This window comes from Xyrauchen texanus, chromosome 11 (assembly GCF_025860055.1).
Source record: "Xyrauchen texanus isolate HMW12.3.18 chromosome 11, RBS_HiC_50CHRs, whole genome shotgun sequence".
In the NCBI taxonomy this organism is placed as follows: domain Eukaryota; kingdom Metazoa; phylum Chordata; class Actinopteri; order Cypriniformes; family Catostomidae; genus Xyrauchen; species Xyrauchen texanus.
Window position 1 is genome coordinate 4,496,957 of NC_068286.1, and position 117,848 is coordinate 4,614,804.

General features: G+C 40.2%; 5 protein-coding genes, 1 long non-coding RNA gene and 1 pseudogene across 8 annotated transcripts; 3 read left to right on the plus strand and 4 right to left on the minus strand.

Annotated features, from left to right (window-relative positions):
- The first annotated feature begins 4,369 nt into the window (after positions 1-4,369).
- On the plus strand, positions 4,370-7,388 carry LOC127651965 (uncharacterized). 2 transcript variants are annotated; one of them, XR_007971636.1, is made up of 4 exons: positions 4,370-4,703; positions 5,171-5,733; positions 5,830-6,089; positions 6,231-7,388. It is a non-coding gene; the product is annotated as an uncharacterized LOC127651965 (long non-coding RNA). The 2 variants fall into 2 exon arrangements; XR_007971635.1 differs by having other exon boundaries at positions 4,370-5,733.
- Positions 7,389-7,566: 178 nt separating this feature from the next.
- LOC127651893 (NADH dehydrogenase [ubiquinone] 1 beta subcomplex subunit 7-like) lies at positions 7,567-11,306 on the plus strand. The gene is made up of 3 exons (XM_052137941.1): positions 7,567-7,815; positions 9,355-9,523; positions 11,013-11,306. Exons 1-3 carry the CDS (start codon positions 7,704-7,706, stop codon positions 11,092-11,094), a joined length of 363 nt encoding a protein of 120 aa, XP_051993901.1. The 5' UTR covers positions 7,567-7,703; the 3' UTR covers positions 11,095-11,306.
- A 317-nt stretch (positions 11,307-11,623) lies between these two features.
- On the minus strand, positions 11,624-31,985 carry LOC127651891 (very-long-chain enoyl-CoA reductase). Of its 2 annotated transcripts, XM_052137940.1 has the most exons (12): positions 31,935-31,985; positions 27,868-27,918; positions 20,346-20,397; positions 20,105-20,149; positions 17,757-17,860; positions 16,664-16,779; positions 15,815-15,920; positions 15,268-15,340; positions 13,883-13,926; positions 13,735-13,792; positions 13,439-13,527; positions 11,624-12,255 (listed from the first exon to the last, which is right to left on the minus strand). In XM_052137940.1, exons 1-12 carry the CDS (start codon positions 31,947-31,949, stop codon positions 12,082-12,084), a joined length of 927 nt encoding a protein of 308 aa, XP_051993900.1. In that variant the 5' UTR covers positions 31,950-31,985; the 3' UTR covers positions 11,624-12,081. The 2 variants fall into 2 exon arrangements, with proteins under 2 accessions (XP_051993900.1, XP_051993899.1); XM_052137939.1 differs by lacking the exon at positions 31,935-31,985 and having other exon boundaries at positions 11,625-12,255; positions 27,868-28,181.
- A 2,422-nt stretch (positions 31,986-34,407) lies between these two features.
- Positions 34,408-38,435, plus strand: LOC127651572 (dnaJ homolog subfamily B member 1-like). The gene is made up of 3 exons (XM_052137471.1): positions 34,408-34,843; positions 36,678-37,246; positions 37,338-38,435. Exons 1-3 carry the CDS (start codon positions 34,624-34,626, stop codon positions 37,569-37,571), a joined length of 1,023 nt encoding a protein of 340 aa, XP_051993431.1. The 5' UTR covers positions 34,408-34,623; the 3' UTR covers positions 37,572-38,435.
- A 5,946-nt stretch (positions 38,436-44,381) lies between these two features.
- Positions 44,382-69,022, minus strand: LOC127651223 (adhesion G protein-coupled receptor E3-like). Its single transcript, XM_052136955.1, has 13 exons — positions 68,475-69,022; positions 68,353-68,384; positions 65,228-65,299; positions 64,917-65,103; positions 64,619-64,738; positions 64,236-64,417; positions 63,888-64,049; positions 63,291-63,497; positions 62,968-63,200; positions 62,750-62,816; positions 61,923-62,014; positions 61,666-61,828; positions 44,382-45,665 (listed from the first exon to the last, which is right to left on the minus strand). Exons 1-13 carry the CDS (start codon positions 68,656-68,658, stop codon positions 45,567-45,569), a joined length of 1,800 nt encoding a protein of 599 aa, XP_051992915.1. The 5' UTR covers positions 68,659-69,022; the 3' UTR covers positions 44,382-45,566.
- LOC127652039 (uncharacterized) lies at positions 68,726-75,635 on the minus strand. Its single transcript, XM_052138097.1, has 5 exons — positions 75,615-75,635; positions 74,924-74,969; positions 74,599-74,640; positions 68,873-70,808; positions 68,726-68,732 (listed from the first exon to the last, which is right to left on the minus strand). The coding sequence occupies exons 2-5, from the start codon at positions 74,943-74,945 to the stop codon at positions 68,726-68,728; spliced, it is 2,007 nt and encodes a 668-aa protein (XP_051994057.1). The 5' UTR covers positions 74,946-74,969; positions 75,615-75,635.
- Positions 75,636-77,852: 2,217 nt separating this feature from the next.
- Positions 77,853-87,044, minus strand: LOC127652040 (adhesion G protein-coupled receptor E3-like; annotated as a pseudogene).
- Positions 87,045-117,848: the final 30,804 nt, after the last annotated feature.

A 117,848-nucleotide genomic window follows, 5' to 3' on the forward strand; every position in this document is an offset into this window, starting at 1 on the left:
TGCACAATGCCACTTTAAGCAAGTCAAATATCAATACCTTTAATAAACGTGAGAAGTAATTTCTGGTAAGAAGCAACAAAGTTTGCTAGTGCAGAGATATGATGGGGTGTGCCAACAGAGGGCAGCATAGAGACCAAAAAAATTGTACTCTGCAATCCAATTTTACACCCGACAGGATAAGTTGCAACAATCGTAAACGTTAGACCAGCATTCACCTTTTTGAATGTAGACGCTGGGGTTGACTGTCTAATCATCATCATGTCGTGAATATTCCACTATTTCTTCATTGTATTTTTTTATAGCACTTCCATTTAATGTTAGTTTCATTTTGAGGAACGCTTGGAGCGCAACAGTCGGGTTCCGGAAGTAGAAATCACGTACATTTTCTCAATAGACAAACCTACCATGAGCTCTGATGTTCTTCATTGATGGTATATGCTTCTGTTGGAGCCATCAGTCCACATTATTTCACCAAATTTCTTTTTTTCAATCGTGTTTAATAGTAGAATTATTTGGATTCGTATATGGTGAAGAACTACACTCTGGGCTGGACTGGTAATCTGGCATACCTGGCATTTGCCCGGTGGGCCGACGCACTTTGGGGCCAATCAGGGGTGGACTGGCCATCGGGAGAACCAAGCGGGATGGCGGTCGGCTGTGAAACGTGCAAAATGGGCCACGATAATGTGGAAAAGGACAGTAACCCCCCTCCCCCCTTAACAAGTTTTGGGCCAGTTGCCATGTAAAATCCTGAGCCGATTTCTCTTCCCAGTCCAGCCCTGACTACTCAATCCATGATCCTAAAGGGGGAATCACCAATCAGAGATTCGTGGCAAAAGAGCTCTGCAGCAACCTCCCACTCCCATGATGCAACATGGTCGGTCTCCCTACACTCTCAAACTATTTACTTATTTGTATACAGTATATATGAATATTTAGCAATTAAAGTAAATTAAATATATCGCTTATATACTTATAACACTATGTAACACAATCTTTCTGGGTAGTAAGTGTTATTTCCTAATTGCTTAAGCCTCAAAAGTATAGAAAATGGCTATTATTCTCCACAAACTTTGCTTTTGTGACCAGGACAGTGATATTTTGATATTTAGCTACCCAATGAGAGAACGGGCGAATTTGTGTCTTTTTCGTTCACATAAAGTCCGAAAAAAAAAACATGAATCCAAATGAACATGTATTTATACTAAAGTAATACAAAAATGTCTGCAAAAGATTTAGAAGTGAGTTTTTCGAGATTTTCGATTATACAGTAAATCACTTTCATGAATCAGCCCCCAAATGTAGTCTCCCATCATGTTTTCGTTATACTGTCCTTGGTAGCGGCGTTCAAAGTCCAGTATATCCCGATGGAAGTGCTCGTCTTGCTCCTAGTACGCTCCCATGTGCTCCTTGAATTTATCAAGATCAGGACTTTGAGGGACATTCTTCACCAGAATCTCAACCAGCTCCACAAGTTTTTGGCCTTGTAATTGCCCAGGAAGCCCTGAACCACTTTCTCCTCACTAGTGAGCTTCCTGGGGAATTCATTGCACTCCAGGATCTTCTTTAACTGTGGTCCGACGAAGACACCGGCTTTGACCCTTGCCTCAGACAGCTTAGGGAAGAAGTCTTGAAGGTGCTTGAAGGCTGCCGACTCCTTATCTAAAGCTCTGACAAATTGTTTCATAAGGCCCGATTTGATGTGCAGTGGTGGCATCAGCACATTCCGGGGGTCCATCAGTAGTTCCCACTTGAAGTTGTTCCTCCCCACAGAGAACTTGGTCCGCTGTGGCCAGTCCCGCCTGTGGTAGTGCACCTTGGTGTCCCAAAGACAAAGATAGCAGGGAAATATGGTAAAACCGCCCAGCTGTACTCATCATACTTAAAGGTGTCCAGCAAGGTCTTAATATGTATCCACTTAGGCAGCTGGAACTAAACTGAACTGGTGGGCTTAAGGCTCCAGTATTTATACTACTATTTATTTAATCTAACTGGAATGTTCTAGAAAATAGGTACATTTCAAAATATCACTGTCCTGGTCACAAAAGCTTGTGGGGAATAATAGCCATTTTCTATACTTTTGAGGCATAAGAAATTAGGAAATAACACTTACTACCAGGAACCAAATAAAACATAAAATGTGTTACAAGGTGTAATCAACAAACTAAAATAGTTTAATATTTTTTACCATAATTTTTTTTTTCTCCCCAATTTGTAACGCCCAATTCCCAATGTTCTTCAAGTCCTCGTGGTGGCGGAGGACGAATCTCAGTTACCTCCACGTCTGAGACCGTCAATCCGCGCATCTTATCACGTGACTTGTTGAGCGTGTTGCTGCAGAGACATAGCGCGTTTGGAGGCTTCATGCTATTCTCCGCGGCATCCACGCACAACTCGCCACGCGCCCCGCCGAGAGCGAGAACCACATTATAGCGACCACGAGGAGGTTACCCCATGTGACTCTACCCTCCCTAGCAATCTGGCCAGATTGGTTGCTAAGGAGACCTGGCTGGAGTCACTCAGCACGCCCTGGATTCAAACTCACGACTCCAGGTGTGGTAGTTAGCATCTTAACTCGCTGAGCTACCCAGGCCCCCTTCTACCATTATTTTTAACTCAATTATGTCATTCGCAATGCTTCATGGGATTGTAGTTCATTCCCTCATTAAAGACATTAAGTCACCAGTCTTTTTTGACCAACTTTTAAATACCTTTTTACTGGAAAGTTTGTAATGTGATTCACCTCGGAGCTGGTTGGTGAGGTTCATGGTTCAAAACTCTTTTATGATTATTAAATCCTTATGGGAAAATGAATGGGAAAAATACTTCCGGAATTAAGTTGTTGCGCAATATTGAATAGCAATTATTTCTGTATATCACATTTATCTCTGCTGTTTTATAATAAACAAAATGCTTTATGATAACATGCATTAAAAAGGACACTCAAGATGACCGTATGCCTGATTCATGTTTTCAAATGATGTGTGTTTGTATATTTGTGTGTTCCAATGAAAGAAAGGAATACCTGGAATGAGTTGGGTGGGAAAAGGGACAGGAAGTCGATGACCGGGAGGGAAAAGGACAAACACTTTCAGTTGTCATAGAGAAACCACATAACATTATTCAGTAGGAGAGCTGTGTGTTATGTGGTTTTTTGTGTCAGAATTATATTTATATTGGAGGGGATGGATTTCAGGCATCTGGTGGGCACACAAACACACACATAAACACACATTTTCAAGGCATGGAGCCTGCAGTCGGGGGAGCGTCTCACTTTGTACTGCACTGAACTGATAATAAGGACTACAAACTCTTAACCACCAGTTAAGTGTGCACGTGTGTGAATGTCGGAGTAGTTTAATCATAGCAGTAGACATAGCTTTGCTCTAAAAACAGATCAGTGTCACATGAAGAGACAGGAGATGCATTTGTGTGTTTGTCCACATTAGTTTGAACTGGGTTGTCTTCACAAACATTTCATTCAGCTTATTATTTTTGAAAAACGACCAATTAAGTCTTTAAAACGTTTCACTTTTGCATTTAGATGTATATTTCGGTGGGTTTTGGAACAGTTTACATCAAAGGTCTTTGAATCTTTATAGTGAATAGTTTTTCTAAATGCATAAATAAATATTTTGCAAATTCATTTGTCAGTCTATACAAAATACACAGCTGGAGTTTCGCTTACTGACCCCTGGTGAAAACAGGTGGTACTTCAAGCTTGCACTGCGCTGTAATATTCCATATTACAGTCCTGGAACATGAATAATTGCTACGCGTGTTATATAAAATATTCGCTCCATTCGCGCCGCCCGGCACCAATTCATGTCTATTTGCATCTTTGCATTGATTTTGTTTCACGCAAAATGCTTTGTCGTATGTGAATGCACCATAAAACATACATATGATTAAATAATAATTAAATATTAAATAATATGATAAAATTATAATTTTGTTGCAATTAATCAAAATTAGGGCTGTCGATTTAACGCGTTAATTCAGTGCGATTAATTGTACAAAAAATAACTCTGTCTGTCTCTCTCTCGCTCGGTCTCTCTCTCTGTCTCTCTCTCTCTCTCTCTCTCTCTCTCTGTGTGTGTCTCTCTCTCTCTCTCTGTGTCTCTCTGTGTGTGTCTCTCTCTCTCTCTCTCTCTCTCAGATGATATTTTTCTAGTGAGAGGAGGTATGAGAGCTGTGGAGTTTAAGGTGGTAGAAACAGACCCTGCACCACACTGCACTGTTGCACCAGACATATTATCCACTGTGTGGATAATACGAGGTGTGTGTGTGTGTGTGTGTGTGTGTGTGTGTGTGTGTGTGTGTGTGTGTGTGTGTGTGTGTGTGTGTGTGTGTGAAGGCTTCTGGCCGATTGATATCGAGTATGATGATGTCATAAACAGCTGGCTCAGATTAAAGAGATGGTGGAGCTGCCTCTCAGGCACCCCGGCCTGTTCAAAGCCATCAGAGTGAAGGCGAGAATCACCATCCAGATCTTACAGGATTTTGGTCAATTTTCTCATTCATCCATCTATCCATTTAAAAAAAATAACTAAATCACTCATGCGTATTCATTAATGCAAAACACACTGTCTGTCTTTAGCCTCCGAGGGGGATTCTGCTGTACGGGCCACCTGGCACAGGCAAATCTCTGGTGGCACGTGCTGTTGCTAATGAGACAGGAGCTTTCTTCTTCCTCATCAGTGGTATGTCAGAACACACTAATTTAAAGCCACAATCTGGAACTGTCCTGCAATAACAGAGGCTTGTAAAAACTACAAAAATCCTTGCTATTTGCCCGGCACAATTAAAGATGCTGTAAGCGATTTAAGCAGTTCTAGAATTTCCTCAAACTGACCCATTGGAATAGCCATCTTTTGCTATTTGGAAAGCCATCTTTCCAAATGATGCACTCTAAAGATACCAGATAAGCTTTATTGAGATCGACACCAAGCAAATGTGATTATCAACAGCAGCAAAATAGCGCCCTCAACTGACAACTGTTATGAACAACATGGCATAAAAACGGCATTACGCCTCAATAATTCGCTGAAACTATAATACTGTGAGAATGCGCAAAATGATTGACAGGCAGAAAGCATCACATTACATTTACATTTATGCATTTGGCAGACGCTATTATCCAAAGCGACTTACAGTGCACTTATTACAGGGACAATCCCCACCAGAGCAACCTGGAGTTAAGTGCCTTGCTCAAGGACACAATGGTGGTGGCTGTGGGGATCGAACCAGAGACCTTCTGAGTACCAGTTATGTGGTTTACAGAGCCTAGAGCTGTCACAGAGACCGGTGACATATCTCATGACATTCATTGCAGTAATGCCTTTCAGGGAGTAGGAAAAGTTTGTGCATACTTTCCATGAAAAACAAATCACTTACAACACCTTTAACATCCATCCGCTCTGAGGGAAACGATAGCCGAGGTTCCTCGGGTAAACTGGGAAGACATCTGAGGACTAGATGAGGTGAAGAGAGAGTTACAGGAGGAGGTAAAACCACTAACATATGAACACAAACAGGCATGAAATGGTCATTCACTCACCCTCTCTCTCACTGTCTCTGGTCTGTATCCCGTGGAGTATCCTGAAAAGTTTCTGAAGTTTGGAAGGACACCATCTCATGGGGTTCTTTTCTATGGCCCACCAGGGTGTGGCAAAACTCAACTAGCTAAAGCCATTGCCAACGAGTGCCAGGTTAACTTTGTATCCATTAAAGGTATGTCTGTTTGTAAGAGAGTGAGTTCAAAAGGAAAGAGTGTGCAGGAGTTGTTAGTGAGTGTTTAATCCGTTCCATGTCTTGTGTGGATTGCAGGCCCAGAGCTGCTCACTATGTGGTTTGGTGAGGGGGAAGTGGTGGCTCAGTGGTTGAAGCTATGGATTACTGACCAAAAGGTTGGGGGTTCAAGCCCCAGCACCGGCAAGGGCTGTTGGGCCCTTGACCCTATCTACTCCAGGGGCGTGTCATGGCTGACCCTGCGCTCTGACCCAACTGCATTTCATTGGCTCTGTACCTGTACACTGCACAATGACAACAAATGACAATAAAGTTGAATCTTTGAAATGTTTGATAAGGTGAGTAAACCTGATAGTGGTTCACAAGTGGTCAGATTGCTGTTTATACCTGGCATTGACATGTCAATAAAATCTCAAATGCTACAATCTGCAACACCCGGTCTTACTCTAAATAATTCTGAAGTTACATTTCTTCTCTAGACAGATGATCAGCTACTGCACAAGGACTACAGGAGCACCTGGACCTGCTGGAGAACAACTGTCAGAACTGGGCCCCGACAGTCAATCTTACAGATAACAGGACGCCTGATACACATTCACTCTGGGGAACACTGCAATTGATCACACCCGACACTACGACTACCTCGTCTAAACATCAGTGCTTCAGGGGGTTTTGGTCTGGCAGTGAATGCACTAAAAGAGAAAGCTAGAAGAGGATTCTGTGCTATTAAGGGCAAATTTACCAAGTTGACATTCCTGTAACAATCTGGTGTAAGATCTTTGATAGTGTTATAATGCCTATTGCTCTGTACGGAAGTGAGGTTTGGGGTCTGTATGGCAGATTACTGGAGATGGGACAAACACCCCATAGATTCCTTGCCTGCAGAATTCTGTAGAAACATTCGAAGAGTTCAGAGAAGAACACCTACTAATGCATGCCGGGCCGAACAAGGCAGATACCCCCTTATTATACATATTGAAAAAACGATCACTCAAACACACTGCAACATGAAGCCCTTAAAACCCAAGAGCTCAAGCCTAAAACCAGAAAACTCACTAACAACTAACTAACACCAGTTTCAGACCAGCACTGCTGAACTAAACCAGATCTCAATAAACCAAAATTTCATAAAGCAAAAATTCATATTTGGAGCATTGGGAAAATGAAAGTAAAAACCAAAGCAAACTGGAATGTTATCGGACCCTAAACAGAACATATAATCTGGCAGAATATCTGCACACTGTAAGAGATCCAAAACAGAGACGGATCCTCACCAAATACAGTTTTCCAGTTCAGCAGAAACAGATCAGATGCTGGTGTTACTGGGGGAGATCAGATCAGATGCTGGTGTTACTGGGGGAGGACAATCATGCATCAGTTGCCATTGCAGAAACCAATCACTCCCTTAATGTACTTCAGTCACAATATGCTTTTTTTAATGTTCATAATGTCTTGTTAAATGCTTATTTTATATTGTATATTCTATATTGTTAGTGTAGTTTTATTTTATTTATTACCTGGCACCTTATTTAAATTCTATTTTAATTGTTATTTGTTGCTGTTTTATTATAATTATGTGTCTTGTCATTGTCAGTTTTGTGTAAAAATGCTTTGGCAATATTGTATGTAAACATGATCATGCTAATAAAGTACTTTAAATGATATCTATGTTATAAATGTCTGGCTCATTTTATGAATGTGTTAAAGTATTGTGTTGACTTTTTTGGTGCTCTTTTAGAGAGATTTCGAGGCGGAACTATTCAGTGGTGTCGAGAACATGCAGGACTTCCTTGTCGAACATGTTTACTTCCGCTACAGACCGGAAACTGAAGGAGCTGTCTGGAGGTGACCGACTAGCAGAGCGTTGAAAGTTGTTTTCTGGGTTATAAACGGATTTCTTATGTGTAGCGGTTGAATTGTGCTGCAGTCTGTCGTGATTTGCCGTGTTCATAATGGGGGCTCATCTTGCGCGGAGTTATATCACGGAACCGGACACGACACCGGACCCGCAGAAAGCGTCTAAAAATGACCCGCAGATGGGCTTCGCGGAGCGGCAGGAGAGAGGTGATGTATCCCGCTCAACAGCACTTTTATCAGGGCATTTCCAACAGTACTAACCGATAGTTGATCATTGAAGTTTAGATTAAAGGAATATTCCGGGTTAAGCATTTTTGTGTCATTTACGACTCGTTCCACCTTTTATTAATTATTATATAATTATTAATTATTCTATTATTTTTGTGTACTTTATCCAAATGGAATAAAATGCATTGACTTTGTTCATATATGGCATCTGAAAACACATAAATATTGGACCATTTTCTTTTTGATTTCACGTTGTTACACTTATTGTGTTCCGGTGTTCTGTCGAGCTGTCCTACTCCGTCAGATTCGATCCGGGTTATCTTCTAGTCCTTAAAATACTAACCCTTGATTTTGAATTTGATGGCGTATCTTCTGAGGTTCTGCCTCTGGGCTTTATCATATCCATCAGGGTATGATTCCACAGACAGCAAAGCATAAACCTCATCCCACTTCTTTTCCATAACTATTGCAATAATTAAAAATAATACAACGGACATTTTGATATGGGACACATTTCCTGAGATTAGACTAATACACAGAAATAGATGCAATATTTTTGTTGAAATGTAATACAAGTGTAAATGTAGTGAAAACGTGCAATTGAGTGTCCTATGGCGTTAAATATAAATATAAATACAAAAATGATAAAAAGGGCAATGTGTAAGGTCGTAGTAACTAGTTTACCACTGGGCGCATCACGTGTTTATATTTAGACTGATATGATAGAAACGTCACACATCAGTGGAAATGGATTGTAAACATGCCTCGTTTAACGTCAAAAATTAGGACGAATCAATTCAATTATAGATATTACTGCAACCAGTTATCAGTGTTTATATATAACATATGCAATATGAGACTTATTAACAATCTTAGTGGGCCGGTCATTTCTGATGCACGAACGCAACACAAGGGTCAAAGGTTAAAGTGAATCGGCTGTAATGTTTGAGTTTTTAAGGCAGAACACTTGCATTAATTCGCATTAATTATTCTAAATGCTGTGTTTTATTTTTGTTGTTGTTGTTTTTTGTCATTTTTGTTAAAGACTATTCAATTACTGAAACTACTGATTTTATAGCGTTGCGTCGTCATGGCAACAAAGTGGTAAAATCGGCTATAACTTAGATGCGGTTAGTACGTGATTTTTATCACACTAAAATCATGCTACACACATTTAGTTTAAGTCTTGCAGCTATACTTTTGCAACACTTGAGTATTTTAACGTTTTCGGATTGTCCCCATTGACTTCCATTGTAAAACCCGGATTTATTTATGTCAGGAGAGGTCCAATAAGATTGAAATATGTCTTAAATACGGCGCTAATCTGAATAAGGTTCATCAAAACAATACTCCTGTCAGATATTGTGGTACACATGAACGGTTCACATTCATGTAGGGTTGATCTGATGAAATTGTTATATAACACGTGTTCATGTAGAGCTGGTTTATAAAGTATGAATTTAAGCAACGTTGTGTGCATGCCTCAACAGCCGTGTCCAACTGCTTTGTGTTGTTTAGTAATGGTGGCCACGCAGGAGCAGATGAATATGGCGATGTTGCCGGTGCAGCAGCGAGATTACTGCGCACACCACCTGCTCAAACTGATGAAGTGCAAGAGGGACAATTTCCCCAATTTCGTGGCCTGCAAACATGAGAGACACGACTGGGACTACTGTCAGCATCAGGAGTAAGAAGTGCTCTTCTGTTTCAGCTGAACTTCTGTGCAACACACACACATACAGACTAGTGTCGTCACGATACCAAAATGACAGTCGGTACCGAGAGCACTCAAGCCAATTTCGATAGCACAGGAAAAATAGGTAGAATGCAGTTGAACAGGTCTTTAGCCTAATAATATGTTACATTTCAGTGTAAATACTGTGATACATTAAAACAATAGCATTGACTATCGAGTGTTTCTCAGGCCTTGTCCACACTAATATGTTTTCGTTTGAAAACGCATCCTTTTCTCTCGGTTTTGGCCTTCCGTCCACATTGAGACGGTGTTTTAGTCTTGGAAAACGGAGCTTTTTGAAAATGCACTTCAAAGTGGATAAATTAGAAAACGCAGTTTTCACGTTGGAGGACTGTGATAACGGTCGCTTTGGAAAACGATGACGCGTTTTTAGTCATGTGATCTATCCAACCAAAACAATCAAGATGGCGGCCTTGTGTTATAGCGGTGCTGTTGTGCCCGATACTCACTTTGATAGTGTTGTTAAAAAATAAATATCACTTTGTACAACCTTCACATTGCGTTCCTTCAAAGGCGAAGGGAAGTTTACTCGGAGTTGGTGTCCGGCGGCGGAACACGAGGACAATTGCGTTTCAGACCGTACATGCAGCGGAGATTTAACGCATGCGCAGTGACACGATTTAAGCATTTTCATACGTTTCAGTGTGGATGAGCAACTTCTGGAAAACGCTTGAAAACGTTAGTGTGGACGGAGAGTGTTTTGAAAAACGCCGTTTTCAAATGTATCAGGATTAATGTAGACTAGCCTCAATCAAGTAAACATTGCTTCAAGTAGGACCATACGAAATCATTCCCCCAACCCCCAAATTCCAGTTTCCATTTTTGTTCTCCTGAATTCCATGTTTTAAATTTTAATCCAATGTTACCATCAGAATTGTCTAATCAAATTAATCCAAACTTCAATCAAATGAAAATGGAATAAATAATACATTTTTACTTACTTTTTGAAATGCAGCGCTTTAGTGAAGACCAACACAATGCAATCTAAAACACAACATTGGTCTTATTTGATGTCAGATAAAGTGCTGTGCAACAGAGCGTCACATTATAAATGCAAACATTGATAAACACTTCTATTCATGCAACAGCACTCTTGCTTGTGAAGTATAGGTTCAATAAAATAATAATAATAAAATACATCTGACTAAATACTAGTAAAATATCTGCATCAGGCTTTTATTTTGAATCAAACCTTTATTTTGAATTGAATCCGGTAGTTTCACATTTCCGGATAAGACGTTGGTTAAATGACCTAGTGTGATTATTGATGCACAAAATGCTGCAATTTATTGATATAAAAATATAGTATGCTCGTACCTTTTAAAATCCCAGTTAACTGTTGATACACCTCTTATTCTAAGTTGTAGTTTTTGGATGGTTAAAATGTGTTTGATTCAGTCCGGTGTCTGTTTCTCTGCAGTTATGTGATGAGGATGAAAGAGTATGAGAGAGAGAGGAGACTCAACCTGAGGAAGAAGAGGCTGGAAGCACAGGCGGCATAAATACCCCACCTTCCTCTACCTTCATTTGCTGTGTATATAAATAGCTCTCTAAACAATAAAGAGTCTGATATCTAAGCCTGAATGGTTCATTTTCCTAAACGCACACACAGAGGTGAATACATGCACATTCATGCAGTGGCTCGGGTCAAAATTAAATATTGCATGTGCAATCTATTAGAATGAAAAGTTATGTTAATGACAATATTGCACACCCAAATGATTTAGTATATTCTGAACGAACTATCATCTGTAATATTTGGAAAAAGACACTGATTTTTATCGGCAAGAGTTTTGACACCTGCAGTTTGTGCCAAGTGACCTTCAGCATCACTAAATGTAATCACATCCAGTATGTTGGAAACTTGTTTTTACAGTACTGAATACTGTTAGTGGTCTTTGACCAATGCATATCAGAGTCATGGACACAAATACAGAACAATTCCCAGTAGATGAGTGCAAACAAGCAAAGTGGGACAAAGACCTAAATACACGTTTGACCATTTTAGCCTCAAAGCCGGTTGCCTACTTGGGTGAATCTAAAAAAAAACAACAACTTTTGAGCCATTTTTATTTTTCATAAGCACTTCTCATTAAAATCTCATTACTGTAACTGCACAGTAATGAACATCCTCCTAGCCAGATATTCTATATTACTAAAAAACTAAAACTAAATGTAAAATAACATTTTATTTTGGGCTGAAATACGACGCCAAATATTTCTTGACTGTTATCATGAGATCCAACCCCTAGGGGGCGATTGATGCCAACCATGAAGTCTTTGATGACCTGTAAAAGGGTTTCAAAAGAGAGGTACTCAGAATCAGTCCGGTCCGTTCAATGCTTGGAGACTGCAGAAAAGATGGAGTTTTGGGGAGGCAAGCAAATAGATGAAGTTGGATGTGGGTGGTGATGCATTATAAAAGTGGGACGGTAGAGAGGAAGGCGCAAAAGAAAGGGTTAAAAAATGAAGAATACTGCATGACTGTTCTACAGGATAAAGGGCAGAATTGGTGAACGGAGTTTGGGATAGTCTCGGAACTCCTTTAGGTAGCTGCGGTGTTTTCCTTTCGCCCACACGGTCATCTGGATGAAGCCCACCAGGGTGAAGAACGCCACGGGCAGACACTGGGTCATCAGAGTGAAGCCCAGCCATGAGCCCAACTGTGTTTAAACACAGACAGGACAGTATTCAGTCATTCAAATGGTGAATTTTGGGTGAATTTCACAAAGAAATATACGGGTCATTTTTCACCCCATAATCAACTAAAAAAGAATTGACATTTATTACTTTATGCAAAGTATTGTTGTTGTTTTCCTTTTGATTTTCAGGTGAAATATGAACCAAACATTTCTTGACAGTTTTCATCTGACTGACCCTTCTAGAGTTTTGAAGTGTGTAAAAATTAGTAAAAATGCAAATGTTTTCAACATTTTCAAGCACTCCCCACATCTGCCATTGATTTGGCAAACAGATAGCCCCGCCCCAAACTCATGCCATTGGGATAGGAGAACTTGTTTAAACATTCATTAACATTTAAAAATTATTTTATTTTTAACACCACTTCAGTTTCCTGTGTGCCGATACGTCTTACCAGTGTTGGGTTTAAATTAAATTCTAAAGTAATGAATTACTGTAATCTACTTTTTATTACAAAAAGTAGTGTAGCACATTCTTTTCAGATTAGTTACTGACTTTCGATTAAGTTTATTACTTTACCAGGATTGCACATAATTCTAAAATAATATTAATCTAATACATTAATTATGTTTATATGTACTTCTATTTGCATTTTGCGACACCTGAAGTGCGAGCGCCCGCTATCGAGTCAAAGAACATGGTGGAAATATAGACATTTGGTTGACCGGAAAAACAAAAGCTTTTCAGAGAAGAGTTTAAAAAGTAACTTAAAAGTAGTTAGTAATGTGATTACTTTTTAGCTGAAGTAAAAGTCAGTAATCTGATTACAATTTTATAGTAATTTTTCATTTGTAGTGAGTTACTTTTTAAAGTAATTTGCCCAACACCCCAGCTTTTTCTTAAAAACAAATTTGGCCCTCTGACAGAGTATAAACATCACTTAATGAGATTTCTAAGAGCCAATCATTGAGCTTGGAACTGGATAGCAGAAACGTGATAAACAATTACGTTTAACTTGGTCCAAAGAGTAACTCAATGCATATCACTTTAACAAGATTCAGCATAAAGCATCTGATTTAGGGTCAGCTTTGCATTGCCTATCCACTGTTGTACATCAGGAAACTGATCCTAAATCAGCACTTTTTATTTCTACGTGACCCTGGTGCACAGTTTTGAATGAATGTTGCCCAAATAGATCTTCCTGACCTCATAAGTGTAGTTGGGGCATGAGACGAGCAGGAAGATCCAGGTAAAGGGGTTTTTAGTCGGGTACGGGATCTTCCTGGTTTTAGATCCTGCACAGGAGAGATGAAGTGAAACAGTATGCAATAGTAAACATTTAAAACAGTTGTATGGTTGATTTCTCTTTTGGCTTTAAAGTCAGTGTGCTCTGTTTGTACACAACATATTTTGGAAGTTTGCATTCTATACGTACAGCAAGTATACATGCTGTGCACAGTATACAGTACATACTATATACAGTATGCAATGAGAATCTTTACCTGGTGGTCGGAGATTTCTCAGGGCAATATGAATTGAGAAGTTTCCAATCTGACAGAACTGTAGCCATAAAGAAAGCATTAGTCCTGAGCTCAGACCTGAGATTCAGCAGTTATATTAACACTGACCCTGAATAAGGTTTAAGCTTACCAGGAATACAATAAGGGCGAGTCTGATCTGCTGTTCTCCATAGACTGCAACACAAACACTGGGAATGGGAAACTCAACACACATTTCAATGAGCCGTTCATTAAACGGCTGACCGCATGAATAATATCATAACACCTCCATCAGAGTCTAGTCTCAACAGCCTATTCATCAGTGTTGCCAGATTGGGCTACTTTTAATAGATTTGTGCTCGGGCGGGTGGCCAAAATTTGGGCTGCTTTGGAATGATTTTGGTGGATTTTTAAAATGATATAATTACGAAGTTCCATTGCCCATGCAACCAAAATAAAGAAAACGTCTCCACACACAGTCATGCAATCAAATAGCCTGAACACTGATTGACAGAAAATGCGGCTGTCGTCCACCTGAGAGGGTGGAGGAGTGATCGAGGACCAGGCGACGGCGCATCAGAGAACCGGTGAGTGAGTTTCTTTTTCTCTCTCTCTCGCTGTCACTCCATGTTGGCCTTTCCCTCGCCTGTTTTCTTTCCCCTCCTGTCTCCTCCCAGGTCGAAGAAGGCGGGGATGACCCACCGGCAGGACCCACAAGAGGGGGAGGTACGTCATGCCGGGGCTCCCCGGCCTGAGGCAAAGTAGGGAGGAGTGTAGCATGGAGGAGGGCCAGGCCGGAATGACGCACACCCAGACCCCAATCAACCTGATGAGGCAAGCGAGAGATGAAGGCGACCGGAGATGGCAGTTCAAGAGAGAGAGCGAGAGAAATACAGGCAGCTGCCCTATATGTGTTTATGTTTGTGTTTTTGTTTAAGTTCATCATTAAACTTTATTTACATTGTCAAGCCGGTTCTCGCCTCCTCATGTCCCTTTTAACCCCTTTACGTTTATCTTTGCGTCACTTAATTGTGTTGTAAAGTTTGTAAAGGCAATGCTGTAGTATTAAGGTTAATGTGCATTTCATTTTCATTTACACTATTTGGGTGTTTTTTATGCATTAGGGCGAGTTTTGAGCAATCAATGGGCTGGAAAATGTTAACGAATCTGGCAACACTGCTGTTCATGGACCATCTGGTGCATGAAGCACACAAAAATACCAAGAGATAAAAAGCAGAAGCTGGAAAATCTCTAGTTTTAATCTGAATGGCCTGCTTTATGTAACTTTAAGGACTCGAGGTGTACAAGTGTTTCATAAACCTGGAAATAAATTTGTGTTTACTCATTAAAGGCCATTCAATATTAATAATGCATCATGGATTTCAGATTGACCCATCCTTAAACGGCATATAAACGTAAAAAAATGGAAAGAAAACTGGTTGGTTGCTTCACATGTCTGTCAGATGATCTCTTCCTTTGTAAATGGGCACTTCTTGTCCAGAATAATCTGCAAATATGTGAAAAACATGCACTCACTTGGTGGTGTATAGAGCGGGTGGTTGATGTAATAAGCCATCCAAGCAGCAAATCCCCAGTAGTATGTGCAGTTCTGCAACACACACACACACACACACACACACACACCCTTCCTCTCTTTAGTTACTGGCAACTATTAATAATTATAATGTAAAAGCATAGATATTTCATTCTCGCATCTTAAAGGCACAGTTAACATAGTGTAAACTTCTGACCCACTGGAATTATTATATAGTCAATTAAAAGTGAAGCAATCGGTCTGTAAACCATTGTTGGAAAAATTACTCATGTCATGCACAAAGTAGATGTCCTAATCGACTTGCCAAAACTATAGTTTGCTAATGTGAAATCTGTGAAGTGGTTAAAAAATATGTCTTAATGACTTCAACTTCTGACTTCAACTGTATATCCTTGGGACAAGATTGGCAGGCTAACATGAACAAGCTCCTCCTGTACTTAAGTTTTGAGAAAAACCCAAATAACTGATGAATGCAGCACATACAACTAAAGGAGTAAACATATATGTCATACAAGTCATTGCTCTTACCTTGAAGATGTTGCGGAGCGGCATTGTCCCGTGGGAGAAGCGATGGACGAACAGCGTTTCTAGAAGTCTCTTTACGTAGTGGAAGGAGTGACACATACATGCCAAACTACAACAACAAAAACAAATAGATATTAATGTCATACTTCTGATATCATTTCATGCATTACTGACAAGGCACGTGTCAAAGCCGTCGCAATTCAGTATCAAAATAAATGTGAAAATGAAGAACAATCCCAAATACGTCAATCTAGATTGTGAATGGGAGAATCATTTGAAAAATGAATTCAGTTTACAACAAATATAAAATAGCACACCAAAGGATGAAATTATTCACAAAACCAAGATATTAAAGTTTGACTGTAGTCTGTATGTTAAAGAAACACTTTTTTTTTAATAAATAAATTCTCCTGCCTGGCCAGCAGGTGGTGAAATGCATGATGAATGTGAGTTGCCAAAAACAATAGAAGAAGAATGTGGAAATGGAAGTGAAAGTAAAAGTGGAGATTGTAAAAAAGGACTAAAATATGAATCTGTTTCTCACCCACACTTATCATATCACTTCAGAAGACATGGATTAAATCTCCAAAAATCACATAAATGCAGCTTTAAAGTAATTCATAAATCTCCAAACTTCTGAACAACATTCACTTGCATTATATGGACCTACAGAGCTGAGCTGTTCTTTTCATTTTTGGGTGAACTATCCCTTTAAGCAGTTCGATCTTGCCGAAAATTGTAAAGAATAAAAAGAGTGTTTTAAAAATATCAGTACAGTGCTGCATTTTAATGTATGTCCCGGTGTAATTGTTGTCTCTGTGTTTGTTGCTGTAGGGTTAAGTAGAAACTTACTGTACGACCCAGTGTTTGCTGGTGGTGAAGTCATATTTAGGGGCATAAATAAACGGAACTCTGAAGTAAAACATCAGATAAATCAGCAGAGGTCCGGCATACTCGGTCAGAAACACCTGAAACAGAAAGAGCAACAATATATAACACCCATGAGTTCAGGTCCTCTGCTGTAGGAAGCACGCTCATATTTTTCCACAGAGGCAGTATATATAAATATCTCCGTCTCTCTCAGAGATAATGTGTCAGACACTAAATGGAACAGAGTTAAGAGACACAAATTAACACGCAGCAAAGCTAACAGGGACACAAGCGCTTACTAATCCACATATAAACACTATATTAAAATAGGATTAGTTAAAGGCCAGCTGTTTATTTCTCAGAGATGTCTAACATAGAATTATTTGCAGGATCTTGAACCTACTGTTGCAGTTATATAATAATAAATAGGGCTGTCAATCGATTGCAAATCTTTATTGAATTAATGACATGGTGTGCCGATCAATTCATGCAGAGAAAGGCCGTCAAATAACAATAATTCAATATATAATGATTGAATAATTCTAAATAGTTGCATTTAAATAATTGTAAGTATACTACAAAAATGGAAATAATTCAAATGCAGCACATTATTGTGGCAGACAAGTAAAGCATCCATAAGACAATTAAAAAAAAAGTGTTTTTAGAATGCAATTGAATGTTTATTTCCATATCATTGAACATACTTTGAAATTGGGCTTGATCCGGCTGTATTTAAATGCAAGAATGCGTTCTCATCTTGTGCTGTCACTAGTGTCAGGCAAGCAAAAATGTGGTTTGTTCTCTTTAAAGCTGTGCACTGCCTACACAGCTGGAGGGTTGCTTACTGCCCCCTGCTGAAAACAGGCCGTCCTTCAGGATTGAATCGCTCAGATGGAAGGAATATTCCATATTACGGTGCGGCGACAGGATTAATTGCAATCGAGTTGACATGTTCAATCGACAGCTCTAATAATATCAAATTCACTGATGTGTTCATTCAAATTGATGTTTGACTGGCTCAGTATGTCCATGAAGCATTCATATGGGTGCATGGGATGTGTGTGTGGTCTCTTACCGTGACCCAGCTGATCTGAGCTCCCAGATCTCTGAAGTAGAAGGTTGCTGTTGTTCCCACAGGCAGGTGCTGCAGAACGTCTTCATCCTTCAATGATTTCCCCTCTGCAGCACAAGCCCACAACCATCAGCAAATGTCAACTAATTTAAGCTCACATTTGAACAAAAGTATGACCCAGCAATCCCCCAAAAGTAGAAACCCAGTGGACTATGTATCACCAAGAACATCACGATATGATACGTATCCCGTTACGGGTCAATTTTGAATTAAATTTCACTGCTGACTCTGTTGTTTGGATTCAAGTCCCGTGAATTAACGGAGCATGCAAAGGTGCTATAATAGAAACCGTAGGGGTTTCCTCATTGGACATTATGTGAGTTGCAAATTGAAGTGGCTTCAGGGCATTTATTACATATTCAGCACAGGTTATGTCTGCTTCTGTTGATATCCACAGATTTTTGGCTTCTTTCCGCACCTCAGTTGAGAGTAAAGGAGTGCAAATTGCGGGCCGTTGTTCTATAAATCACTCCAACATGTCATGGGTGCTGTTCCACCTCATGCAGACATCGGTCATCAACTTAAGCTCAGGAAGTCCAAGTAACTTTTGCTTCTCATTCAGGACAAGGCAGCCAATTGCGCTTTTCCAAACAAATACTGTGATGCTCCGAGCTCTTCCGAGAATACGGGAAACTGTCGGTAGCTTCAGAGCCCATTGAGCAGCCAGGTACATGCAAGGGGCTACTGACATGTTAGATGCATTATCAGTCGCCAGTACAGGATCTTTGTCTTCTATTCCCCATTCATGCATCACACAATTTAGCAAATCTGCCATGTTTGCTCCGGTGTGATTGTTAAACATTGCTCTAGTCTGTAGAGTGTTTGAAACATGTTCCCATTCTGGAGATACGCATGTAGCGGCTGGTTACCGTAACGTATGATTGAGTTGATCTTGACCTCCACACATCGCAGGAAATGGAAACTCTGTTCGCTGAAGAGAGTAACAGCAGGACGTCTCGCTTAACTTGATCATACATCCAGGGAATAGCCATTTCTGTTAAGAACTGACATATGGGTATTGTGTAGCGTGGCTCAAACTCTTGAAGCAATTGTCTGAAGCCCGTATTCTCGACAACACTGTATGAAAGTATCAGGCAGCGTGGGTTGCTTCTGAGATGAAAAGTGTGTGCTGCTGCCTGTTGCAGCCAGGGCTGGTTGGTCAGGGATGGTGTCTGAACATATGCAGATGGAGGTTCGATGTGGTACCGCAGTCCTTAACTTTTGTTTTGCAGTACTTGCATTTCGCGTGAGTCATGTCTAACACGTTACTCTCCGGCTTAGCTGAAAAGCCAAAATTCTCTCAAGTTTTAGATTTTAGTTTAGCCGGCGGTGGCAAAGTCATCTCATCCATTTTTTTAATTAGTGCGCTGCTACTGCTCACGTTGCAAAAATGGCGGCCAGTTGCCATTGTGCGTGATAATTGTCTACCTTCAAAAGTGCGGTTGAATCGATATGGAAGCAGCCGAATTGATGCGGGCATCTTCAGGTGTTCGTGACGATGTATCGTCATATCGATATTCTGAACACAGCCCTAGTGTATACTAGCAAGTACATAGCAATGCACTAAAAACCAGCGATACAAAATGCGTACACCAATAAAGATATCCGATTATTAACAACATCTGCCGAAACCGATAGTTTGGTTGTTCTGTTTTTTTAATGTCACCTTGTTTCAAATCTCTGATTATTAATTACACAACTTTGAAAGACATTTTAATAACTACTTTATTCTCTATGAGTCCAAAAGTCTTTTGTTCATGTTTCAGAGTAACTGTTCTCAGTTACAAACCAAAAGCATATTATTAACTCAAATTTGCTCACTTCTATATTTATATTAAATTGACATTAAGTGAATTGTAACTGATGAAGCTGAATGAGCCTCTGTTTTAGCTTTAGCCAACTTGTCATATTTCTGGCCGTAAGGCTTTAAGGTGAACAATCAAATTGGTTGTTTTAAAAGTATTAGCGCTAGTTAGTGAAATTCTAACTTGCAACTTTGCTCTCACTGTCATAATTTCAAGTAATCCCACCCAAGAGACTTTCACAGCATGAGTTGTTGCCTGTAGGCTAATAGTTGATGGCCCTGATCATCAGCTGTTTTTAAACACTCGGCCGATGTCTGACACATCATTGCATCTCTACTAACAAACATTACAAAATCTTGAGCTCCAAGTGTTACACTTAGATGGTGACTTGAAGTGTAGTAGTGGGACTTATAGAGTCTAAACAACAGTCCTGAGAACATCGACTAAAGAGCTTTCATAATGAGAACTACACAATTCAGTACGTACTGGGATCCAAACGAATGGACTGTCTGGCCGGATACCACTGTGGGTCTGAAACACACACACACGCACACGCACACACACACACACACACACACACATTTTAATTTATGGTGTTATTAAATGTCAAAACAATGAATGATTCTCACTAAAAGATGAAAGAATTTTGATAAATGTAGTTCTTAAATGTTTTTTATAATACAGTGTCATAATCCGAGTAATGTGAATAATATTGATTTATACTCACGGCTCTTGTGGAACATGGATTTGATTTCCCCGATAGTGGCATTAGGCTCAACCTGCCAATCAAACAAACAAATATAAGCATTCTCAGATTGTGTGTGTGTGTGTGTGTGTGTGTGTGTGTGTGTGTGTGTGCGTGTGTCTGTGTGCTAACAGCACTTGCCCCTACAGTCTGTTCAGGCTAAATGGGGGATCTTTGTCTTTGTCTTTGTCTTTGTGTGTGTGTGTTTGAAATGAAGGGTAAATTTAGCCGCTCTGGCTACGGTCCCCAGTCGATGTGGCTTTAGTACAGCTGCCATTCTGAGAGACACAAAACAAACACAAACACAGCCAACTGACCAGATGGCCTGAAAGACCCAACAGTCTCGCTTGAGGTTTAACACACGTCTGGGAGATTTTAGATTTAGATTTTAATTTACCATGGATCTAAACAGAGCACATACATGCTTCTACTCTATGATGTAAGATACTAAAACCAGTGTGTGTGTGTTCTTTCAGTACAGATTATAACAAAATGTTGCTAATATCAGGGCAAATATAAGTGAATTAAATAATAGTGCTCACACAAATACACATAAGCAGATACACACAGAGATAATCAATAAACCAAAATCAATATTTCGACCACAAACATTATACATATAAAAATGTGTTTAAACATACATTCATACATACATACTGTATAATACAGTATATATACCGTTTATATATATATATATATGAACATATACATAATTTCATTAGATAAGTAAATATTAATTAAAGTGTCATTAAAAGGACAACATTCATCAAAACATTTCACCAAAAGTTATTTAGGTTCAAAATGATAAAACAATATAGTGTTCAAAATGAAATTGGTTATTCCACGTCAAATCAACCAAATTTTAGAAACGTTCCCAAATGAAATTTTTTACTTTGTTTCTACTTTTTCCAGAGAACGAGGAAGCAGAATTCGTTTTTTGACGATTTGAAGTTAGTAAACTTTAACAATGTGCACATGGAGCCAGACTAAGATCCCCATATCTCTGGGACTCAACCATTTGGGGTCTTAAACATGGAGATGCCAAAAGCAAAGTTTGTTCTGCACCAGAATCTAAAAGGATATTAAGATATATTTAATACTTCTGGAGTTATAGGCACTCCAACTTTGGAAAAACAATGTTTTTTTTCCAACTTTTGGACGCTTATAAAGGGATTAATGGGAAAGGAGGAAGTGAAAACCAGCTTGACAATATAAATAATATTTTAATGAACAATTTAAATGAAAAGACACAAACGCACAAAGGTGTCGGACAGCTGCCTGTAAACAATCTCTATCTGTCGCAGTTTTGCTCCAAAATCAAAGTCAAAAATTGACATTTTGACCCCCCCCCACCCCACCCCCCACCCCTACAGGAAAACATTTTTATATTTTATTCTATATTTCTTTCACAAGTCAAATATTTTTGGGATCACTTCAATTCTTCAGTGATTTAGATCTGCTCAGTATGAACCACTCCCTTTACAGACGACGTCATCAAGGACTATCATGTCACCACACCAGTGGGAAGTGAAATCATCGGGAGGTGCCAGAGTTAATCCGAGGACATACAAGAGCAATCCTCGATAATCCTGTAGAGTGGCTCCTGACACTCTAGAGCCCTCATGACAGGCACGTCTTTACTGAGACGACAACAGCAAGACCTTTAGCAACCATATAGTCAGAAACACACGTACACCCCAACCCGGAGTCCTGCGTGTGAGGCTAGGGCATTCCCTATAGATAGCACCACTGTACAGTTGAGAATATCACAGAGTATTCATTGGAAAATAATTAAAGTGAACAGACAAAGAATGAGCAAACTAAAGTTCAGTTACAAGGCAGTCTCTATAAAGGGGTAGTTGACAAATTACGTATTTATAATTTGTTTCCAGAATCAAGAGTATAGGTTCAAATGTATATAAACGCATAAAGGAAAGTGTACATTTCTAGATATAGTGATGGGTAACCATTTCTTTTACATTTTCTTTTAAGTACATGAAAAAAGTGTTTTGGTCATAAAGACCATTTTATGAGTAATAAAGTCATAATTATGAGATAAAAAGTCAGTTATGAGATTGTAAGTCACATGAGAAGGTAGGTTAATATTATGAGATGGTAAATCATAATGAGATAGTAAGTCATTATTATGACATTTGCAAGTCAAAATGATGATATGATAAGTCATGATTGAGATATTAAGTCAAAATGTTAGATTAAATGTCTATTATGAGATTGTAAATCAAAATTATAAGATAGTAAAAAGTCTGAATTATTAGATTAGTGTCTCATAATTGTGACTTACTATCTCAACTCTTATTTTTCATGTCATAATTACAGTTGAAGTCAGAAGTTCACATACACCTCAGACCTTAAGAGTTTTTTTCACAATTCCTGACATTTAATCGTAGAACACATTCCCAGTGGGTCAGAAGATTACATACACTTTGTATTTGGCAGCATTGCCTTTAAATTGTTTAACTTGGACCAAATGTTTTGGGGATCCTTCCACAAGCTTCTCACAATAAGTTGCTGAATTTTGTCCCATTCCTCCAGACAGAACTGGTGTAACGGTGTCAGGTTTGCTCACACATCAGATTGAGGTCAGGGCTTTGTGATGCCGCTCCAATACCTTGACTTTGTTGTCCTTAAGCCATTTTGCCACAACTTTGGAGGTATGCTTGGGGTCTTTGTCCATTTGGAAGACCCATTTGTGACCGAGCTTTAACATCATGGCTGATGTCTTGAGATGTTGCTTCAATATATCCACATAATGTTCCTTCCTCATGATGTCATCTATTTTGTGAAGTGCACCAGTCCCTCCTGCAGCAAAGCACCCCCAAAATATGATGCTGCACCGCCATGCTTCACTGTTTTTTTTTTTTTTTTTTCTTTATTCAACAATGATCATAAACATATACAATCATGCCAGAGGCAATTCATATACATTTAAATACAATTTGTTGAGGATAAAATACACAAAAAAGCCTCAGGCTTATTTCCATTGTGGTCCTCTACATGCATAAAATGAACGAACAGTTCCAGTGGGAATAAAATCAAAAACAAGCAACTCACACCTTACAAATTCTTATGGGATCTTAATTGGAAAGCCATTTTTTAACTTCTCTTCTAAAGGGCCATGCCTCTTGTAATTGTTTTAAATGATCTGGCAATTCATTCCCAGCTACACTTTTAAACCGGTACAAATATATATTATTTATCCTTGCCCTTGTAGAAATACAATGAACTTCTCTCACAAAAACATAGTAGTCATACAAGTATTTAGGAACAGTTCTCTGAATTATTTTGTACACCATCATAATTTTAATAAAAATTACTCTTTTATCCACTTTTAAAATACCCAATTCCCTGAAATGGTTATTATTTAGTTGCATACGAGGATGTAACCCCAGAAGGATTCTACACAACCTGTTCTGAGCAGTCTGTAATTTATTTTTAACATGTTTTTTAGAGCCACTATACCAAAAGGTTACTGCATAGTCGAAATGTGGTTGCACTAATGCACCAGCTAACATTATCATTGTTTGTTTATCTAAATAAGCAGCCTGTCTTGCTTAATATTTTATTCGATTATTTATTTTCGATAAAGCTACAGCTGCCATGCTATCCCCAGTCATTTTGTTATCAAGAATACATCCCAAAAATTTTACTTCTTGTTTAAAAGTAAAATACTCTTCTCCCACCCTTATTTCTGAATTTGGACATTTCTTCAATTTTGCAGCAGAACCGAATAAAATAACCTCAGTTTTCCCTAAGTGCAAAAATAGCTTATTTTGAAAACACCAATTAGACACTTCTACAATTTCTCTTCTTAACTTGTTTTCTATTGTTTCTTTATTTTCATCAGTAACTATTATTATGGCATCATCCGCATATAAAGATAAGTGGCTAGAACAGGCCATCTTTAAATCATTTATATAAATTAAAAAAAGTAAGGGCCCTAATACACTACCTTGTGGTACTCCACAAGAGATCGGCAAAGAGTCTGAGCACACTCCATTTATATCGACCATTTGACACCTATTCGTAAGATAGGATTTGATCAATTTACATGAATTGGAGTCGAAACCCATAGCATTTAATTTTAACAACAGAATACTATGGTCAACTGTGTCGAAGGCTTTTCGTAAATCGAGCAATACCATCCCACTTAATTTACCTTTATCTATTCCTTTCTTTATATAACCCGTCAAATATAGAATAGTTGTCTCTGTGGAATGCATCCTTCTAAAACCAGACTGAAATTCATATAAAATATTAAATTTGGAAATATATTCTTCAATTTGGTCAAATAATATTTTTTCTAAAATTTTAGATAACTGAAGACAGGATTGACACAGGCCTATAATTATTACACTCTAGCCTACTCCCTTTTTAAAAAGGGGAAAAATTTTAGCCTGTTTAAATTCAGCGGTACCTTATTCTGGCAGATAGAGAGATTTAAAATATGAGTAACCATAGGAGTTATAAAATTAGCAGCGTCTTTAATAAACTTAGCCGAATATTATCCAACCCTGTGGCTTTATTGCTCTTCAATTCACTTAGTTTCTTATAAACTGTCATCTCTTTTACTTTATTAAATGAAAAACCTCCTAAGGCAACACCACAATTATCATAATATTCTTTAACCAAATTATCATCATATAAGTCTGATTGTGCTGGAAGCTCTTTTACTAAATTTTCAGCCCACCGTAGTAAAAAACTCATTAAAACAATTTGCTACCTTTTTCTGATCTGTCATCAATTGACCATTAATTTTGAGACTGATTCTTGAATCTTTACTTTTAACCTTTTGCCGATAGCCTAAACCACTCAAGATTCTCCATAGTTTTTTAGAGTCTTGTTTAGCTTCACTAATTTCATTCGTCAAAAACCTTTTTTTAGCCTCTTTAATCTTGCATCTTATCTCATTTCTTTTACGTTTAAATTTGTTATAATTATCATTATTTCCATCTTTTTTGAATGACTTTAAACTATTATTGCGTTGCAAGGTGCAACTTTATTCAGAACTTGCACAAATCTCTTTTTAAACCCGTCCCAAACTATATCCACATCATCAAACTGCATCACTTCTTTCCAATTAGCCTTGCTAAGTTCTTCAACAAAAATTTGTGGACTATATCTTTTAAGCGATCTAATTTTTAATGTATTATGATGACTTATAGCCTCTCTCTTTAATTTCCTAAATACATATACCATATTATGATCACTTAAACCAAGCTCCAAAACACCACTTTTATATATCCTAGAAATGTCTGAAACCAATATAACATCAATAATTGTACTGCTTTTAGAAGTAATTCTGGTTGGGTCACTGATAATTTGTTTCAATGCATATGATTTACAAAATGAACTGAACTGCTTAAACACTGATGAATCTTTCTTCAACATATCTGTATTTAAATCGCCCAAAATAAGCAATTCTTGACCTAAAACATAATTTGACATATTTAAAACCTCATCAAGACTCTCATAAAAGTCACTTTGATCCGGAGGACGATAGCAAATACCAACCAAAATCGGTTTACTCTTTGGCAACAAAACTTCAAGCCAAATCACCTCCACTGTAGAGTTTATAAAATCTCTTCTCTCATTACACGCCAAATCTGACCTTATATATGCACACACACCACCTCCTTTCCGATTTCGAACTCGTCTGAACAAACAATAATTGTCAATTTGAATCTCTGCATCCAATATAGAACCATCAAGCCATGTTTCGCTGCAACTGAACAACGCCACTTTAGATTCTTGACATAAATAACGTAGTTCACTTATCTTTGGAAGAAGACTTCTGACGTTGAGGTGAGCCATATGCAAACCTTTCATTGATCTAAAAGTTCTATAATCACTTATCGTGGATGTCGTTGCATCCTTGAGTAACATTTCTTCTTCATCCTTCACAGTAGATTTAGTCAATTGGCTCCTCTGTTTCATTCCTTCTTTCTCCGTGATCGAAAAAATCTCAGACACACCATAGTCCGTTTGATACACATCTCGTGTTTCTTGAAAAGGATGCAAATCACTCCACTGATCCGCCATCAGGTTCCATGCAGTCACAACTTCCGAACGCCGACATTGCTCCATAACCATGTTCCGACGATTCTCCTCGACAAAAATCGCATTCACCACCTTCACATGACCCCGGACCTGGACATTGATGTATGTCTCCCGACACCAGCAAACACATTAAAATGATTAACAAATCACTCAAGTGTCTTTTATAGCCGCGTCTTTGGCTGCGTCTTGATTTTTTATCCATGGGCGATAGATCAACGTATAGATAACGTTCTTTCCAAAACCAAGATGTTTAAATCCTGAGGTAGGTTGCTGAATTTCATTATTTAAAGTAAAGAAACGATTTTCAACTTCATTAAAATGCCATAAAAACGTATAAAATAGTGTGAAGATGCATAGTGTGATTAACACTCCACACCTGCCTGACGCCATCTTTAGCGTTTCATCTGTGAACCAATTGGGACCAATTGGGAACCAGTTGGGATGGTGTTCTTCGGCTTGCGACCTCACCATTTTTCCTCCAAACATAACGATGGTCATTATGGCCAAACAGTTCAGACCAAAGGACATTTCCCCAAAAAGTAAGATCTTTGTCCCCATGTGCACTTGCAAACTGTAGTCTGGCATTTTTTATCGTGGTTTTGGAGCAGTGGCTTCTTCATTGCTGACCAGACTTTCAGGTGATGTCAATGTAGGACTTGTTTTGCTGTGGATCTAGATACTTGTCCACCTGTTTCCTCCAGCAACTTCACAAGGTCCTTTGCTGTTGTTCTGGGGTTGATTTGCACTTTTCACACAAACTACGTTCATCTCTAGCAGACAGAATGCATCTCCTTCCTGAGCGGTGTGATGACTGTGTGGTCACATGGTGTTTATACTTGTGTACTATTGTTTGTACAGATGAACGTGGCACCTTCAGGCTTTTGGAAATTGCTCCCAAGGATTAACATTTTTCTGAGGTCTTTGCTGTTTTCTTTTGATTTTCCCATGATGTCAAGCAAAGAGGCACTGAGTTTGAAGGTAGGACTTAAAATACATCCACAGGTACACCTCCAACTCAGTACACCTCCTATCAGAAGCTAATTGTCTAAAGGCTTGACATAATTTTCTGGAATTTTCCAAGCTGCTTAAAGACACTGTAAACTTCTGACCCACTGGAATTGTGATATAGTTATTGGTCTATAAACAAATGTTGGAAAAATTACTCATGTCTTGCACAAAGTAGATGTCCTAAAGGACTTGCCAAAACTATAGAAAACTATAAATCTATGGAGTGGTTAAAAAAACTGTATAATTATTATCTCATAACTATGCCATTTATTATTTTCAAAAAGAACAAATATTCCATGTTGTATCTTAAATAACATCAGGTAATAAAACTGCAGGCATAACATTTTATGCCTGCAGTTTTAGACAAAGAATAACATACTTGCCTTGAAGACTATGCAAATGAAGGTTTGTTTCTTACCTTGTCAAGGAAGCAGAGCTTGTCCTTCGTCTTGGCGTCCAGAATCTCCACCTCGAAAAAGACGACAGCTTTCTTAGTTTTTTTAGCAGGTTTGCGTTTGGCAGGGGTTGGTGTGGGCAATACCCCTACTGCTCCATTCTGAGCCTTTTTGGGCAGCGTGGCCTCTAAAGCCAAGGTATCCATTTTATAACTTTATTTCTCCACTTTTTCGATTGCTTTCTTTCTTTATAGTCCCTCTCTTGCCCCCTTCAAAACCACAGCACAGAGTGCGGGACAGAACCTTTACTGCCAGCTGTGGAAATAAATCTCTCTGTCTGTGCCAACACCCCTCTATCTCCCTCTCTCTCTCTTTAACTTAACCCTCCCCTTTCTCTGTCTATGTTCTCTCCCTCCTGTTCAGGGCTACATTGTATCACTAGCCCCGCCACCCCCCAAAAAACAAACATACAAACAATTAATAAGTGTGCATCTTTTTATTTCACTCAAACACATTAAATCGGACAACTCTTGTTCTTTCTCTCTAACGTTAAAAAGTAATGCAGAAACAGAAAACTTCTCTTGTGCACCTCCAATGCAGCACCCCTCCCCAGTTATCCCAAACCGAGCTAATTATAACTCGGGGGGGGAGAGAGAGAGGGAATTACTTGGAAAGGCATGAGCAGATGACACTGAAGGAAACCCATTGACATATAGATACGAAACTACCCAGAGAACCAACATCCAACATTATGTGGGAAATGCAATGTTTTAAGGTTGACGAAACACAGAAATACCCACAGGAGACAGGACTGCTGTGTTCAACCCTTCATTTTGCACCTTTTTAGATGAAGATTGGGTGAGTTGCTTCAACGCGTTAACAATCTAAGGGGCCGTTCACACTTTATTTTTCCACCAAATAAAAAAAATACAAAAAAAAACTATTGTATGGTTCATTCATTTAATTTAGTAAAAAATTACACATTTTAATTTGAAGGAATTTTGTTATGAAATTGAAATACATAAATATTTTTTGAGTGCATGTAAACAAGAGCAAGATGGACATCTTTCATCGTTGCGCTGCTTCTAGCTGAGTTATCAGCATCTCGCACAAGAGCGCAGTTTTTTACTTTTTCGAACACGTCTCAAGACACCCGTGTTCTGTTCTATTCATTGCATTTTTTTTGTGTAAGAACGTCTTTGGTGTGAACGGCCCCTATAGTGCAACAGTGCCTTTTAGATCATGGGATATAATTGGGGCTAAAGGCACCACTTAAGGAAAAACGAGTTTTTCAGGTCGCAAAGTGCATGAAGACTGAACATTTATTTTATTTTTATTGAATATTGATGAAGCAACTGAATTTGTTTGAAAATAAATAACAGTGAAGGATTGTCTTGATTCAATTTAAAAGTATGAAAAGGCTTTTTTTATTACAAGTGGGGTAAACTTATTTTTGTCTCCCAATTTGGAAGGCCCAATTCCCAATGTGCTTTTAAGTCCTCGAGGTCTCGTAGTGACACACCTCAATCCGGGTTGCGGAGGATGAATCCTAGCTGCCTAAGACCATCAACCCGCGCATCTTATCACGTGCCTTGTTGAGCGCGTTGCCAAGGAGACATGGCGCGGTATCCACGCTCAACTCACCACGTGCCCCACTGAGAATGAACCACATTATAGCGACCACGAGGAGGTTACCCCACGTGACTCTACCCACCCTAGCAACCGGGTCAATTTGGTTGCTTAGGAGACCTGACTGGAGTCACTCAGCACACCCTGAATTCAAACTCACAACTCCAGGGGTGATAGTCAGCGTCTTTTACCACTGATCTACCCAGATTGGGGGCTTTTATTTTGACACCGGAAGTACTGTCGTATTTACTTCAACTTCACAAGGAACTTTTATATCCACACAGATAATACAATGTGTATTTAACAGTTTTCAGTGTTTTGCATCTCATGAAACGCTGTAATCATCTCTTTTTCTGTTATTCTGTGCTGCATTTGTAGATTTGTTTAATAACTTGTACTGTTACTAATGTTTGGGATTGTGCGAGTGCTTGAACCTGTATTACGTTGATTTCACAACGCACGTGACCTGATCTGAGAGCGTCGCCATGTGTGTGCAAATCAGTGTGTCACCGGTTTGTTCTGAATCTGTATCTGTCTTTAAATCACAGCCTTTTGTGGATTAATATCACATATGCAAAACTCGCAATTTTGATGTTATTTTGATTAATTGTGCAGCTCTGAAGGATCGTGAAATGAGTTTACTGATGCGCTCTTTATTAAACTTAATGGCCAAATGAATATCCATGATATTGCTCAATTTTACATCATCAGCAAAATTATCTTGATTATACCGTTAATATTTGATATATCACCCTAACCCTATTAGCGACATAAAATTGCATTTTATTAGTTATTAAATGTTAGATTAAATCCCCTAAAAAAATTGTGTACTTAAATATATATATAATATATATATACACTCACCTAAAGGATTATTAGGAACACATACTAATACTGTGTTTGACCCCCTTTCGCCTTCAGAACTGCCTTAATTCTACGTGGCATTGATTCAACAAGGTGCTGAAAGCATTCTTTAGAAATGTTGGCCCATATTGATAGGATAGCATCTTGCAGTTGATGGAGATTTTTTGGGATGCACATCCAGGGCACGAAGCTCCCGTTCCACCACATCCCAAAGATGCTCTATTGGGTTGAGATCTGGTGACTGTGGGGGCCATTTTAGTACAGTGAACTCATTGTCATGTTCAAGAAACCAATTTGAAATGATTCGAGCTTTGTGACATGGTGCATTATCCTGCTGGAAGTAGCCATCAGAGGATGGGTACATGGTGGCCATAAAGGGATGGACATGGTCAGAAACAATGCTCAGGTAGGCCGTGGCATTTAAACGATGCCCAATTGGCACTAAGGGGCCTAAAGTGTGCCAAGAAAACATCCCCCACACCATTACACCACCACCAGCCCATGCCACACTCAAAATTGCTTAAATCACCTTTCTTTCCCATTCTGACATTCAGTTTGGAGTTCAGGAGATTGTCTTGACCAGGATCACACCCCTAAATGCATTGAAGCAACTGCCATGTGATTGGTTGATTAGATAATTGCATTAATGAGAAATTGAACAGGTGTTCCGTAATAATCATTTAGGTGAGTGTATATATTTTAGTATATAAGTCAATTTTTAAGATTTACACATTTCAGTTTCATAACAAACTTCTTAAAAAATTATTAAACTTAAAATGTTCATTATATTTTATTAAAGTGTAAGCAATTCCATTTAATTGATTTTTTTTTTTCAATTAAAGGTAATTGAAATGCTTCGATTTAAATGTATTTTCAATGTTAATTTCTTTACTTGTGGCCTTCTGTTTATTCTTTCTTCATGCATATTTATTTATTTGTTAAACGTCTTGTCTCCCCCTTGTGGACATCATATAGAACATCACTCATGTCAGTTTTGCACATGCAGCCCAACAATATTCATTATCATCAATAAATGTCCTAATAGCAGATGCATTGATAGCATTTGATTTGTGTTGCCAGAGGATTCATGCACAGAAAACCATCGACTTCCGGTAGGGCAGAGCTGTGATAGAAACTGATCCTCAATTAACACACCGACTCACTGAATGCAAATGAGATGTGTTGCACGGTAATAGTGGTTCAAGTGCACACAAAGTTGCAATTTAAAATTAAATCTAGTTTTTTAAAAGGCCATTTGCACTTCATCCTCATTCTGACGAGGACAGATTTAAGAGCAAGTAATGTTGCAATCGAGCTCCCTGTAACAGTTCCCGAGTGGCACTCTCTATTTCAATGTAACAGTCCAGTTATAATGTCTGACAGAATGCGATGTGCACTTGTTTGATTCATAAGACATAATTCTGCATGCAGGGCAATTATCTGTGACTAGGCCGATGTGACAGGAGCGTCACCATAGTAATGCAGTCCATGTATTTTTCACATAGTCTGGTCATCCGGTCCTTAAAAGCATCCGCATAGTATATCTCCAAACCTATAATATTTATAGGGACTCTAAAAATCTGTAATAATGTCTTACCTCGTAATGCTTCATATTTGCAGTTTAAATTCCTGATCCCACAAAATGAGAGACAAGCACGAAGTCCAATCAAAGAGAACGGAAGATGCCCCGCATCCAATGGGCACAGAGTGAGAGCCTCGCGCTCGGTCTTGTCATTGGTGAACTGTATTAGATACGCCCCTTTTTGGCACCTGTAACCAATCGGATTCTGACGACTAGAATCACGAGTAAATGTAATGAGCGCGGCCTAGTGGTGAAGTCGAGTGAAAGACACACACACACACACACACACCTGAAAAACTGTCACAGGTTAGGAAAAGAGTTTCAATCAGCATCCGTCACTTCATTTCATTTTTCAATAGCAAAACAAGGTATACAAATGAAAAGAATAAAGATTCATAGGAAATCCGAGAACAATATTGAAAATGCCTCTATTTAGTATGTTATACACATTTTATATGCAGTACACATTACAGAATATTATTAGCAAAACAATGTTAATATTTGTTATGTCCTCCTATGATTTAATGATTAATATATGAGTAATATATGAAACACACACGCCACACACACTCACTCACACACACACACACACACACACACACACACACACACACACACATGTATATATCAATTTATTAAACTTTACACAATTCAATTTGATGGAATGATGGAACTGTTATGAAATTGAAATGGGTAAATCTTGCATATGTGTGTGTTTGTTTTTTAGTTTAAGTGGCTTTTATAAAAAGAGGTTGCACACCTGCACCTATGCTATTTATTCTGCCACTTGGTGAGAATTTTGATTGCAACAGGCTATATGAAAAAACATATGTGAAATATATGTTCATTTATGGTTTTCACTGATATAAAAAAGTCACATATTTATGCAACACATATTTCAAAATACCTCAAAAATTGTATTCTTGGGGGTCTGGGTAGCTCAGTGAGTATTGACGCTGACTATCACCCCTGGAGTCGCGAGTTCGAACCCCAGGGTGTGCTGAGTGACTCCAGCCAGGTCTCCTAAGCAACCAAATTGGCCCGGTTGCTAGGGTGGGTAGAGTCACATGGGGTAACCTCCTCATGGTTGTGATTATTGGTTCTAAGATGTGCAGATTGAGTGTCTCAGAAGCAGAGGCATCTGAGACTTGTCCTTCGCCACCTGGACTGAGGTGAGTAACAGCGCCACCACGAGGACCTAGTAAGTAGCAGGAATTGGGCATTCCAAATTGGGAGAATAGGAGGATAAAAAAATGGCATTCTCATGTTTGTAACATTTAAATTATGTGCAATGTGTATACATGTATGTGTGCATATACTATATATATATATATATATATATATATATATATATATATATATATATATATATATATATATAGTACACCTTGGTGACTAAGAACATTAAATTGTTCAGCCATGACTTCCTGTTTCACAGGGGTGTAAATATGAAGTAACACATATTGGGGTCAGAAAGTCTCAAAACAACAATTAGACATCACCTACATCACCACAAGTTGTTTGGAGGATTTCAAGAAAAAAAGCCTCTGCTCTCATCAAACAACAAACTCAAGCTTCAGTTTTCCAGACACAACTGGAACTTCAAATGGGACCGTGATCTATGGTCAGAAGAAACAAAAATAGAGCTTTTGGCAGATGGGTTTGGCACACACAGAGATGGTGAAGTACCCAATTCCCTTGTCCCATCTTGTTCGGATACATGGCATCAAAGACTCAAATACTAACTGATAAAAACTGCCTCAGCCAGAAAGCTACAATGGACCCTGGTTGGACCTTCCAGCAAGACAATGATCCAAAACAAACATCAAAATCCACACAAAAATGGTTCACTGACCACAAAATCAAGGTTCTGCCATGGCCATCCCAGTCCCCTGACCTGAACCCCATAGAACACCTGTGAGGTGAACTGAAGAGGCGAGTCCACCAGTGTGAACCTCTGAATTGGAAGGCTCTGGAGGGATTCTGTATGGAGGAATGGTCTCAGATCCCTTACCAGGTGTTCTCCAACCTAAATATGCATTATAGGAGAAGACTCAGAGTTGTTACCTTGGCAAAGGGATGCTGCACAAAGTATTGAATAAAAGGGTACCAATAATTATGGCCAAATAAATGGAGAAAATATTTATTTAATCATGAGAAATTTCCCATTTCAATTGTTTTACTTCAATTAAAGATTTCAATGCTGATTTTGTTTTTTTTTTTTTTTGAATATATATATTCCCAAATACTTGTAGAATGTTTTACTGTGTACAAGTTTGGTAAAATTTACAAAGCATAATTATATCAAGTTTTATAAATTTAATTTAATTTAATTCACTTCATATTTTATAATTATGGCATTTAAATATATATAAAATAATAATTAAATAATTATTATTTCGTAATTTTCATATTTTGGTTTCGGTTTCATTCGCGTCAGTACGTCTATGGGCGGAGCTAAACATCCACGTGGTTCGGGTGGGGAAAATCCCAGACAGACATTTTTAGAAACATCTCGAACTTTCTCTGCGACTTTATAAAGGGTAGAACCACAGCGAGTCGAGGTTACCGGGTCCGCAAGAGAATTCTGCATGGAATAATTTCGAGTGGAGATGAACTGAACACATCTGGACAACTGAGGCCGCTGTCTACTTTTGTTTTTGGCAAGAGGAGCAACTCTGATTAAAAATAAAAACCGTGCCTGATGGTGAAAATGGGGAAGGATTATTACAGTGTTTTGGGGATTCAGAAGGGCGCATCCGATGATGAAATCAAGAAAGCATACCGCAAACAAGCGCTCAAATACCATCCGGACAAGAACAAGTCACCGGGCGCCGAGGAGAAGTTCAAGGAGGTCGCTGAAGCTTATGACGTGTTGAGCGACCCGAAAAAGAAAGACATATATGACCGATTTGGCGAAGACGGTGAGTTAATGAAGCAAGAGTGTGTGTATTTAAACGGATGTTCAGGTTGTGGTAATGACGCAGATAACAGTTTCTATCGTTTAGTAAAAATACAGACCATGTTTTAAAATATTGTGTTTGACTGTCGTGTCTTTAGCGATTATCTGAGCAGATTACCTGAGATCACTGACTGGATCACCTGTTAAGTAGGAGATAATGGACAGCGTTCACGACGATACTGTCACACTATTGACACAACTGTGGTGTTTTATACGCTGGTTAACAACTTTAATCGTGTTACAGTTGTTTAGCTTTAGAAACATAACTTGGGTAGGATTTGTTTTGATGTGCTCGCGACATGATGCGGCGTCCTGATTGGCTGCTTGAACACGGACTTCTGGAAGATTCTGACGCTCGCGTGATGGAAAGAGGCGGAGCGTTCTAGGGCGTCAGTCACCTCCTGCTCATGTATTAGTGAAGTTCAGAATAATAAGAGAGCGTACATTACGTTTTTCTTACTAGTTTGGCGATATATATGAATAATAAAAACCGTACAAATTGTTATAGTTCACATGTGTTCCTATAAGCAGTAGAATAGAGTTCTCACGTTCACTGAAAACATGGAAATATTGGGGCATATTGAAATGGCCAGCCTGGTCAAGTTACCGAAATGAGTAAAATTGTAAAAAGCTATTATTAAGTGTTTCTAATTTTGTTCTGCTTTAAAGTAGCCCATTAAGCGATTTGCTCTTCGTAAGTTGGTAACACTTTACACTTTTAAAAATAAATAAATGGCCCTCAAAAGGCCCTGTTGTGTTTAACTTAGTAACAATAATTATTTAATAATACAATTATTTTCAGTAATTTTACATCACTTATTAATCTTGGATATTGTAAAGTACAACATCATGCATTTTCTAAATTAAATGGCGTATTCGTTAACATTAGATAATGCATAATGAACTAACATCCACTAACAATGAACAAAAGTATATTCACAGAGTAACATTAATAAATCCATTGATTATAGTATTTAAATATATTGTTAATTTTTTAATTAATGATTCCTAATGCATGGGGGGAAAAAAAAGTTACAAATAGACCCTTATTGTAAAGTGTTACCATATTCGTATAAAGTAAATTTTGTGTTCAAGACCACGTGAAAATCAGTCTGTGTGTTGAGGGTAATTTTGGGAAACTAATAAGCGTAAAACCCAAAGTATTCTTCGGTTTTGATGCAAACGTTTTGTCCCTGCATCTAGTTGAATGCTAGCTTTTTAAAGTATGCATCATTTGATTATGGGCATACACAGTTGGCTGGTGCATGTGTGCTACAACTGCGATTGAGATACTGGACTACTTCGCTTTAGGATTCTTCATATTCCTTCAGACTCAAGTTGCGCAAATGCAGGTATCTCCTGACCTCCTCACATACGTGTTCTTCACATGCACATCCACTACTGTTGTTTCTACCTTCGTCTCCTGATGTTTAGCATTGATTATATCGTCTTCTAATGCTTCTCTATAACAGTAAAGGCTCAACTGAGTGCTGCCACCTTGTGGACGCTTGTGGCATATTCAGCTCGTTCAGTGCTCTAGCACTCAAAATATGCATCATGTGTCCTGTACCCAGATCCCAAATGTTTGCATCTGATTGAAGTATACTTTAGGCATATTCGTTGAAGTGTATAAATTATAAAGAGCAGTGCCTGACATACACATTATAGTGTGTCCTTGCAATCATATGACATGATTTTTAAACATCACTGTCTTGTAAATGGGGAAAAGGTTCATTGGTCTGCATTGTATGAGACCGCATATTAAGCCAAAATATGACTTTGTTTACTCTATGTAGGGCTGAAGGGAGGCATCCCTGGCGGTGGAGGTGGTGGCAGTAATTTCACCTACACATTCCAAGGCGACCCTCATGCAATGTTTTCAGAATTTTTCGGTGGACGGAACCCTTTCGAACACATTTTCGGCCGCAACGGTGGCATGGATGAGAACATGGAAACTGATGACCCTTTCGCTAGTTTTGGGATGGGCGGCATGGGTGGTTTCCCCCGGAACTTAGGCACACACGGTCATGGCGGGAGACTGGAGAAAAAACAGGACCCTCCAGTGACCCATGAACTTAGGGTCAGTCTAGAAGAAGTGTTCACTGGCTGCACAAAGAAGATGAAAATCTCTCGCAAGCGCCTGAATCCTGATGGAAGAACGACGCGCACCGAAGACAAGATCCTTACGTTAGAAGTTAAGAAAGGATGGAAGGAGGGAACCAAGATTACTTTCCCCAAGGAAGGTGATGAGACTCTGACAAATATCCCTGCTGATGTAGTGTTTGTGGTGAAGGATAAGCCGCATCCTGTTTACAGACGAGATGGATCGGACATCATTTATCCAGCTAAAATTTCACTCAAAGATGTAAGACAGATTTGGCCGTTATTATAAAATTTTCTCTATTATTTCTTATCTCTGGATCTCTTTTAATTAAGTAATCTTTTCTTTTCCTCAGGCACTCTGTGGTTGCACGGTTAACGTTCCAACATTGGATGGTCGCAAGGTCACAGTAACGTCTCAGGACCTTGTCCGGCCTGGAATGAAACGGCGTGTCACTGGGGAGGGTCTTCCCCTTCCAAAATCCCCAGATCGCCGTGGGGACCTAATTGTGGAATATGAAGTTAAATTCCCTGAAAGGCTGAGTCAGAGTGCCAAGGACACAATCGCAAACGTTTTGCCAGCTTCTTGAGATGTTTTTCTAACTATATTTAGTTTTTCTATGATTTCAAAGTAGCTCATCAGGCATCCCAAACAAGTTATCCTTGAGCCGCTGACATTTTTGGAGCACTGCATTGAAGAATTTAATTATTCTGTTATGCAATGCCAATGAGAGACTATTTGATCAAAAACAAAGCTGGATTAGACTTGCTTTTTGCATCTTCGCTATGTACATTTTGAACCTATAGGGTTCCTTGGGGTCTGGAACAGCCGAAATCCATGCGTTCACTTCATCTGCGCCTATTGGCTAGTGTTTGAATGTGCACTACAAAGAAAGACAGTCGAGGTTTTCTTTCATTTCTGTATTTCACCAATGCTGTCTGATGGAGCTGTTTTGTGATATCATTAAAAGTGATCTACATATATAATGTATAATATAATGGTGGCCCCAAAGTTGAGGCATTTCTAATTATTTTAGAGGTTATGCATACACTGCTTGGATCTCTGAGTCTGATTTATGTTTTAAAACAACATTAATAATTAAAAGGTTGTGGGATATTTATACAATCACATAGCTGTGTATCTGATAATACCAGTATATGTTTTGGAGACATATGTTTGATTATCCAAAGTATTTAATTTAAAAATATAGGAACATATCTCAACAGTTTTTGAATGAACATCTTTTCCCACAGTCTACTAAAATAGCCTGTGTTTGGCTAGTAACATGTGTATTAAATCATTTGACGGCGCCGTCATTATCTTTTTATTGACACTATATTTTTATCTTTGGTAGAAATGCAATTGCTAAACTTGGGAGAATGTGATACTACGTGTTTTTGAACTGAATGTTTTTATGAGAAGATTGTTTGAAAGGAAATAAAAATGTATTTTTAAGATGTTAGACATTATCATGTTGCTTTTATTAGTCACACAATTTAAAATGAAAGATGTGAGAATTTTAAAATTATATTTCTCACACAATTTCCACTTCTATCCTTTGTGAAGTGTTTGGGTCCAAAAACAGTAATGTTTATTTGATTTTCTTTTCAATAACGCATTGGGCCCTATTTTAAAAGTGCTAAGCACAGCCAGTGCTATGCAATAGTGCATACGGGCGAAGTCAGTGGGCATGGCCATTAATGCTGCATTTCATTCAACTCAAAGTTTGGTTTTCTTACTTCCTACTTGGAAAAGTGCAATGAAACTCTTGAAAAAATGTTCAACTCTGATTTTGCTGAGATGCAGGTGTGTGATGTCACACGAGCATGACGGCATGAGGGGAGGCCAAAAAAGTAAGTTATAAACATTACCTTTTATTAAAATACACAGATCAGCCACAACACTAAAACCACCTGCCTAATATTGTGTAGGCCCCCTCGTGCTACCAAAACAGTCTCAGAACAACATTCTGACATTATATCTTTCTCACCACAATTGTACAGAGTGGTTATCTGAGTTACCGTGGACTTTATCAGTTCAAACCAGTCTGGCCATTCTCTGTTGACCTCTCTCATCAACAAGACGTTTCCATCCCGAGACTGTTGTGTGTGAAAATCCCAGAAATACTCAAACCAGCCCATCTGGCACCAACAATCATGCCACGGTCCAAATCACTGAGATCACATTCTTTCCCCATTCTGATGGTTGATGTGAACATTAACTGAAGCTCCTGAACCATATCTGCCTGATTTTATGCACTACTGCCACATGATTGGCTGATTAGATAATCACATGGATGACTGTTTGTGCCAGATGGGTTGGTTTGAGTATTTCTGTAGGAATAAGGAATATCCCACAATACAAGAAACATGTACAGTCACTGGTTCTGTGGTGGAAGTAAAGCCTGAGGATGGGAAATAATTAGACAAAGACACAGATACCAAACTGTTAAATTACTGAATTTATAATACATAGTTAACACGTTTATTGTCTTCTAGAGACTCACAAGTAATGTAGTTCAGTCATGACAACTCTTAGAAAGATTAAGAAGGTTAATGTTGGTGTGAGATATTGATAGGATATTGGTTTTGGTGGACAAGATCTACTATGCTGCTAGTGCAGAGTAAGTATGAAGACTTGCTACTGCTAGAAAATATACAGGCATACTGAGTATGTGGACACAATTAGATATAATTCAAAACATGCTGCAACAAGCATGTTTGACATGCTGCTGCACAAATACACACTACAAACTATCCCCCAAAGCAGTGAAGCTGCACTAAACACAGCCCAACCCCCAACCAAGCAGATCTATCGCCAAAGATCCATGTGCACAGAGTTTATTCTAGCTAGGTGTGCCTTGGCCACTGGCCAAATGGTGTAATGCTAATTAAATACATTTCTATATGTGCTTGGGCCTGCTTGGCAGAATGGCTTTAACAGAAAGTAACATATTTCATAATGTGTATCTGAACCAGGAAAGTAGAGAGATTATTTAACTACTGACTTAGACTAGCTATTTTTGGATTTGTTTAATTGCCCTTAAAAAAAGTTGCAACTTAACATAGCGATGTGTGACCATCACATTTAGTTAAAGGGTAACTAAACCCCTGCTCAGAGTCTGACTCCACCCACTAGCAATATTTGAAAAATGCTGGAAAAGTGGGCAGACACCAGCGGGGATAGAGGGGACAAAACAAGGGCGGGGCTGAGCGGGGGCGTGCACCTGAGACCCGTAGTGACGGATTAATTGACAGCTGCTGTCAGACTCTAAAATGGAGAGTGACTGGAGTGGTAATTTTCTCCAGGAGTATTACTATTATGTTATTATTATTCCTCACACGGTCACAAGACGACATGTACATGAATCTGATGAGTTTTATCGAAGTTGATGTCAATAGCGCCGCTCTGTAGGCATATTCATATTTTGCCGCTATGTGAAAAAATCCAGCAAATGCGCCGGCGTTTGTCTACCCCAGAGGATTAACTTTAGCCTAACCATAAATTGTGATTCAAACATATATGATCACTCACCTCAAGACGCCGCTGCGGTGGTGGAGTCCATGCAGGAGGAGCAGCGTTTGGCACTGCGTCGCTTTTCAGCGCGAGCTGTTTGGAGAAGCCCATTTCCACCTCCATTGCGTTGGAGAAGCAATCCCATGTAAAATGCAGTTTGCACACTCCTCCACACTTCCAAGTCTATATGGAAAGCAATACAGTCCAGCAGTGCTGTTGCAACCAGCAACATTACACCTAAGTACCATCCTGACCACTGTACTAAATACAGATAATCTACGCTAACTTGAAGCTATCCTAACTAATACTATGCTACTAACTAACTATGCTTCTAACAATACTACGCTAACAAATATGCTAATTAACTACCTAGACTACACTAAATAATCTAAATAACTATATAAATGCTATGCTAAATAGATGCTAAAATACTCTATCCTGATCGTTTTCAATACTCACAATTCCAACTCCTGACTCGCTACAGTGGTTTTGACGAAATGAGATGGTTTTTATACTGCCATGGGCATAGCTCGTACCAAGGGCGTGGTGAGCTGGAACCTGCTTACGTCAGCTGTCACCGGTTACGTTACGAAGTACCGCAAACAGCCAATAGGAAAGTTCAACTGCAGTAGCCACCGTTCAACCTGAAGAGGGCAGCACTCAGACGTTTTTACACCATATATTGTAGAATTAAAACACTTTATACACAAATGTCAAAAAAATTACTTGAATCAATGACAAGTACTAATAAAACCCCATTCTTACAGATCATTAACTAAAAAAAAGTTGGTTTCGGGTTTAGTTACCCTTTAAGGCTTACCTTGTTAAAATTTATTATTTGGCTGGTTAAGTTAGCAATATGCACACTTGGTTTAACAGAAGCAGTTAAAAAGTAGTCGCACCACCATTTTCCATTTCTGGCTTGAAGATAATAAATCTTACCTGGTATAATTATGCCGCTTTAGATCCTCATTTGGACAGGACTGAATGCAGGCGAGTGTTTGTGTGTTATTCTGCACTAAACTGTGCTTCAGCATAATAAGGAAATTTGACTTTTTTCTCTCTCCCTCTCTCTCTCTCTCTCTCTCTCTCTCACACACTTTTTCCTGGTTATAGTCAAATTTAGATTCAAACATAGAACACCAAGTATCATGGTCTGTAGTCTGTACTGTTGCATTGAGACTATGACTAGTGCTAAGTGTGTAGTGTTTTGGTGCATTTTGTGGGGCTTTTCCACTTCATGGTACAACTCGACCAGGGTTTCCACTCTGGATAGTACCTGGTACCTGCTACTTTTTTAGTACCACCTCAGTCAAGGTTCCAAGCGAGCCGATACTAAATGTGATGTCAGAATCATGCAGATCACTGTTTGGCCAGAGAGAATCGTCACTACCAGCTTCACTGGATTTCCGACATGCGACATCAACCCGCTAGTTTTAAAGTTAGCAACAGCGATAACTGTATAATTTGTACTAGCGACTTTAGAATTGTGAAAAAAGAAACGGCTGTGCGCAAAACCACGCTGTGGTCAATAAACAAATTGCAAACGATCCACTCGTTAGCGATGAGCGGAATGATAAAGTCACTCAGGAAGTGTCTCCGCACACGGCTACCACCGGACCTACCAACAGTGTAAGGAAACTACAGAACCATCAAGGAAAAGTGGAAGTGGTTCGACCAAATGGACGCAATCTAAACCGGCGAGCAATTGGAGGGAGAGTGCCCTGGACTGGCTCACGATGGAGGATGGTACGTTTTGTGAGTTGAGGCTAGTCGAACCGAACAAATAGTGGTTAAGGCTACAGCGTAACTTCACTAATGAAAATATATGTATAGAGAATCTGACCTGATATGAGTTCACATAATTTGTGTCAACAGTGTTTATAGAGCATCTGATCATTAGCCAGATGAGGAAAAACATTCACAGATTCTCTCTTGTTCCCTCTTCCTCAAATTTATATCTATAATATTCATGCACAAATTCACACTGAAAACACACAAATATCCAGTGCTCTCATTTTACTGTCGTAAGAATCCTACAACTAAATTTAGTTGTTTGTAATAAGACTATTTTGAGTGACTTAATTAATTGAATTAAATCAATATAACATTGTTTTAAAAACAGAAAGTTTTGATTTGATATCTGTGAACTGTTTGCGGTCTTAATTATATTATTTGGAAACGGTTAGCTGATGGTCCTCAATGGTGGATTATGTCTAATGAAATAGATTTCATGAATAATGCAGTTTTTTTACTGTTAATTGGGAAATCATAATGAATTACCATTAATATTATCAGTCAATAAATCATTAGGCCCTCTATGAAATCAGTCATTATCATTACTAAAATCAGAAAGAATCAGATGAATTAGATATTTATAGCAACTTTATATTCATATAGTTTTATTATTAGAATAGTGTGACAGGGCGGAGTTTAAGTTTTGAGTTAAGTTTTTCATTAAAATATTATTTATATTGTCAAGCCGGTTCTCGCCTCCTCTTTTCCATTGGACTCCTTTACACTGGTGCCGAAGACCAGGGAAGGTGGAGGGATACGCCGTAGTGGAGTTCTCGCCGCTACCATCCAACCCAATGGAGCAGCCGCGGCCGTCTTCCGGGGAACGGAGGAGCTCGGCTGCCTGGAAGCGGAGTAATTGGTCGCTGCCTGCAAGGGGAGAAGGGGCTCCTAGCTGACAGGGGTGGAGGAGACACCTACCAGCTGCTGAAACACGCTGGGGTCTGAGACCGCCAACCACGAGCGGGGAGGTGCTCACTGCCGACCGGCTGGAGCGGGAGAACTGCTGCCAGGAAGACCCCTTCTGTTCCCCGAGAATACGACGAGGCTTCCGTCTGCCAGGGCCTGCAGGACTGTCTCCGATCTGCCCGGGGAGGCGCAGCTATCGTCTACTAGAGGGTGAAGAAGTGGCCGAGGACCAAGCTGCGGAGCCGGTTCTCACCTCCTCCTTTCCATTGCACTCCTTCACAAATAGTTTTGTATTTGTTTCTCTGATTGCCTCATGAGAAGTCGAAATAAGAGTGTGAGATGGCGAAATCGCATGTGTTGACTTGTACAAATACGTACAACATTTACTCTAATAGAGAAGAGTAAATTAACTACCAAACAATGTTAGGATAATTTGTCCTAAGTATAACCCCTAACCCAAATCTAAAGTATAATAAAACATATTGCAGCTCAACACAGCGACGTCTTCTTCTTTTGTGAGACGGCCCTTAGCCTGCCTGTTGCATCGGAAAATAGATGCTAATGCGTACTTTTGCCATCTGTATATTGACGCACTGGACTTTTGCTCAAGCGTCAGTATTTGAAGCATTGGGATTGAGAGAGGGTTGATGTTTTGCCTTTCTCAGGATGATATTACAGTAGGCTAATCATTACGTACAATATCATGCTGCATGATTGTTTTGAATAGGGTAGGTAGGGGTCTTTTCAACAGGACTGAGCTTCTAATGTGTAAATAGTTTTTGAGGAGTAAAATTTACACTGCAGGATTAAGGCTCCACATGTCTACTTCTTATGACATCCCTTGTAAATTTAAGAGTTACGAAACAGCTCTGACTGTTATTACAATCACAATTTAAAACGTCATCATTTAGTGGATATCAGATTTTCTTTCTCAAATCATATTTCATCATATGGATGTTAAAATGATCGGACCTGATCTACAGTAGACTAATGTTCCAACATAACCTCATTTTTCCCTCCTGCTAAGATTCAAATTCATTTTCAAATTTTGTCTCACTCACACACATTATTTACGTATTAGATCCTGAACCGGTTCTCTCATTTCACTAATGTAACATTCATGAAAACTCTCCAAAACATTTGACATTTTAAACATTAAATTTTATTTTGTGCTCTTTTTTATACTGATAAAATGCATCTAGTGTAGATCTAAAAGATAAAATGCATATAGACAAGGAAATACAGAATGTACTGTATATAAAGTATATTTGTCAAAGTGTCTCCCCCTGTGTGTTTGTGAGTTGGTCTGTTCCGGTTGAGTGGAAGCTCATCCCTGCTGATTACATCTCACCTGCCTCTCATTATCTCATCACCAGTCTGCTGTACTTAAATCCTGGGTTCTCAGGCATCCTTTGCCAGATTGTCAGTCTACTTTAGTGGTACTAATGCTGAAGACTAGTTATGCTGTAAGTCTCGGTAAGTATTCGTTTTCTCCTGTGCTTCAGGTCCACTATTCATCCAGCCAACCTGCACTACCAGTTACCTCCTCAGATGTCCTCAGCTCTGCTCCCCATCTAGCCTGCCGCTGCTCTCTGCCATTAACCTTAAGCCTGCTTTGTCTACAGCCCTCAGTCCTCATCCCTGCACTTCGTAACTTGCCTCCTGCCTGCCCAGGCTTCAGCCACCAGTGGCAGTACACCCATCCGTCTGTTTTCCATTAATTATATTGCCAGCCCTTTTGTAATTTCATTGAACTCTGTCCCTGAGTCTGTTCAGCTTTTGGGTTCTAACCATCAAAGCTTGTTTTAAAGAGAATGTGTTTGGGTTTGTACAAATGAGTGTGTAGTTTTGAGATTGTGCTCAGAGTTTTGGGGAAATAGTTGACTGTTTCATAAATGTTTGTCTTGGTAAATGAGAACAACTTATTTGAAGCAGGTGATCTTCATGATTGGCATGCAGTTGAATGTTTAAAAGCTCAATAATGCTAAATAACTTTAAAGAAAATATTATTTATTGTTTATTAATTGATTTAAATAAGAATTGCATCGTGCTTCAAAACATCTACCTACAGTCTACTTTACACTAAATATTTTTGTAAAATGGAAGCAATTTTAGGAAAAGCATAAACTTCTTAAATACCACAACCCTCCACCAATCTGTATGTATATATATACAGTGTGTATATAGATATATACTGTCTTTTAATGTTTCACAGTTAACAATATAAGCGTTAAAAGAAAATAGATTTACATCAAAATATACTGACACCTGACATCACACAAGACTTACATCACACACAAATAATGCAAGAATCACTATCACTGCAATATTGCCACTGTAGGGACTTTCATTCTCTAAACACGGACTATGACATTTTTGATGAATTTTGGGGGGCACTTTTGATGGTTCTGCTTTCGAATCCAGGGAAAATAGTGCTCAACCAATCCACATACTGCTGCCTGATCTGAAAGACAATGAGAGGAGATGTTTAGTAGATGTTTTGTGTTCAATTTAACCATTGCTAATACAGTGTGTGTATATATATATATATATATATATATATATATATATATATATTAGTGCATGACTGTAGCAGGATAGGCTGTCATCTTCCTTTAGTACTGATTTTTGACATGCATCTTTTGCTGCATTATTTATTGGTTGGATAGTCAGTGCCCACCTTTAAGGCCGAAACGTACTTCTCACAAATATGCAGACGTGAGTGCTTGGCCAATGTGTGGTCCCGTTGTACATGCATTACGTGCGCTCGTGCATTACTCCCAAACCTCAGACCACAAGAAGGCAATAGATTTTTTTGCATGATCATGAAACCGGTGCTGCATACGAAACGGTATTTTATAGCTCCATGTCCGAAACCAGGAAAATGCTGCCTCCAGAGGCTGTACACAGAGGCAGGAGGATAATAAGAGACCAGTTTCCTTAAAAGTTCAATTAATTCAAAGCAGCTGTCAGATAAGCCATTAACTGATTAGGCAGCAAGTCAGCTGCCTACGTTTTCATATGCAGCCTGGATGTGGTAAATGAGTCAATAGTTGAGGAGTGGGGAGAGACATGGAGAAAAAAACTATTTCATTTGAATGGACAGGGGACAAAAAGTCTATATTTTTCTAAAAGATTCAACTCAAATTGCTACATGAGTCTGCCATGACAGTTGTTGATTGAAAGTAGAAAATAGCGCCCCTTGCGGCAATGCTGAGAATACTAGCGTTGGGCTATGAATTGAGCACTGACACATTTCACAACACAACGACACACAAAATCAAGCTTGCATAGCAAGGAGTGTCTGTGTTCACGTACTTACGTTGAGTATGTTTGGGCCTTTAGTCTATATTAAGGCTAGTACATGCCACTGGGATGTGCGTATGGGCTGAAATATGTGCCACCAGAAACTGAATTTGAACCATTTATATTTGAATTTGAATGGCTAAACTTGAATAACTGCATTGAAAAACTGAATTTGAATCACATAATTTGAAATTGTATTGTTTAACTAAAATTGAATTTATTCAAAAACTGAATCTGAATTTTATCATTTGAAATTGAATTTATTCGTTTGGAACTGAAGTCCAATAAAATTTGATCCTCACTGAAAATTAAACTCTCTATATATCTTCACATTCACTTCTCACAATTCAGATTCAGTTCTCAAATTCAATTTCAAGTTACTGAGACAGACATCCGGGTAGTTGGAGGATGAAAGAACAGCAATCGAGCGCAGATCGATAGATAGCGTTCATTGTCGCACAGGACTCCTCTTGGGCCAATCAGCACCAATGTTTTGGAGCAAAGTACGTTACCCGCCATGAAACTATGGAATTACGATTGTGTCAATAAAACTGAACGTAACTTTATAAAACTGAACGTAACTTTTTCAGAAACTATCAAAAATATTCCATTACAAAAGAAGAAAAACACAATTAAAATGAAAAAAATTAACTCAGTCGCACGAATTGAACAGGCTCTTCAAATATGCTTCATTTTTTGTTAATGTTTTTCAAAGATTCGTTTTCGCTAATCGTGGATTCTGAATACATTGCCACAGATTTCGCTTACGCTTTGCAGTTTTTTCGTTTGCTGTTTTGAGACAAACCTCTCGGGGAGGGCCAAGATGGTGCCTGTGTAAGTCGTGTTTTCAGTAGCTCTTAAAAGTTTATGTGCAATTCTTGACCTAACCGATCCTCATGTGAATAAATTCGATACTAAATACTACAAAGTTAAGAACCCTTACAACTGGATTTTTCTTGAAGATGATGGATGTTTACTATACCCACTTTCTTGGAAATTAATCTGTAGGCCTATGCTATTTGAGAAGTGACTGCTCTTTCCGTCGGTTATAACTATCGGTCTTTTCCCTCATCGAAACATGGAAGACGCTTTACCGGTAAAACGTGTGCATGATTACGCAATGTCGCCCGTGCAGACGGATAAATCGGCTCTTTCAACGTTACCTGATACTCCCACCAAGAGTCCACAATCGAAGATACGACGCCATACTACAGAGCCATCGAATGCTGTTCTCTTGGAAGCAATTGAGAAACTTGGGAAAAAGCAAGACGATTTTTTAGAGAAGTTAACAGCAATTGAAAACTCTGTCTCCTGTAATTCAAACCGCATCGCTGAACTCGGATCTGAAATGAACGCGATCTCGGACAAGGCCGATTTTGCTGTTACAAACTCCACTGTGATGAAGGATCAAGTTACATCGCTAAAGACCGAAAACAAACAACTTTGGGAAAAGCTGGATGAATTAGAGGCATACAAAAGGCAGTGGAACCTAAGGATTGCTGGTATTCCTGAAGTGGACGGTGAGAACGTAAAGATGGCTGTGATGGAAATACTGCGCTTTGTTTCACCATCTCTAGCAGATGTTCTCCAGTCTTCCATCGACGTGGCCCACAGGCTTGGGAAGAAAGGGCTCACTCAGCAGCCTCGTCGCATTATTGTGCAGTTCACCTCTCGCACACACCGTGACCTCATCTGGGCCGACGTAAAGCGTTCCGAAATTCTCAAACAAAAGAATGTCAGGATAACGGAGGACTTAACACAACGCGCAAGGGAGGCTCGAAACAAACTGTGGCCACTTGTGAACCAAGCTAGACTGGAAGGTAAACGTGCAGGGTTTCAGGGCTCAGCTGCCATCATCGACGGGAAGAAAATTACAGCTGACCACATATAAGTGACTCTTTGCCGTGTTTCTAACATTCTGTGAGGTTTTTCATTCTCGGGGAACTTACTTCTTGTAAGGGTGCCAACCTAGGTTAGAGAAACGTTAAACTTGTTCTAATTAACGTTATAATGAGGAGGTCTGGATAAGTGTTGCACTCACTTTTTGTCTACCTTAATCCATTTAGAAGTTTTAGTTTTACTTACTATATAATAGATTTTGCTTTCACGTTCTTGTTCGTTTGTTTTTATGTCATTTAAGTTAAACGGTTTTTCACTTAATGTTAGGGGAATCGAGACTTAACCAAACGTAAAGCTTTATTTCTTTTTGTAAATCGAAGTGTAGAGATGTCTATTTTTTACAAGAAACGCATTCAGTTGTGAAAGACGAAAGTTTCTGGTCGAATCAGTGGGGAGTAAAATTATCTACTGTCATGGTTCCAATAATTCTGCTGGGGTTATGATTTTATTTAATCAACACTTTAATTACACTTTACTTGAATCACATTGTTCAAATGAAGGCAGGTGGTTAATTATTGTTATCCAGTTTGGGGAAAACATTGTTATTCTAGCAAATGTCTATGGCTTTAACCGATCCAGTCTTAATAGTTGTCTCTTTACAGATTTAACCTCCAAATTAATTTCTTTAAAAACAAAATACCCATCTACATCACTAATTATGGGTGGGGACTTTAATGAGGCTCCTGATTTATGCTATGATAGATTTCCTCCAAAATATGGCATTACTACTATCAACAAAATAATTAGTGATATATGTACCAGTCTTTCTTTGGTAGATATTCATAGATTCTTACATAATGACTCTCCCCCTTCCTTCACCTGGTTTAAATCTGATTTGACACAAAAATCACGTATTGATTTTTGGTTAATATCTGATAATCTGATTTCTTCTGTTAAATCATGTTCTATTTCCAATGCACCCTTAACTGATCATGCAGGTATCGAGTTAGAAATCTCTGACATTAAACATAACTTATTTAGGAAACCAGGGTATTGGAAATTGAATAGCTCTTTATTAAACAATTCTGATTATTGTTTGGGTATTAAAGGCATAATTGATTCGTTTAAAAAAATACTAATATTTCTAGTACCTTAAACTGGGAATTGTTTAAATATGAGTGTCGAAAGTTCTCCATAAAATTTAGTCAAGATCTTTTAAAGTCAAAAGGATTACAATTTGAATTTATATGGAAAGAAATTAACCGCATTACTTGTCTTCCCAACCCAAATGATGCAGATAAAGAAAGTTTATACCTATTAAGAGAAAAATTAGACTCCTTTTATATAGAAAAGGCTAAAGGGGCCTTCATTAGATCTAGAGCCAAATGGCTAGAAGCTGGCGAAAAAAAACTCTGCATACTTTTTCAATTTGGAAAAAAAACGAGCTGAACTAAAAAAAATTTCCTCTTTGTATATTGATAACACTCTTATATCAGATGATAAAATAATTTCAAAATTTGTTTCAGATTTTTACCAAAAATTATATACATCATTTTTTAATCCTGATTCAAGTAGTTTATTTTTTAGCAAGATACAGCCTTACATTCCTAGTATAAATATAAACAGCAAAAACCTTTGTGAAGAGGAGATGTCATTGAAAGAATTAGATGATATCATCAAAAAAAACACCACTTAACAAAAGCCCAGGACCCGATGGTTTACCTTTTGAGTTTTACAGATGTTTTTGGGAAGAAATTAGAGAGTTTATTTTGAATGTGTTCAATGAATGTGCAGCAAGTGGAGAACTTACAGAATCTATGAAACAAGGAGTAATAACACTAGTTCCAAAACCAAATAAAGACGTTTTGCATTTAGATAATTGGCCTCAATCACACTGCTCAACTCGGACTACAAATTGTTAGCATCTCTATACGCCAATAGGTTAAAACCATGCTTGGAGGAAATCATATCTGTCACACAGTCTGGATTTATGAAAGGAAGAAGTATTTCAAACAATATTAGACTGATCTTAGACCTTTTAGATTATTCAGATTTGGTCAATGAGGAAGCTCTTATTTTGTTTTTAGATTTTTGTAAGGCTTTCGATACAGTAGAGCACAATTTCATGTATCAAGCTCTTAATTATTTTGGTTTTGGCCCAACTTTTACAAATATGATGCACACACTTTACAAAAATATTTCTAGTAGTGTCTCTTTATCTAATGGTACGTCTGCTCGTTTTGGTATGCAAAGAGGCATTAGACAGGGATGTCCTATTTCCCCATTTTTATTTTTATTAGTAGCCGAAACTTTGAATCTTTACACTCTGCATTGCTCTCAAATCAAAGGTATTGAAATAGGAGATTTCACTTTAACTATTAGTCAACTCGCTGATGACACTTGTTTATTTTTGAAAAACAAAGATCAGATCCCTGTTATTTTGGAGGCACTTAAATTGTTCTCTGATGCCTCAGGTCTAAGTGTGAATCAGGCTAAGAGTGAGATTATGGCTGTACACCAACTTGAAGACTCAAATATATCTGGAATACAGGTTAAACAATTAGTCAGATACTTGGGTATTGTAATTAGTAAATCAGATTCTGAGAGACTAACACAAAACTTCTTGAAAAGATTACAAAAAACAAGAAATATTTTTAACTGCTGGCTCCAAAGAAATTTATCTATTCAAGGTCGTGTGTTGATTTCAAAGGCTGAAGGCATCTCCAGAGTTGTATATCCAGCATTATCTCTTTATGTAGATTCTAAAATGTGTGCTGCAGTTGATAAAATCTTATTTAAATTTATTTGGAGAGGTAAGACAGAATATATTAAAAGGAAAACCATAATTAGAAGTGTATCAGGAGGAGGACTAAATGCTTTAGACTTTGACACTATCAATAATATATTTAAAATTAATTGGATCAAACATTGTCTTTGTGATAATAGCCTTCCATGGTTTTTCATTCCCAATTTAATCTTCAAAAAATGTGGTGGTCTTAATTTTCTACTTGCTTGTGATTTTAAATGTACTAAACTCCCAATTAAGTTGTCCAACTTTCATAAACAAGCTTTGAATGCGTGGAAATTAATTTACAAACACAATTTCTCTCCCCATTCATGTGTTATTTGGAATAATCAATATGTACTATTCAAAAACAAGACCATTTTTTGGAACGATTGGTTTAACAAAGGTTTAATTTTTGTTGGAGATTTGATAAATCAATCAGGTGACCTACTTAATTATAATGAATGTATTAATTATATTGGGACAAATGTATCTTCTAAAGAATACTTTAAGCTTATTCGTTGTATCTCCCCGAAAGTACTTTATCTTATAAAAAAAGAAAAGATGTATAATCCTGTAACTCCAAGTTTTCTTCCTAGTCTGACTGTTGGGGGCCTTTCTATTAGAGATAAGAAATTTAATAATATATATATATATCAGAAGAATTTTAACCAAAGAAAAAAGTTCTTCACCTAAGGCAATGGTGAAGTGGAAACAGGATTACCACTTTCTGGTTTTTAAAAATTTGTGGTCTGATATAAATAAATATGTACTCCCTAATAAAGTTAAAGAAACTCACTTTAAAATAATAAACAGATACTATCCTTGTAATGACTTTATTAGTAAATTTAAAGAAGGGTTTTCACCACTATGCAGTTTCTGTAATGAAGAAAATGAAACAATAATACACTTATTTTTTAGTTGTAATTATACTAATTTATTTTGGTCCCAAGTTTCTTGGTTTCTTTTGAGTTATTTTATAAATTTGTCACAATAACTGAGGAAATGGTCTTGTTTATGGATTGTAACTCTGATTTATTGGAAATGAATAATATAACTGAAACTTCTCATTTTATTTGGAAAATATCATATACATAAAGCAAAATGTATATCCACTGTACCAAATGTTAGACTATTTTCCACTGATTTGAAGATGTTTTATAACTCTCTAACTTCAATACAAAACAACCATAAAGCTCTAAAGACATCAAAACTGTTGAAAAGGATACTTAATGTATTAGAAAGATGATTGATATGTGAAATAAGATGCAGAATTGTGATTTTTTTTTTTTTTTTTTTTTTTTTTGTTTGTTTGTTTCACGGATTCAAATGTCTCTGTATTTCCCTTTAACGTTTTCTCAATAAAAAAAAAAAAAAGAGACAAACCTCTCGTGGGGGTGGGCTTAACAGTGATCTACTCTGATTGGATAGTGAGCTTTTGATGGACAGGTGCTCTCTGACCCGGATGTACAGACGTCACTCAGTGGCGCGCATATTGGAAAGCTCTCGCGGTGATTTGTAGTTATGCAATACGTCGTGCTTTGTTGTATCACTTACTAACAATATGTAAATAATATTTGACCTATAATTATATAATTTAATATTATATGAGACCTTCGATCGTCTAATAATCGTCTTCGATCAGTCTGTAAAGATGAGCTCTCAGGAGAGACACGGAGCGGCATCATCTTCCTCCTCTTGTCCTTCAAGGCAGCTTGAAGTAAGTTCGTGTTACTGAAGTAACCAATAACATCGATAAAAGATTTATTCATGTAACGTTACAATGTGCAACCGTTCTGGCTTTATTTTGCAAATTTATTGTTGTATTGTAAATGCATGCTAAATAAAATGTTGCTGTTTTGTCATTGTCATGACTGCAAAACTGAAACCTGGCCATATCTTGGTCCACTGTTTGACTCTGCCCCGACTGCTGAACGGACTGCTGCTGACCCTGCCTTGTGCTGGTATTCCCGAGCGACTGGTTAAGAATTTCAAGGTTGTTATGTACAGATGCAGCATCTGCACCAAGATTTCTGCCTTGCTGTAGAATAAAGACCAGTTTGATATCTGCACTGTCTACATTGACACGTCCTTGAATATAATAACTGTGCAAAAGAGCAAACAATCAAACTACATAACATCATGACATGACATCAGTGCATTGCAAACTTGTGAATGACAATAAAAAAATTATTAAAAAATATATAAAAATATGATATTTTATATGTGTTTATCAAAACATTGTGAATAAATATAATAAAATATATGCAATATTCCACCACTGTGTTGAAATTTAGAGTGTTTTCTGTAAAATGAGACAATTTCTATCCATTTACTCCAATGTATGTGAGCAGGACGCTCTTTTCAATTCAGATATGCCTAATTCTCTAAAAAATTCAAAATATCCTGCAGAGCTGAAGTGGTTAAACAATAAATTTGCAAAATAAAGTCAGAACTGTTGCACACTGTAACGTTACATGAATAAAACTTTTATCGATGTTATTGGTTACTTCAGTAACACAAACTTACTTCAAGCTGCCTTGAAGGACAAGAGGAGGAGGAGTGGAGCATTTGTTTAATAAGCAAGGTCTTTTATTCAGATATTCAGAATTTCTTTCTGAATACCAAATACCAGTAACCCCAAAAGAATTTGCTACAGTAATGGGTGCTATTCCCTCTGGTTTATGTAAAAACCGTAATTACTTCACACCAGTATCTACTGCATCCTTTCCTAAACCTTGTGATACTTCTGTTGGTCAAATCTGTTTTTCAGAGTTGAAAGCTAAAAACTATAAGATCTTTATTTCTTAAGGATTTGATTTCTGTTCCACCTGTTATTTCCTTTTGGAATAATTTGGTTGGTAACCTTAATTGGAAAAAAATCTGGTCTTTACAGCAGAAATTCATTCTCACAAATAAAGTGAAAGAAATGTCCTTTAAGTTGATACACAGGTTCTATCCCGTTAAGAAATGTATACAAAGATTTAAATCTGACATTGAGCTAACATGCTCTTTTTGTGTGAATTCTGATGAAACAGTGGTTCATTTATTTTGGTCGTGTCATTACACTCAGAAGCTCTGGAATGATATTGATGTTTTTATCAAGTGTAAGATTTTGCCAGGCTTCTCAATACATATGAGAAACATTATATTTGGGTATTTTGATCCCACAAACGAAAATGTCTGTTTTGTTATTAATTTAATTATTTTCCTAAGCAAATTCTATATTCACAAATGCACATTTTTAAACTGTAAACCTATCTTCTCTGTCTTCTTAAAAGAAATAGAAAATTATCTAAATTTGATTTCAGTATAATAAGAAAGCCATAAGGACTGTTTCTGAATCTGCACTGCATTTGATCTCTTCATGTGAACATTTTTGTGTGATGTAATGGCCCTACCTCTTCTTTTATTGTTATATACATTATTATTATTATCTTTTTTTTTTTTTTATTATTATTATTTTTTTCTATTTTTTTGTCTTCTTTATTGTTTTGGTTGATATTATGTGATGTACGTATGCTTTCTCTTTTGTATGTTCCTGTTCTTTGCATTAAAAAAAAAACAAAAAAAAACAAAACAAAAAAAAAAAAAAAAAAAAAAAAACAAAACAAAACAAGAGGAGGAGGAAGATGATGCCGCTCCGTGTCTCTCCTGAGAGCTCATCTTTACAGACTGATCGAAGACGATTATTAGACGATCGAAGGTCTCATATAATATTAAATTATATAATTATAGGTCAAATATTATTTACATATTGTTAGTAAGTGATACAACAAAGCACGACGTATTGCATAACTACAAATCACCGCGAGAGCTTTCCAATATGCGCGCCACTGAGTGACGTCTGTACATCCGGGTCAGAGAGCACCTGTCCATCAAAAGCTCACTATCCAATCAGAGTAGATCACTGTTAAGCCCACCCCCACGAGAGGTTTGTCTCAAAACAGCAAACGAAAAACTGCGAGCGTAAGCGAAATCTGTGGCAATGTATTCAGAATCCACGATTTGCGAAAACGAATCTTTGAAAAACATTAACAAAAAATGAAGCATATTTGAAGAGCCTGTTAAATTCGTGCGACTGAGTTCATTTTTTTTTTCATTTTAATTGTGTATTTCTTCTTTTGTAATGGAATATTTTTGATAGTTTCTGAAAAAGTTACGTTCAGTTTTATAAAGTTACGTTCAGTTTTATAAAGTTACGTTCAGTTTTATTGACACAATCGTAATTCCATAGTTTCATGGCGGGTAACGTACTTTGCTCCAAAACATTGGTGCTGATTGGCCCAAGAGGAGTCCTGTGCGCCAATGAACGCTATCTATCGATCTGCGCTCGATTGCTCTTCCTTCATCCTCCAACTACCCGGATGTCTGTCTCAGTAACTTGAAATTGAATTTGAGAACTGAATCTGAATTGTGAGAAGTGAATGTGAAGATATATAGAGAGTTTAATTTTCAGTGAGGATTAAATTTTATTGGACTTCAGTTCCAAACGAATAAATTCAATTTCAAATGATACAATTCAGATTCAGTTTTTGAATAAATTCAATTTTAATTAAACAATACAATTTCAAATTATGTGATTCAAATTCAGTTTTTCAATGCAGTTATTCAAGTTTAGCCATTCAAATTCAAATATAAATGGTTCAAATTCAGTTTCTGGTGGCACATATTTCAGCCTATATGTGCTTCATTATGCAGCCTCCCATTCCAGGGCTGGACCTTACCAACTGAAAGTGGAGATCAGGGACACTTTATATTGTTTGGTAGGCTGATCCCCAGTTACATTATGCTCTCTGTACATCTGTATATTTTGTCTTTACTGCACTCGCAGAAGTTCACCAAGTGAACAAATACACGTATATACAAAATAAACTTATATTTAAGATGCATCCTCTTTAAGCAAGTCTAAATATCTTATGTGTTGCTTCTCAAGTAAATCTATCTTGTTTTAAGGATTTATAGACCATTTTAAATGGAAAACAAGACAAAAACACTTGATAGCAATAGTTTTTTTTTTACCATGAATTTCTTTACTGAATTGAACTTAATAAAAAGCATTTTTCCCCCTTTAATTCAGGGAATGTCATTTAGAGGTATTTTTAAAAGATGATTTACTCCTGCATGCACAGTAGGAGCGCAAAAGCGTGTACCGGACACAGCAACACTAAGACAGGGTCTGCCTCCTCCTGGGGCAGCACTTGTGGGTTCACAACCTGAACCCTAAAAAGGAGTCATAGGAACCTTGGGGACGTAGCCCGATCAGGTCTCAGGATGACGTGAGAGTCTGCAGGACCGGACTCCAGGCAAGGGTCACTGACAAAAAACACTTGCAGGTCCCCAACTGTCTTGATGGAAGCATAATAAGGAGGACATCTTCAAGGAGAGGGCCTTTAGTTTGGCTGATTCTAGCAGCTCAAGCTGGGCTCCCCGAAGTCTCTGAGAGGACAACGGAGAGATCCCATAAGGGGAACAGGCATAGCCTAGGAGGGTTCAGTCTCCGGGCACCTCTAAGGAACCTGATGATCAGGTCGTGCTTCCCAAATGACTTACCATCCACTGCATCGCGGTGAGTCGCTATAGTGGCTACATAGACCTTCAAGGTAGAGGGGGACAGCCGCCCCTCCAGCCTTTCCTGAAGGAAAGGGAGCACTGACCCGACTGCGCACCTCTGCAGGTCTTCAGATCGGGAAGAACACCAATTTGCGAATAAGTGCCACTTTGGGGCATAAAGCCTGGTAGAGGAAGCTCTGGCTTGAGTGATCATGTCTACAATGGCTTGGAGGTAGACCAATTAGATCTTCCAAGGGCTAGACGTGGAGTTTCCATCTCGACAGGAGGGACAGGCTCTATCGCATCCTTGCGCAGAAGGGTTGCGATCTCCGCACGCAGGGTGGAGGCGTTTTCACCTTGCACCGAGGTAAAGCGGACGCAGCTAAAGTGGGGCAGGCACCTGGCGAACTAAATTGCGTAGCCAAGTCGGATGGTCCTGGCCAGCCACTGTGATGGCTTGGAAACCATAAGCTAGGTGTCCAAGCTCCGGGCAAGGGGCACTAAGGGGACGATCACGTGTGACGTACCTGGAGGTGGGGCCTCGTGGCAGGGGGGAGCAGGCAACGTCACGTCGGGGAGCACTCGAAGCACTTACCTTGCTCGGTGTACCCAGCCTTGAGTGGGTAGCAATGACCTCTAGACTCGTCACTACCTGCCGGCCTGAGGCGCAAGTGTGGTGCAGTTGGGCACGTGAAGGCGGAGGGTCCACGTTCATGGGGGCCGGACTGCAAGTGCTCGGTGTCTGATCGCCGGGAGAAACTTCTCTTTTTTTGACAATGTGTGTACTGCAACATGTTGGGGGTGCAGCAAACAACGAAATGGAACAAAAGATTCTCCACCCGGCCCTCCACCGGAGGATGGAGTGGTCTGGACACCAGCTCCGTGGCAGACGTCTCTCTCCCTGGGTTGCCCATCTCAGGAGCGCTTGGGAGCCTTCCGGGTCCGGTGGAGGTCCGTGAGACGGGGGGCGTCCACCTCCTGCGGGGAGCTCTATGCTGGGGCTGAGAGTAGGCCCGGGATGGGGCGGAGCTGCCTGGGGTTTCACCACCACAGGGGGATGCCCTTGGTGAGCAGACGGGATTCAGGATCTTGAGCCGCGGTGGGGCAAGATGTGCTGGATGGCCTCCGTCTGCTCCTTCACCGCCGAGAACTGCTGGGCAAAGTCCTCTACGGTGTCGCCGAATAGGCCGATCTGGGAGATGGGGGCGTTGAGAAAGCGAGACTTGTCGGGGTCCCGCATCTCGACCAGATTAAGTCACAGGTGACGTTCCTGGACCACGAGGTTGGCCATCGCCTTTCCGAATGCATGAGCCGTGACCTTGGTGGTCCGGAGGGCGAGGTTGGTTGCCGAGCGCAGTTCCTGTAGCACATCAGGATCAGGACAATCCAAATGCAGAACTCTTTGCGCCTCGGCCTGGTGAACTTGCAGGAGAAAGCTCAAGAGAGACCACTTGTGTCACTACATCGACACAACGTCGAGTGAATGACAGAAGGGGAACCATTGTTTTGCTTCAACTAGATGAGATTGCTTCATACTGGCCAAGCTTCTGAAACTGTCTTTTCTTTGTTTTATTATTTATCTTATTTGATATTTGTACATCCCTTTACATTTAAACTTTTCCATTTACTCAATCTATCACCTAACAGAATGGCGGCCTCGTTTTGGGGTATTTGCTGGATTTATTACTGTTCTGTTTGTGCTTGTGTACTAAGCCCTTGCTGCTCTGCTCTGAGTTAGGCCTATTTAGGAGTAATTTGATCCAGTTATAATGGGCGTCATTCTGTCTGATAATTTTGTATTGTTGTTGTGTCAACTGGTATGGTCTATATACATCTTTTATTTCTATTCCATGTTGCAGGTTCTGAGTGCAAAAAGCAAGGAGGCTAGCTCTTTTATACTGGTGTTGGTATCCCCCCTCATGGTGTGCCATGTTCATGCACATATGAATGTTGTTTCTTTGAGACCAATTAATTCCATTGCTAGCTTGTCCCTATTGCTGGAAAGCCTCAGCTCTGTATGCTTGGTAATTATGTCTTATTGTGCTGCCTAACATTTTGTGCCTTTGGATTTGTCTGCATAACATTGGGTGACGTTAAAGAGCTGCTATGACACATGGTTGGCAAGTCTGTTTTATTCTTAGTTTATTTTATCAATTTTATAAAATATATTTTATTATATAAAGCACATTGTATTTTTAAATAAAAGATGTAACCTTTTGTGACCACCAACGTCTCTTGCCTCTCACTGGTGGATTGATCCTAAGTGATCCATTCTGGAGTTAATTGTCATCTAATTGTTTAATTTATTCCCTGGGTGAAATTCACAGTGTGACATAGTTGGCACTTTACTCCACGCTGCTCGTCATATAAAGAAAATAATAAATAATTTAACATTTTTGGAAAATTACATTTAAAGATCTATCTATCTATACAGTATATCTATTATAATTCCCAATTTTCGAGTGTGAGAAATTCTGAAAAAAAAACTATTTGCCTTTTTCCTTAAAAAATTAGGTGCATGTCAACACTAAACTTTAATTTTTGTTTTGTTTTGTTTCATTAGCATACCTAAATATGTAGACATTATTTATGTAGAGAAGATTTTTTTGGTTTTTCTATTATTTTTACATTGACATTATTTGGATGTGGTTGGTGACATTAACCCAACTGGGTTAATATAAAAGGGAAATTTAAGTCATCCTTCATACTGTCACGATTCCCCGTTGTCTGCTCAGTGTTTCTCCCCTGTCACCTGTCCCGAACTACACTTCCCATAATCCCCTGCCCTCATCACTGCCAGTGTCATTGTTCTCACCTGTTTGTAATTTAATCATTATCCTTCTGTGTATTTAAGCCCTGTTTTTTGTTCATTCGTTGTCGGTCGTTGTATGTTATGGTTGTCTTTGACTGTGTTCCTGCCGTGCCCTCCGTGGTTGTTTCTAGTGTTCACGTTTTTGTTATCCCCTCGTGGATGTTTTGTTTGTTCCCTGTGTTTTGATTTATTCTGTGTTTTTTTTGTTTATTTAATAAAGGGCTGCACTTAGATCCTCACTCATCGTCTAGCAGCTCGATTGACGGCGTACTTTGCAGAACAACGCCAGGCAGATTTGACAATCCGGGAGTACTCCCATTACTTCTCCACCGCAGCCATCCACTCCAATCTCGATGACAATACCCTGAAGGATATGTATCGGATCGGACTACCAACACGCCTATCTTGGAGAGATGCACCACAGAGGAACCACCTCTCTCAATCCCGGGTCCGGCCAACGCCCACGCCTGCCACGGCCAACGAGCCAACGCCCACGCCTGCCATGGCCAACGAGCCAACGCCCACGCCTGCCATGGCCAACGAGCCAACGCCCACGCCTGCCATGGCCAACGAGCCAACGCCCACGCCTACCATGGCCAACGAACCAACGCCCACGCCTGCCACGGCCGATGCGCTGGAAGTCTCATCCGTCCCAGAGCCAGCGTTGACAGCCTCGTCCGTCCCAGAGCCAGCGTTCACGGCCTCGTCTGCCCGGAGGAGGAGAAGAGGAAAGGCCTCTGCTCTCCAGTCTCTGCCTTCCATGGCTCCGTCCACAGAACCTTCCATGGCTCTGCCTTCCACGTTCAGCGAACCAGAGCTCACGCATGCCACGGTCAACGAATCAGCGCCTGCAGCCTCGACCGTCAGTGAGCCAGCGCCTGCAGCCTCGACCGTCAGTGAGCCAGCGCCTGCAGCCTCGACCGTCAGTGAGCCAGCGCCTGCAGCCTCGACCGTCAGTGAGCCAGCGCCTGCAGCCTCGACCATCAGTGAGCCAGCGCCTGCAGCCTCGACCGTCAGTGAGCCAGCGCCTGCAGCCTCGACCGTCAGTGAGCCAGCGCCTGCAGCCTCGACCGTCAGTGAGCCAGCGCCTGCAGCCTCGACCGTCAGTGAGCCAGCGCCTGCAGCCTCGACCGTCAGTGAGACAGCGCCTGTAACCTCGACCGTCCCAGAGCCAGAGCCAGCACCTGAAGCCTCGACAGTTCCCATGACCGCGCCTCCTGCTGGCCGAGGGAGAAAGAGAAGGAAGAGGGCACCTTCTCCCCAGTCTCTGCTAGTACTCGCGACCACTGAGGTCACTCCCGAGCCTCCCAGGGCTCCGCCTTCTGAGCCTTCCATGGCTCCGTCTTCCACGGCTCCGCCTCCTGAGTCTTCCACGGCTCCGCCTCCTGAGTCTTCCACGGCTCCGCCTCCTGAGTCTTCCACGGCTCCGCCTCCTGAGCCTTCCACGGCTCCACCTCCTGACCCAGTCCCTGTCCTGTGGCCACCTCCCAGGCCTCCTGACTCAGTCCCTGTCCTGTGGCCACCTCCCAGGCCTCCTGACTCAGTCCCTGTCCTGTGGCCGCCTCCCAGGCCTCCTGACTCAGTCCCTGTCCTGTGGCCGCCTCCCAAGCCTCCTGACCATTCCCTGTCCTGTGGTCGCCTCCCAGGCCTCCTGACCCATTCCCTGTCCTGTGGCCACCTCCCAGGCCTCCTGACTCAGTCCCGGTCCTGTGGCCGCCTCCCAGGCCTCCTGACCCAGTCCCCGTCTTGTGGCCCCCTTGGACTGCCTGCTTGCCCTCTGTGCCCCCCTTGGACTGCCTGTTTACCCTTTGTGCCCCCTTGAACTGCCTGTCTGCCCCTTTGTGCCCCCCTTGGACTGCCTGTCTGCCCCTTTGTGCCCCCCTTGGACTGCCTGTCTGCCCCTTTGTGCCCCCCTTGGACTGCCTGTTTGCCCTTTGTGCCCCCCTTGGACTGCCTGTTTGCCCCTTGTGCCCTCCTTGGTCTGCCTAGGAGTTTGTTGTCTAGTGTTCACATTTTTGTTATCCCCTCGTGGATGTTTTGTTTGTTCCCTGTTTTTTTTTTGTTTATTTAATAAAGAGCTGCACTTAGATCCTCACTCCTCATCTGCCCTCATCTGAATCCTAACACATACGTATTGTTATCCTACAGATAAAGTAAAAGAAGGCTGACCTCATTATTGAGGACACAGTAGATAATGAAGATGAAGGTTCCTTGCTGGGAGTTCAAGCACAGAAAGATAATCTCCACCACCTTATTGTCCTCAGTGAAGAAACCCAGAATCCACGGGCAACCAATAACAACAAACTGGGACAGTGTTTTAAATACCAGAGTCCTGAGGAGAGAGAGATTAAGCAAGGGAATAAAACATATTCAATTATTGTCTCTTGAGGATCTCTTTACAATATTTTAAACATAATGTTTGTTACTTAGTTTGTTTCATCTGTGAAACTCCTGCATTCAGTTTTGTGAGAGTTGAGTTCAGACTGACGATGATGCTGATGAAGAGAATTGTGTTCAACTGCAGAAAACACAGAAGAGTCAAATCACTTTCTTTTTTACTTTTCCTTACTTTTCTCCATTGAACTTTAAATCTATTTATAGGCATGAGCATAAATCATATTGTAGCAGATGAGTAAATTATTAATTAGACAACAAAAAAAGTGTCTTGGAGGCAATCTATTGTTTCCTTTGTAGGCAAATCATCCCAAATGTCTTGGGGTACACATATTAAAACTCAATGTTCAAAAAGGCACAATGTACACAAGACACACTGTTGTTAACATTACATACTGTCCTTCCATTACAAATACTGGGGCCGTTGTGATAAGCTAGACTTTTTCTGAATTTGTGGCTGACCTTCCCTGCAGGAGACACATTTCAGGGCTTTATTTACACATGCCTGAGTGTAATAAAGGTAAAAACAGTATTAACTCCTATTCAATCAACCACAGTAAGGAGGGAAGATGTGGGAAGAGTAGCCCAAAACTTTACTCAAGTAGTAGTAAAAGTAATAATGTTACAAATTACTTGAGTAAGAGTATCCAATAAATAATGTATCCAATAAAAAGAATACTCAAGTAGTAACTAGTTACTTTCACATATAATGTAATGGATGTTTACTCCCCTATATTCCAGTACACGATACACATTTAAAATGCATTATAGAATGATGATGATGATGATGATGATTATTATTATTAAAAAAATATTTTTCAATGCAGGAAAGACCCTGTATATACACTGTAAAACTTACTGCTAGAATGACACAAACAGGTCCCAGAAAACTCCAGATAAAGCCTTTTTCCCTTTTAATCCAGCATCTGTTAATGGGGAAACACTCAAAATATAAATATCCACAGATTATGTAAAAAGACACTAAAAATATAGTACAAGTTTGAAATTAAAACTACATTTTACTACATCAAAAAAACAACAACAACAACATTATATTAATAATAATTGCAAGCTTACTTTTCACTGCCATAACCCTCAGGAACCAGTCCAGCAGACACACCCTCCACAAAAAAAGCAATCACATATCCAATCACAATGATGAATCTGCTGCTAAGCACCTCCCTCTGTTTGGAGCTGATCTGTGATAGGTTCTTCACACAGATGAAAATAAGCACAGCTTCAATGAACATCCACACAAAGGAGGAGAGAAAGAGGAAGTGCAGAACACCTGATATCACAGCACACAACACCTGGAGACAATGAAAGACAGAAAGAGATTATATTTATAATAATTCTATAATGAACAATACATTTCATCTGGAGTCGTCAATAATTCCCACCTGGTTAGGGCGTATGTAGCTCAAGAACTGTTGTGTGAGCAAGAACAGAAGGTGAGCCAACAGCAGACTCAAGCAGAGGTTGATTCGAGCCACATTGTTCACTCCAGGATTCCACCGACAAAAAGCGAAAGTCAACAGGGCCAAACTGAGATACACCAGTCCCACGATCACAGCCACCAAATTCAGTATTTCCATCAGTGGATCATCCTGAGAAAATATCAAAAACATCAAACAGGAAAATAATTTTCTGCTCCATATAAAAACTAATTTCACTTTTTACAATTTTAAATACTATTAGGAATCAGTATTTGCTGAATATCTCCAACAGTTGTAAAACACCAAATCTCATTCAATGCAACCAACAAACAATGATAAGATGGTCCACTGGAAGACGTTAGTTTGTATGCGAGCACAGACAATCTTACCCTAATCAACTCACTGTACGCTTCCTAGAGGAACAATTCACCTGTAACAAACTGAAGTTACCTGCCTTTCTCAAGACCTCAAAAGTGAAGGTTAATAATAGTTAAAAATGATCAAACTTGAACATGTTGCCACCACATGTATAAATGTCACCTGTCTGACCTGATCTCTTACCTCTGGTGGGCTGCTGGTTTGCATGATGAGAGCGAATGTCGACAGATGATCACAGGAACACACAGTGTGGCTTCTGTTGGTCTTTACAACAGAACATCCATCTACAATCCACTCACTGATATTCCAGTACACACAGGACAGATTGCCTCTAGAGACAAACTCCTTCAAATGAAGAACAAACATCCAGAACATTCAGTGTCAGTGTTCAGTGTCATTCATCACAACTTAAATTAGTCACAGACTTGGACAAAATGGGACAAACATTTTACTGTTTACACAATCAGGTCAACTTCAATGTGTCATTAGCACATCAATGGTTTCTCAACATCTGATATAAAGGTAACTCACTCTGATGTGTTTCAGGGTGAAGTTGACTGGTTTGGTGAGTTTTGTGTTGACAGTTTTGGGAAGAGTAGCTGAGATCACAGTGGACATCATGGTTTTAATTGAGTCATCTGATGTGTTGAAGAAGTCAGGTCTCAGTAGGTTCTCCATTGTGGTGTAGCTCATGAAAGCCACAGCAGCTGATTCTGTATGAGAGATGGAAAGAAACACCTGTAATAAACCTGTAAGTACATTTGGTTTTGTGGTATCATGTCTCTCTCTTCAATTCTTAGCCATCAAACCATTTAAACCAAGTGTTTGCTCACTGATAATATCAATTATTACTGCTGGTTTATGTAAGACATTTTGTAGTTAAACAACATATATGTATATATTTTTCCACATACTTGTTTCTTGGTTGTTCTGGGCAATTCCAATGAGATCGATGTCCACAGAAGCATTTGTTGTGTCCAGCTGAGGGATTTTATCGAAAGAGACATTTGGTCCAACCATGAAGACTTTTGCCTCTAATTTAGAAAATGACACAGATAATACATTTATTTTCTCTGGTCTTGTTTTTTATATACTTTACATTTTGCATTTATTTTACATTGTCATGTTTCATATGATGTAATTCAAACTTACAAAGAAATGCAAGTTAACTATTTACACAAAGGAACATTCTGAAGTTGTGTCTCCACTTACCTAAATTTACAAGAGTGAAACTGACATTGAAACTAGTTTTTGTTGGCTTCACCAGCTTGGAGACAATGTTCTCACTGTTTTTTAACACGCTGTTTCCTTCTGACGCTAGTTTCTTTATGTCAGCTGATGAGGAGTTAAAGGTATTCCCTGACGCATTGAAGACCAAATCCAAAAGATTGGTTACATCCTAATTTATTGATCAGAATGGCACACAAGTTCATACAGGACTTCCACAAAGAGAATCACATAATATCTACTGTATATAAATGACAAACATTTATTTATTCATTATTATTCTCTTAAAGACTTACGTTCAAAGGGAGCTCTGTTTTGTTCTCTAGCTGTTTAAGAACATTCTCTATGCATCCTTGTGAGGTCTGACTCTGAAATCACAACTGAGTTTTACAAATTACTCTGAAAGAAAATTGACTCTTGAGTGCACTGTGGAGGTAGTTTGTGTTCATTTTGATCAACTTCTGCAGTATCAAAGGCAATGTAAATTTTATGACACAAAAAAAAGCTTTTTTTACTATTTTATAACCTTATCATGATTTGCCTCAGAAGACTTTGCCATTTTTTATTACCATGTGGTATGACAAATTATGTAAAATCTTAATCTTTATTTTAAAGCTTACATTTGCATCACCCCATACTTGTTAAGAGTGAACTTAATGCTGATTCCCCTTCTGTCACTCACTCAACGTTGTGTCGATGTAGTGACACTAAGGGTTGCTCCTGGGAGCCCCAGACGTCTCTGATCTATTGAGAAAAGGCCAATGAAAATTGGCGAGTGGAATTTGCATGCCACTCCCATGGACATACTGGTATATAAGGAGCTGGAATGCACACTCATTCAGACTTCTTCTTCGGAGCCGAGCGGTTGTATTTCACTGAGCTGATTTACTCGGCTGAGCCATTAATCTGAGTCCAGAGAAGCTGTTGGATGTACGCCGCATTATAGCGGCTTCTCACCCTCTTGCACATGTTGAGTGCAGAGAACGCCCCTGGGCACTTTCGCAGCCTAAAAGAATATATATTCTTCCTCTAGAAGAGTATATTTCCCTTCTAAAAGAGTGGCACTCACAGAGAGCATCTTTTTAATGATGCCTTTCCATTTGTGTATGTTTCCTGGTTGCGATCGTTACCTCTCCACTTCCCATGGCCACTATCGTTGCCTCACGTGTTGGGCGCTGCCCACGCGGGGACAGCATTTGTGGATGGGTCATGATTTCACTGCAAGAGCATGATTATGGCAATGTTGGGAAAAGGGAAAGGGAAAGCCACCCAGCGGCTCCCCACCACGGTCCTTCTACCTGCACTTCCAGGAAGAAAGGTACGGAGGCACATAACCACGACCCGCCTCCGTACCTTTCTTCCTGGAAGTGCATGATGAGCTCACGTGATCGCGGCAGGCACCTTTTACTGACCGGACCCGGGCTCATCCTCTCTCACTACCCTCGACGGTGGGGCTGCCAGGGGGTGAACAGTGACTCCCCATGTGGGAAAGGCGATCACGGATCTCCTGTGCCCCTAGAGCACTGCCACCTGGCAGAGACGTCCGAGACTCCCGTTCCGGCCCTGTAGGTTTACGTTGTCACTGACAACTGAGCCTACAGTGCCTCTGGACAGGCCGCCTCTGCCCTGCACGCCATGGCTCTCCTGCAAGTGCACCAAGCCGAGGCACTCAAAGAACTGACCGAGGGTAGTTCTGACCAGAGATTGATGCAGGAGCTGCGCTCGGTGACTAATCTCGCCTTCCGGGTGATGAAGATCATGGTGTAGTCTCAACAGGCAGACAGGAAAAATACAACACATCCTGCCCTGACATGACTCAAGGTCCCACACCCCATCTGCTCGTCACCAAGGGCATCCCCTTGCAGCAGCAACACTGGCTCCACCACAGCCCGACCCAGTAGGCCGGCCCCTGCGTGGAGCTACCCCAGAAAGCAGATGCTACCCATCTTATGGCCGGTCACCAAGAACCCAATAAAGGCTTCAAAGTGCCCCGAGACGGACAGTCCAGGAAGTTGGAGACCCGCTGCACAGGAGCCGGTAAGAGCACCGTTCCCTCCCCTGGTGGAGTGCCGGGTGGAGGATCCTTGTTTACCTTTTCTTATAATTTTGCCGTGCACCCCAAGGGCTACTGTACCCACATTTTAAGAAAATAGTGTTTCCTCACTTTCTGGGCCTCACAGTCCGAGGTGCCACACCTGCCAGAGAGAAACGGTGCCCAGCGGTCATGATAGCGTTGGCCGTGGACACCTTTTCTCTCTGGAAGGTATGGCACCTCGGAGGTGGGCCTCCCACCCCCGTGCACCTAGCTGTGGAACAAATCCACCCCTGATATAGGTTACGAGGACGAAACTCTACCTCTCCCATCCCAGGCTGTTCCGGAAGTGGTCACAAGAAGCCAGGTAAGTGCTTTGATGTCCCTGGACTCAGCACGGCCACAGGTGGCACCTCAGGCTCTGACCCGTCGCGAGGCCCTGCCCGCCGATACATCCAACAAAGTGACAAAATACATTCCTCTTATTGCACTATTGCTTGAGAAGTGTTTTTGATAAGAGCTCAGGCCACATGTATAAAACTTTTCAAAAAGCTCTAGTTTAAAAGAATAGTCTTAAGCTTTAACTTAAGTGTGAAAAAAATACTTAAGGAGCTCTTAATGAAGAAGCTAAAAGCAGCTTTGAGCAAAGTCTAGGCCTGGGCCTGTTGTCACATAGATTTTTATCTTTACACTAGGAGTCCTCCAAAGAGTACCTAGCTAAGAGTTTTTGCTTAAAAGCTATTCATAAAACTGATAAGAGCAAGTTTTACTAAGGAATTTTAAATTTAAGAGTAAGGTGGAGTTGAACTCATTGCTATGGATGACGTAACAAATCACCCAAGTGATTAAGGCGCAATATGTCATCAATTTCCTCATTGACAGGTAGTGGGATAAACAGTATATAACACATATAATATAGACAGACAGACGGACTGACAGCCAATAAGGTTCTTTCCTAGGGTGCCAGAATTGTCTGAAACGACCCTGAGCCCTGCGAGTGCTTGCCGATTATTTTGGATAATTAGTTCATTCATACATGATTTAAAGTTTTGTTTTCTTCTTTTGGTTAATTATTGGATTAATCAAATGAGAAAGCCTAATTTAATTTCCTGTCTTTTAAAACATTGGTCCACATCTTGCCAAATGTTGTCCTCTAAACAGTGTGCAAATCTAAATTCATAAGTGAACTATATACATTGTGTGCAAAATGTTGCAATATAAATTGCATATGCTTTTCACATCAAAATTACAGCTACATGTAACCATGTCTACATACATTACTTTGAGTTTATAATATTTACAAATAAGGATAAATCAGTAAGATATGAGCAGTGCTCATGATCATGGCAACTTTTAAATCTCAGTTTTTAGAAACTCATTTCATCTTACCATGCATTCATTCAGCAGTGTGAAATTTAGAGCTGCAATGAGAAAATTCATCATGAACACGTCACAGTCAAAACACGGAAACACAGTCAAAAGCTACACTTGAAGTCTTTTAACATGCTCACCTGTAGAAGTAACAGTAGTGGGGCTGAGAGTTGTGGTTGAGATACTATCCTCACAGAAGCAGGTTGAAGTACTGTAGTAACATGTGCAGGTGTTCTTATTAGCAATGCAGTTACAGTTATTATTCCAGCACTGCTGGTAAGAGCTACTGTAATAGAAATAATGTAGACTTGTGTTGCAGTACATGCTGTACTGAGCACCAGTACAGTTATATGTGTCCTTATTAAGTCCACAGTCAGGCACTGAGACTGGACTAACTGCTGTAATGAGAGTGATGTTATTTTTGTAACTTGTACAGAAGCAGGATGAAAATCTACTACCAGAGCATGTACAGGTGTCCTTATCACCAATGCAGTTACATTCATTATTCAAGCATTGGAATCGGAATTGGTTTTGGTACGGATATCTCCAGTAGTTGAAACCATGTATTCTTATGTTGCAGTACAAACGGTACTGAGCACCAGTGCAGATGTACGTGTCATTAAAAAGACCACAGCCATACGTTGGACTAACTGCTGTAGTGAGAGTGATGCTATTGCCATAGGACTCACAGAAGCACGATGACAGAGTAATACTAGAGCATGTACAGGTGTCCTTATTACCAAGGCAGTTACAGTTATTATTAACACATTGGTACTGATTTTGGTACTGATATCTCCGGAAGTAGAACTCATGTAGACTTGTGTTGCAGTACATGCTGTACTGAGCACCAGTACAGTTATATGTGTCCTTATTAAGTCCACAGTCAGGCACTGAGACTGGACTAACTGCTGTAGTGAGAGTGATGTTATTTTTGTAACTTGTACAGAAGCAGGATGAAAATCTACTCCCAGAGCATGTACAGGTGTCCTTATCACCAATGCAGTTACATTCATTATTCAAGCATTGGAATTGGAATTGGAATTGGTTTTGGTACGGATATCTCCTGTAGCTGAAACCGTGCATTCCTGTGTTGCAGTACAAACGGTACTGAGCACCAGTGCAGATGTATGTGTCATTCAAAAGACCACAGCCATAAGTTGGACTAACTGCTGTAGTGAGAGTGGTGCTATTGTTGTTGGACTCACAGAAGCAGGAGGACAGAGTAATCCTAGAGCATGTACAGGTGTTCTCATTACCAGTGCAGAAGCAGTTATTATTCCTGCACTGGTAATAATATTTACTGTAAGAGAAATAATGTAGACTTGTGTTGCAGTACATGCTGTACTGAGCACCTGTGCAGATGTAGGTGTCATTGTAAAGACCACAGTCATAGACTGGACTAACTGCTGTAGTGAGAGCGATGCTATTGCCATAGGTCTCACAATAGCACGATGACAGAGAACTACTATAGCATGTACAGGTGTCCTTATTACCAAGGCAGTTGCAGTTATTATTCGTATTACTCAAGCATTGGAACTTGTATTGGTCTTGGTATTGATATCCACGGTAGTAGAAATCATGCACTCTTGTGTTGCAGAACATGCGATACTGAGCACCTGTACAGATGTAAGTTCCATCATAAAGCTGACAATCAAATACTGGAATAACTGCATCAGTGGCTGTGATGTTATTGCCGTAAGTCTGACAGAAGCAGGTGGACAAAGTACTACTAGAGCATGTACAGGTGTCCTTATTACCAATGCAGTTACAGTTATTATTAACACATTGGTACTGGTTTTGGTACTGATATCTCCGGAAGTAGAAATCATGTCGACTTGTGTTGCAGTACATGCGGTACTGAGTGCCAGTGCAGATGTAGGTGTCATTGTAAAGACCACAGTCATAGACTGGACTATCTGCTGTAGTGAGAGCGTTGCTGTTACCGTAATTCTCACAGACGCAGGAGCACAAAGTAGCCAAGTAGCTTGTACAGGTGCTCTTATCACCATTGCAGTAACATTTATAATTCCCGTATGAGTATTGGTATTGGTAGCATCTGTATACATACTGGTTTTGGTTTATATACTTCCAGTATTCAAAATTACTCACTGTTGTGTTGCAGTACATGCGATATTGAGCACCAGTGCAGATGTAGGTGTCATTATAAAGACCACAGTCATAGACTGGACTAACTGCTGTAGTGAGAGCGATGCTGTTGCCGTAAGTCTCACAGTAGCAGGATGAGAAAGTACTACTAGAGCATGTACAGGTGTCCTTGTTACCAATGCAGTTACAGTTATTACTCAAGCATCGGTATTCATCTTGGTATTGAGATCTCCGGTAATCGAAATTATGCATTCCTGTGTTGCAGTACATGCGATATTGAGCACCAGTGCAGACGTAGGTTCCACTATGAAGTCGACAGTCATAGACTGGACTAACTGCTGCTGTAACTTCAGAGTTGGATTTTAAACCTGAGGATGAGAGAGAAGCAACGAAAATCAGCCAAATACACAAAAACCAAACCAGGCAAATTACTCGCCAGTATATTTAACAGAGTCTTCACTGATATAGTTAAATAGAGACTGAAGAGTTTACAGTTGTTTCTTATACAAGTTTACAATGTGTAAATGTTTCAGTATGCAAACAAATATTTTTCAAAACATTTTATGGCTACGCAAGGGCGTTTCTAGGACTTGAGGTGGTTCGATGCTTAGTCCCGGCCCCATTTAAGTGTATGTGGCTTTAGGTGACCCCCATCTATTTGAAATTTCTGCACTCTGGCACCTTACTTACAATGAATGTGCATTGATTCCCACAGGATTTTGTGAGACTACTGGGGGTGGACCTGCGGTCCTCTAGGGGGGTCCGAGGGCGTACTCCCCATAAGGAAATTTTGTTCATTTTAAAGTTAAATACTTCCATCTGGTGCACTTTGAGAGTAAAATTAAGAGTCACTTGTTGTGCCCTTGTAAACAATTTTGTGCTCTTAAAGCTATAGTAGGCAACTTTTAAATAAATTGAATTGTGAGAAACAGCGCCCCCAATTCTTCCCCATAGACATGATGCTCTTCACCCCCAGCCAGGGTTTAATTGAGTGAGCCAAGGCCTGCTTCGCCAAAAGCGATTGGGTAAAATGAGCTGGATTGACACTACCCGACCCTCTAGACCCGCAAGAGTCTGTGGTGCTACCTAATCTCTCACAGGGCCTCATTTAGCTTAGACACCATGTCTCTTCCTCATCTGGGGTTTGAGATCTCTTAAAATATTTTTGTATGCTCGTTCTGAAAAGCAGGGTACAAACTAGGGATTAGGGATTTTTATCTTTTAATGTTACCTCAGACTGCTAACGATAGCAAGCTAGTGTAGCCGTAAGCAGTGTAGCGTTTTGCCAATTAACCTATTAACGCTAACGTTAATTTATGCTAATCATCACTGTAACTTCGGCAGTAATATTATCTGTTTGCTGTTGTACACTGATGATGATAAATTGAGTGTGGAGTCGTGTATAAATGCAGTGGATGCATAACATAAATATATAAATAAATAAACATTTCCAACATTCATTTGAATGTCCATGTACTAAAATACACAATTTGATGCCATGAGTGTCTTCATTTACTATTACTATTATTTTGAATGGCCATTGAAAATGAAGCAATGTGATAACAAATTTACCTGGTCATAAAAAGTGGTCTGTTAATTTACCTGATGAACTTTGACCTTTTGCTGACCCTTTATGCTTCAGAGCTGATGTGTGCTTCTAAATCACTTGCACCTTTATTAGCAACGGACACAAAAGTGCAGCTTTACATGTCATACATTCTGCTTCCCACGGATCTCCACCTGGACTAAAGCAGAGGAACTTTTTGTGCAAATTTTCTGTAAATTTGCACTTTCGTTTGGGCATTGTTTCCACTCAGCTGTCAACAGTTTGATGCCGAACACAACAGCGGAGAGATTGACGGGCAGGAATTTGGCCAATATTTGCTGAAAGTCTCTTATAATCGACCAATTGGTGTGTGAGAATGTGGGACACAACGAATGTACCCTACATGGTCACCCTACATTTGGACGTCTTTGACCAGCACACAAGTTTAAAAACATTAAGCTAAACATGTAGGTAACATCGGTAAATCCTCACCATTACTCTTCTTTTCAATAATGTCCAAAAGGCTGCGTTACTTTTTTCCTCCAGAGTGACACAAGCTGCCTCTCTCTAGTAGCGGGAGGGTGTCACGCCACGTGAACTTCAAACAAAATATTATTGCGAGTAGCCTACATTTTCGAAGACCTGCGAGACTGCGTCATGAAGATTATTGAATATTCATACAGAAATATGTTTGTTGTTGAGCTGCACCTAAACTTGTGTAGCCTACATTTAAAATTACATTCGGGGCTACAGTCAAAACATTCGGGCTGAAGCCCCGGAAAAATGACCTGGTGACGCCGAAGTGGCTGCGGTCTCTATGGACTAAACTGTGGATAATTTATTATTTTGAAAATTGTATGAAGTCTTTCTTTGCTTAAATGACTAATACTCTATATTTGCATGTATCTACAGCCTTTTGCACAAATACTGTTTTAAATATAGTTATTGCTTTATTTGCATATTGCTTCTGTATTAAAGACATTTCAAGCTAAACAAAGATACATAAATAAACAAAAACAGTTACAGGTATGTAACAACAGTGACTTTAGCCTTATTATTGATCATTTTGTTTCCATCAATTCAAAATTGGTCAATGTCATAACTATGTCATGATGAGATGGCCGATAAGAATGAATTTGGTATTCAAAGTTACTCTTTACCAGCTGCATCATCACAAAGAACATCACAAAGTATTTCTGTACATGAAAACTTGTGTCCAAATGCAGAAGACTGTGTTGGCATTGCTAAAACTAGGACTGTAACTAGAATGAGTAGACTATTATTATTGTAGAACGAGTTGATTTTGAAATATGTATAAATTGTTTTGGCATTTTTAACTCATTTTAGATAAGATGTTAGAGCTGATGTTTTAAACTGTATGCCGGAATACAAAAGTCAAAAGAGTTTAAAAAACGTCTTATATGTACTGAGGCATATGTAACCATTTGACCCTTCACTAAGCCCTCCTTAAAAGCATTTCTGGCCAATCCTATCTCAGCAGCTGTTGCCACCCGCCATTTTCCTGACAAGCACTGGCTTTTCTCCAATGAGCGTCTACAGGAGTAATGTGTGTTTTAGTAGCTTTAAACAGAATTGTATCAAAATGATCCAAAATATGTTAAAAATGTTGTTGCTGTGTCAATTCGTAATCCTTTCATTTTTTAAAACCTTTAAATAAATCTAGAGAATGGCATGCTATGGGTTAAACTGTTTTAGCCTTCATTCCCAAATGAGCATGTTTAACTTCAGCGAGGACACCTACAATTGCTCCAAGGTAAATAAAACAATATCAGGAAGACCCTTCCTCTCTGAACATGCCACACAACTGCTCGTTCAGTCCCTTGTCATAACTAGACTGGACTACTGTAACGCTGTCATTGCAGGCCTCCCTGCATGTGCTATTAGACCTCTCCAAATGATCCAGAGTGCAGCAGCACGTCTGGTCTTTAATGAACCAAAGAGAGCACATGTTACACCACTCCTCATCTCTCTCCACTGGCTGCCGGTTGATGCACGTATTAAATTCAAGGCTCTGATGCTGCATACAGAACAGTCACTGGGTCTGCTCCAGCATACCTAAAATAATTTCTGCATCCCACCAGAAGTCTGCGGTCTGCTAAGGAACGTCGCCTTGTTGCACCAACACAAAGAGGCACCAAAACACTTTCCCGGACTTTCGGCATCATCATACCACGTTGGTGGAATGACCTTCCCAACTCCATCTGTGAAGCTGACTCACTCTCTATCTTCAAAAAATTACTTAAAACACATCTTTTCCAAGAGCACTTAACCAGTCACTAAAAATATAAAAATAAATAAATACTATGTTTTGAATAAGTCGCTTTGGATAAAAGCATCTGCCAAATGAATAAATGTAAATGTAAATTAAAGCTAATAACTAATAAAAATATAATCAATTCTGTTCATTAAAATATTTTGTGAAAAACCCTGCTGTTCAAGCACTCTCCCATTCATTCCTATGGGAAGTTTTGCAAAGCTTTTCAGAGCAAGCGACAGTAACCAAGGTGGGCGGAGCTATAATAAAGTTAATTGAGGGTCAGTAGAACCATAAGTTATACTTATTAAAAACAACACCACTGGTTTATACTTACACAGCGTTACAAAGATGACAGTCAACAGGGACCGTAAGAAACCTGTTATGAAACAGAATGACAAATCTTACAGTTTTCACTGGCCAAACATCCTAAACCATTACACCATTAAATATTTAAATATTTCCCAAAGATAATTTCCTGAATATTCAGGGCTGCATGTCTGTACCATTAACTACACCATTAGACTTCAGTTGATTTAAACAAACAGATAGTCCCCTGATAATATTCTGTATCATTTTATAGTAGTAGATGTTAGTAAACACAATCTATTTGAGTACATTTACACTAGTAACCCCTGGCCAAAAAACAAAAAAGCACTTACTTCTAGAAACAATGAATATCATTATGAAACTGGAGGTGTTTACTTCCTGAAAAAAAAAAGACGGGTTATGCATAGCTTTATAAATGCTTGCTATCGGAGCAATCAAATTTACACTTGCATTAAGGTTAAACATTCACATGTCTTGCTTTAACTAAGCAGAGATTCATCAGGTCAGAGCAGACCGCAAAACATTGTGGAGAAATGAACTTGTGGAGAGTTTCCACCTCCCAAACATTATTGAAGATAAAGAGCAGTTCATCACAAACTACATATCAACTTCATTTAAATACTAATAGCAAAAATGATTAAGAAAATGACAGAGTAATAAAGGAGGGAAGATTGAATCTATCTGTTCTATTTCTAGGATTATACAAACTTTAACTGTCCTTCAATATTGTTGACAAAACTAATTCCTAAAACTACACATTAATATCACTTCTGTGCACATCAATCATGCATTGATATTGCTGCAGTATATTTGTCTTGAAGTGGCTGAATGTACTTTATCAGAATTATTATCATCATAAATTAAACAAGCTGCTTAGATGTGTTTAATACATGGAAATGAAAGGTTTCAAAAACAGTTAATAGTGACCAAAATAAGTGCAAATGCACATTGATCGACAATTCACTAAATAATTTTATTTTTCACAGAAAACTCCAGTAATAATTTGTGTCAAGAGGATCTTACCTGATATGAGTTTGCATGTGATGATCCATAACTGGCAGTAAATATTTCTGTGTGTCAACAGTTTTTATAGAGCAGGAAATTCACTTTTCCATACTTACCCCCTCCCCCTCCCCCTCCTACTCAAATTCAAATTCATATTCAAATTTATACACAAAGACACAAACTATGTCATTATTTTCAGAAACGTACACATTTCTCAAAACTAATTCAAAACTCAGTTGTACAGGCCTAAACGTTCTAAACCAAACTGGTTTCTTAATTATAACCCAAACTTTACATTTAAATGGCATCAACACACATAAATGGAAGTGCAGCGTAGTTCTAGCGGGAAGACTAGCAGCTGTACATCATCGCACCATAAGCAGGGTAACTCCTAGCCAATCAAATGTAAGCCGTCGCTTTATAAGTCACATTGCTGTTTCAGTGTGCTAACACGGCAACCTCCTCCACCCCACCACCACATGTTGAGTCCCGTCCTGCGCGGGGGTAGGCTCCTCCCCTGCCTCCTATCTCCGGCAGGATATGACGGTTCAGAGTACAACTACTTCGGACCACCAGACGGGGCTTACGCCAAAATGAGAAATTACATTCCTGTTTTATATTAATCAAATAAATGTAATCAAGTTTCACTCAAGTCTGCGAGTCTTCCTGATAGAACTCTCATTACACACTGAAACAAGATGATCAGGGACACCTATTTAAAATTTCTGAGCAACCTGTACATGCATTTGCAATATGAATGCATGTAAAAACACTATCAAATTATTGGTTTAGTATTAACAGCCTCACTTGAGGAAAAAGTGTTTGTGTCATGTGGATTAACTACACATTTGCATGTGAAAAAAAACAAAACATTAAATGTCAAATATTTCCTGAATGCACAATAGGTCTACTGTAAAACATTAAACAAAGATATCTTAAAAAGATAATTACCAAACACTGAACCACAATTTGTATTAGCAAATAAAGCCTCTGAGCTCTCCAAAGCTGAGTTGCGCAGTCAGATACTGAGGTTAAGACTAGCAACAGGAATTATTAGAAAGTCAAATAAGATCCGTAGTACATGTTAATTGCTAACATTGCTAAGTCAAATATATAAAATAGCGTTTCTTTTAATGCATGTACTGAGTGTGAAATATGGGACACTCTTTTAAGAGTGCTAGTGCTAAGCGCTATGCCATGTCATTGCGCAAAGTCAGTGGGCATGGGCATGAAGTTTTGGAGTATTCGTGCAATCATGCACTAAGTCGAGGTGCAAGCATGTTATACAAAATCAGGCGTACAAATCACTAATGGACTGGGCTGAGGTTCTTCTCCAGTTATTATATAGTCCATTCCCTGTCAAATACCAGCAATATAAACAAATACAGCACATTTCTTTGAATTTGGTATTGTAAATCGACTGTATGCAGTGAAGTAGAAGAGGATTTCCATTCCTGCTAAGTGCATTCACTCCTAAAATCCAACCTAAATTTCAGTTTAAGGCTGCAGATGATGTTTGGAACACTCAATATGTTTGGCAGACATGGGGCAGTGATAATCTGCGGGTCCGGCAGCACATCCAACTCGTCTGATCCCTCCCAGCTCTGGTCGTGGGCGTGTAAACTAATGACTTCTGATGATGCCATGTTTTCTTAAATATATCTTTCTGAAGCCTCAACCATCCCAGAGCCAGTGCCTGAAGCCCCTAGGCCTTCACCTCCCGTGGCCCCGCCCCTGGGCTTCTGCCTCTAATGGCCCTGCCTCCTGCGACTCTGCCCCCTCAGCTTTTGCTGGGCCTCGCTGCCTCATTTGTTTCACCAGTCCATGCTCTACATCCTGTTTCGCCAGGCCATGCTCCATGCCCTGTCTCACCAAACCATGCCTCACCAAGCCCACTGCTGGCCCAACTCTGCCATGGTCTCTTTTCCCTTCTGGTCCCCTGGTTTCCCTGCTACACAGCCCATGTCCGCCCCTGCCCTAAGGTCCATGTCCACCACTGTCTTCAGGCCCACCTTGGCTTATGACCCTCTGCAAATATAATATACAATATGCAATAAAATGTTTTAAAAGAGAATAGATTCATATCAAAATATATTGACACCTGTAAAATAAGACTTTGAGTACATAACATGTTAATAGATTCAATTAACAGAAAATCACTAAGACTTAAGTGTCACACACGTGTAATAATAGAATGACTTTAAAATAACGGCTCTGGAGAGATTTTCATTCTCTAAACACGGACTCTGAAACTTTCTATGAATTTTGGGGGGCACTTTTGATGGCTCTACGTTCAGGTCCAGGGAAAATAGTGCTCAACCAATCCACATACTGCTGCCTGATCTGAAAGACAATGAGAGGAGATGTTTAGTAGATGTTTATATAATTTTGTATTCTTTGATTGTAGCAGGATAGGATGTCATCTTCCTCTAGTACTGATTATGACACGCCTCTTTTTCAGCATTATGTAATTGTTGACTAATAAGTGCCCACTTTTATTCTATATTAAGGCTAGTTCATGTCACTGGGTTATGCATCAATGAGAGGTCTCTCTTTCTAGGGCTTTAGTTAGGGGACACTTTTTATTGTTCGACAGGCTGCTGACCCCAGTTACATTATGTCCTCTGTACATCTGCTAATGGTGTTTCTTGATTTGGTTCAACATGATCATATCCCACCTGTCCAGGGTGTCCCCCGCCTTTCGCCCAATGTTGGCTGGGATAGGCTCCAGCCCCCCGCGACCCTGTACACAGGATAAGCGGTTGACGATGGATGGATGGATGGATGATCATATCCCTGGTAGGCGAATACCTGCTTGTAATTTCTCGCTTGGGCTGTATGAATTGTGATTCTCCCGATATGCCGTTTTTTTGCTTCTACTAGATGAGATTCCTTCAAACTGGCCAAGCTTCTGAAACTGTCTTTTCTTTGATATATTTAGTGCATCTTATTTGATATTTGTACGTCCCATTACATTTGAACATTTCCATTTACTCAGTCTATCACCGAGCGGAATCTTGGCCTGGTTTTGGGGTATTTGCTGGATTTATTACTGTTCTGTTTGTGCTTGTGTACTAACCCCTTGCTGCTCTGCTCTGAGTTAGGCCTATTTAAGAGTCGTTTGATCCTGTTATAATGGGTGTCTGATCATTTTGTATTGTTGTTTCAATTGGTATAGTCTATATAACTCTTTGGTTTCCATTCCATCTTATAGGTTTAAAATGTAAAAATAATTGTATATCATATTTTTAAATGTGCTTAAGTCACGTTTCTTGTGACAAATCAGCCTGATATCTTAATTGTCTTAATTGGTTGACACAGGTTTTTTAGCTAATAACTAAACGTCCATTGTGATGTCACTGCTTTCACTTGTGTATAATGACTGACTTTATTTAAAGTGCTCTACATTTGTGAGGAAATTGTACCTTGCTAAAGGTTTGTTGCCAAAACATTGGTAATAAAATCAATTTGTAAGAGAGTTAAATATTGATCTTATGAAAGAGCCGCTGTGATACATGGTTGGCATTCTGTCTGCAAAAACCAGTCTGATTTATTCTTAGTTTATTTTATCCATTTTATTGTCAGTGTATTGTATTTTTCATTAAAATATGTACCTTTTTGTGACTTTACTCATGCCTCTTGCCTCTCACTGTTGGAACAAATATAATTGAGCCTTTCAGGGGTTAATTGTCATCTAATTTCTTAATTCCCTGAGTGAAATTCTCAATGTGGCGTAGTTGGTTACGTCTACAAACATGGAATTTCATGCATTTCTCCATTCCCCTCATCACATAAATAATTTTTTATTTTTTTTGAAAATATGTTAACATTTTTGGAAAATGTCTATTTGCCCTTTTTTTAATAACAAAATGAGGTGCATGTCAACAAAAAACTTTAATAAACAGTTTTTTTTCTTTAGCATACCTAAATATATAGACTTTATTTATGGATGGAAGTAAAAATGGTTTAACTATTTTGACATTGACATTACTTGGATGTGGTTAGTGACATTAACTCATATTAAAGATTATTTGTAAGACGTCCTTCATACGTACTATTATTCTACAGGTAAAGTAAAAGAAGGCTGACCTCATTATTGAGGACACAGTAGATAATGAAGATGAAGGTTCCTTGCTGGGAGTTCAAGCACAGAAAGATAATCTCCACCACCTCATTTTTATTTGTGAAGAAACCCAGAATCCAGGGGCAACTTCACTTCAGTGCTGCGTCAAATAGTAGGGGCATAGGCACTCACATCTGTTGCTTTCTGGTTGTTGGCAAGCACGGATGGTCATGAGACACTCACTGATCCCCACAGGAAGTTCAGAGAGGTGGCTGATGAGCTGGTTCCTAATGGCAAATCCAACACCATGGATCCTGGGCTCATCGGCAGCTTTTCCTTTTCAGAAGAAAGTGTAGCCACGCTTCTCCTCCTTCAGTTGTCCTTCATCTGCCAGTTATGTTTCAGAAAGGGCAGCTAAGTCAATCCGGTATCTCCTCAGTTCTCTAGCGATGGTCACGGTTCTTCTCTCCGGTCTGTCACTGGCTGCACTTTCCATCAGTGTGCACACATTCCAGGCTCCAAAGTTAATACTTTTGTGTTTCTGACTGTAGCCACCACACAGTCCTTGACAGATCTGGGTCAGGATCCAGCGGCATGGCGTCCAAAATGGCTGGGGGCCCTTTTCTTCTGGAGCATTCATCCACCTTCCCAGCCGTTGTGATCCTCCCCTAAAGCCAGCATCCTCTGCCTGTTTCACCGTTGAGGTCTTGGTTGGAATGTTCTTTGTCAGGGACTTGGTGCCTCGACCTTACCGCCATAGGTGTCCCAACCAGGAGCATAGCTCCAGGCGGCATTGTTCTCGGGATCTCAGGACCACACAAGACTCTTCACCACGACAAGGTGACAATCCCCAGAGAGGATAGTCCTTATAACGGTCTAGGACATGATTAATCTTTGGTCACAAGTCCAAGTCAAGTCTTATAGTTATATAATAGTTCTTTATCTGCAAATGGTTATATTAATGAACCCTGAATAAGGCTAATTCAATTTTGAAATATTAAAATTGAGTACTTTAAGACTACTAACTGACTACTTGTTTGTCTGATAAAGTACAATTGTGGATTTTCAATAAACTATTCATTTATTTATTTATTTTGCATTAAAGAGAACAGTTTTAACAGTTTTAACTAAGGAATACAAGCTGCTTTGTCCATTGATCCTGGCAGCGAATAGTGATGTTTCATTCCACTTTTGATGCGTATGCCATTTGATATCGCTTAACAGAAAATGACAGCACATAAACGGAGAGAGAGAGGGAAAGTTGGTCAACTCTGTAGTCGCACTAGCAGGAAACTCTGTCGCAAAATGTCAGGAACTGTGAAAAACTGACTTTAAATGCATTTGGCTAAGGCACATGCAAACTTCTTACTATATGTACAGTATATATACAGTATGTTTTAAACACACTGTAAAACTTACTGCTAGAAGAACACAAACAGGTCCCAGAAAACTCCAGATAAAGCCTTTTTCCCTTTTAATCCAGCATCTGTTTATGGGGAAACACTCAAAATATAAATATCCACAGATTATGTAAAAAGGCACTAAAAGTATAGCACAAGTTTTAAATGTAAACTACATTTGAATAATAATTAAAACTAAAATACAAGCTTACTTTTCACTGCCATAACCCTCAGGAACCAGGCCAAAAGACACGCCCACCACAATCAGAGCGATCACATATCCAATCACAATGATGAATCTGCTGCTAAGCACCTCCCTCTGTTTGGAGCTGATCTGTGATAGGTTCTTCACACAGATGAAAATAAGCACAGCTTCAATGAACATCCACACAAAGGACGAGAGAAAGAAAAAGTGTAGAGCACACAACACCTGGAGACAATGAAAGACAGAAAGAGATTGTAGTTATTATAATTCTATAATGAAAATAATGGAGTCATCAATAATTCTCACCTGGTTAGGGCGTATGTAGTTCAGGAACTGTTGTGTGAGCAAGAACAGAAGGTGAGCCAACAGCAGACTCAAGCAGAGGTTGAGTCGAGCCACATTGTTCACTCCAGGATTCCACCGACAAAAAGCAAAAGTCAACAGGGACAAACTGAGATACACTAGTCCCACGATAACAGCCACCAAATTCAGTATTTCCATCAGTGAATCTTCCTGAGGAAATATCATGTCACATCAAACAGGAAACTCTGCATCATTTTCTGCTCCAGGTGAAAACTCATTTCAATATTTGTACCGTTGTGAATACTTTTAGGAATCAGTATATGCTGAATATCTCCAAATCTCATTCAATGCAACCAACAAACCATGACAATAGGTGTGTTTGACTTCATGCAACACTGTGCAGAAGTGGACTTGAAGCATTGCATGTCGGTTAGAAATTTTGTCTGACCTGAACCGTCATCACCACGAGTCACCGTTATGTATGCTGTCAAAGTACTGTGAGAGTGATTCGAGAGCAGCCGTCTGGACCTCTGAATGATGACACTGGTGATTCATGATTGGCCAGACTCCCATTCTCACGACACTCTGCCGCCACACCTCAACAGTCCTGGCACATTGGACACAGACCTCTCGCCTCCAGCCCCACGACTGTTGTCCCCCGGCTGGCCGGTTCTGACGAGTCTAGAGGACGCCTCCGCGGGACCTCCTCCTCAGTCACTAACCCGCCCCCCCCCGGGTGTGCGGAGCAAGATAAGTGCTTCGAGTGTTCTCTCAGCACCAGAGCCTCGGGACGTGTTTTTGCCTCCCGACGCCGCATTACATACTCCGCCCCGCTGCGAAGCCCCGCCGGATACGTCAAAAATAATCGTCCACTTAGTGTCCCTAGCACGGAGCTTGGACGCATGGCTTCCCAATCCGTCACGCTGGCTGGCCAGGACCATTCGACTCGGTTATGCAATTCAGTTTGCCAGCCCCCCTGCCAAATCCCTGCGTGTGGAAATCTCGACTCTCTTGCTCAAAAACGCGCTAGAGCCTGTCCCTCCTACCAAGATGAAGAAGGGTTTCTACAGCCCTTACTTCATCGTACCCAAGAAAGGCGGCGGCTTATGACCGATCTTGGACTTGCAAGTTTTGCAAGTAACGAGCGCTATTGGGGCATATGGCGTCCTCCACGGCGGTCGCGCCGCTGGGGTTGATGCATATGAGACCACTTCAGCACTGGCTCCAGACTCGAGTCCCGTGACGAGCATGGCGCTGCGGCACGCACCATGTGGTTATCACCCCGCCTACTGCCAAACTTTCAAACCCTGGACAAACCACAGATGCCTCCAAATTGGGTTGGGGGCGCCGTGTGCAATGGGCACGCAGCTGTGGGCCGTTGGAAAGGGGCCCCTCTGCACTGGCACATTAACTGCCTAGAGTTGTTGGCTGTACTTTTTGCCCTGCAGAGGTTTCTCCCACTAATTCAGGGCAAACACATCTTGATCCGATCAGACAGCACCACCGCAGAAGCGTACATAAATCGCCATGGCGGCGTACGGTACCGTCACATGTCACAACTCGCCCGTCGTCTCCTCCTTTGGAGCCAGCAGCAACTCAAGTCGCGGCGTGCCACTCACATCCCGGTCAACCTCAACGTGGTAGCGGATGCACTATTACAGCAATGCTTGCCCAGTGGAGAGTGGAGGGTCCACCCCCAATTGGTCCAGCTGATTTGGGAACGGTTTGGCAAGGCCCAGGTAGACCTGTTCGCCTCCTGAGAGACCTCCCACTGCCCGCTCTGGTACACCCGAATGGAGGCTCCCCTCAGGGCAGACGCACTGGCACACAGCTGGGTTGCGCAAGTACGCATTTAGGTGCTGTGCAAGGTCAGGGAGGATGGGGAACAAGTCATTCTAGTGGCTCCCTATTGGCCCACTTGGACTAGGTTTTCGGATCTCGTAGTCCTCGTGACAGCCCCGCCCTGCAAATCCCCCTGAGGAAGGACCTTCTTTCTCAGGGACGGGGCACTCTCTGGCATCCACACCCAGACCTCTGGAACCTCCACGTCTGGCCCCTGGACGGGATGCGGAAGATCTAGCTGATCTACCACCTGCTGTCGTAGACACAATCAACCAAGCCAGAGCCCCCTCTACCAGGAAACTTTAAATGTGTCAATAATTACAACTACATTTTAATCTTAAAAATTGACAAACTCACTTTTCATTGCCATAGCCATAGGAACCAGCCCAACAGACACACCCACCACAACAAAAGCAATCACATATCTAATCACAATCATGAATCTGCTGTAAGCATCTTCCTCTGTTTGGAGCTAAAGTTACCTGCCTTTCTCAAGACCTCAAAAGTGAGGCTTAATGATAGTTAAAAATGACCAACCTTGAACATGTAGCCATTATGCTACCCCTTATATAGTACATGTCACCTGTCTGACCTGTTCTCTTATCTCTTGTGGGCTGCTGGTTTGCATGATGAGCGTGAATGTTGACAGATGATTACAGGACACACTCAGTGTTGCTGCTGTTTGTCTTTACAACAGAACAACCATTTACAATCCACTCACTGATATTCCAGTACACACAGGACAGATTGCCTCCAGGTACAAACTCTATTAAATAAAGAACAAACAATGAGAACATTCAGTGTCAGTGTTCAGTATTAATCACAACAATTTAAATTAGACACAGACTTCAACTAAATGGGACAAACATTTTATTGTTTTCAGTACCAGGTCAACTTCAATGTCTCATTAGCACATCAATGGTTTCTCAACATCTGAAATGAAGGTAACTCATTCTGATGTGTTTCAGGGTGAAGTTGATTGTTTCGGGAGTTTTGTGTTGACAGTTTTGGGAAGAGTAGCTGAGCCCACACCTGCCACGGCCAACGAGCCAGCGCTCACGCCTGACACGGCCAATGAGCCAGCACCCAGGCCTGCCACGGCCAACGAGCCAGCGCCCACGCCTGCCATGGCCAACGAGCTCCCCAGAGGCTATACCTCCAGCGGCTCTACCCGCTCCCCCAGAGACTATTCCGCCTGCAGCTCTGCCCGCTCCCCCAGAGACTGCTCCTTCTGTGATTCCATCCGCCTTACCAGTGACTCCTCATACAGCAGCCTGACCCTGTCCTGCGGCCACCTCCCATGCCTCCTGACCCTGTCTCGCCCCTGCGGCCACCTCCCAGTTCACCTGACCCAGTCCTTGTCCTGCAGCCACCTCCTGACCCTGTCTCGGCACTGCGGCCACCTCCCAGGTCACCTGACCCAGTCCCTGTCGTGCGGCCGCCTCCCAGGTCTCCTGACACGGTCTTGATCTGCTCTGGTCCCCTTGGTCTCCTGGCCGTCCGCCGGATCTGCTCTGGTCCCCTTGGTCTCCTGGCCATCCCCCGGATCTGCTCTGGTCTCCTTGGTCTCCTGGCCATCTGCCGGATCTGCTCTGGTCCCCTTGGTCTCCTGGCTGTCCACCGGATCTGCTCTGGTCCCCTTGGTCTCCTGGCCATCCACCAGATCTGCTCTGCTCCCCTTGATCTCCTGGCCCTCCGTTTGATCTGTTCTGGTCTCCTTGGTCCTCACACCCTCTGCCTCGGTCTCAAACCTCCCTGTCTTTGCTATGTTCCTCTGCCCCCTTGAACTGCCTGTTTGCCCCTTGTGCCCACTCTAACCACCTGTTTTCCCCCAAAATCCATGGACAATTTTTTTTGGAATCCGCTCCTTATGGGGAGTGTTGTCTGTCACATATTCCCTGTTTTTTGTCTTGACTTTTATGTTGAAATTCTTGTTATATTCCTGTTTCCTGTTAGTTTTGTAGTTTAATTTTATGACATTTACATTTATGCATTTGGCAGACGCTTTTATCCAAAGCGACTTACACAGCCCTTATTACAGGGACAATCCCCCCGGAGCAACCTGGAGTTAAGTGCCTTTCTCAAGGACACAATGGTGGTGGCTGTGGGGATCGAATCAGCGACCGGATTGATTGGTTTTCACCTGATTTTTTCCACAGGTGTTCCTCATTCCCTTGTTTGCCCCGTGTATCCTCATTCCTCGCCTGCCTCATCACAAGCACAGCTTCAATGAACATTCTCACAAAGAAGGAGAGAAAGAGGAAGCGTAGAATGCCTGATATCACTGCACACAACACCTGGACAAAATAAAAGACAGAAAGAGATTGTAGTTATTATAATTTTATCTTATCCAAATCAACTCACTTTACGCTTACTAGAGGAACAATTCACCTGGAACAAACTGATGTTACTTGCTTTTCTCAAGACCTCAAAAGTGATGGTTAATGATAGTTAAAAATGACCAATCTTGAACATGTAGCCATTATGCTACCCCATATACAGTACATGTCACCTGTCTGACCTGTTCTTTTATCTCTTGTGGGCTGCTGGTTTGCATGATGAGAGCGAATGTTGACAGATGATTACAAGAAAACTCAGTGTGGCTGCTGTTTTTCTTTAAAACAGAACAACCATTTACAATCCACTCACTGATATTCCAGTAAACACAGGACAGATTGCGTCCAGGTACAAACTCTATTAAATAAAGTTTAATATGTTACATCACAGCTCGATCGAGGGTGGCCTGTGGAGTGTTGGGAACCTGGATCAATGTCACCACCTCCATCACCGGGCATTGTTCGCGGACGTGACACAGCTCCCTGCAAATCCAACTGACCGGCCCGGACCTCACACTCACACTAGTGGCGGCAGCTTCCCCCACCTGAGAGGAAGAATGGGTAGAGCTGGGTGAGAGAGAAACAGGAGGGTTAATACACCCCAGAGGCCGGGGCACTGGTCTCGGGGAATTGGTACATCATTTCCGGGGGAACGTGATAGGTCGGAAGGAAGGAGGGGAGGGGCCGGGGTAGGGATTACAGAGAGAGAGAGCAGGGTGTGCTAGCCCACAGGTACACCGCTAAGTGGTACTGTTTCATCCAGTGAAGCAGGATGGTGGCACTGGACCCAATCCGCTGATCCTTTCGGTAGTTGGGAGATGAATTGCATAAGCACCACAAGATTGATGACATGCCCGACATCGCTGGGTTCCTCAGCCAGCACCAACCGCTGGCAGGCGTCACGGAGCTGTTGAGTGAAGGAAAACGTGTGGCCATCCGGGATAGTGGCCGTCCAGCTGCAGGAATGCTTTGTTCAGTTTGGGGTACCTCAGGAGGTTGTCGACCGGGAGCTGTTGGGACATGAGTAGGACCTTCTCGGTCAGCAGCGGTAAGAGGTGGACTGCCCATTGCGCCCGTGGTCATTCCTGAGATTGGGCTGTGGACTCGAAGAGTTCCAGAAAGGCCTCAGGATAGTCTTACATTGCCATCTTTGTGAGCAACACATGGGGGTTCGATGCTGCCGGGGTCGCGGCGTGCACCCCTTCCTGAGACACCAAGCTCTGCAAAACCCCGTCGGTCCTCCTCTTGTCCTCGAATCTCTGTTGCTGCTCCGCCCGCAGATCCATGAGTGCCTGGCATTGAGCCTGGTGGATGTTGGCGAAGGTTCAGAATATTTCCTCCAGCAGCGAAGATGACTCTGGCACAAGTGTAACAAAGGTTCTTATTTGGATCAAAGGAGGAAGTGGGAGCCGGTTTTCACAGTCCATGTGAGTCAGAGTTTTATTAACAAAATAATAAAAAATTATTTGCAGCTTCACTCTCAAAACCAAAAGTCTGCTTCTCAGCCTAAAGGATATCACAGCTCCTTTTCAGCACAACACTCTATATGAAACTCTCTGGTAGCAGACACATAGTCTCTGGCTTGTATCTCTGTCTACGGACTAGGCCGTTTTTAATTTCATTCCATACGTAGGATTCTTAATCACACTTACAGTATATAATTTATTAATTATATTATTCTGGTAGTTGATCATGAAGTAATGACATTGCATGACATGATTCACACAATAATTGCTTTCATTTAATCTGGCATTGCAATGCTACTGTGATGCACCCTGTAACAAGTATCACCTATTATATGCTCATTTCTACATGTTAAACTACTGTAAAAATTCCCAGTGTATTAAAAAAAAAACACTCATTCAAAACTAGTAGTATTCAAAATTATTTTTGGTCATGAAATGGGATATTATATTTTGTATATATATTCATGTTGTGAACTGGCGACCTGTCCAGGGTGTCCCCTGCCTTTCGTCCAATGTTAGCTGGGATAGGCTCCAGCCCCCCGCGACCCTGTACACAGGATAAGCGGTTGACGATGGATGGATGGATGGATGGATTCATATTGTGAAGGGTTTTAACTTCTCAGTCACTGAAAAGCAACTTGAAAATGGTATGTTTGTTGCCATGCAGCACCACAGAGCTACACCTTCACCATCTTTCACTCCATATATATTTTATATTCTATGTATTTCATTGTGTTAAGAATAAAAGTGGCATTCTTATTGGTTTTTGAAAAGTGTGCATATGGATGTGCTCAAGTACCCCAAAGGTAAGAGGGATACCCCACTATTGCAGCTCAATGCTTTGGGGCATGTGAAAATAAAGTGTAACCACGGAGAACAGAATATAACAGTAGTCCTCAGATGCCATGTTCGCTATTTACGGCAGCAAACTGCTTGTATACTGTAGTGAAGATTACGGCACTTACAAAGTGCATTTAAACAGAAAAGTCTATTTAGTGTCTGAATAAGTTTTTTCACAATAAACAGTTTTCTGTCCATGTATATGAGTGGTTATAATTTTATATCCATCCTTCTCTCTTCCATTTTCTGAAGACTTAGAAAAAGAAAGCAATGATGCATTAAATGTTTTGTTTAATGACTACACATTTTGATCAATTTGTTGCATAGTCTCCAAACGGCTCAGGTAGCATAAGGACATGATGCCGAAGATGCATACCAATCCTCTTTCAAATCAGACAAAGCACTGATAAGACACATTACTTTATTAAATAATAATAATAATTATTATCATAAAATTGTGAAAAACTAATATAATTGACATCAAACACAATGTAAAAAAGAACAGTCTGGATATGATGATTATTGGAACTTCTTTGTTGTTTACAAGCTGCCCAGAGCTGGGCTTGAACTGGCACCCTTTCGATCTCCGCGGCTTTCAGGTACAGCAAACCGCATGGTTTACTTAGAATCAGGAAGCAATGATATATTAAATGTATTGTTAAGAGTAACTATGGAACTTCTTAACATCATTATTATATTAATTTGAATCATCAAGAGGTGAGTAATCAGAGGTAAAATTTATTTTTGTTTCTAGGACAAATGGTTCAAAAGATACACACAAAAAAGTACATTTTGACATGGTGGTGGCACTATGGAGTTTGTCCTAGAGATCCCAAATTTGGTATGGTGGCTATTCATATCCAGCCCTATCAATGTGCAAAATTTGAGCATTTGCTTATGTACGGTTCACATGGCTGCCATAGACTCCCATGCAGAATAATAATAAAACCTGCAACCCAGATGCAATCTACTTTGTACATTTTAATGATGTCAATACAGTAGACGTGTTACATCCATTAACAAAACAAGGAACAAACAAATGCCACTGGCTTCCACGTCTTCCACAGCAAAACAGAAATGGTAGTCCACAGTGCCTTAACAAAATCTGTCATGAAATATTTGTAATATTTTTGAATACAAAATGAATAAAAATAAATGAATACATTTCATATTGTAATGCAGGCAGGCAGAACTCTAAATGCCATTGCAATCATCATTTAAAACAGCATCCTTTAACTGTTCAGTAGTACATAGGATCTGATGGATAATGGCAATCCCCCTACTGAGAGAAAAAAATATATATATATATATATATATAAATATGTGCTTAAAGAAAATTTATAGATTTACATCAAAACTATTGAAAGCCTAAGTTGCAATAAAGCATGTATAACAAATATATATATATATATATGTAAACTGTGATAACATACAGAAGAAGAAAAAAATCACTTTTATAATAATGTCACTTCAGCAGTGCTTCTCATTCTCTGAACATGGATACTGTAGTCCTCAGTGTTTTTCATTGACTATATTAAAGGTTGTGGTTTTCCGTGCAGGGCAAATAGCGTTTAACCACTGCTGTCTGATCTGTAAGACAATGACATGAGAGGAGATGAGTGACGTTATGTGTTCAATCTGGAACTGCCTATATCCTATTACTCTTAATCAATGGAAAATGCATTATTGACGTGCTAAACCTGATACAGTATTTGCTCTGCCCGGGCAGCTTAATTTCCATTAGGCAGCGAACGCTAGCATAGTTATGTGCGTTAAGTTACACTGCTGCGGTTTATTAGCCTCTTCCGGATGCTTTGATTTTGAAATGGTTTACCATTAAACTTGTGGAATTATTGTCTGCACGCCAGAGCAAAACGGAAACAAACATTGGTTTATCGTTTATCAAGTGCTGAAATTTTTGCCAGGTGAAAAACAATCTGACGGCCGCCGTCCACGAGGCAAGTGGGGACTGGACTCCTTGACCGCCTGGAGCGATGGAGCCGCTACCAGGGGCGGAGTACGTCATCCCGGCGGCTCCCCAGCCTGACAGAACGAGGGAGGAATGTGACAGGGCGGAGGGCGGAGCCGGGTCGTGATTCTACACACCCGGTCCCTTATAAGGCTAATTAAGCCTCCGAGGGGGATAAAGGCCGACTGCGGATGATGGTGCGGGAGAGAGAGATAGTTTACGGGCATGTCCGTCGTGTGTGTGTTTGTCTTTTGTTTAAGTTATTCATTAAAATATTATTTATATTGACAAGCTGGTTCTCGCCTCCTTTCAATCGAACTGCGTTACAAGGTGTAAATGGGTAAATCTAATAAAGTTCAAAATCGATTTATCCATAGCAAACAAAAAAATCTAAATCAACAATCAAAATAAACATTCACACACACACATGCATGCTCAAGACTCCACATGCCGAAGTGTCCTTGGGCAAGACACTGAACCCCAAGCTAGCCTGCCATTGGGAGCGACTTGGTGTTCAGGGTCTTGCCCAAGGACTCTTTGGGATGTGGAGTCGTGTGGGCCAGGAATCGAACCGCCAACCCTGCGATTAGCGGCCGAACTGCTCTACCACCTGAGCCACAGCTTTTTTGACATCAAATATTCAATGTTTGCACAAAAAATTAGTTTACCAAAAACCTTGTCATTTGTTTTGTCCCCCCTTTACCCAGCATATATCTGTAATGAAAATGTCCCTACTTACATTTTAATATTACTTTTACAAGCTGTGTGGCATTCAGCCAATTGGTTATTCTCAAAGGATAAGTGTGTGATACAGGTTCAATAGACTTCATATGGTATAGTAGCGAGAGGCATGTTTTCTAAAGGAATAGTTTACCCACAAAAAATAATAATTCTCATAATTTACTAAATGAGAGAATTATCATTTGTGGGTGAAACATACTTTAAGACTTTAGAGAAACTGACAGCTGACCTCATCACTGAGGACACAGTAGATGATGAAGATGAAGGTTCCTTGCTGGGAGTTCAAGATCAAGAAGAGAATCTCTAACATTGTATTGCCTTTAGTGAAGAAACCCAGAATCCAGGGGCAACCGAGAACCACAAATTGGGCCAGTGATTTAAAAACCAGAACCCTGCAGAGAAAGGAAGAGGCTGATCAAGTCTTTATTTTCTATATGTTCATCTCTATAGTGTTTAAACCAGAATAATTGTTACTTGGTTTGTTTCATCTGTGAAACTCCTGCATTCAGTTTTGTGAGAGTTGAGTTCAGACTGATGGTGATGCTTATGAAGAGAATCACGTTTAACTGCAAAACAAATAAACAATAATCAATCACCTTTATTTCATTTTGGTATAAAGACTCATGGGAGGAATATGTATTCTTACAGCTAATATGGCACAAACAGGTCCCAGAAAACTCCAGATTAAACCTCGTTCACCTGTTTTTATCCAGCATCTATTGGGAGGAAGATTTGTAAGTAATCAATCTCAGTGTGCAATCAATTTGATTTATAGCTACATTTGAACAAATTACATACAATGTTACACAAACAAAATTAATACAACTTTAAAGCTGCACTCAGTGACCTATTCCTCATTAAAAAAAAAAAAAGTTGTACTCCATAAGATATGCAGTACATTTTAATTTTGAAACATATTGTTTGTAAACTCATGAGCCTTTATGAGATGAAGGGCTCTACTTTTGTGAGTGCACAAAACATAGCACTACATCTTATTCAATTTTCATTAGACTGTTACTTCAAAGTGTCAATTTCATGCCAGCACAAGCTTTGGATGTATTATTGGTGTATGCTCACAAACTGTGGGTGTATTATATGTTAATTAAGTTATTAGAATAAAATCCAAGGGGGGTAAAATAGGGCCAAAGACTTCAGTCATATCAGTAACCTTATAAAAGCTGTTTTAATCTGGAGAGGGTCTCCTCATAGGGGCTGCAATGCTATGATCACATGACCAGCCAAATACTATTCAATTAATCTCTGAAAATATCCTGTAATTGGACACTTTCAGTAATTGATACAATTAATTATGGCTGGCTGTGTTTAGCGAATTTCAACAATAGCATTCATAGCTGAAAACATTTGTGTTTGAATGATGCTGCATCCAGTTCTCTAGGTGTCATTGTAAGTCCAATACAACATGCAATAAAAAATAATGCACCTTTAACAAAATGTATAAAATTGTAAAAAATATACAAAATGTATAAAATTAACAAAAATGTCTCAGTTACATATGTAACTCTGCTTCACTGAGTAGGAATGCTGCATTGTCTGACACATTCAGAACATGTTAGTGGTCAGGTGATCTGAAGCCCTCACACAATCACACCAATTAATTGATTCAGTGCTTGCCTTTAGTCATTACTCAGATTTTCTGCAAGAGGCTGCCAAATGTTCAGCCCGTGTGGCATTGCAAAGTAATAACATGTCAGCAAAATGATCCTGAGTAAACCTTAGAAAAAAATCCCAAATGGGGTCTCAAAAGCATCTTCGATAATCCCAGCACAAAATCCATACACCATGGATTGATCGACAGGGCATGCAAATCACTAACCCTCATAAATGATTCCAGTGCCAAAAGAAGGGCAGTTTTAAGACTTAGATACTACCAAGGGCTCAAATGGGCACTCGAGAGCACCCATAACACCACAAATATATTCCATGAAGGGATGCAGACAGGGCAAAAGGTCTAAGCCTGCAGACTCTGCACATAAAGTGAGAGACAAGAGAATGCCTGGCTGGGGTAACCCCCGCCCCAAAGCGCTCTTGTAAAATCTCCAGCACTGAGCCTATATGGCAGTGAACTGGGTTGAACCCCATGAGGCAAAAAAGGTATTTTTCCACTTAAACGTGTACAGCCTTCTCATTGATGGGGCTCTAGCATTCAGAATATTATTAACCACAGTAGTGGATAAACCATCACTCAAAATAGTGCCCCATTGAGTGTCCAGACCCATAACTTCCATAAGTCCGGCAGAGGAAGCCAAATACTGCCACGCGTGCGACAACAGGTCTGTTCTGCCCAGAATCTCCCAAGGAACCTCTACCAGGAAAGAGACCAGAGTTGAGAATCATAGGGAAAATAGGCCAATAGGGTGCCACTAACAGGAGCTAAACTTGATCATCCTGAACTCTCAGCAAAACTATATGCAGAAGATTTATATGGCAGAAACACATATAGGCATGCTGTAGGCCACTGATGCGCCAATGTATCGATGCCCAGCAGAGTCCGGGACAAGAGGGAAAACCATAGGGGATAGTGTGATGTCTCGCTTGAAGCAAACAGGTCCACATCTGCTTAGCCAAACATCCTCCACATCTGCTTTACAGTCTGACGATGTAATCTCCAGTCTTCGGGTCTCAAACCCTGCATGGACAAAATATGGGGGACATGTACGACTAGGAGAGACAGTATATTGACCTGCGCCCACAGAAGAGTGGGATGTCCAACCTCAGCATGGCACAATTGCGCAACATTTCCAGGCAATCTAGTTACCAATCTTGCCACTGTACCATCCACATTACGTAAATCAGACGGCATATACAGCACCCCAACCCATGGGGGAGGTGTCTGTGATCACTACTTTGAGGTGACAAACTTGTCCCAACAGAATGCCTAACATCAGAAAACAGTACCATTTCCATGGTAACACAGCTTGGCAACATCCACGTGTCACCTTGAAGGGAAGATACACATGCCTCAGCTGGTGATGTCCCTGAACACTCAAACTGTCTTACAGGGGAATGATAGCTGATACCATGATCATAAGCCCCAAAATATGTAGGAAATTTAGGTTCAGGAATACATCCTGTGTCATTTACCTCATATGGAGCACAACAGGATTGTTTTATCTACTCACAATTTACATGTATGGAATACTGATTAATTCAGGGAATATTAAAATAATGAATTGTTATATCTGATCAAACTCTTTGGGCCGCAATGATTTGAAAGTAACAAACTTGTTAGTACTTGTTAATCCTTAAATATAAGCAATATCATTATATTCTCATGAAAACATCAAAAATCTATTTAAAAACTGTTTATGAGCACGTAGCTTGGATCAACAGAGTTAAAGTGACTGAATTATAAATCATAAATCAACTTCTCTTTAAATACATACAAAACTTATTGATCTAACAAGTATTAATCTACAACATAAAATGTAACTAACATACATAGGCAAAACTTAGTATTAAATATGTATTGAGTCTATTGACCTTGCCATGAACAAACCATCCAAACATAATTCATACGCCTCAATTTGCGATTGGGTTATTCAAATTATATATTAAAGCACCAAATTTCAGTGAAAGTCTGGAGGTTACTTGCAGTTTACACAGTGTTGCGCTTAAGCCTTTGGCTTAGTTCAGGGAAGTGTTTGTTTGTGCTGAGTCCATGTTTGGAGTTGCATTGAAAAATGTTGTTCGGTAGAAATCGAAGCATGGACGAGGACTCTACATTTCGTACAACCTAGAGAACTCGGATGGGATGGAACGTCATGAGAACTCTCTGTTTGGTGGTCAGGCATGGTCTTTTAACCTTTTCTGTTTAGTCTAAACGCCAAATTAATTCTACCCAATCAGAAGTTTCTTTTGCAAGTAGTAAGAAGAAGTAGAAGTAAGAACGTGGTCGACAGTGAACTCAAATTACCACTCCTTAACAAAACAAATGCTTGGAAGGAATGCAAAATCAGTGAGTGCATAACTAACACAGCTTAAAAGGAGTAGGGTGAGCAATGTCCATGCAGCCATTGAATAAGGACAGACATTTTTATCTCTTCTCCAACAAACGGCCGTGCATCCATGAGTTCCACAGCCTACACGTATTCTGATAGGACCCTGGGAGAACAGTAACACAGACGAAGCATCTTGCACATTGGATTGCAATCAATCTATTTGAAAAATGATCTTTTGGGGCCTCTTTGCTTCCTGGGCCGAGAGAAAGAAAAAGGAGAGAAAGAAAGACAGGCAGAAGCCATGCACCAAACTGCCACATTCACGTCATGATCACTCTAGAAAGACGCAGTAGTAGAAAACAGAGGCCTGCCACAAATCCTAAAATCCACTTTCCTGATGGCAGTGGCCTGCAGGCCGTGTAATGGGCACCAAACTAGGAAGCACGCCACCTCTAGGAGTAGGTCCGACAGGTGAGAGAGACACTTTGCCCAGAGAGAAGGAGATAAACACAAGGAAAAGTGACACAGCCTTGAGGCTCAAAGCTCACGTGGCTCCATATTGGAGGCCGCATGGTGAGATGGAGCCTTGATAAAGCGTATTCGCCCTTGGTCCATCACAATGCCGGAATCCACACAAAAAACTGCTCTGTTACAACAATGTTTTAATGTCTTGCCACTTAAAAGTGAGAACATATTCCCCATTTTGGCATAGAAACAATGATATAAACAACATGGTGTGGAGTGATGAAAGGCGAGAGCATACATTGCTGAAGTGCCATCAGCCAATTAATTGGCGAGATTGTATAAAAGCCTCAGACCACGTGCCCACTGATGTGTTCCCAATGCAACAGACGATGCAGCATGAAATGACTATGAATGGGAACTCACAATTTCATTTTTTATTTTTATTAAATCACTTTCATTCTTTCAGATCAAATAAAAGGTCTGTGTGATCATACAAAATTATTAACTGTATTCTCATTTTAATTTACCAAGCAAAAAAAACAACTAACAAACAAACAACTTACTTTTCACTGCCATATCCATCAGGATACAGTCCTCCTGACACACCCACCACTACCACAGCGATCATGTATCCAATCACAATCATGAATCTGCTGCTAAGCATCTTCCTCTGATTGGAGCTGATCTGTGATAGGTTCTTCACACAGATGAAAATCAGCACAGCTTCAATGAACATCCACACAAAGGACGAGAGAAAGAAGAAGTGCAGAACACCTGATATCACGGCACACAACACCTGGAGACAATGAAAGAGATTGTAGTTATTATACTTCTAAAATAAACAATAGCTTTCATCTGGAATTGTGTCAATAATTCTCACCTTAATAGGGCGTATGTAGTTCAAGAACTGTTGTGTGAGCAAGAACAGAAGGTGAGCCAACAGCAGACTCAAGCAGAGGTTGATTCGAGCCACATTGTTCACTCCAGGATTCCACCGACAAAAAGCAAAAGTCAACAGTGTCAAACTGAGGAACACCAGTCCCACGATAACAGCCACCAAATTCAGTATTTTCATCAGTGCAGCATCCTGAGAAAATATCATGTCACATCAAACACACAAGTTTTAACCACTTAAGATATTTTTCGTCTCCATGTAGAAACTCTGACTCATTTCAGAAACTTTTGTAAATATTAACAGGAATGAGTATTTGCTGAACAGTTGGAAACCCCCAAATCTCATTTATCCACTGCAACTCACTGTAAACTTAACAGAGGAACAATCCCACTGGAGGAACCTGAAGTTACCTGCCTTTCTCAAGACCTCAAAAGTGATGGTTAATAATAGTTAAAAGTGACCAACCCTGAGCATGTAGCCACAATGCTACCCTCTATAAATATCACCTGTCTGCCCTGATCTCTTACCTCTGGTGGGCTGCTGGTTTGCATGATGAGAGCGAATGTTGACAGATGATCACAGGAACACACAGTGTGGCTGCTGTTGGTCTTTACAACAGAACATCCATCTACAATCCACTCACTGATATTCCAGTACACACAGGACAGATTGCCTCCAGAGACAAACTCCTTCAAACGAAGAACAATTCAGTGTCATTCATCACAACTTAAATTAGTCAAAGACTTGGACAAAATGGGACAAACATTTTACTGTTTACACAATCAGGTCAACTTCAATGTGTCATTAGCACATCAATGGTTTCTCAACATCTGATATAAAGGTAACTCACTCTGATGTGTTTCAGGGTGAAGTTGACTGGTTTGGTGAGTTTTGTGTTGACAGTTTTGGGAAGAGTAGCTGAGATCACAGTGGACATCATGGTTTTAACTGTGTCATCAGATGTGTTGAAGAAGTCAGGTCTCAGTAGGTTCTCCATTGTGGTGAAGCTCATGAAAGCCACAGCAGCTGATTCTGTGTGAGAGAAATAAAAACATAGTGAAGAAAAGCTAAAAGCATGTCAGATATTTTTTTTTTTATCAAAGGGTACCTTCATTTTTACATACTTGTTTCTTGGTTGTTCTGGGCAATTCCAATGAGATCAATGTCCACAGAAGCACTTGTTGTATCCAGCCGAGGAATTTCATGCAAAGCTACATTTGGTCCAACCATGAAGATTTGTCCTTCTAATTTTGAACAAAACAAAAAGACCTGTTACTGTATATGCCATTTTCTTTGTAGTTTTCTAATTTGCTTTACAAGTTTTCTTTCTTTTTATTAAAAGTTGACTAAAAAAGCCAACGGAAGACCATTTTTAATTTTAATATAATTGAATGATCTGCTCTGTCGAAAACTGAAAAGATCGAATCATTTGGTATCAGGCTGCTGATGGCTGTCAAGAATTGCATTTATTTTTTCCACATAGTTCCTACTCAAAAATACTAAAAGAATTGTTAATGGAACCATTAAGGAATCAGAGTCGTTAAGAGGAATTGGCATTGTTAAATTCGTTATGATTACCACCACCAGTCTTCACTCACCTACAGTTTTAAGAGTGAAATTGACCGAGTCACTTGTGTCTGTTGGCTTCACTAGTGTAGAGATGAATGTCTCACTGGCTTTTAACACACGGTTTCCATAAGAGACGAGTTCATTTGGGTTGTTGGATGGAATATTTTCAGAAGTGTCCAGAACCAGACCCAAAATGTCGGTCACATCCTAATTTATTAATCAGATAAATACACTCACATTTAAATGTCAAGACCTCCAAAAAGAGAGCATCACTCTATGGATCATCTATCATTTATGTAAACAAAATATTTGAATATTTGATTATTTAATTCTTAAAGACTTACATTCAATGGAAGCACTTCAGCAGCAAAACTCTCTGTCTGGTTAATATTCTTTACAAATCCTGCTGCGTTCTGACTCTGAAATCAGATTTAGAAATAAAACTGAAAGAAAAACAGACTCTGTAGGCATGTTGGAGGCAGTATTTTTTGGTAATGTTTTTGTAATATTAAATGGAAATTAAAAGGGACCTATTATGCACAATTCACTTTTACATGGTGTTTGTACATAAATATGAGTCAGCAGTGTGTGTACACATCCACCCTACAGTGTTAAAAGTGCACACACTCCTCTTTCTTATATTTCTATTCATCATAAACAGTGTGTCAAAATGAACGGTTTCGTTTCTGCTCTAAAGTGACTTCACGTTAGAACTGGCCCCGCCCATGACTGGTGACGGACTCCACCCTATTATCATAGATACTCCGGAGTGATCTACAAACAGTCCGCCATTTTTTCCTGCGCTGCAGCAGCTACAGTGAGAAGAATAATGTCTCATAAGTGTTCTGTTGTTGGCTGTAAGGTGAACATAAGTGTCTTCATGCACTCAATGGACAAGTTTTGTTTTTGAAGGAAATGTGCCCCAAAACATGCAACAATTCGTGTATGTTTGTGCAAATCATTTTACACCGGACTGCTTTGTGAATGAGTGTCAATATAAAGCAGGATTTTCAAAAAATGTGATTCTCAAGCATGAATCAGTAACAACTGTTTGTGTTCCAGCTTTATATCCTGAAAATGTAAGTATCACACTTTATAATTTTTGAATGTTTGCAAATTGCCTTTCCGAATGTGCTTGTTAGCTGATTCCACAGCTAATGCAGCTAAAGTTAGCATTGTCTCTGATTGTATTTATGGATACTAGATATATACACATATATATATATTGTATGAATGATATATGTATGAATACATGTGCCTCATATATTCATAAATATGGCTGAACTCCGGTATTTACGCCGTCAGTCATATTGGTTCTGATTTGTTGTTGCTGTAGTATCCGAAGCACGAGCTGTAAAGGCACAGCCCTTTTCCGGAAAGGGGCAGGGAGCAGCAGCAGCTAATTTGCATTTAAAGAGACACACACAAATTTCAGCGTGTTTTTGATTCCACTCAAAAAGAGGCATTTATAACATGGTATAATAAATGATCCGTTGGGTATTTTGAGCTGAAACTTCACAGACACATTCAGGGGACACCTTAGACTTATATTACATATTGTAAAAAGGGGCATAATGGGTCTCCATTAAAGGTTTTAGTTGCTCTTGTAAAGAGTAAGAGAATCAATTAAATCAATAACTGAAATGTGTTGTAGATGTTATTATATTGTTGGTGGAGCCAAACAGCAGCAGACAAATAATACAACAGCACATTCTACAGCCACAGTGATCAACATGATCAATTTACAGTACACACAAAACAAAATATAGTGCACATAATATTTTGTCATTTTTGTAGGAGTGTAAAAACCTCAACATCAGAAATCTTACCATGCAATCTTCCTTCAGTGTGACGATATTCATAACTGAAATTACATTCATAATTCATAATTTATAATTTATAATGACAACAATGAGAAAAAAAATACAGCAGCAAACAAAACAATTGCTAATTTAATACTTATTCATTCACAACTGGCTGCTGAAATCTGATTGGCTGTTGGTTTTCTCCAAGATACATTATACAACTCTTCAGCACTTGTACCAAAGAAAAATCATGTTGATTCTTTCAAATGAATGGATGTGGAGGTGGGGATATTTATAAATTTTTTTCGTTATAGTGCTCCATAGCACTAACTAAATAAAGTTTTATTAAGTTTGAATTGTCTGTTAAGACGTTAATGGGTTGACCTTGGTCAGCAAGTCATAATGGACAATGCCTGAAATATTTAATAGCTTGTGAGTTAATTATATGAATCATAAGTTCTTAGGGTAAATGCCGATGCTGTAACAATGGGAACTATTGTTGAATATGTTGTTGGAGTGGGGGACGAAAAGGATGTGTGTAGTTGCCCACGACTCACGAGTTTATTAAAGAAGAATCAAGATAGTTTTGGGTGTTTTGTCTTTATTGAATAGAAAAGACATAAAGAAAAAACATGGTGGCAGCGTGGGCAACTACACACATTTCACATGTGTCTTCTCTCTGGTGTGTTTCCTCCTTTTCGTCCCCCACTCCAACAACATATTCAACAATAGTTCCCATTGTTACAGATGCTGCTAATTACAAAAGTCAGAATATCGGCTGATTTATCAGCCTCTGCAATCTGTTATTCGACCCCCAATTCTGAGTGGTGATTTTTGGAGCTTCAAAATGTTGGCACCCATTTACTTGCATTGTATGGACCAAAGAAAAGTTCAGCAGATGAAAGAAAGTCATACACATCTAGAATAACATAATGGTATGAGTAAATGATGAGATAATTAAAAAAATATATTTTTGGGTGGTCAGTTCCTTTATGTACAGTGGTGCTTTGGAAAGAAACTAGAACTACACATTTCTCATAGTCTCTTATCCATAATCTTTAAATTCCCCAAAACACGTACACATCTATATAAAGTCAGCATGAAATCAAAATGTACCCTATTTAATTTATTAATGCATAACACTAGCCTTCTTGTGATTTACTCTATTCTTATTTGCTATTTTACAAAATGTAAATATTAATTAAAATGTCATAACTTGCTCTTCCGGTGATATACAATAACTGACTCTTATCTACTGATGTAAGCAAGGGTTCATCAGTTTAACCCTGCCCCTTCAAGAGTCATGTAAACAATAGGGATTGGAAGTTCTGTACTTTTCTATTGTATATGATCGGTTGTATCAAGCGACACAACACGCACAGACAAAAGAAGATGCAACACAGATTTTTTTTATACCAAAAAGCCATCAGGAAATGTTTTTTCAGATGACTCATCATAATCCGATGGCGGGTCACTTTGAATTTTTGTATGGGCATAAGCCTTGCGTTGTCTTAGACATCATATGGGAAAATTGGGAGGAGGGACCTTTAAACAGCAAAAATTTAATTCAGTATGTTCTTGACCAAAACTCCACAGAATGGGGCAGCTATCACAGGAGAATTTGACACAGGCTCAAGAATGTCAATCTCGTCTGTATAACAGGGGGGGCTCAGCCACGGGTATTTACACAAGGAGATAAAGTCCTTTTTACTACCCACATCAAGCTCTAAATTACTCGCAAAGGGGCAAGGGGCTTTTGAGGTGACACAACGAGTCGGGGAAGTCGATTATGAGGTTAGGTTTATGGATAGAGGCGGAGCACTCAGATTTACTACCTCAACCTCCTAAAACTATGGAGAGAGCTTGGTCCTCGTAACTTTTCCACTCCGTTCGGCTTACACCAATTCGTTAATCTTCTGTTTGGTTTGTTTGGAGCACTGGAGATGTTTCACTGACTCATGGACAAAGTCCTTTGCCCGCATGCTGTGTATGCAGCTGCCTATCTGGCTGATATCATCATCTATAGCTATGACTTTAATTGGTACATCCAGCATCTGAGGACTGTCCTGAGGTCACTGAGGAGTGCGGGACTCATGGCAAATCCGAAGATATGTGCAATTGGGCTGGTGGAAGTATGGTATCTGGGCTTCCACTTTGGTCAAGTGCGTCTCCAAATTAAAGTAAGACAGCAGCCATTGTGGCTTGGGTTGGCTGGCTATTATCAGAGGTTTGTGCTTAATTATTTGGACTTCAGCAGCCCACTGATTGATCTCACTAAAAAGGGAGCGCCAGACCCGTTCCAGTGGATGGAGCATGCCAACAGGTTTGAGGCACGAACTCTGTGGCAGTCCACTGTTGCATTCCCCTGACTTCTCTCTCCCTTTTGTTTTACAAATAGATGCATCGTACGGGGGTTGGGGGCTGTGTTGTCCCAGGAAGTGGAAAGGGATGAGCCCCTCGATAGAAAAGTGCCTCTGCAGAAAATAAAGTTATCTATGGGGTCTCCTATGCCAATTTTCTTTAATAATGTCATCATTTATCAAGAGTTTATTGCTGCTTCAAGGACAACAGCAGGCAGTCACATGCACTTGATATTTATTAGCACACTTGGTTGTGATTCGTTAATGTTTTCTTTACTATACACATATATACACAGAATGGCAAAAGGTCAGTCAGTTTATTAATTCTTTCCTTTACTAAGTTCTTTTATTGAGCTTACGTTCATGCAGACATATATTGTAGTGTACAATAGGTTCACCAACCACCAAAGTGATGCTCAGTGTGAGACACGCGGCAAAAATAGGCTCAAAGCCAAAACAATACGCTCACTGCCACTTCTGGGATGCTTCACCACGTGACTCACGCTTGCAGTGTAAACGGTGTCATCTGTTAATATATGGTTGCCGAAACGAAAACGCGCCGCTCACGTAGAATGTGTGAACCCGGCGTAAGGCTCAGTCTGGTTGCTTACACCCTGTTCATCACAGTATGTTGGTCAAAGTGGTTACAATTTCCGTTTCATGCTGACCTTAATGCTACAGTTCTGCTCATATATCCTTACATAATAAAACACAATACATTACCAGCTGAAGTTATCTCTGGTGTCACTGTTGTATAGGCGATATTAATGCTGTTAACATCTAGAAAACAATTTTTTATAAATAAAAATTGATCAGTGTTCTGGTTCTGCTCATAAAAAATCATAAGCCTACAGAGAACACAGCATTCTGAATTACCAGCTGAAGTTGTCTCTGATGTGATATTTGTATAGTTGAAGTAAACACTTGTATTATCTGAAAAAAGAAAGAAAAAATATTCATGAATAATAAAGAATCAAAAAGATACAACAATTACTTGAAGTATATAAAGGGCACTTGTTTATATATATTTACAGCACAGTATTTGAGACAAGAGCCAATTTGCCTGACCAACCAACAGACATTATAACTGTCTGGGCAGACTTTTACTTTAGTTGAACTGCACTGGATGCTTTTTGAATCACTGTACACGCACGCGCACACACACACACACACACAAACAGACGCACGCACGCACGCACGCACGCACACACACACAGTGTTTACCTGCACAGTATGCTGAATTGCAGGTAGTTGGTTTGACAAACTCATAGACATAAAAATTTCCTGGGCAGGCTTTGACTCTAATGGGATTGGACTGGTAATAGCAGCAGTCATTGAACCAGTGACCGCAAACATCTCGGATGACCACTCCATCCTCAACTGTTGGGTGTCCACCTCTTAACCACAGTGGGACATGAGTGCCACAACTATATGTTTCAATACACGTTTCTGACATCTGAGTGTTCCAGCCCTGAATGAAGAGACGATACCAGCCGACCCAGTTGACATTCTTGTCACACATGAGGGTGTTATTTGAATTGTTGGTGGATCTAAAAGGATTGTCCAGTTCAGTGTAGTTGTAAGTTAAATTGGCAGTGGTTCTCAGTGGATTGTCCAGCACAGTGTAGTTATAAGTTAAATTGGTAGTGGATCTCCAAGCATTGTCCAGCACAGTGTAGTTGTTGCAGGGGTCAAAAGAGAAATAATCTGTAATGATAAAATTGATAATACATGTTTTGTTGAAATCAACTAATTAGTTATAAAAAAAATACATTTTAAATTTTTTCAAAACTTTCATCCATCCATCCATCCATCCTTACATCCAATAGCTATACTATTGCCACCATTACATAGTCTTTAATTGGTTTGAAAATACTGCATGTTAATGATCATTGAAAATGCTGGTAGACTCTCTCTATGATATAAATAACCATGGGAAATTAGTTTTACAGAGAAACTAGTTTGAGGCAATGTTTTTGAAATCCATGCATTAAATCTTCCTTCCACCTGGACGATATCACTGAAATGGGTGTCTAGAAGCTTAAGTTTTGTTTGTGGATCGACTACATGTTTTCAATGGCACTTGAGAAAGTGCTTAGATATTGCAAGACACTGTGATTTCTTACAGCAGATTTAAACACCATTTCATCCATCTTTAGCAATAAACACACATACATACTGACACTGACTAATGCTACAGATCTGCACATATCACCTCACACGCACTTTTGGCATTTGGTGAAGTTTTTGGGAAATGTGTTTTCAATTCTGTATGATGCTGATGTGTTTTAATCCCAAGACACCGTATTTACCTGCACAGTAGGCCATTTTGCAGGTAGTTGGTTTGACAAACTCATAGACATAATAATTTCCTGGGCAGGCTTTGACTCTAATGGGAAAGGACTCATAAAAGCAGCAGTAATTGTTCCAGTGACCACAGACATCTCGGCTGACCACTCCATCACCAAATGTTGGGTGTCCACCTTTTAACCACAGTGGGAAATCAGTGCCACATCTATAGTTTGCAACACATGTGTCTGACATCTGAGCGTTCGATCCCTGAATGAAGAGACGATACCAGCCGACCCAGCTGATATTCCTGTCACACATGAGGGTGTTATTCGTATTGTTGGTGGATCTCCAAGTATCATTCAGCTCAGTGTAGTTGTAGCAGGGGTCAAAAGAGAGATTATCTGTTATGAAAACATGAAAAATAACAAATTTGAATACTACAATTGGGAATAAGATATTATTATATTTGACGCTGGTATAAAATCATTTAATACATCCAGAAATAAAAGACATATACAAAGAATGTAAATCACCAAAAACAAAAAAAGAATGAGAATGTAAATGTAAATGTGGAGATTTATAGTAAAAGGGGCCTTAAATATTGATCTGTTTCTACAACTATCATATCACTTCTGAAGATATGGGTTTATATGCTGGACTTGATTGAATGGTGATGTCACTGATGTGGCAACCTATCAGTGTTGCCTCTGGTCTATTTAGGGCAGAAATTTTAAACCTGGGAATACTTCACACCCTAGATGCAGTTTTTTGTTTCTGGTTCGTGGCACACTGCGAGAGAGGTATGTGTTCTGGTGTTAGCGTGCCTGTGCTATCGTTGGTTTGCTTTCTTCTTTAAAAGGATAATTGGAAATGTTGTTTTTCACGGCATAAATCTGCCCTGCGTGGGCAAACTATTCACTTCCAGGGGTGCGATATTTTGCTTTGTCGTGTAGCTGCGCTTTAGAGCTATGTGGTATTTCTTAAATCAGCATTTCTACACGTATGGCACCCATTTTTTTTCCAGTGTCTTTTGAATTCCTGCTTGAATTTTTGAGAAAGGAGTGGCATAAAGTCACCCAACAGCAATGTGAAAGATTGGTGATGAAAACTGTGATAAAAAATGTGAAATACAATTGGAAACAGGGACCTTGCTAAGCCAGTGCTGGTCTGATGTGGCTTGTAAATATTAATCCACAATGTGGTCGATATAACTTAAATACACATTGTTATACCCCTTGTTTTTTTATTTTTATTGGATGGAGCTACAGCTCTGTGTCTCAATGTGCAATGGATAGTGTCCAATGTCATCTGCAGATACGTGTGTGAAAAGTAATTTCATGATTTGTCTTTACAGCATAGAAAGAAATAGTTTCCGGTGCTGCGCTGTTATTAAGTGCACCCCCTGAGACAAAATGCAGAAATGAACGTGCGTAGAGTCTATTTAGCACTTTGGGACAATCATTCAGGCTACAACGATTAGAAAAAACGTCATGTTACATTACCAGTTGAGATGTTCTCTGGCTTGAAAGTTGTATAGCTGGTGTTGATGCTTCTGACATCTAAAAGGTTTTGATGAATAGTAATTAATGAACAGAGACACTGATCACAAAAATCAAATGTAGAAAGGGCAGATGAATATATTTTAAATATATTTACCTGCACAGTAGGCCATATTGCAGGTAGTTGGTTTAACAAACTCATAGACATAATAATTGTCTGGGCAGGCTTTGACTCTAATGGGATAAGACTGGTAATAGCAGCAGTAACCATAATCAAAACCACAGATATCTCGGGTGACCTCTCCATCCTCAACTGTTGGGTGTCCACCTCTTAACCACAGTGGGAAATCAGTGCCACATCTATATTTTGCAATACACGTGTCTGACATCTGAGCGTCCTGACCCTGAATTAAGAGACGATACCAGCCGACCCAGTTGATAGAGGTGTCACACAAGTGGGTGTTATTTGTATTATTGGTGGATCTCCAAGGACTGTCCAACACAGTGTAGTTGTTACAGGGGTCAAAAGAGAGATTACCTGTTATAAAAACAATTAAAAAAAAATGGTCTTAGCAAAGGGTTAATCACCAATGAATAAGGACTTAGGGTAACACATTCTGTGAAGCCTGTATATATAATGCCTTATAATATGCTGTCTTTCTAATAGATAGTTTATAACCACAGTTATAATGCATTATAATACTTATCTTATAAATGGTCTTTGTGTACAGTACTAAAATCTGGGACTTCTTTTAAACAGCCGTAACATACTATGAAGTGGTTATAAGACATGAATCTTAAGTAATAATGAAAGTTGGTGCAAATAATATAAAAGGAACAAACATTCAAAATCCAAATCGTTTATTAAAATATTATGAAAAATTGTAAAACTACAAAGTTGTATACACATTATAAAGACAAGAATCAGGGAATCTATGAAGACCACGATCATGACAGTAGGCAAAAGGAGTCAATAGCTATTAGCATTTTTATAAATAGTAATATAATGTTTTACCAAAAGGTGGCACTGTCCCGAAACATTTTGAGTACCTTCAGAGCATAGTGCCAAAGACACATACTGAGTTTTGTAACGATACGGCGAGTCGTTCGTAAAATACAGCATTTTAAACATAAATTCAGAATGGCCGATGTCCACAATTGCCGACATAGGAATTTTTCATATTGCAGGACTAGCTATACCCCACTGAATCTAATGAGACCAATTTGATGATTTTATGACAAACTGTTCAGAAGTTATAAGCAAAAATTAGCTTTTTTCATATCTCGTGACCACTAGGTGGCACTGTTCCGAAACGGAGCAGGCCCCCTCGAATCATGGTGCCTATGACAAATACGTATGAATACCCTAAAGCGTTATGGAGATATACCCTCACATCCAAGCCTCATTCGAAAACTGTATGTTTATCAAAATTCTGTGAATATATTTTTGTCAGGATTGCCTCTAGATGATGCAGGCCAATTTTCATGCAAATCTGATGCAACGGCTTAGGACGAGTTTGAAAAAGTATGGTTTTCAGAAAATTCGAAATGGCCGACATCCAAAATAGCCGACATATTACTACCCTGTTGTCCTGTATTACTACCCACATCAAGCTCTAAATTACTCTCAAAGGGGCAAGGGGCTTTTGAGGTGACACAGCAAGTTGGGGAAGTCGATTATGAGGTTACGTGTACGGATAGAGGCGGATCACATCAGATTTACTACCTCAACCTCCTAAAACTATGGAGAGAGCTAGTCCCCGTGAATTTTCCACTCCGTTCGGCTTACATCAATTTGTTAATCTTCTGTTTGGTTTGTTTGGAGCACTGGAGATGTTTCACTGAGTCATGGACAAAGTCCTTCGCCCGCATGCTCTGTATGCAGCTGCCTATCTGGCTGATATCATCATCTGTAGCTATGACTTTAAGTGGTACATCCAGCATCTGAGGACTGTCCTGAGGTCGCTGAGGAGTGCGGGTAATACAGCATGGAGGACAGGACGACGGCCTTGCACATCCGTAACTTCACGGACAAGTTAATTCCACGCCGATTCCAGACCGATGAGCGTAAGCGTCCGATGTTGCAGCTGGCTTTTGAGATTCGGGAAATAACTTCATCATCAATCAACACGTGTCGAGAGATGGTGCTTCCAAGATAAGTAAATTTCTCGACGGCAGATAGAACTTGATTGTTGATGCGCAATACCAGTTCTTCGTAGGGCGTGCCTGGAGCAGGCTGATGCATCTCTTTTTGTACAGTCTTTTCTGTACTGATTGCTAGTCCGAAGTTGTCACAGGTGGCGGAGAACAAGTCCAAACTTCTTTTTATATCCATTGCAGTGGTGGCATTAAGAGCACAGTCGTCAGCAAAGAGCAACTCGCGCACGTGTTCAAAGGAGACCTTCGTCACTGCTTGAAGCCATCGCAGGTTGAACAGTTTCCCATCTGTGCGGTAACGGATTTTGAAAAGCGTCTCGTCTTTGTAGGCATCCCACAACATCGTGGAGAAAACGAGACTGAAGAGCGTTGGGGCAAGAACACATTCTTGTTTAACTCCGGTGGTGACAGGAAAGGGTTCCGAAGCGACACCATTGTCGATAACGCGGGCGAGCATACCGTCGTGTAGTCTGCTGATGATTTGAATGTTTTTGTCCGGACAGACACAAACACAAACACACACACACACACACACACACACACACACACACACACACACACACACACACACACACACAGTGTTTACCTGCACAGTAGGCCATTTTGCAGGTAGTTGGTTTGACAAACTCATAGACATAATAATTTCCTGGGCCGGCTTTGACTCTAATGGGAAAGGACTCATAAAAGCAGCAGTAATTGTTCCATTGACCACAGACATCTCGGATGACCACTTCATCACCAAATGTTGGGTGCCCACCATTTAACCACAGTGGGAAATCAGTGCCACAGCTATAGTTTGCAATACATGTGTCTGACATCTGAGCATTCCAGCCCTGAATGAAGAGACGATACCAGCCGACCCAGTTGACATTCTTGTCACACATGTGGGTGTTATTTGTATTGTTGGTGGATCTCCAAGTATCATTCAGCTCAGTGTTGTTGTAGCAGGGCTCAAAAGAGAGATTATCTGTTATGAAAACATGAAAAAATAACAAATTTGAATACTACAATTGGGAAAAAAATATTATTATATTTGACGCTGGTATAAAATAATTTAATACATCCAGAAATAAAAGACATATACAAAGAATGTAAATCACCAAAAACAAAAGAAGTATGAGAATGTAAATGTAAATGTGGAGATTTATAGTAAAAGGGGCCTTAAATATTGATCCGTTTCTACAACTATCATATCAATATCTAAACACTTCTGAAGATATGGGTTTATATGCTGGACTTGGTTGTATGGTGATGTCACTGATGTGACAACCTTTCAGTGTTGCCTCTGGTCTATTTAGGGCAGAGATTTTAAACCTGGGAATACTTCACACACGAGGTTTCTGGTTCGTGGAACACTGCGAGAGAGGTATGTGTTAGCGTGCCTGTGCTATCGTTGGTTTTAATGTTAATATGAGTTCGTTTGCTTGCTTCTTTAAAAGGATAATTGGAAATGTTTTTTTTCACGGCATAAATCTGCCCTGCGCGGGTAAACTATTCACTTCCACTATTCACTTCCAGGGGTGCGATATTTTGCTTTGTCGTGTAGCTGCGCTTTAGAGCTATGTGGCATTTCTTAAATCAGCATTTCTACACGTATGGCACCCATTTTATTGTCTTTTGAATTCCTGCTTGATTTTTTGAGCAAGGGGTGGCATAAAGTCACCCAACAGCAATGTGAAAGATTGGTGATGAAAACTTTGATAAAAAACGTGAAATACGATTGGAAACAGGGACCTTGGCTAAGCCAGGCATAGACAGAAATAGTTTCCGGTGCTGCGCCATTATTAAGTGCACCTCCTGTGACAAAATGCAGAAGTGAACGTGCATAGAGTCTGTTTTCACTTTGGGAATTGGGAAAGCCAATTTATTTGGGAAAAGGGGATCAAATCCACAATAAATAAATAAACAACTTAAGTTGAGTATACATTCATGGTATACTACCTTGAATTGCCTCGTACCTTCTGCACAGCAGCTTTTATATGCAATTTAAAATTGTGTTCTTTATATAAACAGTCCGAGATATATTTATAATGGGGTCTTTTCTAAGGATGTATCAATACGCACCTGCGTCAGATGCTCTTGGAGTGTCTCGTTTGTGTTGTGTCATAAACAAACGTCTCGGTTACTGACGTAACCTCCGTTCCCTGATGGAGGGAACGAGACGTTGTGTCGATGAGTTGACACTAGGGGTCGCTCCTGCAGAGCCCAGACATCTCTGATCTTGAGAAAAGGCCAATGAGATTTGGTGTGTGGAATTTGCATGCCACTCCCCCGGACATACGGGTATAAAAGGAGTGATGCTGCAAATACACATCAGGTATCGCACTGAGGAGCCGAGCCAAAAACCCGGCGCTTTCAGTGGTTGATTCAGTGTTGTGGCCAGTGGGACACAACGTCTCGTTTCCTCCATATGGGAACGGAGGTTACATCAGTAACCGAGACATTCCCCGTCTGTCACTCACTTGACGTTGTGTCGATGAGTTGACACTAGGGGTCCCAATGGAAAACACCACAAGAGCTGAACCGAGTTACGCAGACTGGCGGTGCGAGATGAGCAGACCTCTGTGTGCCTCGTAGCCAGCGCAGCAAGCCGTCGCATAACTACCCCAACACACTGGCAGGCATGAAGCGGTCCCCTGCACCTAGGGGAATGGCTAACTGCTCAGAAGTATAAGGACTGGCTGGCCCAGCCGGGGCCTTCTCTCTATTATTCTCCCCTGTAAAAGGAATGAAATTGTTTTGCTGGGGGCCAAATATATGGTCCAAGTAGAATACACACACGGGTCTTTCCGGTTGGGAACGGAAGCACATCGTGTGGAGAGGCATCGTGGTAGATCCTACCCAAGGGGGGAGGAGTTACTACAAGCACGGCGACCCAGGGCAGAGGGCCCTCTGTCCAAGGAAGACGCGGTTTACCGGCAGGGAAACCATTTTGCGGGATATACTTTACACGGGGTTTCCCAAGGGGACAACCAGCACATGTGGAGCACTTACCTCAGTACAGGGGCATAGTGACACCCGTACCAGGGCGGCAGCGAGCCTCTCCGAAGACTCGACGGCCGCTAGGCTAGGGAGGAAGAACGTCCAGGGTTCACACGTCCTGCGAACGCAACTGTGGAAAGAGCGCACGTCTTCGCCTCAAGGTAGGGTGAAAGGCGCTTATGCACAAGCGATACACCTAGCCAGCTGACCCCAACTTACCTGTTTGTGTCACCTGATAGCACACGGGACAAAACTGGCTCAACCCTGAGGTTATAGAACCTCGCAAAGGTGTTAGGTGTTGCCCAGCCCGCGGCTCTACATATGTCTGCTAGAGAGACGGCATGGGACAACACCCAAGAAGCCGAAACACCCCTGGTAGACTGGGCTCGTAGGCCAGCAGGGGGCGGCACATGCTGGGCGTGGTATGCCATAGTGATGGCATCGACGACCCAGTGGGAGATCCTCTGTTTGGAGTCAGCGCTTCCCTTCTGCTGTCCGTCAAAACAGACAAAGAGCTGCTCGGAGCTTCTAAAGCTCTGCGTGTGGTCCAAATAAATGCGAAGAGCACGCACCGGACACAGCAATGCCAAGGCTTGGTCTGCCTCCTCCTGGGGCAGCGCTTGCAGGTTCACCACCTGATCCCTAAAAGGGGTCGTGGGAACCTTGGGCACGTAGCCCGGTCTGGGTCTCAGGATGACGTGAGAGTAAGCCTGACCGAATTCTAGGCACAGTTCGCTAACAGAGAACGCCTGCAGGTACCCTACCCTCTTGATGGAGGTGAGCACCGTCAGGAGGGCGGTCTTCAGAGAGAGCGCCTTTAGCCCCGAAGGCCCTAAAGGACCATGGAGAGGTCCCATGATGGAATGAGGTGCAACCTTGGGGGGTTTAACCTCCTCGCGGCTCTCAGGAGTCGCTCTCCTGAGCGTAACCTGTCGTGACAGCGCATCCGCTGTGCTGTTGAGGTGGCCCGGGATGTGGGTGTCTCGCAGCGACTTGAGCTGCTGCGGACATCAAAGGAGAAGCTGACGGGCGAGTTGTGACATTCGACGAGAGTGTAGGTCACCTTGGCAGCTGATGTACGCAATCGTCGCTGTGTTGTCCATCCGTATCAACACATGCTTGCCCCGGATCAACAGCAATAGCCTCCTCAGGGCAAGTAGTGCTGCCAGCAACTCGAGGCAGTGCCGACGACTGAGTGCCCGTTGCATACGGTGCCCCATGACGTGCCTGGGGACCTGGCCTAGGGGAACTCCTGCCCGTAGGAATGCTAGGTCTGACCAGGGGCTGAGAAAGCAGCAGCAAGCCTGAGTGACAAGGACGCAGTGTGTGCCATGGCAGTCGTCGAGATGGTTGAGGATGCGGACGCCCACTTTCCTTAGTGGGGCAAGGGCTGCCTCTGCGACCTTCGTAAAGGCGCGAGAGGACAAGGACAGGCCGAAGGGGGGAACTTTGTACTGATATGCCTGACCCTTGAAGGCAAACCGGAGAAACGGTCTGTGTCGAGGAAGGATCGAGACATGGAAGTACGCGTCCTTCAGGTCTACCACCACGAACCAATCCTGATGCCAGACGCTTGCTAAAATGTGTTTCCGTGTGAGCATCTCAGTGGGAGTCTGTGCAGAGCCCAATGAAGTAGGGGCTGTAAGACCCCTTCTTCACCTCAGCTGGAGGGACAGGCTCTATCGCATCCTTTCATAGAAAGGAAGCAATTTCCGTGCGCAAGGCAGTGGGGTTCTCGCCTCTCACCGCAGTGGAGCGGATGTCGTTGAACCTGGGCGGGGGCCTGGCAAACTTAAACGTGTAGCCTAGTCGGACAGTTCTGATCAACCAACGCGACGGGGTGGGGAGCAAGAGGGACCAAGGGAACTACAGCGTTGAATGTACCGGCGGGCGGGGCCTCGCGACAGGGCGGAGCTCGAGGTGCTGAGTCTAGATACATCAAATCACTTACCTGGCTCCTTGTGACTGCTCCCCGAACAGCCTGGGACAGTTGAGGAAGGCCTTCCTGTTTTTGAGGCTCACCAATGGTTTACATCTTGTGGTGAACCCTCTGTATTCACTCTTGTGAAGTCTTCTCTTGATTGTTGACTTTGACACACATACACCTACCTCCTGGAGAGTGTTCTTGATCTGGCCAACTGTTGTGAAAGGTGTTTTCTTCACCAGGGAAAGAATTCTTCGGTCATCCACCACAGTTGTTTTCCGTGGTCTTCCGGGTCTTTTGGTGTTGCTGAGCTCACCGGTGCATTCTTTCTTTTTAAGAATGTTCCAAACAGTTGATTTGGCCACACCTAATGTTTTTGCTATCTCTCTGATGGGTTTGTTTTGATTTTTCAGCCTAATGATGGCTTGCTTCACTGATAGTGACAGCTCTTTGGATCTCATATTGAGAGTTGACAGCAACAGATTCCAAATGCAAATAGCACACTTGAAATGAACTCTGGACCTTTTATCTGCTCCTTGTAAATGGGATAATGAGGGAATAACACACACCTGGCCATGGAACAGCTGAGCAGCCAATTGTCACATTACTTTTGTTCCCTTAAAAAGTGGGAGGCACATATACAAACTGTTGTAATTCCTATGCCGTTCACCTGATTTGGATGTAAATACCCTCAAATTAAAGTCTGCAGTTAAAGCACATCTTGTTCGTTTAATTTCAAATCCATTGTGGTGGTGTATAGAGCCAAAAAGATTAGAATTGTGTCGATGTCCCAATATTTATGGACCTGACTGTGTGTGTGTATATATATATATATATATATATATATATATATATATATATATATATATATATGGGAATATAAATATATATATAAACAAAGTTATTCACTACGTGAGCTCTTTTTCTGCTGCTGAAGCGCCATGGGGTGTGTGCTCAGCACAACGTTTTGTGCGAGGGGGAGAACCGCTGGAAAGCACCATAGAACCAACAGCTTGGAGAGATGAATGAAGACGGCAGAGGAATTCAGCTCTGTGACTGCTCTCTCGGCTCCGAAGAAGATATCTGATGTGTATTTGCAGCGTCACTCCTTTTATACCCGTATGTCCGGGGGAGTGGCATGCAAATTCCACACGCCAATTCTCTTTGGCCTTTTCTCAAGATCAGAGATGTCTGGGCTCCGCAGGAGTGACCCCTAGTGTCAACTCATTGACACAACGTCGAGTGAGTGACAGATGGGAACTGCTTTTACGTCACTGTGTCAATTTAAACATAATTTCAAACTTGGAAAAGAACAGGTCTTGCGATCCCTGCATTCGTATCAAGCAGCTGAAGTTTCACTACTGCCCCCTGGAGAAAACAGGTGGTACTTCAAGCTTGAATTGCTCAGATGGAAGGAATATTCCTTATCATGGTCCGGGGATAGGATTATAGCAGAATCAGTTATTTGAGCACTCATGGTAATATCTAGTGTAATATCTGGTCAACCTGCTCCAAGCGGGATTTAAACCAGAATCTCTGGCATGGGAGGCAGGCATGCTAACGAGTCTCCTTGCAGGCCCTACATTCCAGATAGGCCTGTGTGACATGAAGCCTTGTTTAAATAAGACATGTTTGTTCTCTTTAATAATCTTTTTCTGCAATATGACTCTGTTTTTGTTAATTTGGTGCCTCATAGCTAATCAACTTCCATGAAATTAACGTTTCATGGACATCACGTGTAAAGAGGCCCCAAAATTCATGATGCAGTACCTACCTGACTGCTAGAATTAGCTCTGGTTATGATAACAAATGCTATGTCTTAATAAATACTGTTGTAACACAGTTGGATGATCAATGCTTGGAGGAGTTTCTGTAATCTTCCCATGTGTGTACAAATCAGAATAATAGAAAATCTGTGATGTAAACTGATTTTGAATCTGTCTATTAATCCATATCTCTGTATTTTAAGTTAGTTCGCTCCCTGAACTCTCTGAAACGTGTCTGTCTGACTGTTGCCATTGGAATTGCAGAGAATGGAAAACCATTTATGTTCAGTAAACTCTGTCGATTGTAATTTTGACTCTGGGTCTTTGTTCAGCTTTACCTTGTTGTCTCAAGGTTAAGCTGTTTTCAGCTAAATAAACTTGGCCTTGTTATAGCTCTAGATTTGCAACTGAAGTAGTTTTGTAAATGGACATTTCACACATTGTTGTAATATTGTTCACAGACACAAACACACTCACAGACTTCAATGGTTCAGATCTCTTTAGATATTCAGCCAAAAAATCATTCAGGCTACAAGCGAATAGAAAAAACGTCATGTTACATTACCAGTTGAGATATTCTCTGGCTTGAAAGTTGTATAGCTGGTGTTGATGCTTCTGACATCTAAAAGGTTTTGATGAATAGTAATTAATGAACAGAGACACTGATCACAAAAATCAAATGTAGAAAGGGCAGATTAATATATTTTAAATATATTTACCTGCACAGTAGGCCATATTGCAAGTAGTTGGTTTAACAAACTCATAGACATAATAATTGTCTGGGCAGGCTTTGACTCTAATGGGATAGGACTGGACATAGCAGCAGTAACCATAATCAAAACCACAGATATCTCGGGTGACCTCTCCATCCTCAACTGTTGGGTGTCCACCTCTTAACCACAGTGGGAAATCAGTGCCACATCTATATTTTGCAATACATGTGTCTGACATCTGAGCGTCCTGACCCTGAATTAAGAGACGATACCAACCAACCCAGTTGATAGAGGTGTCACACAAGTGGGTGTTATTTGTATTATTGGTGGATCTCCAAGGATTGTCCAGCACAGTGTAGTTGTTACAGGGGTCAAAAGAGAGATTACCTGTTATAAAAACAATAAAAAAAATGGTCTTAGCAAAGGGTTAATCACCAATGAATAAGGACTTAGGGTAACACATTCTGTGAAGCCTGTATATATAATGCCTTATAATATGCTGTCTTTCTAACTATTAGATAGTTTATAACCACAGTTATAATGCATAATACTTATCTTATAAATGGTCTTTGTGTAAAGTACTAAAAGCTGGGACTTCTTTTAAACAGCCATAAGATATATAAAGTGGTTATAAGACATGAATCTTAAGGTATAATGAAAGTTGGTACAAATAATATAAAAGGAACAAACATTAAAAATGCAAATCGTTTATTAATATATTATGAAAAATTGTAAAACTGCAATGTTTTTATACACATTATAAAGACAAGAAGACATTGCATTTGTCACTTAAAGCGGCCAAAGATTACTCATAAGATGTAGTAATGTATTGTGCAGGTTTTTATTCCTTGTGGTTATAAAGTAAACAATGTCAAAATAGTTGAGATTATATCTCTGAGACCTATAATACATTATAACCTCAGTGAATGAAATGTGGTATTGATCATATTATAAAGCATCATCATCTTAAATGCTATAACCACAAATAGGTAAGTATTATAATGCATTATAATTGTGGTTATAATGATTTATGAGAAGACACAATATATTATAAGGTTTATTAAAAGGCATTATGCATGAATTATAATGCGAATAATGTGAATGAATCAACGTTAAGTCAGGGGAGTGTGGGAAAACGTGTGATGCAAATAATAATAAATATAGCTGCAAGCAGCGATACTGGAATCAAGCCAATTATTGGCACCATGAGCAGCAAAAGAAACTTTGTGACATGTTTGTGGTTGGAGTCCGATGAACAGTGTATAAGCAGTTAGGAAAAGTATAAAAAGAACCAGATTTATTATAATATTACCTAAAATAGCTAGTTCTTGATAGTCCCTTCAGAGTATGGTGCCAAAGACACATACAGATTTTTGTAATAATATGCCATCGTTCATAAAATACAGCATTTTATGACTAAATTCAAAATGGCCGATGTCCAAAATGACCGACATATGAAAATGTGGTATCGTTTGACTCAGTATGTAGCACTTGATATAAAGAGACAATTTTTTGGCCAAAGTGTTCAAGAGTTATAAGCCAAAAATAAATAATGTTTTCTATTTTCTGGCCAGTAGGGGGCAGTGCACCAAAATGCTGCAGGTTATATTTGATATGTAACCATTTGATATGGTCATTCAAAATTCTGTGAATAATTTATCTAGATGGTGCAGACCAATTTTCTTGCAAATCGGAAAAAATTGTCTAGGAGGAGTTCGAAAAAGTAGGTTTTCAAAACATTTAAAAATGGCAGACAGGAAGTTTGCTCGATCATGACATAATTGGTATCATTGTTCTCAACATGATCCAAGGAATCTATGAAGACCATCATCATGACAGTAGACAAAAGGAGTCAATAGCTATTAGCATTTTTATAAATAGTAATATAATGTTTTACCAAAAGGTGGCGCTGTCCCGAAACATTTTGAGTACCTTCAGAGCATAGTGCCAAAGACACATACTGAGTTTTGTAACGATACGGCGAGTCTTTTGTAAAATACAGCATTTTAAACCTAAATTCAAAATGGCCGATGTCCACAATTGCGACATAGGAATTTTTCATATTGCAGGACTAGCTATACCCCACTGACTCTAATGAGACCAATTTGATGATTTTATGACAAACTGTTCAGAAGTTATAAGCAAAAATTAGCTTTTTTCATATCTTGTGACCACTAGGTGGCACTGTTCTGAAACTGAGCAGGCACCCTCGAGTCATGGTGCCTATGACAAATACTAAGTTTAGTATGAATACACTAAAGCGTTACGGAGATATACCCTAAAATCCAAGCGCCATTCGAAAACTGTATGTTTATCAAAATTCTGTGAATATATTTTTGTCAGGAGTGCCTCTAGATGATGCAGGCCAATTTTCATGCAAATCAGACAATCGGCTTAGGACGAGGATGTTTTTCAGAAAATTCTAAATGGCCGACATCCAAAATAGCCGACATAGGAATTGTTCATATGGTTGGTGTCGCTATACCCCACTGAATCTAATGAGATCAATATGATGATTTTTTAACAAACTGTTCAGAAGTTATAAGCAAGCATTAGCTTTTTTCTTATCTTGTGACTAGTAGGTTCAGTGCAACAAAATGCTGCAGGTAAACTCAAGGCCTAATTGTGATGACACGCACCAAGTTTCGTCCGAATCCCTCAAAGCCTTACGGAGATACAACCTCAAGTTCAATTTTGCGCA

What these genes read in the sequence shown, in the direction of transcription:
- LOC127651893 (XM_052137941.1), top strand. Translation starts at nt 7,704, where the DNA reads ATGGGGGCTCATCTTGCGCGGAGTTATATCACGGAACCGGACACGACA. An exon ending in CGCGGAGCGGCAGGAGAGAG is followed by an intron (nt 7,816 to 9,354) that starts GTGATGTATCCC and finishes TGTGTTGTTTAG; the next exon opens with TAATGGTGGCCACGCAGGAG. An exon ending in GACTACTGTCAGCATCAGGA is followed by an intron (nt 9,524 to 11,012) that starts GTAAGAAGTGCT and finishes GTTTCTCTGCAG; the next exon opens with TTATGTGATGAGGATGAAAG.
- LOC127651223 (XM_052136955.1), bottom strand. Translation starts at nt 68,658, where the DNA reads ATGTACTGCAACACAAGTCTACATTATTTCTATTACAGTAGCTCTTAC. An exon ending in GCTACATACGCCCTAACCAG is followed by an intron (nt 63,201 to 63,290) that starts GTGGGAATTATT and finishes CATTGTCTCCAG; the next exon opens with GTGTTGTGTGCTGTGATATC. An exon ending in ACTGTGTCCTCAATAATGAG is followed by an intron (nt 45,666 to 61,665) that starts GTCAGCCTTCTT and finishes ATTGTCTTTCAG; the next exon opens with ATCAGGCAGCAGTATGTGGA.
- LOC127652039 (XM_052138097.1), bottom strand. Translation starts at nt 74,945, where the DNA reads ATGATATTCATTGTTTCTAGAA. An exon ending in GATATTCATTGTTTCTAGAA is followed by an intron (nt 74,641 to 74,923) that starts GTAAGTGCTTTT and finishes GTTTCATAACAG; the next exon opens with GTTTCTTACGGTCCCTGTTG. An exon ending in TGTCATCTTTGTAACGCTGT is followed by an intron (nt 70,809 to 74,598) that starts GTAAGTATAAAC and finishes TCTCATCCTCAG; the next exon opens with GTTTAAAATCCAACTCTGAA.
- LOC127651891 (XM_052137939.1), bottom strand. Translation starts at nt 28,050, where the DNA reads ATGGATACCTTGGCTTTAGAGGCCACGCTGCCCAAAAAGGCTCAGAAT. An exon ending in AGCAAACACTGGGTCGTACA is followed by an intron (nt 15,921 to 16,663) that starts GTAAGTTTCTAC and finishes TTGTTGTTGTAG; the next exon opens with TTTGGCATGTATGTGTCACT. An exon ending in CGCTCCGCAACATCTTCAAG is followed by an intron (nt 15,341 to 15,814) that starts GTAAGAGCAATG and finishes TGTGTGTTGCAG; the next exon opens with AACTGCACATACTACTGGGG.
- LOC127651572 (XM_052137471.1), top strand. Translation starts at nt 34,624, where the DNA reads ATGGTGAAAATGGGGAAGGATTATTACAGTGTTTTGGGGATTCAGAAG. An exon ending in TGACCGATTTGGCGAAGACG is followed by an intron (nt 34,844 to 36,677) that starts GTGAGTTAATGA and finishes TACTCTATGTAG; the next exon opens with GGCTGAAGGGAGGCATCCCT. An exon ending in CTAAAATTTCACTCAAAGAT is followed by an intron (nt 37,247 to 37,337) that starts GTAAGACAGATT and finishes TCTTTTCCTCAG; the next exon opens with GCACTCTGTGGTTGCACGGT.